Genomic DNA, 120,558 nt, shown 5'->3' on the forward strand with positions numbered 1-120,558 from the left:
TTCCACGTGAGAAACTCCCTTTATTCCTCCTGTCACCTACACACGAAGCTGGTCTGATGCAGAGAAGAGTCTCCCGTTTTTCCAACATTCAGTCCAAGGTCAGCCCACCCTCCCGCACCCCCTCTTGAGAGGCGACCGCAGGCATCAGGAGTCTCGAGGGTGTGATTGTGGTGTGCCAGCAGAACGTTGCTCCCAGTGAAGAGCAGGAGCCCGACAGCCCAGCTCACGCCACAGGTCTCTGCAGGAGCCACCCACAGAACGGGCTGACCTGCGGGAGCTGGGAGGGAGCAGAAGTAATCAACTGTTCTGCCTCTTCTTGCAACAGGATTTCCCGAGCCCTTCTGTAATTCTCCCTTAATTAACTCACGATGCTATCAACTGCGCTCTCCCGGCTGAGCCGCAGTGCCTGTCTGAGGCTCTGCAGCACATTTACTGATGGTGAAGACAGACAAATTAATAAATGCTTCGTACAGGAGTTTCCAAAGGGCTTTTTCTGTGCCTTTCCAGCAGAATTGCCTGTGCCAACCAGTGCCTACAAGTGCCTGGCAGACAATCTGTTCCGCACGCTCAGGGGAGATAAGCAAGTTAATGAGCATTTCTTCTCCCAGCCATGACCGCTGCAGCAATCCCTGGTGAACCCCACATTTCTCTCTCCTGTAATGAAAGCAGAAACTGACTTTCTAAAACTGCCACTTACGACACTCTGGCAGGGATTTGGGCTGATTGGCATTGTAAACACCATTGCAACTATTACAGCAATGTTAAACATGCAAAATAATTTTCACAGTTTTAAAGCAAAAGGTTTGAGGTGGCTCACAGCTTGGAAAGCGCGTGCCCGTGGGGTCTGTTCCGTGCAGTGGCACTGGCCCAACCTCGGGCACTCTGCAGCGGTCACACAAACGTGCGCACCCCCAAGGGTACAGCTGATGGCGCCCAGACCGAGAGGCGCCGCTCTCGAGGAATGGAGAGGACCCTGTTCTGCCTCTACATCCATCCCGAGCACGAACCCGCAAACCAAAGGCTGCCCAGGCACCCGGACCAGCATCACTGGCACCTCCACAGGCAGCACGGGCTCTGCCTTCAGGCATTTTTGGTTTTTCCTTCGCACACAGACAGCATTACCCCATGTCCCATCCATGCCAAGAGCCACAGCCACCACTCGCCGTGTCCTGTCCGCAACCAGGACCAGCTCTCCTCTTTCCCCATTCATACGTGATTTTATTTCGGCACCAGGACGCTGAAGGTACCAAACAAGAAGGATGCCCAGAGGCAGGTTCACGGGGCCAACGCTCCCCCAGCCCTGGGCTCACCAGCACTTGCAGCTGCTCTCACACAATGCCCCGTGCGGTGCCCCGGCACGACATGGCAGAGCCACCTCACACCCTGCCCAGCCGGCAACTACTTGTTCTGAAGGACACAAAATATTCTGCCCCTCTGTAGCAATCCTAACTGACACCAGTGACTGCAACTTTGGTGCAGCAAGTCCCTGAATAAACTGAACAGTGAACGTGGCTGAGAAATCCTGAATTGTAAGCAAGCCAGCTGCTCGAGCACCAGTTGTTTGGGGACATTAGAATAGAAGAGAAACATCAACAGCAAAAAAAGAAAAAAGAAAGCATTTCAATTACTCACGAGGCCTCATCTCCTCAAGCGCGGTGGCAGCCCTTGTGTCTGCATCTGCCCAGGACCTCCAGGCTCCTGTCCCCTGCTCTCCCAGCAGGTCTCTGGTCCTCTCGCCACCGATCCCGTCTCCAGCTCCATCAGCACATTCAGGTCAGGTACGCGCCGAGCCGCAGCCCCTGTTGCTGAGGTCCGGGTCAGGCAGCGCTTCCAGCCCTAAAAGCATTTGGCTGCAGCACCTGGAATTTAATACACAGACCCGGGAGTCACCACTCGAGGAGCTATTTACAGCTCAACTTGTACCGAGCGTGAATGATTGCAGGTCTCGCAACAGAGTTATGTATCGCTGGCTTATTAATAAACCCCTGAAACAGCCATGCCAGCTCGTTTAGCTCCGCGCCAAGGCCAACGCTGGCAGCTCGACAGCCTGTGCTGACAGACACGGTGCATCCTGCCCAGAAGATGCTGTGACCTGGAGCACAGCCCCACAGGGGTCCTGCAGAACCACCTGCCTGCACCAAGGAACATACTTCTTAAAAAATAGTCTATCTTGGTCTCCCCTGGCCCAGCAGATCGAGAACTGCCTGTGCCCTCTTGCCTGTCATCCTCAACCAGAGCCCTGGGGCAAGCCCCACCAGCATCACTGGTGCCCAGGAGGGTGAGCAGCCAGGGGCTACCACAGGGCTGGACCAAATAGTCCCTCTGCCACCTCCCAGGCTGAGCTCCTGGCAAACTGTGAGATGGGGCATGCAGCAGGTGGCGTCCCCATCCCCGCAGCAGGGGGTCTCCAGCCACTGCTCCCCCCAGGGGATGCTCTGCTCAGGCACAGCAAGCTCTGGAGACAGAGCTTGTTGGTCACTCGCTCTTCCCAGGGCACTGTGCCCTGGAGCTGCAGGTGGGAAGGATCCTCCAAGGCCACAGCTTTAGGGCTCTTCATGCTCTAAGGTCTTTCAGCCCCCACACCCCCCAGGCTGCCTCTCCTCTCCCCAGGGCCTCACTCACCCTCCCCAGCCACACACCCCCTGCTCCCTCCTCCCAGGGAGGCACCACTCACCCCCTGCAGCCCCAGGGCTGGATGCACCCTCCCAGCAGAGGAGCCCAAGGCAAAGCTCCTGATGCTGTGGGGCAGGACCGTGCCCACAGCACGTCCCCGCACACCCCCCAGCAGCTCCACATTACCTACAGCAGCACCACCAGGCCCCCATCCCCACACCAGCAGCCAGAGCCCCAACAAGCCCTGAGGCTGGGTGCCTGCCCAGCGGCTTTATGGGCACGCTCAGCGCCGGTGCTAACGAGCTGGGCTCATCAGGGGCCAGCTGAGCCCAAAGGTGTGGGCAATCCCTCCTGGGGCCCCGTGAACCAGCAGAAACCTGGCTTTGCTTGTGAGCAGCGCACCCCCATCACCCTGGAAAAGGAAAACTTGGCACAGCTGGCAGGCTGCAGACCAGCCGGTCCCTGCCGGGCAACCAGGGACACTCACGTTATGAGCTGACAAAGGGGAAAATATTAAATATCCACAAAGTCCGTTATTTTTGGTTGAGGCATGGATAAACACTAGCACAGACAAGTAAAAACCAGCACATTTTGCACTCTGGATTCATTCTATGGCCAGTATTTTCTTTACAGAAGTCACCCAAGCTAACATGTGGGAAGCATAAAAGCACTGTTTCTGTTTCACTGATTCGCAGGTGGTTTTGCAGTAGCCAAGGACACACTGGGTAGACATTGCAGAGGAGAAACAGCGAATCTGCAAGGCTGCGGGGCAGGAATGAGTTAAACAGTTCTGCAGCAGATCAGGCAAAAAGCCACCCCATTAGTCAGCCCCGCTCATCCCCGGTGCTATTCTGTGCTGAACGCCCAGGGACCGTGACCTCCGGCGTCCGCGTTGGGTGTGGGAAAGCAGGAGCAACAATACGCTGAATTTCCAGCCTCTGTCATTGGAAAGCCACCCACCGGTGCCTGCCGGGGCTTGTCGCAGAGCCCGATGTGTGGCCATCGCTGCTCTCTGAGGAAACGAGAGCAGAAAGACAGCAAGTGAAAAACCATGCAATGTCCAATCGAAACTGCAGGAGGAATTCCCTGGCCAAGAAAAATGAGGTGAAGTTTGAGGGGAGAAGAGCCAGGAGATATTTAATGGCCCAGACTGACTGTCTGATACAGCGTCAGAAATAACAGCACATCCAGCCCGCAGAAATGCCATGCCGGGGCGCGGGGCTCGTTACTGACACAGACGGAGGTGCGTCATCTGCGCTCAGCCACAGGAATAAATCTTTCCAAAAAGGCCAAGTGACTTAATAAGCCTTGGGCCCTTCTCCGTGCCGGCTCTTCGGCTGCTGGGTGTCAAAGCTGTTTCTGAAAACAAGCGGTGTAGGTGGGAGCCGAGATGCATCGCACCTCGCCTTGCACCAGTGCAAATGGTGCCAAGAGGTGAAAATGCCTTGGGAAACTGTAATTCCACCCCACAGTCCCAGCTTTTATTTGCAAAAGCAATGAAAATAAAAGCAATGGGAGGCAGCGTGCCTGAGACGGCAGGGGGTGCGGGAGCCCAGAGGGCTGCGGAGGAGCCTTGGCTCCTGCTGAGACCTGCAGCCACCCCCTTCGACGCTTGCAAAAACATCGTCCAAGTGGGTTTTGAGGTGAAAAAGCCCAGCTGACCCGGGGGTGCCTCAGATGCAGGGTCGCCGCCTCCCCCCCCCCCCGGGTCCCAGCACTCTCCTGCTGAAATGCCCTTGACACTCTGTTTCTCCGTCGCCATTGATATTTATGTTAATAATTCTAATAGGAACTGGGATACTGGCTGGGTAATAAAGCAGAGCTGCTGAAGCGGTGCGCAGACAAGGTTTTGGTCCCCTTTTTTTCTATCATAAATCACCAGCTCCCTGATTCCCGGTGGTGCCAGCCCCGGGCAGCTGCAACCGCGTCCCCGTGCCCGGGTCACCCGAAGCCATCGGGCCATCTGCCACTGGGCAGGACCGCGTGTGGGTGCCTGCAAGCAGTGCCTGGGAGAGCAACAGCTCTGGGGACTCGTGCCGTCCCCGCGGGTGCTGCCGGTGCCGCCGGTGCCGCCTGCGGGCTGACACCCAGTGCCAGCGCCCACGTCACTGCCAGCGGGCAGGAGCAACACGCAGGCGACCTGTTAAGGTGCAGAGCAGCCATGGAGCATCCCTCTGCAAGTTGTATATATTCTTTAACTGCGAGTTTAATTAAATGGAATGCTTGTGCTTTATATTAAAACCACACAGCAGCTGACTATTTAAAACACATATATTGAATCCCGCCCACAGGGGAATGGCTCCGGAGCCGTTCTGTAGATCAACTTCCAAGAGAAAATGCAGCTAAATTTCTCTGAGGCCTTTCCAAATGCCCCTCCTGGGACCAACAGCCCGGTGTTGCTATGCAAGGAGAAATGGGTCAGAGCCATCGGTTTTGAATTCAAAACATGACTCGGTTGCTCGCCGCGACTACACAGAGGTGCTGGCAACCAGAGGGGAGGCAGGGCCGGGCCGGCGCGTTCTGCCGCGCTGCGTTTGCCTCAGTGCCCTCGGCGCTGGGAGGGTGATGGATTATTTCCCGAGCTCGGCTTGTTATTCCCAGCGCTGCTTTCCCATCTCTCCTCCCCGGGAACGCTGCTGTGGGCCCTGCCCTCGCCAGACGGTGACTCACCGCGCTGCCTGCGCCGCTGCCGGCTCGGGCGCACCGCTGGCCACGGCAGGGGCTCTCCGGTGCCACAGCACTGCCGAGCCCCCACGGGGTCCTGCAGCCGGTAGGAGCCATGGATCCCGCTACCCTTGGAGATGCCGATGCTGCAGCCGCGGCCGTGGCTGAAAGCAGTTCCCTGACCCCACAGACCCCAGCGGCAACCACCAGTGTGCCCCAAAATCCCCCCAAAAGTACAACATGTTGAGGGAGCCGCAGGTACTCGCTGGGGCGGATGCTGCAGCAGTGCGCGACACGGCCCGACCCCCCGCTGCACACACCGGCGGCGCGGTGCCGGGTCACTGCCCTGGCACCGATGGCGCCCCGCGGCCGTGCCCCGGAAAGGCAGCCCACGTGGGAAGCACCTGGGGGAATTCATTCACAGTTTTCATCTTCCAGCCCTTCAAACGACTGCTGGGTTCATTAAAACGGTGAAAGGGACCCCGTGACAAGGCCTGAATGTTAAATCCCCGGCAGGGCCAGCGAGTCCAAATGAAGATGCTGTTGGCAGGAACGGGCTGTTCTGCGCCCGGGCTGGGTGTCCCTCATTCACGGGTGAACGGGGGCTGCAAAATGAATGTGCTTTTCCCAATTCCTTTCGTTTTGGCCCGCGCAAGTGTGGCGCGGTGCAGCGGGAACGGCGAGGCGCGGGAGGCGAGGAGCGCTGACACAGGGGTGTGAGCGCAGGGGGTGCCCGGGAAGGGGCACGGGGCTGTGGATGGAACCGTCTGGGGTGGACGGGGATGCGCCAGCCCCGGTTAGCACTGGTCGTCCCCGCACATCCCGTCCCGGCGCTGCTCCTTGCGTTCCAAGCCCAGCCCCGCGCGGGGATCACCGTGCCACGGCGCATGGGGACAACGGGTCTCCCCGGCATGACGGCACCGACCGTACGGGGACACCCCGTTCCTCTGCCAGAGGTAAATCCCCGGGCAGGGCTCTCTGCTGTCCCATCACCCCGCGGAGCGGGGACACGCACAGGTGACACCCGAGTCCCCATTTTAAGCCCATAGGAGCCATCAGAGGCGGGCGGGAGAGGGAAAGGCTGGAGGCTACAAGGCGTCTGTGTGAACCTCGGGCATCCCAGCGGCCAGGGTACCTCCGAGGTGAACAACGTTTGGCTGCCGGAAAAAAAGATGCAACTGAAATAAATCCTAAAAAAAAGTAATAAAAAAAATCCAACTATATAGCATAGATTTCAAATTATTTATTTTTAACATTCCTTTTGAAGTACACGTCTATGATCGTGCTCACTTTAGAAATGGTACATACACAATTATCCTGTTCTCAGAACAGAAATCGCCGGGTTGGACGTTCTCATGTACAAAACGCACGACGCTGAACGGCAGCAGGGAGGATTGTACAAAACCCCCTAAACACAAACCACAACGTGTGCAATTCGCATCTGTCAAGTGACAGTTCCAATTTTTTGTCCAATGCAAAACAATAAGTTTATTTTAACTGCTGTGAAATTAGGTGATGGATGTAACACTATTTAAAGCTCCCAAATTTGAAACAATACATGATGTTTGTAATACCTAATTTTACAGGTGCTTACTACCTTTTTCCTCCAAACTGTCTAATTTGTTGCCAAAATTACATTAAACTGAAGCTGAAATGTTTTCCAGTCTGCGTCTAGCTTGCAGGGGTTGTTTCTACTTCAGACCCAAAAAAGAATCGGTGTTGCCTAAAGCTTGTCCGTTTTCTAACTCTATTGGATACTCTAATAACAAAAAGCAGTACATTTCACTATAAGCTTTAGTTAGCCTTTATCCTTAGGTCGGCACTACAGCACAAATACTGAATTACACAGAACCGGTTACGAGGGCGAGAGCCCACAGGACGCCCAACAGACATCACCATGGCTGTGACTGCAGCTGGGGAGAAGCTCTGAGCGGAGCCCGGTGCTCCAGACGCAGCCGCCCCACCAGCTCTGCTGCGGAGCCATTTGCTCCGCGTCCCTTGCAGGGACATTTCCAGCCAGTTACCAGTGGATCCGGTGCGAGAGCGCTGGACGGAGCCGACGGGCAGCGGGGTCTCTGGTAGCATCCCTGCCACAGAAGCGCACGCAGCCTTTTTAATGAGCAGGAGGAACAAGGCTTTCTGCATAGCATCCTATTCCCAAGCTGAGCGCGGTGCCACAGGCGTGAACAATCACCAGCTGGTGCCTTCCCCGCCACTGGCCGTCACCGTCCCACCGACCCCGGCGCAGTGTGGGCAGCACTGGCAGCGCCAGGCGGGTGCCGCGCTGCCTGCAGGGACCCAGCGCCGTCCTGCCAAGAACCGGCCCTTGCATGCCACACAGTCCGGGCTCCGAAAGTTTTCCATAGGAGTCCCAGAAAGAAACGCCCAGCATCTGCCGCACTCACCGCATTGCATTGGATTACATCCCTGCCCTTCTCCAAATCGGTACCAAAAACGACTGGGGCAGTTCCCGCAGCCAAAGTCAAGCGTGAATCAACGGAGATCCTGGGGGCAACATCTTTGGATCAAGCAGTATTTTATTAGTGCACGGGCCTCCTAAACAAACCAGAAGAACTCCCCGCAGCACAGAAGCCGGGAGGGTTCCTCAACCCAGCTCTGCCGGGCCAGGCTGGATGAGGTTGGAAGGGGCCTCTGGAGTCACCTTGTCCAGCCCCTGCTCAGGCAGGGCCACCTCGAGCCGGCTGCCCAGAGGGCCCCTGGGTATCTCCAAGGATGGAGACTCCACCAGCGCCCGGGGCAACCCGTGTTATTGCCGAGTGTGGGTTTTGTGGTGGGAGCGATGGCTGTTCTCCGGGACCAGGCTGGGGCACCCTCATTCACCAGCAACCTTCAAGGGCGAAGTGTTACACAAGGGCAAAACGTCACTGTCCCGCAGGGCGCTGGCAGCGCGTGGGGATGTGCTGGGGACAGGCTCCGGTCCCTGTCCCTGCCCCGGGGACGGCGGTGGCTTTGTGTCGGCTCCGCAGGGACGGGGCATCTCTCTGGTGAGCGCGGAGGGATGCAGGGGCTGCCCGGACCGACCCTCCGCAGAGCTCACCCCTGGAAAACATCAGCTACCCGAGAAGTGTTGGGGAAAGGCTGAAGCCAGGGCACTGGGAGAAGGAAATAAACAGGCCCTTGGTCACCAGAGCAGAAAGTCTGTGATTTTGTCTTATTTTCAGTGCTTGTAGGCACTTACTGGTAAGTGGCCACAGGTGTAATGTTCAGGACAATGTTCAAAATAAAGACGAGTTTTACCACAGTGCTGGTTCACGCGGGTAAAGCAGGGCTTGCCTGCTCTTCTCGTGCAAATGATTTAATAGCTTGGCTTAAGGAACTTTCCAGGTCACATCAGCGCATGCTGGGCTGTACCAGAGACTTCACTGATTTATACTGCCCTGCTTATCAACTCTGCTTCACTGCCCACTGAGTAAAATCACTAGAAAAGAGCACGTCATCTCGCCTTTTCGCTCCATTCTGTAAGGTTTTAGCTCAGTGGCGATTTTGGTCTCCTCTACAAGTTGCTTTGCTTTAGCTCTTGCCAGCTGAGAAAGCAAACTCGTCCTCCCTTTGTCCCTGCTCGTTCCTATTTGACTCACGGAGTGACACGCCACGAGTCGTCACCCGACGCCGTCACTGCGCCAGCAGAACACGACGGGCGTTCGGGCGCCTTGTGCTCGTGCTCCAGACGATGGATCCTGAAGTCAGCGGGGCGCCAACACACGTACAGACCTGGGGGCTCGGCACAGGACTGCACCGCGAGGAGCCGCTGCCGGCTCGAGCGATGGCAGCCCGATGCAGCGAACCTCTGCAGGGGGGGTCTCTCCAGGGACCAGCCTGGGGGGAGCCCCTGGGTGCCAAGCTCCAGCCAGGATCTGGTCGGAATTTTGCAGAACATTGGCCCTTCCCTCTGCCCCAGTCAAGGCAAAAAACGAACCTGAGAAATTGGGGTTCGGGAGAAATTGTTTCTTTTTTTTTTTTTTAAATTATCATTGCCTTTTCACTGAGATTCATTTTAATGCATCACCGCACTAACGAACTAAAAATCCGCGTTAGGAAGTGACTCACATGGGGGGGAAGCAATCGAGACAGAACTCCTGGTGATTTAAAGACGCGTGATCCAAGCTGGACTCAGGCCAGACCTCTCCGAAGGTGCTGCTGAGCCCGGCAGAAGCCGTGGAAGGCAGAGGCTCGAGCAGCCCGTGCCTCGCGCCGCCTTCCAGGGCAGGCTCCAGGAAGAAACCTTGAAGAAACCCACTCGTCCCTGGCACCGCACCGTCATATCCCTGGCATTGGCAAAGTCGCTTTTTCATTATTTAACACCGTGCACCTGCTAGATTCCGCATGCCCTAACAAAGATAATAAACTCCTCATTAAGAGAAGCTATTGAATCAATAGCACAGAGCTGTGAGTGAATCGGGGTCAGCTGTCTGCCAAGACCAGCACTTGTCTCATTAAAAAGTATGCGCGAGGGCGACTTTACAGAAGGTGCTATTCTGAACTAGCTTTTCACTTTTTCTTCCTTTCTGGATGGAAAGGCTCGTTCTGATCTATTTCTGAATCCCGGTTATCTCCAGGCCTTTGAAAATCCCCTTCCGACCCCAAGGCGTTCATCCCACCGCACAGAGCAGCGGTTTTCCACCACAGCCCACCCGCGCGGAGCGTGGAGACGGCGGTGGGATGGGCATTCTGCTCCGGCAAAGGGAGCAGCCCGGTGCCAGCAGAACAGAGGGCACGGCCAGGACGCCAGCGCCATGGCACTGGCATGGGGGGACGCCGCTGGCGCAGGGTCCAGTGCCCTGGCTGCGGGGATGCTCCAGCCCCCCAACTCACGGAGCGAGGGTCCCCCCTCCAGCACCCAGGGAGGCGCGGAGCGGGAATCGGGATGGAGAGTGACGTCCCCGTCACGCTCTGACCCAAGGAAAAACCCCACGAGGAACGGTGCCCTGCGGTGCCCTGCGGTGCCGTGCTCCCCAGCGAGGCCAAGAGCTAATTATCTGGGATGCTTCCCGAGCCAGGCAGCGTGGGCCAGGGCTCCGGTGTCTGTCTCCGATGCCACCGAGGGCTGCCTCATCCTATGAGAATAAATTAAGGCTAGCCCGCATATTTGTTGCCTGGGGCTGACAAGGTGCAAAACAGCTTTTTTGTCCTTTCACCTTACATGATTGCTATTGTTACCGGCTACAGCGATGCAGCGAGAGGCAAGCCGCCAAACTGCCACATTTTTTGATTCAAGCAATTTCTTAACACATGAACTTGTGGGAGGCTTTATGCTTTGGAGAATATAGCCCTCATTTCCAGGAGTGAGAAAAATCACAAAATATGAGCCGAACTAAATGCCTAAAGGACTGTTTAAAATATTGTTAGATTACCTGATGAAATAAAGGCTTACCACAAGAATTCCGTGCGTACTCACAAAGAGCCAGTGTTGTCAAATACTAAATTTGAACTCATTCAGTTATTTACATTTACTATGATAACAACTATGATTATATAAATGGATTGAAGCTCTGGAGTGAAACATCCATCCCACGCCTTTCCTTGGTCTCATTCCTCCAGCCACCTTCTCTACAGCAAATGCTCACGGGCTTTTTTTCCTACCTCACACGGTTCCTTTTGTCCCGCAGAGCCCGCAGCGGGTGGCTGCAGAAGCTGCAGACTGATTTCAGGTCAGCAGCCGCGCTCCTTTTCTTCCGGAGCCGGTGTGATTGAAAAGCCCTCAATTCCGCGCTGCCTCCCTGCTCACGGAGCGCTGGGAGGTCCCTCTCCCAAAACATTGTCACTCGGTATTTACGCAGCGCTCCCGCGAGCGGTGCCTGTTCGGGGCCCCAGTCACGCGCCCGCTGCTGCCGCGCTGCACGGGGATGCGCCGGGAGCACCGACGGTGGCTCTCCCCATCCCCTGCCCCGCTCTTCCCGAGCGAGCGGAGGCAGGAGCGGGGGACCGTGGTTCCTGCTGCAGGAGCCTGGTGCTCCCCCCGCGCAGGTGGCTCCTCACCAGCATTAGCAAGGGCAGCTTTGCTGGCAGAGGAGAATGGAGAAAAAACCGATGTGTATCTCCCTGTTCTCCCTCCAAACGCCCTTTACTGCCTGTGTCTTTTAGCCCCAGGTTAGGACAGCACACTTAAAATTTAGCAACGGCAAACCTGGACCTGCCGCGGGCCCCGCCGGGGAGCGACGGCTGCGCTGCAGCGGGCGGAGGGAGCCAACCCCGACGGCAGCCGTGAAACGCCGAAACCCAGGGAGCGAGCAGTGCCCGCGCTCACTGCTGGCGTCTGAGTTACTCTGCCGGGGTCAGCTGCCACAGACGGACTCCTGGACTGCGTCAACCTTTTGCCATTTTACATGTCAAAAACGCCCAGCAAAAAACCGTGATGTTTAGCCTGGCTTGGAGCTGTCACGACAGGCACAAAATCCTGTTCTAGTCTCCTGTTAAATGATCCTTGTTCTAAGGCGGGGGGGGGAAGATTAATGAATGCATCCATATGAGGTATTAAGAGAAAAATAAAGGCAGAGATAAAGAAAGACAGAGGCAGAGAATGGTAGATCCTAAAACACGTGTTTTCTGCAGTTTCATTTTTTATAGAATAGATGCAGTTTCTTTCTCTCCTCAGACTGGTAAGATAGGCTCGACAACCATCTCATCAACAGCAGTGTATAATAACATTTCCTCGCTATTAATATGCAAATTGAAATGCACACACTGATTAAAAACATATTAGACAAAGGCGATTGCCGAAGACCCGCGAGCGCGCTACGCAGCTCGGTGAGCCAGCAGCGGCCGGGGAGGGGACGATGCTGAACCCGCGGCGTCAGGCACAGGCACGGCCGAGCAGCCCGCGCCGAGGAGGCTCCCGAGCCGGTCCCTCGCTGCTGCCCAGCCCAAGCAAAGCCACCAGGAAAGTGTCGGCACAGAGTCCCCCTGTCCCGGCTTCCTACAGAGATAAAATTCTCCCAGCTCTGGGTTTAAGCCCCGGCCCCGCTGCAGCCCCCAGCCCTGCTCGGGTACCAGGCTGCTGGTGACAACGCCATCGTCCCCCCGCGCAGCCGGGGACCCGCAGCTCCCATCAGCAGAGCAAGGGCTGGGGGACGGGCGTAAGTGCAGCCCCAGGGCCAGTGGCCGGGGCTGCGGGGGGTCCAGGTGAGGCCGGCTGGGGCGAGTAAGGACCCTGGTGCAGCCGAGGCCCTCACAAGCGTGTCGCGGTGACGGTGCGTGTGCGCCGGTGCACGTTTTCACACAAGGCCAAGACCACCGTGGAGAGGTGCCCAGGAGAACGGTTCAGCGTCGGCCGCTCCTGTTCCGCCCCCCGCCTCCGGCAACCCCCAGTCTGCAGCCCCTCTGCTGAAGGACGGGAATTTAGGTCCTGGCAAGAGCACGAGCCAGCTGCGCTCCAAAATGATTTTTACCAGTACTGGCAGGATTATGAGATGCACAAAGGTGCAGGGAAAATGACGATATAATATACAGAAGGAATTTCATAGAGTTTGCTTTAGATCTCCTGTGACTCAGGGTACAAGTAATATGTAAGGAAGCAGAATAAAAATGCAATACGTTGCTCTGGCTGGAAGAGTTCTGCGGCAGCCTCCCAGCCCAGCTCCTTACAGCCAGGAGAACACACGTAGCAAAGACAAACATCACCCGATCAACAGGAACCCGCTCCACCACCCCTATTCTGACACTGGAAATAGAAATTAGGCTAGAAAATTTATCCAAAATCTTGCAATTCATCTCAGTGCGGTAGTTTAAGCGGGGAACACTGCACTGTCAATGCTATTTGCTTTCTCTCTCTTGAGACCCTGGACGTTCCACCACCAAACCGGGTCCTCCCTATCTCGCAGGTCTGCAGCAGATCCGGAGGTTCCCAATAACCCCTCGCTGGTGGGAGAGGACTCTGCGCTGGCGACACGCTCGAGGAGCTCCCGTGAAGGCAGCCAAGCGCAGAGCGCTGCCAGCGCAGCCCGGAGGAGGAACGCAGACTTCCACATACATCATTTGAAGATTATGGAAGGTGGTTTTAAAGGTCAGGACTTGCTAATTAAGTTGATGCAATAGGAACTTAACAAAGAGAGTACCACTTACGTACTAGGAGCATTCTTCTCCGGTGATTAATTTCTTTGTGTTAAGTAGCGTGTCTCGGGGTAGAGTCACTTCACGCGCTGTTGCCATAGAGCTCCACTGCCTTAGACAAGCAGCCAGTTCAAAACCACGTATTATTGGCGCTGGATTACGTCTGAGCATGAAACACTACGGAAAGTTAGCATCTCGCCTCCGAAACGTAACTAACATACTGCACTGGAGCCTGAAGAACGGTGTTAGCATGTGCTACTAAACGCTAATGAAACGTGTCTCAAAGATTACAGTTTTGGTGTTAATAATCACACTTCCAGCTGTCTCCCAGTGCCAGCCGTATTCCTGTTAGCGCTGCTCCTTAGAAGTGTGTGTGTGGCAAGACACAACCAGGCTGACACTTAATTATTGAGATTTCCTTTCCTTGCAGAAGGTCTTGCACAGAATTTTAAGCTGGGAAAGCGTTTGGCCAGAACAGACAAAATTAGAATTCTGTAACGCGTAGATGTTCTGCATGAACAACGCAGAGTATGTTTCTGGGGTTTTTTTTAAATGAAGAAAATATATGCAAATGTTTTCACCCTTCAATTTAAAGTAACCTTGGGGGACGCAACGGTTGCACCGCATCCATTTCGAAAGACCTCTAATGTATCCGCACACAGCGTTTAAGCCCGGGGTGGTGTTCCAGTCTCCACATCAGAGGGGAGCACGCGATCTGGAGGCATTTCTGCAGGGATCGCTGCCTTCCCGCTAGGAGATTTGTCTTTTTATGTCTTGCTTTGAAGGCCTAATGAACTTAGGAAAAGCAAGAGATTAGGCGGATTTAGGGACCAAAGCCTGATTGACTGGACCAGGACAACATTGGCAACAAACGCAAATATTGCGCTGCTCCAGTCACGCCAGTTCGAAACTGGGCAGAGCGGGGGGATGTGACGGGGTGTCTCATTCTCGCCTCACGTGCCTCTTGCTGCCCATGCTGGGGTGGGGCGCGGGGGTCCCGTCCGCGGCGCTGACCCGGCTGCTCTTGCGTACGAACATCTCTGCGCCACCCCTGCGGGGCCACGGGACAAACCACCTGCCCGAAAGCTGCCAGAGAGGCACGAAGTGTTGGTTTTTCCAAATCAGAGACGGGTCCTCTGTCTTTGGGCCTTCTCTTGGGCCAAGCGAGCCACCAGCTCCAGGGGAGCCAGGGGAGAAGGGCACCCAGCCTCGAGCCAGCCGGGCACCGCGGCGGCGCCCGACCCAGCGCTGTGACACGCCTGCCGAGGGAAAGAAATTGTGTTTGTGCTGTAATTAATTTGCTGTGATTAGCTTGCAGTGATTACTTGAGCACACAAGTTAGAAAATGTTTTTTCCTCTCCTGCCGAAGTCGCCCTGCAGCAGCCGGGGCGCAGCCTGGAGGGACGTCATGGGCTGCAAGAAGGGAATTTTGGGGGAAGGAGGCTCAAAAACGTCCGGCTGCACACGCATGAATGATGTGCCCTATTTCCGTAAATCATTCTCTCTGTAAAGAGGCAGTTTAGCTTCAGAAACACTGGCGTCTGATGTTATTACCCAAAACACAATAAACGAAACAGCCCCACAGCTATGAAACCTAAGGAGACGCTTACTCATCCGTGAACAACCCATTCTCCTCCACACACGAAAGGCATTGATGCAAGAGCACAAATTAATCATATAGAGCTTCTTCGGTATCTTCTGCTGTCCCCCGAGAGTAAGCAATTAGATCCTGCACTGCCTCGGACCCCTCCTGTGGCGGGACCGAAGGCAGGAGCCACCTGTCACGGCTAAAACAGAGGAGTTCGCCCCCCGCTGCCTGTAACCTCGATCCTCACACGGGCTGATATTTATATTCATCCCACCCCGTATGAAGATGACCAACAGGGTTGCTCTGTTCTGTCAACTCAATTAGCCCAGCTATTATACAGATGTAGCGTGTCCCTTTATTAAATGCCAAATGAAGATGAAGTGCTGAAAGTTGCCTACTAAGTATATTTGCCAACAGATTTCATATGTTACGGCAAAAAAATCCCAAACCCAAATCACAGGAGTCTCATTTCTTCTTAGACTAGAAGGGGCCTATTCAGTCTTTGCTGCTGGCAGGCAAAATAACACGGGCTTCCATGGAGCATCGATTATTGATCTTCCTCCTTATTTTGGAGAATTATTTCTCTTCTCTCCTGAAGATTTGGAAAAGAGCCTTTTAAAAATAAATCTGTTTGGTTTGGGCTTTTAACTGCCTTTGCAAGGTAAAAGAATCATTTCAACCAACAAAAATAGGGGGGTTTGTCACTAAAAGGGCGACGCTGGCAGCAAAGTAGTGAGGGATTTCAGAGTCCCGGCTGAGGCCATAATGAAGCGGCCAGTTACACACCACCGTCACCGCGAAGGAACGCCCGAGCAGCTTTCCACGGCAGCGCTCCCTGCGGCACGTGTCCCGGTGCTGCAGCAGAACACCCTGCGGCCCCCGCAGCCGGTGCTCCGCTCCCGCCGGCCGTGGAAGATGAACTCCTTCCCACGGCAGGGAAAGATATGATAAACAGAACCCTGTCAGCAGGAGACTGAGACTATTTTTCTTCCTCTGGCACCACAAGGTCCCCTCCTGGAACAGCCTGCTCCCGCTGCATCCCACGGGCCCATTTCCAAGCAGAATTGCTTGTACCGACGGAGTCCTACGGGTACCGGCACTGGCTTCGGGACAACTACTGCTCAGCATGTGCTGCCTTGTGACTTAGTGACTTTAAATATCACCTTTCCCCAAAGTATGGTCGAGCACAGGCTGACAATGACGCTGCCTTGACCTCCCGCGCACGTCTGCCACTCAAGACGGCTCTGCTCTGCAGACCCTTTGGTGCTGCGCCCCTCAGAGACAGGTCGAGGGCGCTGAGCAGCGCCTACGGCATCTTATGGGCTACCATATTACAAATATACAATAATAGTAATAATTCTATGCGCCTATAAAGTGACGTTTGCATCACAGCTGCAGTTTTCCAGGCGACGTGGCCAAACATCTCTCATCTGAAACATACAGCGCTACTCGACACCAAAACGCAGAGCAATAGGCTTTGCTTCGGTTGATGAAGGTGCAGAACAGCGGATGGAGGGCACGGACTGGTCTCCTGCGTGCCATTCGTTCCCTTGGCAGGTCATTCACAAACCTGCAGGCCACGGTGGCGAGCCGCGGGTGAAAGGAGAAGTTTCCGGGGCGCAGAGCCAGCAGCAGCAGGTCACTGCTCTTCCTCGAGATGCTGGAGAAGCGGACGAGCACCTTGCTGGGATTCCTGGTAACTGAACCGACGGATGCGTGCCCATCCTGATCCCTTCCCGAGAGAGAAGAGAGCCTGCAGCCCAGCGCGCACCGACAGATGTCAAAGCCTGTTACTTCAGAGATGCAGAAGCGGGGAAATGGCCACAGTCTCAGAAGAATTGTGCTACTACACATACATAAAACAACCAGACTGCCCTTTAAAGAGGCGGTGCTTCATCTCCAGCAGCATTCCCAAGGCAGGTTCTCTGCGTGCAAACGCACTCACCCAGTTGGGGTGACACAGGGCGCAGCGAGGTTTTGCATTGCTCGTCAGACCTACGTGAAACTGGATGGTGTTTGTCGCGGCTCTTTGCATTGCAGCGGGTTCGGTAAGAAACCTGATCGCTTTGTGCTGACTGCAGCAGGCAAAAACTGAAATCCCTGTGAGTTCCCTCTTTTCAACAGATAGAGTCACTTTTGTTCCCGCACCTTCCCTGTAGACGAGCACCAAACTGCTGCGACTGGGAGCCGCCGGGGCCTGCACAAGCAGCGATCCTCTTGGGCAGTTAAGGCTGGTTTTCGGTCAATTTTTTCTCCCTTCAACTCCTTTGAGTTTTTCCTTCCTGTGAGCAAGCACCCCCCGAGCTGCCATCCCTGCCCCTGGCTGCGAGGCCATCAGAGGGGGGTCCTGCATGGGCGGTGGGACCCCGGCTGGAGGGGCTGCCGGGGACACGGGCACTGCAGGGTCTGCAGCACGTCCAGCCCCTAACGCTGACCCTGCCCCCCGCTTCCCCTCTCACACTGCAAATACGGCCGCAAATACAGGGCTTTCTGATGCGGGGAGAGCCTTGGGGTCCAGCCCCTCCGCCCGCACCGCGGGAAACGCCAGGGCTCGGCGGGAGCACAGCTCGGCTCTCACAGCGTCGCACCCTCCGTCCCCAGGCGGTTTCTGCCCTGGTGCCAAACTCACCGCTGGCGAGGGCTCTCCCTGCCGCGGCCGTGGCTCCTGCCCGGCACCCGCTGCTCCGCAAGGGTGGCTCTGGGGACACACGACGGTCGGCCTCGGTGTCCTGAAACCAGCCTCCACTCGCCGCCTCTCCACCGTCCCCACGGCCGGTCCCCGCCGCCTCTCCACCGTCTCCCTGTGGGTGCGCAGGGAATGCACTCGCAGCCGGCGCTACCGGCGCGGGACTCCCCGGCAAGCTCGGCCGCCACTGCCACCGGTGCGGTCCCGCCGTCCGTCCCGCTGTCTCCTGCGGGGCTGCCTCTCCCGGCAGCAGCAGAGAACGTCTGGCTTTAGGTCAGCATCAGCGAAGTTGATAACGCGAACAGCTTCCATCTAGCTGGTAGGAATCCTACCGGCAGGAAAAGGATTTTATGCTTTCATTTTAGTTTCCTTTGCTCAGCGAACCATTTTTTTGCTGAAGACAAAGAGGAAAGGAAAAAAATTCATCCGTTATACAATCCCCGTGATTCATTTTTTGCTGCTCTGTGTGTGCCGACACAAACCATGCTGGAGAAGGTGAAGAAAGTATGTTTATTTCTGGTTGAAGACTGATTACATCGCTATCATGGATAATGTAATAGAATAATTTTATACTCTTGGAGGAAATCTAAGAATAAATATGCAAAAGTAAAATATTTTGTTTCCACTGTCTCTGAAGATGAGTGATGATTAAGTGCTGTATTTACAGGATAGTTGTTATACTCTAGACTCTGTGCTGAATAAATATTATCTTGAAAGGGTAAAAAAATCCATTGAAATATTTTAACTCACCACAAAATTAAAAAAAAAAAAAAAAAATCCATGTATTTGTCCAAAGCGAAGGTTAGTTACACGTTAATTATCGAATCCACACAGGATCATTGTCCAGGAAAGCATCCTCTCCTCGCTGACCAGTTCCTCCCGCAGCAGAAGCCTGGGTGGTTCCCCTTGTCTCGGCTGAGGAACTACTACTGGTTCTTCAGGCTGCAAGACAGAAAGGAAGCCGCGGTCAGTCTCTGCCCCGACGGTGCCGGAGCGGGGCCAGGTCCTGAGCCCCCCCGGCCGCCCCCGGAGCTTCTCGCTCCCCGTCCCCAGAGAGCGTGCCCAGCTCCCCACACCCCCTGCAGCGCCGAAGCTCCTCTAACAACCTGAAAAAAGCGTACTTCCCTTAGCTCCCCAGTTTAAACTTGCTCAGGAGCCTACCAAACCCTGCAAAACTTTCCTCGCTCCAACGCATTTTTGGCCGATAAGGAATTTCTCATGCAGCGAGTCTTGGCGACCTCAGGTCTACGCTTTGAGATATCAGTCCAATGTTTATGCTTTACATTAAAATAATTAATCCGTACACCCAGCACCACAAAACAAAGTTGCACGAGCCATTCTGGGGCTTTCAAATTATGATCAAACCAGAAGATATCAGATATCTTTATTTTCACTTACATTAAAAGGAAGGGAGACAATTTAATCCTATAATGAGAGCAAGTATTACACACTCTCTCTTCATAGGCAGTGTAATTATTCAGCTGCTCTCTGGAACTGAAATAATGACAAATTAAAATGGCTTTCAGTTCCATCTACCTTTTATAACTATTCATCTTCTGGAGTTATTATCACTCTAAAGGCTTCTTTGTATTTTAGGCATCAGCCACTATATGTTAGAGAAAGCACATGGAGATTGTTACTGCTACCAATAAAAGTTGCAGTCATCAAAGCAAGAACAAAATCATTTGCCTTTGTTGTAAAGTATATGGTGGAACTCAAGTATTTGACATAATTTCCTGGAATTTATTGGAAATTTTATCTCAAAGAGCGCATTCACCCTGGGCGAGGATGCGCAGGAGGGAGCTCAACCCCCCAGCACCGGGGATGGGGCTGGAAAAATCCAGGGAAACAGAAATAACATCTTGCACAAAATCCAACACAAATGCAGTCAGGAACTGCCAAAGGCTTCCTCTAGTCCCGTCTCCGGCTTTTTGGCACGTCATAAACGCCCAAAGCCCCGGAGCCGGGAGAGCCTCAGCCGGTGCCTGGGACCTGCCGGCTCCGCTCCTGCTTCCTGCGCTGCCCACCCCGGGAACCGCGACCGGGAACGCGCTCCAGCCACAGCGGGCTGGAAATGTTTGTTTACACTTTCTTAAATAGATTGGAAAAAATATGGAAATGCAATGACGGCGAAGGGTGACATTTCTCCAGGCACGATATTTACAGTACTTTGATAAGCTCCGATTGCTGAAGAGCCAAGCAGCTTATGTTAATAAATGCCCTGTTCCAATTAGGCATCTGTGTTCTCAATCAGAAACAAAAAAATCCCCAAAAACCCGCCTGTCAGGCACCAAGCCTGCTGTCGTTTGCTCCTCAGCAGGCCGTTAATCATCCGGGCTTTCTCGGGGCGCAGCCCAAGGACCAGGCGAAGGGCTGTGCAGGGAGACCTTCGGGGCACCCTCCAAACCAGAACCGCCCCCGCTCGCCCCCAGGCACCGCTCTGGACTGAACCCTGCGCCCCTTCCCCACGTTTAGGTCCCCACAGAATCCATTCTACCCCAACGACAGCTGCAGGATCGGGTCCCCTCTCTGCAAAAAACCCTAAAATTAATCAGAAAGCCTGAGTTTGAAAGGGAAACCTAGACACGTATTAGCATCTATGAATGTGTAAATGAGCAGTTATAAAACGCCAGAATACATTTGTGAGCTCTAGATGTGGCAGAGAGGTCTGGCTGATCAAAGAGACAAAACAAAGGCGAGAAGATAAAATTCTTCTTTATGGAAGTGGGAATCATCAGCCCCATATAGTCAGACTCTTAATTACTGGGGCTGGATCTCAGCCTCCCGTCGCTGACAGCCAGGACGGCGGAGGGTAGCTCACAGCCCTCGCTATCCGCACATTATTACAGCGCTTGATATATTTGCAACCGGCCCAGAGATGGCACTTACATCAAAGGCGGGTCTGGGCTCTGGTTCTCTGCCAGCAGCATCTTTGGTCCTCTCATCCGCCAGCCCCTGAAGAGCTACTTCATCCCTGGAGCCGGGCGCTCCGCAGCGTCTGCCCAAACGCAGCCACCTCCTCCTGGTCACAGCGACCAACGCCGCACCCTGTCCCCAGTCCCGCCACCCGCGCGGGATAACCAAAGGAGGGAAGAGCGTTTTGCAAAGCCCTAAGTTAATATTCCACACGAGCATTTCTTTGACCCCAGAATTTGAATCTCCTCTGGCTTCTTTCACAACTACCCGGGACTTTAAGGCTCTGTCGTTTGTTGCAAATCACTTTCAGCAGTGGTTTTTCGTCTTTTCAGTTTGCATACACCAGATAAAAGGGAAGTTTTGTTTCTTGCAGCCTACAGCAAGCAGGAAGGAGCAAAGCTGGCATGGGATTCTCTCCCAATATTTCCGAGATAACGCACCCTCCTTCCAGCAGCTCCCCAGGAGCCGGTGTTTCGGCTGCCACCCGTCCCCATAGAAACGGAGCCGTGGGACCGCGGTCCAGCCGGAGCTCCTCATCCCGCTGCTCCTGGCGGGGAGGAGGAAGGCAGAGGGGGAGATTAAAAAAAACCACCACTTCTATTTCTGGAAAGCAAGTCAAACAATGACTCAATCATCTCTGCACAGTTCATAAATCCCTAATTAAAGGTTTAGCGCTCCTCCCCGCTGCAGATGTTCCAGAGTCCAGCCCCATTTCAGTCCTGCCCCTGCAGCCGAGCACAGCCCGCGCTGCAGCTCCACGGGCCGAGACGCTGCCAGCAGCCCCGGCCGGCGGCTCCGCACGGGGACACGTCCCCGACACGGCTGGGACGAGCACTGCCCGGCCCTGGCACGCGCAGAACGGATGCCAGGTTTGTGATGCCTTGAAAGAGATATTCTCCTGTGTCTGGCTCTAGCCCCTTTATGAGAGGATTAAAAAAGGATGCATTTTGCCTTTATTTTCAAGCACACAGCTTAAAGTACCCGCACTCGGGAGAAAAACTGGGAGCCAGCAGCCATCATCTTGCTTTGCATATTCACTGGCCAGAGGGATAAGGACTTGCTCCACATCAGCTACCTCCTCCTGCATCTTTTATTCAACACCAAAATACCGGCCAGGAATATCAGCTTCCCCTCGCCCCAACCCTCCATTTTCCCCATCTTTTGGTCAATTCAGTGGTCAATCCCAAGTTCAGTGGGAAGCGTTCAGGCGAGCCCCTGAACGTCCTGTAAATAAGCAGCTAAGCTCTCCCCGCCAGCGGAGGGTATCTGCAGGGTTCGCAGCCTTCAGTTGCCGCTGTGCTCGTGGAGCTCCGGCACCGCCGGCGCCGCGCAGAAGCGAAGGGGCGCAAACACCTCGTCCTGCGAAGCAGCACTTCAAGGGCTGCTGCGGGGGGTTATTAAAAGCAACTCCAGCAGCGGCTCGGTCGTGCCTTGCTCTCTGGAGAACTATAATAAATACCCACAACTTGACTCATTCCTCATGAAAGTTCTTCTCTCCTAAAGCCGCTTTCCAGAAGACTCATCTGCCCAGTATTTTTTGGGTGCTACCAGCTTCCAGCCCACAGTCACCTTCCCTGCTGACCTGTCCCGCAGCAAAATCCCTTTTCCTTTGCAACCCTCTCCCGCCTTACTTTTTTTAATTATATGAAGTATGACAGCTACATAAAATGTTTTGTTGCCTTGGCAACTGCAATCCTCTGGCTTCAGCCTGAGTTATAAGGAAGAGGACAGTCTTTGACACTAACCAGCAGTAACGGGAACAGCACAAACCAGTGGGCAAAGCACTCGCCAAGGCAGGCGGAGGCTGCGGGGGGCACGGCATCCTCCCCTGGCCCCCAGCGCCGAGCGCGTTCTCCTGTGCTTCACCCCACGGTGCTGCCACGGGCCGGCCGTGCCCTGGGACGGAGACGCGGTGGCAACCGGTCAGAACGACCAGCTCTGGACTTCAAAATTGACTTTCTTTGTACAGAAGAGGTAATCGCCCACGGAACGCTGCGCAGGCAGAGACGCAGCCCTGCCCGTGCCTTTGCACTGCACGTGCACCCTCAGTCACTCGTACAACAGTCAAGACGTGACGCAGAGCAACTGTTCACAGTGTATGCACTGACAGCGCTGGAAACGAAGATTTCTTCGTCATAGACAATTTCTGTAGTCAGGAACACGAGCTGTACGAACTGCTTCCCCTCTCTGAATTCTTTTGCTACCTGCTCTCGTCCCAGGCGCGGGACTCTGTGCAAACACCGTGTACAGGGTCCTCTCTGGGTGGGTGTCAAACAGCAGAACGATGGTGATGAGACCCCCCCAACTCCTTCTGGGGCTGCATCGCCGGGTCCAGCCACGTCCCGTGGTGGCGGGGCTGTTACAGACCCCTCGGGCTGGGAGGGGATAACTGATTTGGGATAAAACACATGGATAACTCATTCCCTTGGTCCCACATAGAGGGCAACGAAACTGCAAAAATAGCTTTAAACACGGAGAGTGGTTACACACTAATTACAGGGTGGGAAGAGCTTTTGTTGTGCGCAAACCGAAGCTGCCCATCTATTGTCTCCCGCGCACTTTCCTATGGGCGCCGGAGAGATCTGTGCTGTGCTTGGGTACTTAGCTTCAAAGAAATTTGTATAAGAATGAACAATGGATGGAGGAAATAGAATAATCAGAGCAATTTCCCATAGAAATTGGTCAGACGAATGTCTCTAATTGGCATTCCATTATTACATTTGTAGCATATTTCCTTTTGAATCTATTACTTTCTTCCCTCTTGTACTGAATGCCCATGGAAATCTCTTGGGACCAGATTTAAGTCATTATGAACTAATGATAAGAAACTATATTTAGAAAGACTGATAAGAATATTAATTTGCAAAAGAGGAAGGTCCTAAAGAAATAAAGTGGGAGTCCTGCAGGCCTCTGCCGCTCTGGTGTTCCCTGCACAGGCTGGCTCCATCCTCCCTGAGATGAAAGAGAAACGGGCCTTCTATCAATAATTCCTGTGCTCTCCAAGCTCCGGGAAGCTCTGGGAAAGCTTGCGAGTGCCACCGAGCCCCGGCACTAAAATAGAGCAATGTTGTTTGGCTGGCTGGTGTCCCAGCGGGATGGGACGGGACATCGGGAGCCTCCAACCCGCACCACCCCCTCGGGGTCTTCTCCCCGACCGGCTGCAATAAAGGATGTAAATTACTGTCTCAACTCCTGCGGGTTCCTCACCCAGACTTCCCCTTCAGCCCCGAGTTCTGCAGTGGACGCACTCCCTGTCAGGCTCCTGCTCCAGCTACGGGAAGAGAGGGAGCAGAGGGATCCTCGGTCTTTGCCATTTTTGCCAGAGTAGGTCAGAAGGAAACATTTGGGAAAGGAACAGATGCAGAAGGAATTATCCTTCTGCAGAACTAAGTGTGGAGATGACGCTCTGCTAATTGCAGGTGATTGGAAAACAAAAGCAGAAGGAGTGGGTACAAAAGGGAGGATGCGAGGCACCCTCCCGGCACCGAGAAGAAGTACCGCATCTCCTCCGCACATCTGTATTTCCCGTCCATGAGGCTGCTCTGACTTCAGGTGACCTCCTTTGTCCCTTGCAATAACACCAGCAGCAACAACCGCAGTAACAATCCAAGCTCAGGACTGGCAGGGGAAGGATAAATTACAGCTCTGAGCCGGGGCAGCACATGGCAGCTGCTCTCATCCCGGCTTTCCAAGGGGAAGAGCTCTCCCGCTCCGCTCCCCGGCAGCGGGAGTTCACGGCACCGGGTGCGGACACGGAGCCCGTCCGCGCGGTCCCGCAGGGTCCCACCGCTGCCCACCAAAGCCAGCACAGCAGGGATGCGCCAGCAGTTCCACGTGCTGGAAGAGAAAGGAGACGGAGGCAGAAAGGACTTACTGAAGGTCCCAGACGGCTCGTGGCACGGCCTCAAACCACGTCTCACCTGCCCGACCCGAAACACCCGGACAGGAGCTGAGCTGGATCCCTCCGGCCACTCCACAACGGCCCGGAGGCAGGGGAGAACATCCCCTCATTAGAAAGTCTGACACCATCAGTTCCTCCTGCTAATTGAGATCCGGAATATGACTACACGCTCCCGTCCAGACAGGGTAGCGACTGGAAGACATTCAAATGCTCCGCGAATAAATAGGATAGAGCTACGGTGAATAATACCAGGAATCTCTGAAGGTCTAACATCAGCTGGGGAAGGTCTGCATTTATCCTTTGGTAGCTTAAGCAAAATTAGACGTTAGCACTTACTGCTGGTTCTGCTCATCCTGCCTCATCTTTCAGGCTGCCCGTAAAGCTACCTGAAGTATTTCAGTAACTAACGACACCTTTTATACCCCTCTTCTAATCTGGGCAGTCCCGAGTGCTTCAGCCTGAAACGGCTCCCAAAGCTCACATGTAAGTGTATTAAGAGAGATTAGTTCATTAATCTACTCTCTGGTACCATGTATCTTTATCACTTCGTTTTAATAATTTGTACTAATTGACAGAGCAGACTCCCTCCAAGTCTCAAAGTTGGGTAATATATAATTGCTCTAAATCACAGCACAAACACTTTCACATGAAAACACCTAATCCCATCACGCTCCCAGTGTCTCTGCTGAGGTTTAACGCACGGGAGAAGCCGCGCACTCTGTGTCATTGAGCACGAGCGCCCGCAGCACCAGGACCAGACAGAGTTAACGTCTTGGGTCGCTCCCGCCCATTTCTTCTCCATCTGTCCCAAACCAGCGGCTCTGCCCGGTTAGAGGAGGGGATGGGCAGGTATTCGGGTGCCCCAGCACCTTCTGACACATTTCCCTGGGGAAGGCCAGCTGAGGCTGAGGACTCGGGGCAGCGATGCTCAAAGCTATAAGGCTCGCTAGGCTGTAAAGGCACTGCCAAAATCCGATACGTTGAAGGACAGGCTGAAGATGAGGGGCGTCCCTGCGGATGTGTGGAACGACAGCCCTGGGGGGGGGTCTCCTGAGAAGCGGGGCTAGAGGAGCGGTCTGCAGGAGAGAAGGAAGATGTTCCGGGAAGCAGGACCTGCCCTCAACACACTTCACCTTTCTGGCAGGAGCCCCCATCCCTGTCCCCTCCGCAGGGTGACAGCCCTTGTCCCCGTCCTCTCCGCAGGGTGACAGACCCCGTCCCCATCCCATCTGCAGGGTGACAGCCCTTGTCCCCATCCCCTCCGCAGGGTGACAGCCCTTGTCCCCGTCCCCTCCGCAGGGTGACAGCTCCCAGCCCCAGCTGCGCCTGCAGGACCATCCCCGAGGCTGCAGCCAGAACCCAGGAAACCAGGGCAAAGCTCCAGCAGTGAAAGGCGTCAGGCTGCCTGGAAAACGGGATGAGCTGCCAGCAGCTTCACCGGGGCACGCTGTGACTGGCAGGAAATTAAGAGCCAAGAGCCCTCTGGGCTCCGGTGGGGCCACGGGCAGCCCACCCGGGCTCAGCCCTGGGCTCAGCCCTGCCCTTCTCCAGCTGGAGCTGCCGCCGATATCTGTGTTTGCAAAACACCCGGAGCTCCTCGGGTGACAGGGCTATCGGCGTGTAAAGCATTACATTATATATACATTCATCTAGGCAGACACGGGCAGACAGGAGGCCACCGGGAAAAGCAGGGAGATACCCACTTGGTCTGATGTTTGGAGCCCTTCAGGTGCGCGTGGTACTGCTCTATGGAGTTCAGGGTGACGCTGCAGGTGTTGCACGTGTAGCTGCGCTTCAGCCCTGCCGAGAGAAACCCAGAGTGGTTAATTGTGTGCGGCCCTCGGCCCCGGCCCCGCGACTCGCTGAGGGCACGCTCGGGGCTGCGCTGGGAGGAAAAACACCTTCAGGATCGCTATTCTGAACCAAAACAGCAGCTGGAAAGTAAAAATGAGTGAAAATGGCTGAAGAAAGAGGGGGAGGGAAGGGAGAGGGAAAAAAAAAAAGCATTAACCCTTGCCCCCAGCAAACTTCTAGTTCATTAGAAAGTACTCAGATCTCAAATTTAATTTCCCAGACACTTCTCTTTACAGTAACCCACCTGTTTACTTTTCCAGGCCAGGATACACAGGCATCAGCGAAGCATAAAGGACTACTCTTAAAAGGCACAGACCGAGCAGAACCAAGCAGGCTTCAAAGGCAAATCGCCCCTGGGACCGCGGTCCCCGCAGTTCTCCGGCACGAGCATCCCCCCCGGGTGGCTCATGAGCGTCGCTGCCCTCAGACTAACGAGCACACGAGGCCCCATTTATTCTGCTGGTTTTTGGGTAGCGAGCACAATTCAGGGCAATTCCTCATTAGCGTACTTAGGAGCCAGGTCACTTAGGAACTCTGTTTTTTTTCTCCAGAGGGATGAGCCCTGGTTTGCCCACCGCAGGGACGGGCCGTGTTTGCCGCATGCAGCCGCCCATCTCCCGGAGCCAGCGACGCGGCTGGTGCCAGGTGCCCATCCGAGAGCTGGGAGCCAGCAGCTCACCTGCCCGAGGGATTTACTGGCCGCGATACCTGTCTGCAGCCCCCGACTTCACTAATTTTAGCCCTTCTCAGATACAATAACAAACAACTATTTATAAAGCTGTTGCTCTTGCTGCTGGCCAACCGAGTACCACTGAACTAGACAGAACATCTCGGCAGGTTCGCAGTGCAAACGTTAGGAACTTTTGTTGGGTTTGTTTTGTGTGGGTTTGGGGGGGAGGGAACTCTTTGGGTTTTTTACCTTCTAACAAATCTCTCTGCTGCCATTGCTACTTTCCATTTCTTGTCTATTTGATTGCCACAGTTGCAAGTGATTTTCCAAGTAAATATACTGCATTTTATTTTATCACCGTGTAAATCAACCTGGAGAAGAGAAGGCTCCGGGGAGACCTTCCAGCCCCTTCCAGTCCCTAAAGGGGCTCCAGGAAAGCTGGGGAGGGACTCTGGAGCAGGGAGGGGAGCCATGGGACGAGGGGGAAGGGTTTTACACTGACAGAGGGGAGATTGAGATGAGATCTGGGGAAGGAATTGTTTGCTGTGAGGGGGGTGAGCCCCTGGCCCAGGTTGCCCAGAGAAGCTGTGGCTGCCCCATCCCTGGAGGGGTTCAAGGCCAGGTTGGCCGGGGCTTGGAGCAACCTGGGCTGGTGGGAGGTGTCCCTGCCCAGGGCAGGGGGTGGCACTGGGTGGGCTTCAAGGTTCCTTCTGACCTGAACCATTCTATGATTCTATTCTATGAAATCGCAGAGAAGACGATGCAAGAGCAGTGGCCGAGTTACGGAGGGAGCAGATGGGGCCGGTGGCTGTGCCGGGCTCCGCAGAGGACAAGGTTTATCTCCAGCTCACACGGAGGAGAGAAGCGGTGGCAGCAGCGTGGAACCAAACCACACAAACACCCCCAGAGTGACAGAAAGGGGGTCTCTCTGGCCCATCCCGCACCCTGAGAAGGGGCCGCTGGAGCAGGGACCCCCCCGCCAAGGAGCAGCACCCGTGGGTCCCTGTGCGGGAAAAGCACCCGGTTAAACAGCTCTCCAACCGCACTGCTCTGCCGCTGGGCACAGATCGCAGGGAAGGGAAAAAACCAGGCAATTAAGCAGATTCATGCCCATCTCAAACAGAAGCTGCAGAGCCATTTATAAGGGAAGTCACAGAAACAGCCTCTCGGCGCATTCGCTGGAAAACCCCCCAGCCGAAGAACCAAACCCAGCAACATCAGCCTGTGCTTTGCCGATTCAGTGACATCAAACTTCTCGTCTCCGAGACACCCTCCGCAGGCAAGACGTTTATTCACCTGAGTGCTGTGCACGCGCGGAGCAGGAACAGGAGCCCGCGCGACGGTGGCGGCCAGCACTGCCGACACGAGCGTGGCAACAGGAGAAGAGCCGCCTTTCTCTGTGTGCGACGCGGAAATGTCTGCAAACCATGTTCAACTAATTGTCGCGTAAGGTAAAAAAAGCAAGAGGCAGGAGATGATTTACGGAGATAATAAAAATTGCTCATTTAAAAATTGTAATAGCTTTTACGTTGCTACTAAAGTTCAGGTTTTTTACTGGAGATTGATACTCAGGCTGGGACAGTTACTACGGCTTTTCTTCTGATACCATCCCTTCCACCCCGTGTTGTCTCAGACTTTGTAATAAAGCGAATTGTCCTGGCTGGGTCTCAGGGAAGGGGGAAGAAGGTCAGGGGTAGGGAAGAAGTCCGGGGTTACGGATGCAACCTCTGTACAGCACAGCCTGAGGCAAACAGTCACCTGAGCTGCCCAGAGAGACAAAAACCGCTATTCTCAGCACTATTTACTGTGCTAAATAGGAAAATGATTTCTTCCTCATTTAACAGTTTGCATCTCAGAATTACAATTTAGTGACTTAAGGTTGAGAGCATTTTCAGGTCTCAGCAGAACAAGGAAATCAAGACTTTGCCGCCTCTGGAAAGCTGAAAATCTAAAAATAGGAATCCGGCAGGCAGGCAGCAATCAGAGGCGAAGGAGGAAAGGCTGGTTCCCAAGACAGCGTGCTGCCCAGTGCCTGCTGAAAATGGCTGGTTTTATTTTTGATTCGTGTCAGTTTAGATTTCCTGGGAAAACACGGAGTTTGGCCCGTTCCTGAGGCATTTATTCGTAGCGCCCTGGTGCACTCCGCCCTCCCTCTGGAGAGGCGATGAGCCGGCTCAGCTCTCGAGAGATCACGGAATTACCCATACTGATTGCTGTTCTGCCCTTCTAGACGGGTTTTCACCCAAACGTTCCTCAATGACTTTTGCAATCACAGAAGAACGTGATGCTGCCGGCGAAGCCCCTCCACACCTGCAAGAGCTGAAAAAGCAGATTCGATTCTTTTCTTTTTCTTTTTTTTTTTTTTAATTTCTTTCTCCTTCCACAAGGAAGTGACCTGGGCCAAGAGATGGCCACTACCTGGGTTCAAAATCTATTTTTTGTGGGAGAAAATGAGAAGCCTCTTTTAGGAACCACAACTACAACAAAACCAGGTCCTTGCCCTTCTCCGACACCCGACGTCCCCGGTCCCTGTGCTTTGTGAGCACGAAGGGCAGGAAAACAAAACACTTTCTGGTTTCTACAAATGCAGTGAACCTGGTGACAAGACAGGGGGGTACAAACCCGTGGCAGCGTCCCCGGGACAGGACAGGGCTCTTTTCTCTTCTCCTGACAGCGTACCTACAATGTAACTCCATTATTCTTTCACCTCGGGAAAAGAGTACAGCGATTTCAGAGCAGAATTACAGGAACAGTCACTTCTCTGCCTCATCTAACATGTGCTCACCGAAAAGGCAGAGTGCAGCCGGGGGTACATGAAACGCCTGTTTCCCTTCTGGCCATCCCTGGAAGAGGGAGACGGCAATCAGGGCTCTCGCTCCCGGTACGCAGGGCGAAAGCTGACATGAATTAAGCGTATAAACGCAGACCTAAGTGTTCCCGGTCCCCTGGTGCTGTTGTCTCTCTCAGCATGCCGAGTGTCAGAGAGCGATTTCTTCTCTCCTCCTCTCTTTTGTATTTTAACATCCTAATAATCCCCTTGGCATCCCAGATGGCATTAGCATCGCTGACACCACGCGTACGTCGGCGTTACAGTAAACCAGTGATGCTCAAGTAATTTCTGTCCTGTCCTCCTAGAAAAAAAGGGAATTGCAAATTTTAGAGTCTCTGCGGTCAGGTTTCTGCTTTGCACTGATTCACCTCCATGAAGATCTGAACAGACCGTTTCAAGCTTAATTGAAGGGCTCTGCTTACAACTATGGGAGTTGTGGGATTCCTACCACGGGCTGCTGCGCTCTTTAGGAACACTTTTAATGTACCATGCAACGGTCTCTTTTGCCTTTCCACAGTATCATTTCTTCACAGACATTGTTAAAACAATTCAGTTAGAACAAGTAACGTATGGCATTCTCAAATTCTAACAGTTTATGCTTACCATAATTAACTATATACACACTAACCATTCCCCAGCTGTACCTACTGGCTCTCAGAAAGTCACTTTTCCTTTTTTGAACTTCGGACACCAGCTATAGCAACACTCCCACTTTCCTCAAGTACCTCATACACCTCTCACCTAGGAATTTGGCCCCACATAAAGTTAAATATCCCTCTTTAAAAATATTTCAAAAAATATCCAGATAAGCGCTTGAAAACAGCAAGTAAGGGATAACGCAGAAGTATTTAAATAGTCATCTGTATTTTTATGTGTTGTGATGTGCCACGGAACAAAAATCAAATTGCGAACGCGCTCAAGGCTGCTGTCCTGACTGGGGGCACGCTCGCGGCAGCAGCGGTGGTCCTACAGCCAAACCCTCTCTGCAGCTGGCGGCTCCCGTTCGCCTTATTGAGCCAAGAGGCGGCAGAAACCCCCTCCAGCCCGTGCCACGAGGCCGGGGCAGGACGGAGGAGGCAGCGCCGGCTGACACGGGTGACGCAGAGCGAGCCCCGGGACCACGCCGTGAGGGCCGCACGGCAGAGATCCGCCCAGGGAAGTAAGCCACTGTAATACTTTAAATTAAGGTAATAAGGTTCTAATGCTCAGCAGCTAATTTAACAGCATACATTAACAGCAGCCTTATTGAATCTTAATTGCTTGTGTAGGTGGAAACGCCATCAGCGATTACAGCTCCTAACTGGGATACTGATTTTTTTTTGCCCAGCAGCGTGTCAAGGCTGCTCGCGATGATGAAGGAGGGGGAACCCCGTCTCTGCTCCCCGCATCCAGCACAGGGGAACTCTTCCCACCAGCCAGAAAACTTGGCCGCGGAAGGGACGGGTCTGTGGACTCGCTCGTGGCCAGCAGAATCCCACGGCTGCTGGCCAACACGCTCCAGACGGACGGAGACGTTGCCAGGGCTGAACCGGCCAGTGCGGAGGCGGCCAGGAGCCACATTGCGGCAGGACAAGGGCTGCAGGACCTCCCAGCCCAAACCCAGCATCCTGAGATGGGCTGTACAGGAAAAGCCTCCAGTGTGACACGAACTCCGCCAAAACGAGAGACAGGGAAAGGAAGCCAGCCGCAGATAAACTGCAGGCTGAAACCGCAGGCAACAGTCACCTCCAGAACATCAAAATTAGCAGCGTGTGATCTCGCTGGAGCTTACCAAAGCTGCCAACTTGGCTGAAACTGTGGTTTCATCAAATACACCCGACGAAAGCGTGCTGAGTCGAGTATGAGCTCAGCAGGGAGTCTGCAACGGGAGGGTGGTCCCAGCCGGAGCAGTCAGCGCTAGGAAACGCGGTGCTCGCTCTGTATTCACATCTGCTTCTGCATCCTCATGACACACCAGCATTCCCTCCCCTGCATCATGACATGCGCTCATGTAAAATGGAATGTGCTCCTATATCCATTAAATAAAATATTAACAAGTAAAGTCATTAATGTCATTCTGCATAAAATGCATTAAAACACATTCCAGGGGAGTACTTGTTAAATCGCTCTTTACTAACCAGAAGTGACAGCACAGAACGAGAAGTATTTATAAGGCATACAAAGAAATTACGAGCTGAGAGGAAAATGAAACTCAGCTCTTTGCCTGGTTTTTCTAGATAGCATCTGCTACTATGACAATTTACCTGAAAATACAAAGGCTTCAGGTGACAACATCCCTGTGCAGCTGTCCCCATCCCGCTTTACCGCGGAGGCTGCTGTGTTTTATTTTAGGGATTTGCAGTGAAATCCCATTGAGATGCTCCGCTTTCTGCTCCAGGGCTGGTGCCTGCCTTGTCCACCAGGGACCAAGCGTCCCGGGAAGAAGAGCCATGATCCTGCGGTTTTACAGGATCCCATCGCACAAGGCTGGCCCTGAATCTGTCTCCATCGCTATGTAAAATTCAGGGTTTACTGGCAGGCATCAAAGAGAGCCCAAGGTGCCTTGGCAAGCCGTTTGCTGCCACGCTAGAGGCGCCGAGCGCAGGTTACGGACGCTGGCGAGATAAAAGAAGGGTCTGTCTGCACGTTAAGGCTGCTGCTCCGTCTGTTCATTCAAAGGTGTAACACAGGAAAGAAAAGGACACGCTGAATCCACTTAATGAAGCCCAGACGTTCGAACGCTGCATCAGCCTTCAAAGAGGGCGTTTTGCTGTGGGGTTTCGGCTCGGCGCCAGCAACAAGCAGAGTCCGTTATTAATTAGATTCCCCGTGGACGAGACCTGCCAGCCTGGGTTGAGGCCCCTTCCCCTGCCGAGCCCACCCGCGCCGGCGGAGCAGGATGGAGCGCGGGATGGATGCTGCCAGACAGCAGGTGACACTGGTGAAAGGCGGGGTGATGGCGCGGAACCGCCGTGGGCAGGCGGGAGCTGCCAGACGGAGCCTCCGGCGGAGCCGCTTCTGCTCCCTGTTGCTGAACGGGCACAAGCCATCGGGCAGAGCCCAGAATCCAGGGTTTGTACCAAACCTGCCAAAGCACGTGGACTGCGGGACCGGGCACCGCACCTACCGCAGCTTTGACTCCATACAGACTAGAGAAATAGTGCCGTTAGGCTTCTTTTTCCTGGTTTTTTTTTTCCTCTGAGAAGAAAATAAGACTTCAAAATTGTAGGATGAGCACTTGGCGAGAGGAATCAATGCTTTTGTTTCCTATAAATATCAGTTGTCCAAAAATATATCTCTATTCTTATTCCTCCAAATACACATTCATATTTATCAATAAATCTTTTATTATAGCCATTATCAAAACATCAAAGGCTGCTGAAGTGTTGTACTTCAACTGACACTGCTCGTTCCAGGCTCACACAATGCATCAAGTGTTCATCTCCCACAGTAGTCAAAATAGAATTAATATTTCAAGTTGTGATGGGAGAAGCCACCGGGGATAGTGTGGAAAGGAAATGAGTTCGCATTCCAGTGAATACCGAGGGAGCAAAACGAGCGCGGGGCAGGGAGAGCACACGGTTTATAATCCCACCATCAACACCGCCGGGCGCCAACCCCGTCCGAAGCGTCGGTCGGACAAGATTTCACTGACAACCTGGGACAGGCCGCCACTGGCGACCTCCAAACTGCCACACTTACCATTTTTCTCGAGTCAGACATGACTTTATCTGCCCAGGTAAGGCTGTTTTCTAGGACACACGGCAGACCTCGTTCCGTGTCGGCTATTGGGCTCACTGAGCCCGGCTGAGCAGCTCCTCGGCGTCAGAGAGCGCTGGGCACCCGTGAACCGCAACCAGGGGACCAAAGGTGGCCCCCCCTGTCCCTGGGGATGCCGACAGCCCAGCTCTGCTGTCCCCCTCTCCCGCGACCCCCAGGCGCTGGCAGCACCGCGCCAGGTTCACCTGCAAGTCCCAGCCACGCACAGAACCACCGTAACGTTAAAAACCAACGCGGGCTGATGAGTGAGTAAAGCCCTCCGATTTCGGCTCTCCTAGGCACAAGCTAAATGAGTAAAACACCTCACAATTGATTTATTTACAGTTAATGACATCCTCAGCCACTCTCAAGCTTGGCACAGTTCAAAGTACTAAGCACTTCCATGTTAGCATCCCAGGTTTTATTTCCCCACACATTTTCAAGCGCGGGCAGTGACTCAGCCACATGAATCATTCATGGCACTGTGAGTCACACTAGGTAGCACACGAAGGATCTGGATAACCATTACAAGGTTTACTTGAGATCAAGAAATGCACAATATACTGCATAGTCATTAGTATTTAAAGGAAAATTATTTCATTTAGCAAGGAAAAAAAACCAACTTATTCTAAAATGTTAATGCAATGTCTTGCTGGGGAACCAGACTTCCTCTCCCACGTGGGTTTGAAAATCAAACCTGCACCTTTTCCTCAGTCTGCTTCAGTCAAACACATTGTGTGCATAGAGGATTATAACCAAGGCCACAGAGAAAACTTCCAACAGGAGGCTCGTACCTCTCCTCCTGTAATTACACCTCTGTATTAAAAACGTGCTTTGTTCAGAGTCCTCAGCCGGTATATATTAGCAAATCTCCATCAACAGGCCCAGTGTGATGGAGACAGTCCTTCATCAGCGCCAGGCATGACCGTGACAAGGACTGGGGATGCTGGGGGGCTGCGGGAGGGACCAGGAGGGACCAGGGATGCCGGGGGACTGCAGGAGGGACCAGGGATGCTCAGAGGGCTATGGGAGGGACTGGGAGGGACCAGGGATGCCGGGGGGCTACGGGAGGGACTGGGAGGGACCAGGGATGCCAGGGGGCTACGGGAGGGACTGGGAGGGACCAGGGATGCTCAGGGGGCTATGGGAGGGACTGGGAGGGACCAGGGATGCTCAGGGGGCTATGGGAGGGACTGGGAGGGACCAGGGATGCCAGGGGGCTATGGGAGGGACTGGGAGGGACCAGGGATGCCAGGGGGCTATGGGAGGGACTGGGAGGGACCAGGGATGCCAGGGGGCTACGGGAGGGACCAGTGATGCTGGGGGGCTGCAGCAGCCGCAGTACTGGCCAGGCTGCAGCTGTGGCTCTGCACGAGGGGGTTTCCCTCCCGGCGGGGTGCAAGGCCCAAATCTGGGTGACCTCGTGGGTGCCAGACCCCTCCTGGCGTGGCCAGGACAGAGGGATGGACAGGCGGACGGATGGCTGCTCTCCCTTCAGCGGGAACACAGAAAACTTGTGTTTAACATACCCATAGCAAATGCTCGGTTCCTCTTTTCTGCTGCTGACCCAGGGCCATTGCAGTGTTTTACAAGCACTAATTAAATCACAGATGACAGCTAATACCCTCTTCTCCACCAGGGAGACACAGGGAGTGCTCCGCCTCCAGCAACAAACATCCCCGTCCCCACTTCCCCGCAGGCTGAGCGCTTTTACGTGTTCTCCCCTCTCAGCTCTCCGGGATGGTCCACATTTGCTGGAGGACAGAAGTGTGCGCTAATGGAGGGGACTATTTTAGGAAGCGGCAAAAGAAATACCTAGGAAACAAGTTCTAAAGGATGCTGCCAGGACTGCGGAGTGTCATCTTAGAGGAGGGGATTTTTTTTTTACAGCGGCAGGAACCTCATACAGCATCAAGAGCACCACGGTGTCCCCTGCAGCACTTGACCAGAGGAACGGTGACCACAGCGGGCACCAGCGGCCCCGCCGTGGCCACTAGACCCCGCGGGGAGCCGGTCCTCGCTCCCCGCACCCCGGCGCTCTCACCTCGCAGCTCTCCCAGGTCCAGGGTCTTGCCCAGCTGCTCCAGGAGGTCGGCCCTGGCCGCGTTCTTCTTGTGCTTTTTGCCGTCGTAGTGCTGCTGTGCCATCATGGGGTTGTTGAACCAGGCTGCGCAGAGCTGGCAGTATCTGTCCGAGTCTCGCCGCTGGTGCGGTGACGGTACCACCGGGGGACTATCCGCGTGCGGCTGCTTGAGGGAGCTCAGAGTGGTTTCTGTAAGAGGAAACGTTCGGACGTGAGCTCCTCCATGCTGGTGTTGCCGTCTGAGTAACAGCAGTCCCTGAGGCGGGTCCCACGTTAGACGCGGGGAATAATTAGCAGCGGTTACAGGGTCCCACCGGATATTTTGAACGGCACTGCTCGGAAAGCTACCATTTCTCCTACAAAAAAGCAGCATGGAAGGGCAGCCCAGGACTGTTCCTCAACTATCTGCATTGCCCTCGCTGGGGAAGGAGGATGCTCTCATTGCAGATACACGGCTTATCACTGTTGTGACTAAACCTGCTAAACTTATCCTGCTTAAATTGCTACTTCCAAGAAAAACTGCCAGTGGAGAATAAACAAAACATGCAAAGCCATCTACTTCTCAAGATAGAGAGACAGATTTATCATTATCTCAGGATTCTTATTTTTCAATTTATTTGGTCTCGGAAAGAATACGGAAAGCTGCAGTAGTTGTAAATTGTCACAGATGGAAAAAACCCCAATCAATAGTCAGTCCCCTCATTCAAATATCTTCACATTGTGAAGTGACAGGTACCAGCTACCCGGGACCCTCATTTAATCCCATTTCCCGTCAGATTCACCAAGAGGCCACCTGGCAACACAAACATCATCCCCAGCTAATTTCAAATAAAAACAGGTGATTAGTCTTTACATACTGGAGCTGCACCTCGTCTGCCCCAGTTTTCCTACTTTATACAATATAAACCACAAAGCCATGGAAAAACAGTTTAAAGTAAAATAAAGTTCAGATAACACTGGGATACCAAAATATACAATGACTAGCACTTAATTATCACACCTCATTCAAAAATTCCCTTTTATGTGGTTTTCCTTTTCTTTTCTTTTCCAGATGAAATGTCTGCTATCTAAATAATTAACAAACCGCTCTCTCTGCGATACAAGAAGAGGCTAATCTTGAGGTGGTGAAGAGGTGCTCGGTCTCTCTCCTTTGATCACGAGCCCCGTGCTGTTCCCGCGGAGCCCCGATGAGAGCACGGGCCGGCAAGCGACGAGCCCACCTCAGAGTCCGACACCGGGAACAGCAGCACGGAGCAAAACAGAGGAATATTTAGATGCATAATTACCGCTGAAGCCCACTGTGATTGACTCCACGGCTCAAGAAAGTTAATAGCGTTATAAATCTGCTGACCTGCTCGGGAAGGGCTGTCTATTAACTCTCCTCGAGGAAATTGTATCTTACATATCACGTTACATACAACCTTATCGATTTCCAGGGGTTCATAAGCTTCTATTGTTTTTGATGACACCTGCAAAGGTATCGGAGTTTCATGCCTGGAGGGTTGTTGAGGCACCATCACCCTCCTCCCCTCTGGAAAAACACCTGGAGAAGTTTCCTCGCTTCTGCTGCTGCCACCAGCGCTCGGCACAGCACGAGCACAACGAGCTCTTTCGGGGATTAGTTAATAAAGTGATTACACTATTGAAGATGTTTCTTGTCCTCGTTCTGCTGTCTCGCGAACCGCTCGCTTAGATTCATTCAACCCCTCCAGAGGATTCCCCTGCCGAGCCTCCGCCTGCCCTCCACTCCGCTACCCCAGTCAGAAACCGAGCACGACGCCAGCGAAGAAAAAACGTTGTCCTTTGCCCCAGGCCCGGGGTCACACTCGGACACGTCCTGGCTCTGCCGAAGCAGCTGCGGTCGGCGTCTGCCACGCTGCCTCCGGGAACCTGCTCCCGGCAGGGCTCGGGAAGCACCCGGCTGTATCCTGCTCCTAAAAACATCCTCTTTCCCAACACCCGCGGTTCCAGCAGGAAAAGGCACCCCCAGCCCCTCCGAGGTGTCCGCGCCATGAAGAGCACAAGTGCACCAAAGAGCCAGGGCCCACGCACGGTGATTAAGAAGAAAATTAGGAAAGAACACTATTGCCTGTCCAAAGTAGGATTATGCCGACATTGCACGTGCCTGGCTCACGAAGAGCAAGCGTCGCTCGCCCGTCGCCCACGTGTGTGTGCGAGTTCCCCCCGTACCCCGGCACCCCCCGCACGCCGGGACGGGGCTGAGCTGCTCTGGGCACCGGCGCTGGGCTGCAGGGACCTTTGGGCATCCGGAATATTATAAACAAGCCGTTACTACGGCAGCCCAGGAGCTCTGTGATCTATCTGACTCGCTGCTCTCCAGGCCCCGGGCTATGAAGTTAAATCTATCCGATTTCGGTCAGCTTTCTCCCCGTTTATATGTTACGGCTGCTGCCAGAGGGGAACCAGGGAGGCTGGAGTTCACGGAGCTGGTGGTGGCCGCAGGAGTTGTATCTCCCGCTCGCCGAAGAAACACAACTGAAGCATCCTCTGCTTGCGTTTACAACTACCGCCAGCCCTAAGGAGCGCTGAGCCCAGCCGGGCGATGAACGAAAACTTCCCGCGTCTCCCAAACCCTCCTGAAGAGAAACAGATGAAGGTTCACTTCTCCAGGAACGTGGATTTATCGTTTTGATATGTGCTACATAACTACTACAGAACGGAAAACATCATCATTCTCTGAGCAGCGACACAAAAATTAATAATAAACACTCACAAAACGTCAAATGTTAAAAATGTTTCTCCATCTAAAACACAAACATAAAAGCTGCTAGTTTGACTATTTCAAGTATTTCAAAATGCTAAATAGCTCATGACAGTCTGCCTTACGTTGCCTTTTGCTGTGGGAGGGAAGTGAGAAAGTCTTTACTTTGCTGCAAGAAGCAAAATATAAAGTTAGAAACACTTTAGCACTCTGGCAATGAACTAATCTTTGACTTATTTCTTGCGTGCAAAGCTTTTTATTCATAGCTGTATTTAAATGGCACCCAACTTTTTATCATTGCCACTCTCCAGGAGCCGAGCATGAAAATGAGAAAGTAACCGAGCCATGACAACGGGGCACGGGAGAAATTCAGTTTTCCTCGGAAGACAGCTCCAGGACCACGGCAGGCTCCAACTGCCGCTGGATCCTCCCACCCAAACCTGAAACCCCTTCAGCACATCCGCAACGCAAACCCCACACCGGGAATTACAGAACAAGGAGGTAAAAAAGGCAAGGTAACTTTTCCTGCCGGCAAAATCACCCCCTTACTCCTCACCCCAAAGGCAGAGGACGCCGGAGGGAGCCGGCGCTGCCGGTGCCGAAGGGCCAACGCCTTCCCCAGACGACGCGCTTGGATCGATGAAGGCAGCAGCCATTTCCCATCACAATTCCTTGTTTTATAACCCGTACTGATGACTGGATGCAAGCTGACAGAAGATGCTGGAGATGACTAGAGAAATCCATCAGCGATAGTGGTGACATAAAGCCTCTGAGGGCTACAACCTTGTACAGCAGGAGCAACAGAAAAGATCACAAATATTTCGCTGTAGCGATGAGACATCGCTTTCCTATTGTGAAAAACCCGACGGTTAAGGCACTTCTCCCTCTCCTGCAGGCCCCAGCAGAGAAATGAGAGATCTGTACTTCATTAAAATGATAAAATTGAAGGGGAAGCTGTAACTCCGCAAGGGGACTGAGAACAGATATAATTTTCCATGGGATTGACGAGACAGAAAACCCAGAATATTGAGCAGGGGCTTGTTCGGAGGCAGAATGCGGCCACCAGCGCATCCCTGGGCATCTGCAAAACAGGTCTGAACCCCCCCGGAGGCAGGTGACGGGTGCTTTAGGTTAAGGTGTTGGAGAGAGCGCTGGATCGTCTGGTAGGAACACGGGGCAGGAGGACCGCGAGGGCACGGCGCGGGATGCACGAGGACGCCTCACACCGCTTCGTGCCCCACGCAGGGCACGGGATGCTCAGAGTTCAGGGTTGGTGAGGCGAGGGAAGTCTGTTCTCTACCGACTCAGCAGAGCTGAGACAAACATTCCACCTTGCGGCATGGAACCCATTGGGAAGCCCCTGCGCCGCTCCCAGGTACCGTATCCAGCAGTGCCCTGGTACGGCACAGCCCACGGGGAGAACGCGCCGCACCCTGCACAGGCGGGTGCCGGCAGCCAGGGAGGCACCTGCAGGAATTTCCATCCGCACACGGACGCGGGGCCAGGCCGAAGGCGCGGGGTGATGCGCTCAGGGGACTTCTGGGCCACGGCAGCAGCTGCGGGTCCCACGGCAGCCTTGCTTCAGAGCCGCTGCCTCCAGGATCCACGACCAGGAACAGAACTCCAGTTGCAGACGTTTTTCACCTTTGCTGAGAGTATTACATATTTTCAATGCTTTTTTTTTTTTTAACCAGAAAATGCCGCTCCTCAAGCAGCTCAAGAATTCTTCCTAAATTTCCCCTGCAGTCTCAACTGCATTCATTAGTCTTCATTTCGTCCCCTAAATTCATTTTGTTACTGTGCAATTTAAAGAGACGCTATGCTCCACAGAGGCAACTGTACGTCTGCGTGAAGGAAATCACTCCGGCAAAGACACTTGCCCAAAGAGTTTCACAAATTCTTTCCTCCCTACACTACTACACACAGGCCCACTAATTAAGAAAATGGTCAACACAGAATTTCACAATTAAGGGTAGCAGAATAAATTTTTGTGCAAGTCTTAAAGTCAGACATTGCAATGTGGAGGTTATTACCTATTTTTACTTGCCTATTGCCACTAAAATACCTTTTCAGATTAACTGTATACGTTTAATCTAAGCCATAATATCAGCTCTTGGGGAACTCTGAAAACATTTTAAGCTTTTTTTTAATTAAAAGATTTTGAGAGTTCAAATATTTGTATAGAGTCTTTCTCACCTTTTTTGATCACACATGAAAGTTAAAAAATACTTTGCTGTTAAGAGCTTGGGGAAACACCGAATAGAACATTCAACCCCTACAACCACCTGAAGGATTTCCGTGTTACGACCAGAATAGCAGCCTGATCTCTTCTAAAGATGCCGACGAACCGCACTGCGGGCGCCGGCCCCTGCCTCCCGAATGGCCCTGGGGCGTCCGGCACCCTCAGGGCTGTCGCGGTCGGCCCCCAGGACTCGTGAGCACCGGAGCCGCCGAAGCTCTGTCCCAGAGACCAAAAGCTCCCCGGTGCCAGCCGTGAAGGACTGGGAGAAAAACCCAGTGGAAAAATGCTGGGTGACTCTGTAGGAAGCCCAGAAAAATGCTGTGTCCAAAGGGCACATTTCTGAGAACTACTGGAGAGCAAGAAGGTGCTTATTAATGAATTCCTGCAGCTCAGCTTCATCAGATCAAGTGTCTGGAAGAGCTGCTGAGTCCTTGAGTTCCTCTTTCCTGGTGATTACGCCAGCTGAGGGCCCATTACTCTCGGAGCGCGCGGAGCCTGCTCAGAGCCTCCGTGAGGCTGGTCCAGAGGATTGAAAAATTAGACAAAAGCACAATGCAAAGTGGCAGCTCTCGGAAAGCCCTGCCGGGACGGGGCCCTACAGCATCCACGGGCAGGGTGGCAGGGTGGGCGGCGACAGGGTCCAGCACAGAGCCCTCGGCGGCGCCGCAGGGAGGTCTCCAACAAGGGAGAGGGCACAACTGCTCCTCACCTGCTCCTGCCATCCCCCCGACCTGCCCGAGCAGCGCCGGACCCACGGGGTCCTGCCCCGACGACGGCCCTGGGGCGAAAACAGTGACTTTTCCCCCGCTGGAGCGTGAACCCAAATCCTTGACTCCTGCGGGAATGGGTCCATGCGCTATTCCCTGTAATCCAGCACCCCTGTGGCCCTCGGAAACTCACCTGGATTTAACCAGAAACACCAGGGTTTGTGGCAGCTCCGTTGGTGCCGGAGGAGAAAGCGCTGGAGGGCTGCACGGGAGGGATGGGGTTCTGAGCACTAATGCACCGGACAATTAAACACCACAAACGAGCACACTGCTTCTCTTGGTGCCCTTGTCATCATTTGCCAGCTGCAGAGAAGAGCCTGAGGAGCCCTAGAGCGACTCGGCTGCAAATTACCGCGTTCCTTCACATTCACTCGGCCCTGCCGGCTCGCCGCGGGGATGGCCAGCAGCCGCCAGCACCCCCTGCGCCCTGCGGGACAGCAGCCGGTGCCCAGAGCGCGGGGCAGTGTCCGGATGCACCTCGGTGGCTCGTGAGCCCCTGTCAGCTAACGCGAGCCAGCCACCCTCTACAGCCACTCCCCGCGTTCCCCAGGCACAGGCGACACCATTTCCCAAGCCAATCCTGGCAAAGGACAAGCGACACTCTGTGCATCAGCATCCCCGGTCTGTGAAGTTAAAAAAGCGACAAAAGCACACCCAGAGCGCCAACCCCCCCTCACTAAATCACATCGAGAATTTATGCACATCCCCGTGAGGCAGGACGTAAAATACACAGCTAAATTCATATTCTGTTCCGAAGGAAGAGCCCCTCGTAGTAATACCGAAATACCTGCGCCTGCAGCACCCCAGCCCCGTCACCCTGCCTGCTTAGCGCGAGGAACACCTGGAACATCCCCTGGCCCGACAACCACAGAGGAAGTTTTGTTTCACAGGATATCAGCGGTTTGCAGGGACTTTATGGTTAAGCAAATAATAAGATGGTTAAATTATCCGATTCCAACGTTTGACTTTTTAAATGTGAAAGTTAATAGGCTTGCATTATTGGAACCACCGTGGAGGAAAGCATGAATACCCACCTGGGCAAAAATCAAAAGACAATCGATCTGACAGTTTTTAAGGACTAGATTTCCCTCTGAGGCAAAAGCAAACGATACTCTGTTCTGTACAGTGACACGAAAGGTTTATTAAACATATTAGCTGAGCTGTCGAATAACTTCTGATAATTAAAGCGAGGCCTGGCTATCCGTGCCCAGAGGAGACATTGCCTTCCACGAGCAGAAGCGTGGAGCCGGAGACAGGGCTCTCGTACAAAGGCCAGCCCTGGCTGATAACCACCGATGTACGTGAACAAAGCAGACAATTAACGAGCATCAGCAATTTCTAAAGGTTGTTATGACAGCACCACAAATGAACGGCTGCTTCTGCCGACCTTCACCCAGCCATCCACCTTCTGCCTCGGCCGAGCCCGCTCCGCCCCGCGCGGACCCTCCTGCTCCGGCTGCCTCTGGACCTACCTGTGGCCTTTAATGCTGGTTGTTCACCCAGCAACAGTTTTAACCTTTTGGCATGGATTTTCCCTTGGTAATGCGATTCGGCCACCACTGCTGAGGTAAAGGACATGTTACATAGTGTGCAGCATTTGTTCTTATCCACTGAGTCACCATCACTGCCCTGGGTGGAGACAAAAACACAGAAAAAAAAAAAAAGAGGTGTATAAGCCCACCAAGCACAGTCACGGAGAAAGAAGAGCAAGGAGTCCCGGTTGTTACGCCAAGGCCATGCTTTCCAAGGGTTCCCCCTCCTCGTCTCCCCCAGACTCGCTGCTGCCCGGCTCCAGCCCTGCTCGGCTGGGGGATGCCCCCGAGACCCCCCTCATCCTGCTCCTCCGTGCTCCCCCAGCTCCCCCTCACACCCTCCAGCCTGCCCGCCTTCCATCTTCGTTCCTCTGCCCTGCCGAGGGGAGTCCCACACTTCTGGGGCTTTCCCCACCATCAGGCACCGGCGCTTCCTCCCGCCGCCATTCCATGGGAGACCCCAAAACAGCAAGGGATGGCACGGGATGGGATGGCATGGGATGGGATGGCATGGCATGGAGGGGTCAGCCCTCTCTGCAGGAGGGAGAAGCAAACAAAGCAGTGGGACTCATGTGGGTCCCCCAAGGAGGAGCACACGCCAGCCCCAGACACCTCCTACCCCTCTGCCCTTGCTCTGCTGGTCCCGAGCCCTCAGAGGAGACCCCCTTATCCCCCCCTCGTGCAGCGACCGAGCAGAGATCGTCCGGAGGGTCGGGGAGCCCCAGCTGCACCCTGGGTGTCTGCTCCACCGGGCACCTGCCCATCTGCCGGCCCCCCCAAGGAACCGGGCACATACCCCCCAGCAGTGACCTTCTGCCAGCTGGTGACAGGAGAGACCTGAAGGCGAGAGCAGCCTCTCGGCACATACCAGAGATGAGAAAAAATACTTGCTGCAGGGTTTGCACAAAAGGAAAAAAAATGAAAAAGAGCAAAACACCTAAAAACCACATTTACGTTCTGCTCCCTTCCTAGAGATGGATTTTGAGCTCTCGAGCACTACCAGATGGAAAAAGGCAATCATAAAAGTCCAGACACTTTGCAGAGAATGGTAAAAAACACATCCCAGAAACCAATGCTGCTGAAAACAGGCTTGGAGCCGTGGCCCGTGACCCTCTTTGAGGATCCGCACAACGGAACACCTTGGTGCAAAGGTGGCAGTCCCTCGCGAGACCCCAGGTGTCAGCGGGCAGGTGACGGGAAGTTTGATGAAGGTCACGATTCAGTACTTCAGCCCCAGCAAGAGGCTCTCACGGCTGCAGTGACACAACTGGGGGCCATTCTTTGCAGCTACTAATCGCTGCATCTTTATTTACAATTAAATCCCAATTTAATGAGAATGTTGTCTCCAACCTTCACTATGGTTATTCTTGTAGGAATAAAAGCCGGGGTGCCCCTGCCCAGCCGCGTAGCTGAGCTTGGACCTTCGACCCTACGCACGCCCCGCGAGGAGGAGTGCTGTGGCTGAAGGCTGCCCGTGCCACTGCGGCAGGACTCGCACCGCTGCCCGCGACACCGTACGTCCCGCATCCTGCAGCAGCCCCCGGCACTGCCCCTGTCGCACCCAGGCTCCCTCTACCCCCGGGAGCATCCCAGCATTGCCCCCCGACGCCTCCCAGCACCCAGACTGGAGGCACTGCCACTTCCAGAGCCCCTGCCGGGATTTCTCCACGCTCCCACGGGGGGTTCGGCCCCTGCGCTGGGGGAGGCGGAGGCTCAGCGGAGACACGGAGGCATGGAGGAATGGAGTCACGGAAGCCCCCCTGCCCGGCAGGGATGAGCCGAGCAGCCAGGGAGGGCTGGGGAGAAGAGCTCACAAACAGCCCCCGGGGCCGAACGCCTGTCAGCAAAACGCGACCGCTGCTGCCAGCAAGTGTTTACGAACAAACAGCTTCCGCGGATACAAGGGAAAGCAATGAACAAGCAGGGGGAAAAGCACGTTTGCACCATTAGTCACAATTAATTATTCAATCCATTCCATAAAGGAAACGGGAATCACATCTAGAGCCAGATCTGCACGGCCTCGCTCTTCCAAAGACCTCAGAATGTTGTGTTGGGCACTGAGCACAATCTATAAATGATCTATTTGAAAATCCTGCTCTGCACAGAGAAAGACCTTTCCAAAGCTGGGGAATGACCTGCTGCGTGCAGGCAGTCAGCATCCCGGGCCATTCCCTGGACAAGATGGTCAGATCTCACCCCTGTGCCGGGGTAAAACTCCCTCCAGCGACAAGCCATCTGGAGACGGTCGTGCACTTTTCTCTCTCTCTCTCTCTTTTTTTTTTTTTTAAAGCAAGTATTCCAACTGCTGGTACACAGTCAAAACAGAAAATAGTCTGCTCCAGAAGCTGCAATCTTTATTTCACAACAACTTCACAGCAAGCTCTAAAAGCGTGCTGCAGTTCGTCCCCACGCAAAGATCCAGGCACTGGCGGGGGCACAGGAGCTGGCTGTCCCCCCGGGACCGCGGGCATCGCACGGCTGGAAACAATGACACTGCTGAAGGGACAGCGGAGGCCAAGGGACAGCCCAAAAACCATCTCCCCTTTTGCAAACATCACTCACACACAGAACGAAGGGCCCAGCTCTTCCAACTCCCCCATTAACAGGTGAAACAGCTCCAGCGCCCGCACCCACCCCCAACGTCCCCCCGCCGCATCATGGTGCCATCGGCCAGCAGCAGCCCCAGAGCACCGAGGGGGGACGGGGGGACGGAGCCCTGGGGGTGCCCCCCAGCTGTGGGGCAGGAGAGGGGCTCCATAACCCTTGGGAGCACCAACCGGCCATGCAGTCAACACCCGACCCGCTATTTAAGGTCATTTTCTTCCCCAAAATAAGCACAATTAGGAAAAGGGCCCATTTTCATCACTTCTTTTTGTTGCCGTTAACTATAAATCAACTTAAACCTTAGGGAGAAATCTCAAGAGGTGATAAGTACTGTTCTGAGTGTAATTTGCACTTCTTTTAAATAGGTTTCTCTCAAGATATTTTATGTCTTCAAAGGGAAATCACTTGAAAGTTAAGAGCGGAGTAAAAAATTCCCAGACTCTATTGATCATCAGCGGTGGTAACACATAAAGAGCCTCCAACAGAGCTCCTCTGAAAACCTGATACACTTCGGTGTTTACGCACCAGGGTCTCTTCCTCTGTCTGGCCTGCTCTTCGGTGACACTCCTTCCTTTCCACCCTACTTTCACAGATAGACTGCAGTCAAAAATAAATAATTAAAAACATTTTAAACCCCCTCAAGCACCCCTTAGACACCTCACTTAGACCCCAAGGTCCCATTTGCACCGATCCACAGATCACCACCCAGTTATCCGAGTTCACCGAGTCTCCGGGCGAGCGCCTCGGAGCCTGGACGGGGACCCGGCCACCAGAGCGTCACCCGCCTGCGGGACAGGGGGGTCCCCAGCTTCCCAGTCGGCCTGAGCGTCCCGGCCTCCGCAGGGAACACAACAGACCCCCGCGCTCCGACAGCCAGCCATTGCTCCCACGCTACATGCTGCTCTTTGTCAGCAGGATGCGGGAGATGTTTGGGCTCGAGTGTTATTAATTAGTTCCCCAGGTCTGCAGAATTCGTTAGCAGAACGGCCGCCCTTCCCTCCTCCGCCACCCAGACTCCCGCCCGGGCGCTGGAGGCAGGGTCCAGCCCTGAAGGGTAATTATGCCTTCTCATTTGTCAGCGGCTGTTTTACCGGTAACCTGATGGGCTGGGGGGAACCCGATCCGGGTGTCTTTTGTCACCCGTTGAGTGACACTGCGTTGACAGGATTGTGCAGCCAGTAGTAAAACAACATCTCTTGTCCACCAGGGTGCCCGGGCGAGAGGGGCAGGGGGCCGCTCGGGGCAGACCCCACTCCCCAGGGATGCTCCGCACCCCCCTCCACCCTCATGCCCCCCTCCCCACCCCGTCCCTTGCTCACGCTCAGCCTAAGCCCGCAGCAGTAAATAGGCACTAGCATCTCCTTTTACCTTCCATAAAACCCACACAAGCACCGCTCTAACCCTGTGCTGCATACAGCCCGACGATGTGCAAGGAATATTTCTACCATTTGTTTTTGCAGTCTCCTCCCGACAATCCCCCCTCCTAACCCTTGCGGAGATGCAGCACCGACAAGGGTGAATGGCCCCACGTCAACTGGAGCCCAACGGAACACACCGCGGGCTCGGGGGTAACTCCTCCGTTTCCCGGTGCTGACACTGCTCGTCCAACCCCATGCCGAAGCCGTGCCGAGCCAGCCTCATTTACAGGGCTGCCGCTTGTAATATCATAAACTTCAAAGCAAGTCTCATACATCCAACAGAATTAACTTCAGTTATTCAGATGCCTGTTAACAAGCTGCTAAAGGCATAATCCTCACACAGGACCAGGCAGCTGCAGTCCTTTGCTGGATGTTCCTTAAGCAATCCTCAGGAAAAGTAAGGATTTTTATTGCAGATACAAATCTGCTGTCTTCATTTCCTAGGTTTTACTAAGAAGAAAAGATTATACAAACCCTTGAAATATCGCAATATAAACCACACCACTCAAGGCACTGCAAAGTATCTTTTAAATTTGAGTTAATTTTCTGGCGTTGCTGCTGAAGAGAGACTTTCTGTAGCGCTCTGTGCGAAATTTAGACCACCTCCATTTTGGAGCCTGTTTTTCCTGTGGTACAAGCAAAGAGCAAGTACCAGTTTGCGGCTCTCTAGATCCGAAACGCCCGCTGAGTCTCGGAGCATCTCAGGACCTGTATGTTCCCACGGTGGGACACGCAGCAGGGTGCCCCCGGCCGCTCCCTGGCAGAGAGCCCGTCACCGCAGCACAGCCCTCCGCCAGCCCAGCCTTTGTCGGAGGGCGAATTCGGGTCTTCCATCACTAATTCCTTCCATTGAAACCAATACCTCACCGTTCGGCTGAAAACCTCTGATCAGGTACAAAACACACAGTAAAAACGCTGGCTCTAAGACCAGACGTTTCGTCTCGGTTTCAGTGTAATCACTGAAGATTTAAGTTACAGCACGCAGCACGTTTTGCCCCAGAAGCTATAAAAACCGTGATTTCCGTGCTGATGGGGAACCGAAGCCGAGCCTCCCGAGGCAGGCGCCGGCACCATTTGTGCCTCGGAGAGGAACCGCTCTCGGCTCAACCATCTCCAGCCGCCTCCCAGGACACACATTACCCTCAGCAACAAAATCTAATCTCCTGCTACCCTGCCTCTAACCATTCATCCTTGCCGTTATGGCCCCTCTCCTTTTTAAGGAAGATGATGCTGGTTAAAGCAATTTACTATCTTACAGTAGAAACCGGGCTAGAAGGAATTTGGCAGCTTTTCTCCCATCCCAAAAAACGTGTTTCAGAGCACATCAGAAATTTTCATCATGTCTGTCCTGGTCATAAATACGGGTCCTATTTTTTCAAAGACGGCGAGAAAAGGCTGGTTAAAACCAATTCACTGATCCTGGGACCTGGGGATACGACTCCTGACTTCCGAGGGGCCCTGGCACAGGCTGCAGCCTTCTCAGATTACTTTCAGCTGAAATGTTAAGCGGAAATTTAAAATGAAAGGTCAACAATCCCTCAGCGCGCCCAAGTCAGGAGGTTTCTCCCCTCCCCCACAAAAAAATTAAAACAATAATGAACAGCCCAACAACCGCACCGTTACCCAGGGCAAGACTAATTGTAGAAGCCTCTGCTTCTCACTAGGAAAGGATAACGGGTGTTTGGGGAATGCAGAGTATTTTTATAGCCCTCGAACAACAGCAAATGCTACCCCTCGCCTCCCGCAAAGGTCAGGTAGCAAACGCTGTTTGTACCGCGGCGAGTACCCAGGACTGCAGCGGCTCCTCCTTCCTCCTGCCTTTGGAAGACAGACGAGGTGCTGGGTTTTGGGGTCAAAAGGAGACAAATCAACCAGCATAGAGTCATGTAACAGCGCAGGCTTCGACAAAAAAAAAAAAGGCTAATATTGCCTTTTTCGTGGCAGATGCTTCTAGACAGAAATGTAATCGTTTTTCACCAATTGTTTCTAATATTCGTCGGTGTGCCACGGACGGACTACGGCTGCTGGACGCCCGCATTGGGCAACGCAGCTGCACTCCCGACGTGGCAGCGGTTGTCACGCAGCACGAGAGATGTCCTAAATAGTTCTGTTCTCTTTAATTGCTAAGGCGTGGCTAATTTCCGATCAGCAACAGGCCTACGTTGAGCTGTCAGTGTTGGCAGATTTTCCCTGCCGTATTTTTATAACACACATAATTTTAGAATTTAGGTCTCGCATAGCCTATTGTCCACCTAGTGCGTAAGGATTTGTTAATTCACCCCGCACTAAGGGCTGCCCTTGGCACAATCAAGCACACACAGAATCACATTACTGCTCCCTGTTACCTCCCACTAAAGAAATGGGAAGTAGCTCAGCTTTGCCTTGTTTGAGGTCTATTTGGCTCTCTGTCCACCATACCCTCGTGCTAAGGTGTACATGCAGCTATGTGGTGCCTCGTTAGATGCAGTGAAGCTCATTAGAGGACCGTGCTCCCAGCCTATATGTGCACGTCCACTCTACCTTTCACATTCCGCAATTCATAACTCAATAAAAACACCGTGCGATTCTCTTGTGAAGGGATAGATTGCATCTGCAATTACCCTGTGTGTGACATAAAAGTCCCACTAAAATTTTAATCACTGTGTGAAGGCGCTTTCAGATTCCTTTGGCAAAACTTGCATGCTTCTGCCTTTAATTAGAAGATATCTCACTAAATATTGATAGCATTAAGCCACAGTCACGCTCCCGTAGATCTGAAATGGTTTGGATGGTTTCTGCTGGGAACCTCATCAACAGCGCTCACACCGGCCCCAGAACACGGGAACGAGCGGAATGAATAATTCCCTGTCAGTCAGTCCCGTATAAATTTAGTCCCCCTTTATTGCCTGACGAATGGCTGTGAGCTGGTCCAGCTTCCCCGCATTTGTGTATTTATTTGAATGCAATCGAGGAACCCGACTACAATTTTTTAGACGTGCAGCCTGACCGCGAGCCTTGTGCGGAGCCTTTGGGCTCTCTGAGCCATCGTTTCCATCGGCTCTCAGCAGTAACAGGGCTGAAAGACCCCTCCGGAGGCGAGCTGGCTCCCCCGTCACCTCCCCGGTCACGGGGGGCTCTGGGGGTCTCAGCCACCACGGGGCGATGACACGAAGGTGTCCCCTGGCTCAAGGGGACCCATCCCTCAGGAATGTCCCTCGGGAACGGAGTCACATACTGAAGCTGGGTGTCCAGAAGCGACCCAAGCGCTGCGTCAAGCGGAGCAACCCCAAAGCCCCCGCAGAGCCGCCTTCACTAGTACCCCGACCGCCCCAACTCACCAGCGACTAACCAGCCGCTGCACTTCGACCGAACACATCCTGCATATTTGCATATCCAGCTTCATTTTTTTCCTATGAAATAACATTCGAATAACTAAAAACGCAATTACTGTTGCTGATGCACATAATATTTCTTGTACAGCTTATTGAAAGTTATTTCCAGTTACTTCGCATTTCGGCTAATCTAAATGTTACCTCTGGGTACCTGATCATCTGTGGCTGTAACAGAAAAAATGTTGTAGCACAGAGTCAATGATTCACAACGCAGCTGAGTAAACAGGGACTTGAATTATACCCACGTTTTCTGACCGGAGCTTTTTCGCTGGACAGCCTCCATCTATGGGATGAAGCATATAATAGAGGCGAACTTTGCTGGCATGCTTCCGACTCTGGAAAAAAAAAAAGAAAAGAAAGGAAAATGCAAGAAATGAAGTTACCGTAAGCAAGAAGCTCTATTGCTGTGCACACAACAGCAATCCGCAATAAGATTTCACATCCCCTTGATATATGCATCCGACATGGGAGGAGAAAAGGGGGGAAGACCCAGGTGAGGAACACTGGCGTTTCACAGCGCTCCCACCCAGCCGAAACGAACCGTGGGGCGACTGTGACACCTGCCATTAGCAGGAGAAACGGCCCACCCTCCCCACTCTGTGCTGAGTCCTGCTGCCTGCGGCCCCTTGGAGACACAGCGGGAATAAAGGCGGCGAGGGAAGAGCAGCATTTGTTATCAGACCATTTCCATAGCGGGAGAGGCTGAGAAGCCCAGGGTTATTTAGCTTCAGGCAGAGACAGGCTGGCATCGCAAGGGATCAGACGCACACACGCAAACAGAAATCCACAGTTCCTACACTTACAGGAGAATAAAATATATAAGGGGTATAAAACCTCACTCTCCAGGAAATAAGCCAACTGATACCTGCCAAAGGTTCGGAAGAAATTTCTCCCAAGGGTGAATTATCAGATAATTGTGCATTATGGAATCTAATGCTCTCCTCATACGCAGGCGGTGCTGGCCCTGCAGAGAGGGATAAGGAGCGCGTGGATGCCGAGCCTGAGCCCCTTCTCTCTCAAGCATCTCCCCGGGGAGCTGAACGGTCAGACGCTCCAGAGGGGCAGGAAAACAGAGCAGAGCCGGGACCCCCCACGCTTCCTGACAAGAAAGGCACCCAGGGCCTTTTTCTTGGGCAATTTTCAAACCTTATTTCTAGCACGGGGAAGTTTTCAGGGCACCTGTATTCTTGCAGAGGGGACAGGGAGAGCTGAGCGATGCCCGGAGGAGGCTCTTCCCGAGACGGACACACGAGGGCAGGTCCAACACGGCCCCGGGCACGGCCGGCGCTTACCGGCCAGTGAGGAGACGATGGAGAGATGCCCTGGGCACGCCAGCGCCAACGGACACGGCAATCCTTGTGACTTGCGAAGTGTAAAGGAAGATTTAAAAGCTTCTACAGCAGCAGCACAGACATAAACTTTCAAAACACCGACTCACCACCAGCTCTCGTCCTCCAGCAGATGCAAGAGGGGGAAAAGGCTGCAGCTACCAAATACCTGCATCCAGGGCCCAGACGTGCACGGCAGCTATTATTATGCAAATGCTCTCTCTGAATCTCCATTTCTGATGGCCTCACAGAACAACAGCACCGTAATATTATAATTTCAGATCACAGATTTGCAATTTTAAAATATTAAACTATCATTAGCATGCTCTGGAACATTCTTTTTCCTGTGGTGCGAACTTGGAGCTAAATTTGCAGAGAGCTGTTATTGGTATGCATAAATGTGACTACGCAGTAATATTTTTTTTTAATGGAGCAAATCAGTCAAGATAAATAATGCCAAACATCCTTCCCTAACTTGTCTTCCCACATGCATTTAGAAAATGCGACCTGCTGGAGTCGGAGCTAAGCGCAGGAAACCCCCAAAAGCTTCAGCTATGGGTGATTAGCAGTCCAGGCAGCGACGGCGCAATTAAGAAATGACAAAGTAAATGTTTGAAATGCAGAGGACGGATGTGTGAAGTCAGCCTCAGAGTTTCGCTCCCATTTTTTGCCAGCAGCGATGCTCGGCCGGTTCTGCCTGGAGGAGGTCGGGAGGCCGGGACGATGCCAGGGCTGGTCCCTTCGCGCAGGGCAGGGGAGGGGACGAGCCACCGCGTCCCTCGCAGCGCCGTGGCTGGAGCTTTTCAGCTGAATTCCCGTAGTGAAGACTCACAGCCCCCGCTCTTCCCCCGGCTGAGTTAATCCAGCACAATGCAACCACAGCCCGATGAATTCAGGTGTTAAAAAGCTTGTGGGGTTTTTTGCCGCTTTTTTTGTAAGATGAAAAGTCAAGGTTTTAGCAGTAATCATTTCTGGTGTTCTTTTCCGTGGCACTCAGCTGTGCCATAAATGATGTCCAAACGTCTGCATTAAAAGTCAGTGAAGCTTCAACCTCCTGTAAAACACCTCTCACCTTTATTTATGCATTTGTTTGGATTTATGAAAGCTAAGGTAAAGAAATAACTTATGTTTGGCATAATTTAAAACTACACGGCTCCTTAGGCAGCCTTATTATGCCACGGTTATAAAAGCGGAGCTTAAAATCATCCCTGGCCTTTGCAAGTACATAGTGAGCATCTCATTCCCTCTCGGGGAGCGGAGGTAGCACAGCCCATTTGTCACCCATTTTATCTCTGGTATTTTCTACATTTACATGTGTATTTATCATCCTAACACCAAGGCAAGAGCGGAGTGATTATTCTTAGCGTGCTGCTCGCAAACAGCCCCGCGGGTTGTCCTTTCCCCTCCACCAAGCAACGTGAATCTGCAGCTCCGAGGCGCGAGGCGAGGGAGGGGGTGGCACAGCCCCCATGGCCAGCATCACGCTGGAGGGCCGCGCCACGCTCCCGAGCTCCAGCCGGGCTCCACCATCCCCGTCAGAGCCCCACGTGTTTGAAGGAGCTCTGGAGGTCACAGCAGCAGGGGGACGCCGAGGAACAGCGAGCACGGCACGAGCATCGCCGCCTCCCGCCGGCCACCCAGCCCAGGGGGCGGCAGGTCCCCGCGGGGGCTGCCGTGGCCAGCTGGGCATCCGCTGGCAACCGCCACCCAAGGCACCACAGGTGCACCGGGCAACAGGAGGAACCACGCGCAGGAGTCAGGAAACCGGGATAAAGCGGGATCAGGGCACATCCCGCTGCCATTTTGATACGTCTCACCGCACGTAGAAGCCTTAGAAAAGGCAAAACCTTGACACATCTGTAAATCCATGGTCTGGAACAAGAACGCTGCCTGTGGGGACACCTGCCTGCTCGTCGGCAGCCAGCACAGTTTCATCCTGGGGCGCACTGAGGGAGTATTTCTGTGCCTGGGAATATTTCTCTGTAGCTTTACAAAATGCTAGGCCAAAGGCATTTTCACTTAAATTCTCTGTCTCTAGTGTCTGGAAACAACTCCTTTAGAAGGCAAGAAGTCTGGTTTAACAGTATACGCTTTAAAAACAACCCTCTCTATGCAGGGAGTGGGGGGGAAGCTTAGAAAGAGCCTGTTTTCACGTAACAACTGCAGACTTCTGCATTGCAAGCTCACGTGCTATTGTAAGAAGGCTCATCAATAAAAGTAAATAAATGGATCGTTTCTATCTATATCAAATCTGCTTTAACACAGAGGATTGTGGCAGAGGCAGCAGAGTTCTGGCAATTCAGCCCTAAAAGATAAAAAGGGCAAAGCAAAGCTAAACTGTGCTATGAAACGCAATTTTATTTTGCAAAAATCGAGTTTTGCAGCACACTCCCGCCCAGGGCGAGCGGTGGCGCGGGGGGAGACAACGGGGTCTCTGCGGGAGCAGCGGCAGCGGGGGGACCCCGGCAGCCGCCGAGGGCTCTCAGAGGCAGCAGCTCCCATCGCCCTGGCCCGCGGGGGGTTTGCCCGCCCCCGCCATAACCGAACAGCTTCTTCCACCAACAGGGAGGACTGGGACCGTCTCCCCTCGCGAGGCCGGATCCCCGGGGTCTGCGGGGCTGCGCAGGCACGCGCCGGTCCCGGGGGATGCGGGAGCCCCCCCTCCGCAGCAGGCCAGCCGCCTGCAGTGCCCCGGGACCGGCTCCCACTTTGCACCACTGATTTAAGCTGACCTGACAGTCTAAAATATTTCACCATCTTGCGAGGGACTTCTTCCCGTACCCCCGGCCACCTCGCAGGTTCAAATCAACCGTTTTTGCTGCTTTCCTCACGCTGCGCTTGCATCTGATCTAATTCCCCTATTCCCCATGGCCCCCTTTATCGTCTGCTTGTTCGCTTCTCCGCTGGCAGCGCCGCGTTCTGGGTCCACCTGCCTTCCCCCTCCTGCTCTCCCTCCTCCGTGCCCTGTGCTCCACCACGGACCAGAACCCACCGCACTGGGGGGACACGGCCACGCCGAGCACCGGCAGAGACGCGGGCGGGAGATGAAGGAAGGAGCCGCAACGGCAGCCCAAACAGCTTCTCTTAGTTTGTAGTAAATTCTTTTTTCAGAAGCCTGTTGGTGGGGTTTTAATCCTTTTAGTGTGCGCTGTGTTGATTCTTTTGGATGCCGGCAGTTTCTTAATTAAATCGCCATGAAACATGCAGCCACATGATTGCATCAACTTTATTATCTGTATTGGCCCTACTTCTAATCTCATCAAAAGAGACAAAGACACGTTGGCCAGACCCAGTTCTCTCAACCTCATGCAGAACACCAGCTACACTCTCCTGAGGCCACGCACGCGCATCCCGCCCCGGTCCCCAGCTCCACGCGTCTCCCTCCCAGAACCCTCCTCCGCCTTCCACGTCCCAGGAAGGATCAGCGCTGGATGCAGAGCCCCTGCCCAGCTCTTTTCAAGCATTTGCTTGCAAATTACTGGACCCGCTGACTCGAAAAACCAACATTCTACATTTCATAATTGCTGCCTAACAAACTTCCAAATTTCTACTGGAACGGAACCAATTTATTCCTCATACTGTGATATAACAACATCCTCTGCTTTTTTTAAAATAGAGGACAGAAGTATTTTCAGCAAACGCCTTCCCTTTTTTGCCTCTCCCACCCACACGACCAGCACACTCTATTGTCGAGATCCCCGTTGTTCGCCACAGAGACAAACTCCCGTCTGTTATTCCAGACGCCGCTGGGTGCCAATGTCCTTTTTCTTCCTTTGTAATTTTTGCAAAGCCTCATTTATAATTTATGGTCATTTCTATCCACTTCCCCTTTTTGCTCCGTGAGTTAATTTTTTAAAAAGCGTCTACTCATGCTTGTGACTTTGTGGGCACAGAGATACGTGTCCGTAATTCCCAATTGCGCACAGCTGAGTTCTCACCCCCATGAAACCGGCTTCTTCAAAGCAACAGGTAGACAGATTACCGGTTTGGACGCCGACTTCCTTGCACATAAAGGCAAGTACTGACGATCCGTTCAGCCAAGCAATCACTACCTCATTTCCTCTAAAGCCATGATCATCCCTCCCTGCTCGCCACGCTGACCCGAGCACAGATCCCCTCCCCAGGGACACCGACAGGGACGCTGGATCCCCTCCCCAGGGACACCGACATTTCACAGGCCCCAGCAGCTTCTCCCAGACCTCGATCACTGCAATTTTAAAAATGCAAACCCAAGACTTCGGAAGCTCCAACTAAAACAAACAGCAGCGACTCGCGGGGGCGAGGGGGGCTGCCGTGCCTGCCCATCTGCAATCGCGCGGGGTCAAAGCATCCCAGTCCAAGCCTGACAGCTTTAATTACAACCAACGTTGCTGTTGCTTCGGTCACCTTCATAAGAAAAATCTCACCCAACAGATCCTCCTTTCCAGGCTGGGCTCAGGGCTCCCCTGGCCGCAGGAAAAGCGTTTCCTCCAGGAGAGCTCAGCAACTCCCTTTCCCGTCCACCTCCCTCCTGCGGCGCTTGAAATACTGAAGCTGCAAAGAGCCGGAGGGGGCTCATGCCGCAGCCCAAGAGGCCCCTTGAGAAAAGGGTTTCTAAACTGTGCTTGTTTGAGGGAAAAGAAAACACCGCCTTTGGTTTCTTCCCCGTTGGCGCAGCTCCATCGCACGGGCAGACCGGCTGGATGACGGGGACGGTACCACAGGCACCATCTCCCACGGGTGGATACCACCCGGCACCCAGCCTGCCCGGCCCAGAGGGATCCAGGCTCGGCTCTGCAGCCCCCCGGGTGACGGATACCTGCAGACCTCCAGAACAGCCAGGCATGAACTTTCTGTCTCAGGAATCACCGTTTCAGCTATGTGATCTTTGACTTTACCGCTTCCTACATCAATTTTAACTGTAGTCAAAGCATCTCTTGTCCTACATACTGCTGCGTACCCTGCAGAGAGGAAGAGAACTCTCTTTACAGCCCGTGGCCGGAGTCGCGTGGCACAAGCAGGGCTCAGCACCCGCTCGCAGGCTGCGGAGCTGCCTCCCGGCATCGCCCACGGGCTTCTGCTCCTGCCCAAATGCACTGAAAGTCCCTTCTCGCTTCATGTCCTCCCATTTCTTCTGCAGGTAGATGTTACGCCTACACAACTTTGCTTCTCCCTTGGTGTTTAGGGATTTTTTCCAGACAGTGCACCTCCTGGTGAACATGCCAAGGGGAAGGGGACGCGGGGGACGGAGCGCGCAGGGCAGGAGCCTGGGAGATGTGCTTCGCTCAAGCAAGGTGCACTCTCGCTGTTTGCCCGCAGCCAACGGATGCCGAGCAGCGGCAGCTCAGGGGTATCGGCGCAGGCCACGCTGCCGCTGGGCACCGATGCTCGAGGTGCTGAGGCTGCCACCCCGGCGTCAAGAGGGGAAGAGAAGAGTTAACGCAAACGCAACGTCTCCTCCGCACACGAGTCACCCAGCAGCAGCTCTGCGCCGGCAGCGCCGCCGTTGCTCCCATTCTATCTTTCCGTGTCTGAAACAAATCACTTTCAAAGCGCGTCAGTGCCAGTCACTGAGAGCCCGCTCAGCCCCGGCACAGCGCGTGGGCGGGTTTGTCACAACACACGGCGGTAACTAAAGACTCTGCTTTCAAACACCTGGAACCCAAATCCAAACAGGGGTTGCCAGTTTAAAATGTTAAAGAAAAGCGGGAGTGAATACCTGGAACACAGCGGTGCCGTCCTGTGCATCGGGGGCAGAGAGGGGCTGCCGTGGGGAAGCGGGAGCTGCAGGGACTTCTCCTGGGGACGGTGTGGCCCGGCGTGGGTCCCAGAGCAACGCTTCGTCGCTTTTACTCCACGTAGGCTTCACGTGACATCCCTTGTACCTCTCCATCACCGCTGACCTCAGGTCTCATCCCTGCTGGATTCTACCACTGCTCCGAAAGTACCTTTGAACTTCAGCTATTCTTAGCCCAAAATGGGACTCTGCCTTGGAAGGGAGCGTACGCGAGGGCTTTATCTGCCCTGCTGCTGTTTAGCGATAGATGTTGACACTGGGAGTGCATTAAAAATAATGTTTAGCCATTACTGTTGACAACAGCGTAGTAACAAGGAGCCTTGTAAAGTGCCATTTAATCTCCATTGGTTTCCTGAAGCACGCTGCGACCAGCCGCCGACGCTGCCCTGGTGAGGCGGCACGAGCACCCCACCGCAGAACACCGACCCCCAGCCCGCCCTCATACACGACGTGGGGCCAGGTTTACCTCTACGTATTTTAACTGTTGCTGTGAGCAGTACCTGAGCCGGGCACCAAGGCAATCTGCAGAAGGTCTGTGTGTGCACATACAGCAAAGCACAGCACCTTGCAACCCAAACACAAAAAAAGCTTTCTTTAGCCTCTTTTTTTTCTCCCCGAGCCAAAGTTCTCCTCCCAAAGACCAGCACAACCTGCAGACTAACAGTAACGTTTGAGCGGCCACTAAAAACGGTCTAACAGGCGTACACCACGGCAGAGCCGGTTCTCAGCAGTTGTGGGGAAGGACACGGGGCCACAGGTAGGACATCGCCGCCTCCTCCCTCCTCTGCAGCACGTACAGGCCGCTCTCAGCAAAGCGAGCCAAAGCGCGGCAGGGAAGTAGCAGCAATGGCAGAGCGCACGAGAGAGGGCACCGCCAGCAAACGTCAGCATCCCCTTCGACAACACGGCACCGGCAGAGCCCCGGCACAGCCGAGCCCTGCGCAGCCTTCATCTCCAGCTGAAGCGTGGCTTTTCCGCTGCTCCATCCTGGGAACGCCCGCAGCATCTCGCGCGGGGAGCTGGCACCAGACACAGAATATTCCAGCTCCTTGGCTTCTAGTGCAGCATTTATTTTGTTAAATAGAGTATGTGCTCTTCCACTGCATTAATATTTCAGACACAGGATTGCCTTTCTGAGCACACACATCGTGATCCTTAAGGCACTAATGTGCCGATAGTAAACAATGTTTATTATTCCTTCAGACAAGCCATCATTTTATGCAGTTTCCAGAGAAGGACGGCCCAACTGGAAGCAGATTAACCCGAGCACCACTCCAGCCCCGCGCAGACAAGGAGTATTGATGAGGCTGTCGATACCGCTCGCCCGCTCCGCTCCGGAGACAGGGTGAGAAATTCCGAAGAGTGCTCGGCTCCGCAGACGAGCCAAAGGGCACGGCCCTTTATTTGTTCTTCCCAGTCTCCTCTCCATTTGAATTTTAATACACTTCGCCTCTGCCCTCCTCCTGCCCCTCCGGCTCCACCGCAAGCGTTGGAGCATCGCTCCTTCATCTCACAAGGGGAGCCAACGTGCGCGTGACACCTTCCCGCGCCCCTCTTCCTACAGAGCCCGGCGCATTTCTTCATTTTAAATGAAAAAGCAAAATACCATCTGAACACCTGAAGCAATAAAGATTACAATGGAGAAAAGTGTTATAGCAGCTTAAGGAGAAAATGTGGTGATGAATATGCAGCTCAGGGTGGAATCTGAGAGCAACTTTGCATATTTGGTAATTTTCCTGCAGGATTTTCAAAGAGAAACTTGAAAATAAATGGTAACATCTTCCTAATGGCTGTGAACACTTCTATATAGAGATGAGGACTCGGAGCTAACTAAGAAAGCTTAGCTTTTTAAATTTAGGGATCAGCTCACCAAGGGGATTGATAGAACCTCTCTCTAAGACAGAGCTGGAAGGCAGCGTTAAATTACGGGCGATGCAGAGAGCACCCAGCAGCAAAGAGGCTTTCCGCTCCAGAGGAAGGTGAGATGCAGAAATACAGAAGAGGAAAAGCTTGTCTCTGGGGCACAGGCTTTCAATCGCATTGCAGCAAGTACCGTACGTTTTTGGTTTTCTTCTCCTCGTTCAGCAGACACCGGCCACTTCCCAAACCACCGCTGCCCCCGACCTGCTCCGGTCCCTGCCTGAGCGGCCACAGGACGGCCGGAGCTCGGGCAGCAGCACCAGCCGTTCCTCTGCAACCCCTGGGAGGGGTGAACGGCACCTGAGCAGTGATGCTTTGTTGATAAAAGTCACAGGAGCCTGATGCAAGATAGAGCTGCTGCAGCACAAGCGGCGCGCTCTGAATCCCAGCCTCTGACAGGGCTCAGACACCGGGTAGCGCCTTCTGGTTCTCCCACCCACAGATGTCATTTAAAACCAACCAAAAAAAAATTTAAATCAATCCTTTCGTTTCAAAGTTGTGCTTGAAAGACACGCGCTGTCTGTGCCATCAAAGCGGAGCACAAAGGTCACTGGCCGGGAGATGCTCCCCGTCCCTGTGGCCGGCGCAGAAGGTGCCCCGGGGGAAGACACCAGCAGACATGTCCCTCGCCACCCTCCCCGACACCCGGGGCTCCGGAGGAGGTGGCCGAGGAAGGAGCAGCCGCGGCACAGCCCCGGCTCTAGGAATGCCGCAGAAGCCGGCCAATGCCGGCGACAGCTAAAGAGCATCCAGAGGCGGCTCATCGCCACTGTCCTGTCGGGAAGGGTCCAGCCCCCGACACTGGCGAGCGAGTACGAGAGGAGGCCCGAAATAGCCTCCCCCCACCAGACAGCACTGCGCAGTCGGCCACCACCTGCCTGATGCTGCCGGCAACCGCCTGGAGCGTGCTGCATCCCTCTGCCCTCTCCTGTGATTCCTTACCGAATCCGTCATCCCGCTTCACGTGTGCTCCTCCTGCGGGGCAACGGGAGAGCCAACGCGTGAGGAATGCTTGGCACAGCCAGCCATCACCCAGCGGGATTTTATCAGGCATCCGTAGTCGGAGGCTTTATTCCCGTAGCAGAAATGGGAAGGGAGTTTCCTGACACTTCCAGGGACAATTTAAGATATTAATTTGCCTTAAGAATTAAAATGCTCAAACGCACGATCTTCTGGGCATCGACAACAACCAGCGGGACCTGCCTCATCTCTTTCCTACGCTGCGCAGAAGCGAATCGGTGCCTTTGCAGCTTGCTCCTGCGAGGCTCCGCAGCAGGGCGCGCAGAGAGCCTGTCACGGCATTTTCTCATTTGGGCACCTGCAACTTCACTGTGAGCCGATGCCCCAAGGCCGGACACTCGGATCAGCTCTGCCCGAAGGTGAATCCCAGACAGGAGCGCAGAAGCCGGCAGTTTCACAGGGATGGAAAGGAGAGAGCAAAGGCGCACGGACATATCAGACAAAGCCAGGGACAGTTGCACAAAGCACATAAAATAAGGGCAGTATTTTGCTGTGTGTCAAGTTGGAAGCAAAAATATGCTGCAAACACTCTGATTCTTTTGTCATTTTTCCACTACACTTGCCCTTGGAAATAATACCGCTTAATACTGCGCGACTGACATCAAATTATTTTTTATTCCTGGCAAAGCAGTGCAGAAGAAAAGAAGAGTTATTGGATGATGATTTGGAGAAGGAGACGAGACAGCGATTGGAGCTGACTATCCCTGTTTGGCAAGATAAAAACACCCCCCTTTCATACGCTGCTTCCCTCTATTTTCTTACAGAGAAAGGTCTCATTTTGCATGCACAAAGGAGCCACGATTTCAGTGCCTGGCACAAGGGCTGCGGATCCGACTGGGCTGCGCCAGCGAGGCAGCGGATGAGCTCCCGCTCCCAGGATCGGCCTCCGGAAGGGTAACGGCTGCTGACCAAAACTACCACGTCTCCCGGTTTGAGGGCCAAACCGCGACACCACGCCATGGAGGAAGATGCGTTACCAGCACGGCTGATGCTGCTGGCTTCCAGCCCGGTGTCCCGCAGGCACCTTCGCCAGCTCCGAGCGCTGGGCTCGCTCCGCACACCCCTCGGCACGGCTCCTCGGGGCCAGCGGAGCCCCAGGGCACCGAGCCCACCGTGCCCACAGGCAGCCAGGCTGGCCCCCGCCCCAGGGGCTCCCCGTCGGCCAGACCCCCCTCCAGAAACCCAAATTAAAATGCTGAGGAGGAGCACGGGGGGGACCAGGCTGCGAGAGGAGTTCCCCCCACAGCTCTCCCAACACCTGCAAAAAAGCTCATTTACACTGCGTTTTTATTTGTGTGCTTTGATATTGGCAGTATTACTTTCTTTTCCAACCAAAAAGCTGAAAGAATGCAACTTTAGAACATTAAATGAAAAATTAAATGCAGAAAATTTTGTCTTCTGAAGTTGATATTTTCCCTATGAGAAGAATCAGTTTTAACCATAGAGTGCTTTTGAAAAGACGGGGAGGGGAAGGTGTGAAAATTGTGACCTGCTAATTTTTAATTAGGAAGAAACAGTGAATTTTACATTCCTGCTATTAACTAATTGGCTTGCAGCAAGGGCTGGCGGTCTCGGGCAGGATGGAGCTCAGGTACATTCAACACCACAGTTTTGTGCAAGAACAGTCAGGTTGTGAATCCTGATGTTATAAAGTGAATATTCGGAACATGGACTCGATCTGCTCACCTGGCCAGGGAGGAGAAACGCCTTATGAGCAGGCGCCTGGCAGAAAGAACAGCCTTCGCCGCTGGCGGAGATGCTCCAAACGCACTCCTCATGAAACAGCGTCACAGCGAGAATTATTTGCAGAAACTATTCTCCAATAATTTCCCATGATTAACGTCCGCGGGGAAATCGCATACTGCTCGTCCCATGTCTGACTAGAGAAGGAGGCCAAGCTCCGTGATTCTGCGATTCACCTGGCAAGTGACTCGCTAGAAGCGATTTGCTCGGGTCTCTCCATCCCCGTCCGTCTCGCATCGGGAGCGCTGCAGAGCGGTTCCCGTCCACATCTGCAGTCAAAGCGCGGGGACCTCCCCGCCAGGCTGGACGCCGCACCAAGCCGCCGGCAGCCCCAGGGCTTCGTGCATCAGCCACAGGGAGGAAAACATCCCGGGCACGGCTCTGTGCGCCCAGGAGAGCTCCTTGCCGAGCACGGAGCATCCCTGGCAAGAGGAGGGACTGCCACGGGGACACGGCGAAGCGTGGCACAGCCATGGGGCAGAGGCACCTTCAGCCTCTGGGGCCACCAGAGGAGCCCCCGGCCGGGTCTGGGCCAGTCCCGCGACTCGCCTCGCTCTCTCCATCCCTCTGCTCTGCCCTTCGCCAGCCAGCAGGCACGGTGAGGCAATGGCATTATTGTGCCGAACGTTTCCAGCGTCTGCTGGGATTTCACGGGGGATGACAAATGAGCACAACACCTCGCACTAGAAATATACAACAGAAAACCGTGTTGTTTTCCACATTTCAAAAACATCTGCTATGAATTAATGATTCAGCTCATACCTACAAGTACAGGCGCGGAGGAACAGAGATTGGCTGAGCACCCCATTGCTCAGCAGCCGCTGCTCCTGTTTCTGTGGCAATGGTTCTGCCTCCTGTAGACAAGATTTGGCATCTGCCTCTCCCATTATCAAGATCTGGAAGGCGTCCCTAAAACTGCAGCCTTGGACTTCCCAGCGCTGCCAGGGATCCCTGCTGCACACCGAGGGCAGCCAGAGGAGCCTTTACAGGAGATGCCTTAAGAAATTCTCCAAAACAGACACGGAAAGTGCCTTACAAGTAGATGTGCGTTACCCTTTGCACTGTTTATTAATGCAGCACAGCATCCTCCGATACTGTACATTGATTAAGCTTCTTGTATATCTCCCCTGGCCACACCAAGGCAAATGTCTCCCCTCCATATCCATTAATAAACACTCAAACCAGAGCAAAAGTTTGGGGAAACTTCATCTTCCAGGTCTCTCAGCACAGATTCTGATTTTGTTGAAATACCGCAGGCACTGAAAGTCTTAACGTATTCAAAAGCGGGGGCAAAACACAGCTCCCGTGAGCACTGAGGTCCCTCGTCCCCAGGCTCCCCACAACTGTCGCTCCTCTGGAGTCGCCAGGAAAGCCCAGACCGTGTCACGCGTCCTCGCTCCGCACGTCACTGCCCACGCGGGGCAGGACGGTCCCCTGCTCCCGCCCAACGAACACCATGCAAAGGGCGACCGAGAGGCGTCACGCAGGGCGATCCCGCACCCTCCTCTTCATCAGAACACAAGGGACGGTTTCCTTTCTCCTGTGGGGCTAACACCGAGGCAGCCCCTCACCGCGACGCGGCTCTATGCAGAACCACGTGGCGCTCGTGTCCCGTGTCCCAGGGAGCCGGTGCCAAGACACCGGCGGGCAGTCGGGTCCCCTCCCTGGAGGATTCCACAGCAGCATATCCCTCAGCAGTTTCCTCCCTTGTTTAACAGTAATTTATTTAATTTTGTTTTGAAGATATGCAGTGCTGTTAATTGCTGCTCTAACATGTCTCTAACGATATATCCTTTCTAATTATTTATTGCTTGCTTACCTCTTAAGTGCTTAAATACATTCACAAATACTAATCTACTCCCTGCACAATCAGTGATTCCTACTCAGCAAAGCACAGTGCAGCGATTTAATGCAAAAACTTGAGTTCGTTTTGCTGAACTCCTAATCGACCTCCTCGCTAACTATGCTTTTCTGTGAAAATCAGCTTTCAGGCGTGTTCAAATTGCAGCCTGACTTTGCAAATTTAGACAGAAGAAAAAAACAAAACAAAACAGACATGCAACAGACAACGCTGCAGCCACATCATTTACAGAGTAAAAGCCACCAGTAACAACAGTCTTTTGAATCTGGAGTGGTCAGAGAGGAACTGTAAACGCTGGGGTAGCTCCTGGCTGGGGCTGCGGAAGCTGATGCCACCCCGCAGGACCCGCGGCTGGCGGGGGCAGCGACAGTTGCCGAAGAGCATCATCCTACCTCGTAATGGGCCACGCGCTGGGACTCCGATATGAGCTGGGCGCTGCACACTTTGCAGTAACTTTCCGTGAATAATTCCTGGTCGATGTCGGAGGATTTCATCTGTTCACGGCAGAGAGAAGAGACAACAAACAAGCAGAGTCAGTGACAAAAGGCAGGCAGAACAGGAGGGGCTTGGTGAGGGTCCCTAGAGACACGGGCAAAGCAACACTTGAGACGAGCGGTTCTTGTCACCTCAAGGCAACAAAACCGACTTTAGACAAGTGTAAAACCAGACGGTTCCCACCACATCCCCACCATCTACAACTCGGAGTCCCGGGTTTAGGCACGACCAGTCGGTGCCAAGCACTCGGTCCCGGCACGGCGGCGGCGTTTCTCCTCGTCCCTGTCCCCGCCGGACACACGCCAGCGCCTGGGGAGCACCCTGAACACCCTCGGTCACAGCATCCTCCGCTGCTCCACAATTATACGCCATGCGTGAGCGCCAGCTGTAAACAGCCGCTCTTCTCCATTACCCCTCATATCGAGAAATGCCATGTACGTAACCAGCTACAGCATATATCACTTATGGCTCAAAACACGCTTAACCATTTGTTATAGAATAGGAAAGAGCTGATAAAGAGTTTTCTATAAAATGCAAATATCATTACAACCTGGAGGAAGGTGCTTTTAAGCTGGAAGGGTGCCCTGCTATATTTCTCAATTTGGACATGGAAGGAAATTGCTTGGGTGATTTACTGGGCTGAGCTGCTCTCAAGCAGCTGTTTAAATATTTGTGCGTTCCCCACGGCTTCCAAGGAGGACACTTGCACTCTCAAAAGCAGCTCGCTGAGTTCACAGAACGCTTCATTCGGTGTTTGCACCTTCCCTGTTTCGCGAGCGATTGCAGGTATCCAGCTCCGAACTGATAACCGAGGTGCGCGTCAGGAAGGGAAGGGGCTTATGAAAGACTGAGCCCAGGCAGAGACAGAAAACACCAGAAGCAGCTTCACAGACAGGGTATTTAAAAACAACCCCCCCGTGCAATTCAAGAGGGAAATGGCGGCCGACGCCTTCTGACTAATGCTGAGATGAAGTCTATTAATTCACAATCCTAACAAACGCGGGCATAATGAAGACTGATAATAGTTTTTATAGAGTTTATTCCACTGATTAAGAAGAAAAACAACATGGAAACGAGCAAGTTATGAGACCTCATCAGCAGAAAAAACCAGCAGGCGGCAGAAGACACGTCGCTGCCGGGCCGCGCAGGGAGCGCTCGCCGCGGGGACGGGGAGGTCGCAGACCCCCAGACCCCGTCCTGGGCCGACACTGCCCGTTGCCCGGGGCTTTCTGTGCGTGGCTGCCACCAGCCCACAGTGGGCTGGAGGGGCTCGCACCGAACCCCCAAACGCATTGCAGCCGCGCAAGTATTAAGATCACTGCACATTTTCTAACAACAAGCAGCTGAGTTGACACCAGAGGGTCACCTGGAGAGACCGACCTGCCCCCAGCTCCAGGAAAAGGTTTATTCCGGTGTTCTTCACCTACCAAAGACACAACCCTCAGAGCTCCTCTGCTGCTGCCCTTGCGCTCTGCAAAGGCGCTTGTTTCCTTCCTCTCGCTATCTGCCTTGGTTTAATCTCCATTCACTCTGCCCGGAGAAACGCTACACTGAGGAACTCTCAAAGACACCAAAAGACCCTTTCAGGAGTACAAGAAGCGTTGCAAAATTCCAACAAAGGCGAAGCAAAGGGGAGGGAAGAAATCTCACTTAAACACAGCACACTGACACGAGGCGAACCCAAGAACCTCATCAACCCTCAACCCAGCCACCAAGCCAGCGGCAGGTAACGCTGCGCTCGTTTGCGTGCAGGCTGCAACGCTGCCGCTGCAAACGCTCGTTGCGGAAATCAGAGTAAATCCAAAGCTGCTCAGTATTAGCTTAGCCCTTGTGCTCCGGTAACGCAGAGTAACAGGTCCGTTCTGCCGCTCACACATGTGCACGCGAACGGGGCTGTCTGTGCCCCCGCCACGGCAGCTGGGGCTGCACGGCTTATGCAGGAACAGGATTTAATGCCTCTTCTCTAAGCAGTAACTTCTGATACAGGTGCGGGATTCGTTAGCCTCAGTACTGCCAGGCAGGTTCTATACGCCAGGGTTACCACACAAGGATATAACGCACCGCAACAGGGAACACCGTCACTACGCTGACAGTGCGAAGTGCGGCACGATCCACGTGTAACTATGTGAGTTACCCAGTGAAGTCTCTCTGGAACGGCAGACCCTCCAGCGAGGCATCGAGAGCACACCTTCGGAGCCGGGCAGAGGGCTTTGCTGCTTGTTTTTTCCAGGTATTGCTTTTTAATAGCGCTGAAAAAGACAGCAAGGCAGAGGAGCGAGGGACGGGGATTAGGGGCACCGGCAGAATAAATGGAAGCAAAGCCTCCTTCACGCTTTTGCATGAATATATTAGGCTAAACTGTAGAGAGGATTCAAGCATATGTAAGCTCGGCTACTTAAACTAATTAGAAAGCTCTGGTAACAATAACTGCTCTGGGCAAAATTTATTACAAGGGGTTTGACAAAAATAATAGATTCACCTTCGCAAGGAAGATTTCCACACGAGCAATCCACTACCAGCACCCATTTGTACAAATCACCCTTGCAAAGCTGCACGAGAACCCAGCCAGGCTGAGAGCAAGCTTAAAGTACCAGCTACCGGCTTGAGGAAAGAGACGTTTACCTGCCCCACGTGAATGCGGCAGAGGAGCAGAAGTCTCTTCCCCTTCTCAGTAGCCCCTACCTGTCTCCACTGCTGGAAACCCCCCGAGCAGCCCTTTGCTTCCCAGAGCCCCTTCCCAGGGCTGACGCTTTAAGCTGGGCTGCTGCAACCTGCTGGCTCTGCACAAAGCTCCTGTTTGGTGGCTCTCAGCTCGTTCCTTTGCTTTTCTTACAATGTACTTTTTCCTGTACTCTCCTGTTTTCCTTTCTAGGATAACGTGCTGGAGCATTGCACCAAAAGGACGCCGAGGTGATACGCAGTGAAACGAATGCGCGAACACGCATCTCCGCACCGCGTGTTTCAGAGCAGGCTCCAGGCTCTCCCACCGCCACCGTCCCCAGGCTGCCCCCGCGCTGGCCCTGCGGGCAGACCAGAGGGAAGCTCCGGGGCTGGCGTTTCCCTGGGGATCTGTGCGGAGACCCTGTCACAACGCACAGACCGAGCAAGGGACCCGTCTGCTTCCTACACGGGGGCTGGTACCGAGATGCTGTAACCGCAGCGTGGGCGCCGCAGGTGTCCTGCTGATGGCATCTGTGCATCACGGCTGCAGCAAAAGGCAGACTCCAGCCATGAAGCCTTGGGAAAAACAAAATATCTGCGTTGTGTGGGCACCTGACCCAAAACAGGCCTTTCTCCTGCTCCAGAAAGCTCTTCACATCGCCCCCCCCCAGCCCCGTTTTGTCTTGACTCAGACACGCTCTGCATTAGCGTTTTGTGGGTCAGTCCTAGCCATGATTTATTAACTTCTTTCGCCTGCAAGTGTCATAAAGGGAGTTCATAAGCAATTAATATTTATATATTTCTAACCACTTAATTCCACTCTGACTCCCCCTGCCTACAAGTGCCAAACAGCTCCTAGAACAGACTAGTCTGGCTGCTCCTCACCACAGCCCGTCCTTGTCGAAAAGCAGCGTGAAGGGGGGGCTTTTCTCCGGCACCACCATCCTCCAGCGTGGCACGGCTGCAAAGCCCCGCGTGCCCCCGAGCCGCTCCAGGAGAACTGCAGATGCTGAGCGAGGAGGGACACGTTCCCTGCGCGTTCTCGGAGGCTTTTCTTGCCGAGAGCTGGAGAATTACCGTGTGACCGGCAGCCTCGCCAGCCCGGCTCAAACCCTTCCGCCGAGCAGAAGCCCTGGGTCTGCACACCAAGGTCTCAATGTCTGAAACTCTTGGTCTCCTCCTCCTCCTCAGGTGGGTACATGAAGAGCGGTCCCTCCACCACGAACACTCACCACCCCACCTCCTTCCACCGGGGTTTATCGTCCCCTCTGGTGTTGGCGCTCGCGTGCCGATGTCCCCCCTCCCCGCCTCAGCTCAGAAACCTCTGCAGACGTCAGCTCCGCGTCTCCAGCAATGGCAAACTGTGTCGTAAGAGACCTCATTTTAAATACCTTCTGCCATATGGCTACGATTCTTCTCAGCAGTTCCAGTGACTATAACGGCTTAATGAAAATCAATTTGATGGGGCTGACTCCAGCTTTTGCCAACTGCTGGAAAGATGCTAACTAAGTTGCATCAAATTTTAGGGGACAGCGATCCACACACTGACCTCAGAGACATATTCTAAGCCAGATTGCTTTTTAAGGATATGCTTTTGCACCCGCTGAATCCCACCAGGCAGGGACACGTGCTGAACGTCTACCTGTCACAAAGGAGTAAATGCTTCTGCAATCCCGACCCGGCCAGGACAGTAAAACAGCCACAGGAGGCGAGCCGGGTCCCCAGCCCCAGCGGATGGGTGCGAGTTGTGGGACACCCCTCGGGGTCCTCGCTCCCAGGGCAGGAGCAGACGCAGCGTCTGCAGTCGCTGCCAGCAGGTGCTTCCCGTCACACTCCTGATAAATACCGTTGCAATCTCCTCTCTGGCGATCTTTCCTCAGCAACCTGCTTCTGTTTTTATTGTCGTATACCTCCTGTTATCAGGTTCATCACCCCCTTTTTTGGATCAGTGAGCTCAGTGAACGGGCAAAGAAGTTCTTCTAATAACAGGAAATTCACGACAGGTAGCAAAAGTTCCAGAGTACGTGACAAACGTGAAGGCGGCACAGGTTTTTCTCATTCCAAGTGTTGCCTTTTATATCACTTCACAGATTACCCTTAGTATTTTTCACTGTCAATTATTTCTGTATTTTGACAACAATAAGCAGAAACCCATGAAAAACCTGAGCGGCTGCAGACGACTTCACGTCACGTCGTGGTCGGGAGTCTGAAAACGCAGCACATCCTTGGCCCAAGCAGCCCGCGGTTGGGAGCAGAGGGATCGCAGCCCTCCCAAGCGCTGGCAGAGCCCGCTGCACCTCGAGCCACGGGACGCGTTAAACGGAGACAGCAAATGAAGGATCTAAACCTGAGATCAGAGCCAAGCCCCTGGGTAACTGTTGTCTAAGCTGTTCAACACGCCTCGGGTACAGGGACAGGCATTGCAGGCAGACAGCCCAGACGCCGCCGACCGGGCGGCCGCAGACCCACACGCCCGAGGTCTTCCTCGCCCCACCGAGGCCCCGCAGGCCCCGAGGACACGGCGCAGGGGGTGGCCGTGACCTGTGCGACACGTCCAAAGGCTGCAGGAGAGGGAGGCGAGCCCGCGCGCCCCGCTCCAGGCACTGCCCCGATGAAAGCACCGCCGCAGGGAACCGCTTCCCCCATCCCCACTGGCCATGCCTCCCTCTGCTTGCTTCCAGATACGTCTCTGCCTTTCTGATTTAACTTTTTTTTTTTTTTTTTTAGAAAAATTGCTGCTCCTCGGTGCCGAATTTCCCCCCCAGCCCACCCCCAAGCACTGCTACCAGGTTTAGGGGAGCATCCCCCCACTACCCGGACCCACTGCCCTGCCTGCAGCCACAGCGGGGCCAACACATCCCAGTGCGCCCGGACCCAGAGCCGCCACACCGAGACCAGCACTGGCACAAGAAAACGGCCTTTGCACCATCCTTTAACTGACGGGTATCTGAGACCGTGGGGCTCGCCAGCCCTGCCACCGAGGTGCTCGCTCCATCACCTGCCCGTGGAGATGCACCGGGAGCTTCTGCACGGGTTCATTTTGTCTAGTGTACAACCAAGGACATGGAGCGCGATACAATAAAGCAGCACTGAATTCAGCAACTCGGGATCTTCCAGCCAAGAGGAAAGAAGAAAAATTGTGGTCCCTTACCCAATTTACTCTTAAGGGCCTTAATCACCTTCCCAGAATTAACAGCTTCCGAAACCTCCGTATTGGAGCAGCAGAGAAGTGGCAACTGAGCATGTGCGTGAACGCCAAATGCAAACAACAAGCCAAAAATTAAATGTCCTGAGTTTCATGTTATGAATTATTTGTGGCTTTTGCTGCTGTCACTCTCCCATGGATTAACATCTCATGTAACGCTTCCTGTTTTCTTCTGTTGTTTAATTTGTCTTGCGATAAAAAGAAAAAAAGTCTTTACTAATAATTAATGTGCTTTCAGCAACTCTGTCACTGCACTTACAACAAGGCATCTGAAGAAATGCAAAATACCGCCTTTTGAAGTGCCTTTTTTCCCAGCACTAGCAGCATGATGGATGGTTGAGCCCGTTCCACAAGTACAATTCTCCTCCTGCTTTTATCGCCCGGAGACAGGAGCGCTCCAGGGTTTTCCTGCTCCTCCTCTGCAGAGGCGGGACAGGGCCCTCCCCAGTGAGGGATGTGACGGAGCCCCAACAATCCGGCGTCCCGGAGGGGACGGTGGGGTGTCCCTACCCACCATCTTCGGAGGACGCGTATGCCATTTTCAGTTTTTCCTGTCCTGCCAGACCAAGGATGCTCTGTGTCCCTCCAGCTGTGCTGCACATCTGCCGTCTCTGCCACGCTTCACCTTCCCTGCAATTTTTGTTTGGTTTGGGGTTTATCTGCCATCTCCCTACTCCCTCCATTCCTGAAATCCTCTCCAGAGTCAATTTGCTTCACTTCTGCATTCAGCCTTTGATGCATTTTGACACGCTTTATTGGAGCCTTGAAAATCAGAACAAGATTGTGTGTGGCATGAGCTGGGGAGCCGGAGAGATCCCGCACGTGTCTGCCCCATGTGTCAAAACACAGAGGAGAGGCTGCCGAGAGCAGCACGGAGCAGCCAGAGCCTCGGCGCAGAAGAGCCCCAACCCGAGCACCCCAAACGCCCGACTCCGCACAACCTCCCCCAGCGTCCGCAGCCCAGCTGCTCCTCTGCGGGGACCAACTTCCTGAGGTTTGCCAGGACTAAGGAGGGGATGCTCGGAGAGCAGCGGGGTCCTCTCAACGGACGGAGATGATGTTTTTGAGAGGAGCCTCGCAGCTCCTGCGTTGGTGCTTGCTGCCTGTGCTGGCAGAGCGCTGCCCGCTCCACGCACGGGGCGAGGAACACCCCCCAGGACCCCGAGGGGACAGGGGGGCCGTTGGCACGCTCCTCCATGTGGGATGCAGCCGCGGGAGCAGGATCTCGCCAGGGATGTCTCCTTGGATTCCCCTGAGACTGGTGAGCAGGGGGAGCTGCCAGATGTTCCCACCTCCTCGCCGCATCGCAGGCGTCACCGAGGTACCATTTATAAATAGCAGAACCAAGCAAGAAAAAAAAAAAAAAAAAAAAAAACCCTGAAAAACAAATGATGAGTGTGTCAGGAAAAGCAGTGTCCTGTGGCCAGAGGGAAGCCTCGAGGGCAGGCGACGCCTCGCAGGCAGAAGAGCAGCAGGGCAAAGGCTCGGGGTGCGCGGGGAGCGCCGCGTCCCCCCACAGCACCGCGCAGGAGCGAACGGCGGAGATGCGAGAGTACGTGAGGCAGTAAAATCCAGCGGGTGCCTTTTTGACCTACTGCCTGTCTGAGGCGAGAACAAAGGGCGAGCCGAGGAAATTACAGGCGCGTAGATTTAGAGAGCAAAGGAAAGAGCTGTTCGTGCAGCAGAGAGCAAGCCCTCCAGGCCACGAACTGCCTCCGGGGGTGATGGAGGAAGGATGCTGCCAAGTTTAAAGGGAGCTACACCGCAATTATGAGAGCAGCACCATCCCTGCCCTACAAAAGCGTGTATCCGGTTATACACATGAATTGTTCTAATTATTCACACTGCATCATGTGGCAGGATTTAATTGCAAACATGTGTTGACTTGAATAAAAATATATTTTAAAAAGGAGATTGATATATTGTGACTGCTTTGATAAAGTTTGTAGGAACTGAATGAAGAGCAATCACGTCTGGTGCCTCGCGGCATCAATTCTGCATCCTGCACACGTCAAGGACGGGGCCCTGGCACTCACCCCGGTGCAGCCGGGTGGCACGGCTCGGCCCCTTAGCCACAGGAACGGCCCCGAAACCTCCTGCAAAAAGGGGTTAAAACAGATCCGCACAGGCTTCGCAGAGGCTGCACTCTGAGATGGAGGGGTTGGCGTAGTCAGATGGCAGAGGGGAGGGACTGGCTCGTACTGGGATGCAGAGAGCTGGTACGGGCAAGAGACGGGGTACCCTGGGGCACCTCTGCCACTGGCACCTCCCTGCAGAAGCAGATTCCCCCCAACTAAGCCCTGGCCGAGCCCCATCCTGGAGAGAACGCCTGGTCCGACAGCACCTGGCACAAAGCCCCAGCGCCCGCTGCATTCCCTCCTGCTTGCCTCCCCTTTGGAATCCTCCCGCCGCTCCCCCCTCCGCGCATCCCGCCACCCAGGGATGCATTTTTGGCAGCTCTCACGGTGCCCCCGGCCACAAGCATGGCACTGCCCCGGGACCCCGCCAGGCGCCGGGGCGTCGCGGGGCCGGCAGCGCGGGGCGCAGCGAGGTGCCTTGCGGGCTCCCATGCTGCGCAGTCAGGGTTACCATGTGATGCTCGTGGTTGCTATGGAAACGGTGGTCTCTCACAAAAAGATGCAGAAATAGTCTCCGAGCCTCCCCGGAGGTCCGCGCTGCCAGGCTGTCGGCACCCCGAAAGTCGGGGGTGCTGCCGCCCGGCCCCAGGCCCGCAGCAGGAGCCGAGGTGGGGGGAGAAGCCGGCGAGCGGCCCCCGCGCAGCCTTTCTGTGCAATTACAATCAGGGCGCCACATTTATTTTTGGATAAGCAGGACCTACTTTTTCCTGTGGCTCCCTAATAACGTACAAAACAGCGGGAAGCGAGACAGGCTGAATCCCGTGCCTGCCGCTCGTAGCCTCTGGTACTTTGCATAATCGGGGCTTGTCATTCCCCATCAGCTTCAGCTCAGAAACCCAAGAGGCAAAGCCATGTAAGGTGGCAACAAGCCTAGAAGAAGCCTTCAGAGAACAAATCTCTCCATCACTGATGGGGGATTATTTTAATACTAAATTCCGCGACAAAAGCCCACACTCTGGCCCAGACGCCTATGCAACAGCACCTCTTCCCAATACCAGCTTCAGCCTCAACAGCACTAACCCCAAATCAGTTTAATGTCACTGCTCGCTTGCCGGCAGCACTAAAAGCTCCCTGCCCGGCAAAGGTTAATGAAGTTAGCGACAGCAGAAGCAGAGATGCCCCTGGTTATCCTCGCCCTCATCCCGGCTCCTGCGGGCAGGCTGAGCTCCTCTCCCCGCCCTGGGACGGTCCTTCCTCCATCTGCGACACATCCGATATTTGCCAGCCGGAGCCGCCTCACCGAGGGCCAGCCAGCAAGGATTTACAGGAGCCCAGGTCTCCCCGACGCAGCCGAGCAGCCCCGCCAGGACCCCCCCCACTTGTAACGATTGATGGCCTCTGCTCCCCTCAGCTACAGCTCCCCTGCTACAGCACAGCTTTTTGTAATCAATGAAACGACTTAGAAACAAGACGCCAGGAATGCAAATCCTCTGTATCTAAGTCCCCTAGCCAGCATGGAGCAGCTAAACCCCTCGCCTAATTTAACTGCACATCCAAATTCCACATATTCTAAAGGGTATCAGCAGATTTCATTAAACTTCTTCATATTATCGTGTAATCTGTCAATTAGCTTTGTGTGCAACAGCAAACAACAAGGAGCTTTATCTTAAGTAAAACATGAAACATTTACATCCCTCCTACAGCCTTTTATTTTTCTTTGCCCACCCTTGATTTAAAAACACAACCCTTCTTTTGTTTGTTCTTCGAAGAAGCAGGAGCATCTCCCATGCTCATCCACACGGAGCAGAAACATGCCGGACTTTTAAGTTTCACATCAGACTTGCCTTGTATTTGGGAGCATTTCAGCAAGCCACTCGGATAATTCGCGCTTCATTTTCCCCTCCAGAAAAAAACCCACAACACTATTCTGTCCCTTACCAACAGATGAGCGATGAGAAGAGGTTCATCAACGCCCATTGTAGGGCTCCAGCTCCATGTGTTAAAGGGTCTCCAGAAACACAAACTATTCTATTTTCGTCAGTGAGAAATTTAATGGGCCGGAGTCAGGCACACTCCAGGCTGGGCACCGGCTGCTCCTCCTGGAGACCGGCTCCGACTCCAGGGTTTGGAAAGGTCTCCCTGTCTCCGCATAGTCTGGGGGCTCCTGTTGCGACAGTGTTTATTAGGTGTCCCCTGTGGTACCGAGAAGCAATAGAAAGGCATTAAAACAAGTTAACGTGTTTCACACAACATCAGTTTCCAAAGTGGGGTTTGTAAGCTATCCTTCATTCACGGCCATCAGCCTTTCTCTCTGCCTAGAGAGGAAATAAGGCTGAGAAATGCTTTTTGTATGATCTGCCAAACCGAAAAAATATCCCTGTGCTTTGGTAGGGGAAGAAAAAAGACCTTTGCATCGTGTGCATACAGGTCCAAAACTTCTGAAAAGGTGCAGACTTCTCCCAAAAAACAGACTGAAGAGACGCCTCAGCTATTGCACCCACCGGAGGCAAAGAGGTCAAGACCTGGCGGTGGAGGATTTCTGAGGAACAGGAAAGCATCCATCATGGAACACCAAATCCCTGAAGCAAACCATCACCTGTACGATCAGAGCCAGATGAGGATGAAACACTGGTTAAAACATGACTTATTCCCTAAGACTGAATGTAACGGGGTTCACCACGACGTGCACCAACTGGCAGAGACGATATGAAACGGCCCCGCGACCCCCTCGGCACAAGCGGCGACAGAGCTGGCTCAGACCGTAACAGAGCCTGGTAAATTGGAAAAAGCCTGAAGTACAAACAGCCTGCGCTGCAGGAAGAGACTGTGAAACTCCTGAAGAGTTTCATAAACACAAATTAGCCAAGACAACAACAAACAGCAGCAAGAACTCGGTTCCACCCCGCTTTGCAATGTCATTTGTGCCCGGCGTCGGAGCGGTGCAAGAGAAATCATCCCCGTGCCCCCCTCTGCCCACGCAACGCCCCGTCCCCACGCCGGGGTGTCCCCGGGAGCGGGTGGGGGGACGGCAGCCTCTGCACGTCAGCACGGCAGGCTGAAACTGCAGTAAAAAACGGCTGACAACTAAAGAGAGAATATAACAGGTCCCCACAGTCTGCGTGGCTCCCGTCCCCCCAGACTCCTGTGAACTACAGCCGTGTGCTTGGAAATTAGACGGATTAATTATTGCTACAATTAGTAGTATCGTGAAGCATCTCTAGTGGCAGGAAATAATATTGTCATAAACTTGCATAATCACTCAATATTTTCAAATGAGCAGTTGGATCCACAGTTATCATCTTGACGCTTTCACCAGTGACATCGTAGGGTGGAAAACACAAAGCTGATTAATTAGTTCTCGTTTTAAGTCAAGCTAAACTCTGGCGCTCGCTGCCACGTGCCGTCACTCAAGCCAAGGCCGTGCACAGCCCGAAGAGCAGGTAAGCGTGCGGGTGGGTGACAGCAGCGTCCCCCAACGCGGGGTCTCGGACGATGCAGGCGAAATGCCCCGGGGTTCAGCCCGTCTCCGACCACGGGACCATCCAACGTGCGGGGGCACGAGGGCGCACACACAAACATTTCAACTTATTTTTTTTGCATGGTGGGAAGGAAAAATCCCACTAATCATTCCAGTCTCCCGCTTGCTCACCCAGAGCGTGTGGTCACAACCCTGGACCCCGGCAGGTCCCAAGGCTCGGGATCGACGGGCAGCGCCTCCGCACCGGGATGCAGAGCAAAGCCCGGGCTGGGGCGGCCACACTGCACCCGCCCCGTGCACCCCCAGCACCGCGGCCCCCGGCGGCTGCTCGGGTTTCTGCCCCTCTTACTAATGTAACACCATCAGCTCTCACGCGCTCATTGTGTTTCAAATAATAGAGGAGCTGGCACAGCATCCCGTACAACACGGGGTTTAACCGATTAATTTACAGCTTCAAAAGCAGCGGGTGTTCGATTCCGGCCTGCTCCTGGGGTCTCTGACAAGCCACTCCGGGTGCTGCAGACCCGGCGCCCAGAGCTTTTCCCATTTGCTTTATGTAATTTCTAAACCAGTGCGTGCCTCATCCTCACAGCCGGCTGCTGGGTGTCATGGCTGTGGCTGTATCCTTCAAGACAGCTCTAAATACCAACGTCTCACTTTGCCACCAAGTCCACCCACCGTTTTTCAATGGCCGGAGGGAATTTAGGAGCGGTTTTAAGTTCACAGTGCGGTTCCCTGCATCCCCTGGTGTTGATGCTGCTCTTTGAGAGCCACGGGCGCAGCTCCATCCCAGCCATCTCAGGGGCAGCCAGGGCCTCGCTGGGGTCCCCTGTGCGATGCACAGGCAGGTAATACATATGTCGCCTATAAACAACGGGATCAACGGGGGAGACAGGTGACACCTTCGGGCCTCGAGGCTGATACACTGAAAAGGTTTATTTTTACTCTCCCACCTTGAGGATTTGTTTCACCAACAAACATGTATCAGCAAGAAGCAGCTCCAAGCTTAACTGCATCTCCTGCCCCATTTCCCCTTTAACAAGGCTAAATAAATATATTTCTGCGTTGGAGTTAAGAGAAGCGATATTCTTCTCCCCTATCGCTTTCCAAATGAAGCTCCTGAAAGCCCTTTTTGAAGCTTCCCGGTTGCATTTCCAGACCTGCTCCCCCTCCGTGCTCTGGAGAAATGGATTAAACAAGCCCTTTGAAGTGCTGCTGCTCACGAGCCGCTCTGGGCGAGCTCGGCTCGGCTTTTCCTGGTGTCCTGGGAGGAGGACAGCCACCGCCACTCGCCTCCCTCTCATCCCACAGATGCCGAGGGGCAACGGGGCTGGATCCAACGCACACCCCCAGGCGGGACACGGCGCCGCCCACGGCAGCCCTTGCAGCCCACCCGCACCCACCGCCTCCCTCCGAAAGCGATGTCCGGCTCAGAGCAAGCCCCTCTCCCTCCTGCCGCATCCTCATCCTCTGCTGGGCACGGGGGCAGCGCCCTGCAAGCCATCCCAGACCCGCAGCGGTGCGCGGCCAGTGGCCACCCACACTGGCACCTGCAGCAACAGCCCGGGGCCGCCGACCCTGCCGTACTCACTGGCCAACTGACCCTTGCCTCGGTGTCACCCAAACTGCAAAGTCTTGCAAAAACTCCCAGGGCCGACCCCTTCCACATATCCCAGGGCCGACCCCTTCCACATACGGGCAAAACTCCGACACGGGACCAGCGCCGTGGCACAGGCCCGAATTCCCTGCACTGAGCGTCGGCCGGACATGGCGGTGTGAGCCACCGGCGGCCCCCACAGCACATTAAAGGTCCAAAAGCTGTCTGGCATTGCACACCAGGCAAGTTTTAATATGGAGAATATTCATCTCCAGCCATTTCTAGTTAATGGAACAAAGCAAACTGACGAGAAAAAGTGGGAACATTACAGTAAAAACAACAACAAATTAAACTCTAATGCAATTAGAGAGCAATTAGGGATCTATCCTCTGGGAGCATTTTGGAACTCTAGGTCTTCCTCAAAATCTGATCTCTCTGCAACCTTATTTCTTTCTAATTAATAAATGAAGAAGTGAATGGCATGGCCCCCCCAGCCCCCTGCAAAACGCCATCTCCTGCTCTGCAGGAGCAGAAGGTGGCAGCAGGTAGAAGCGTTCACACCTCCGAGCTGAGGAGAAATGCAGTTGTCAGCAGAACAAGGCGCAAAGGCAGGGAGAGCAGAAATCACCGCCTGTGCCCGCTGCAAGGTGACCAGAAACGCAGAGACCCGAATGCTCTCGTGCAAGGGCCAGGCTGAGCCGGCAGCGAAGCACGAGAGACCCTGGAAACCCCTTTGTTTGCCTACACACGGCACCCACAAAAAGATGTATTTAATTCCTCCTGACTTTCTAAACTTGCCCACGTGTATGCCTATGGAAAAGCACCCACTTAACCGAATTGCTCAGGCAGCTGCAGAAGGGAGCGGGATGCGCCTCGGGCATCGGCCCCCGCCGCGTCCTGGGCAGGGCACCAGGAGCCTCAGCAGCCCTCGGTGGCACGGGTGCCCCGCGGCCTGGGCTCGCCTCTCCGCCACCCCAGCAAGTCCGGAAAGGAGCCTTTGGCACGTCCTTCCCTGGAGGGATGGGGACGTTGAGTGCGGTGCCAACAAAGCGCCAGAGAAATTACAGAAGAACTGAAACGAAGGGGGCAAAGCTGCACCGTCCCATTAAGCCGGTGCCTCTCCAGGCTCACCCACAAGCTGCCTGAAGGTCACAGCTGCAAACCCGACGCAGCAGAGCCTGGCTCTGTTAAACCCTCCTCCTGTGGATGCACACACAGTGAGGGCTCCCTGCAGAGGAGAAGGTGGCATGAGGAGGAAAGTCTTCCCCCTTTTCCCAAAGCGGCTGCCATTCCCGGGGGCAGCCCCATCTGCACTGCCCAACTCTGGTGCTCTTCAGCAAGGGCTGTTTTTCACACTTTGCAAGGAATAATGAAGCATCCATATGTCCTGCTACCTGCCCGGCAGCCGTCAGGGAAGCGACTCCCTTGGTGTTCCAGGGAGGAAGGGACCTGGGCAACGGGGGAGGTGGGAGCCTTGACCTTCATCTTTTTCTGTACCCAAATCCACCCTTGGGAACACCAGCGGCCCCGTTCTGGCCTAGAAATTGGCCCAGTTCTGATCGCTCGAACCAGTTCTGGATCTCAAGTCACACCTCATTCCGTGGGAGCTTAACCCAGATAAAGCGAGACACCCAGACCTGGCAGAGCCCAGGCCGCCCCCTGCAAGGACCAGCCCCAGCCTTGCCCGGCCATCTCAGACCCTGCAGCAACTTCTGAGGGGCTCCTGGGAGCCCCCCGACTCTGCACAATGCCCTGCAATGACTAATGGTCTGATCAGAGACTCACGAGTCTGAAAAAGATGCCAACTTTTGGTCAAAAGTTGCTTCTTGCAAAGAAATCATTCTGAAAAAATCCCCACTATTATTGTCTATGTTTGATCACCGATGGATCAAACCAGTGAGGAGAAGGAGGGCTGTCTGGTGGTGGGTTTGGGAATTTTTTCTCCCGTCAACAGCAAAACCCCTGCAGGGAGGGATGATAAACCCGCAGCCGCACCAGGCTGGCCGTCAGCGTTCCCTGGCAGATCTCAGAAGAAATCTCAGCAGAGTCTCATGAAGAGGGGGGGTTAGTGGTGCAGGGCCATCCACCGAGCCATAAACCACCCAGAGAAAACTGGGGTCACTGGGAGGGAGGTGGTAAGTCAGCAAGGATCAACTGGCTGCATCAAGTCCTTTGCAAACTGGAAGCAGCACATAAACCAGATCCAGGCAAACATCAGCAAAACACCTCCGTGCACAGACACCACCTCCCCAAGAGGGTCATGGCGGGGGGGGGTCAGGGCGCAGTACGTGCTCTGTAGCACACCTGGGGAGGTGGAAACGCAGCAGCACTCCATCTCCTCCGGGCTTTTCAGCACAGGAGAAGGCAGAGCAGGGCGGAAAAGCCTGAGGGGGAAAGACTGGGTGCAGGTGGAAAGTTAAGGCAGCGCAACTCGGAGTAGAGGGAAGTGACTTCCGAAATGCGTGCACCCAACTCGGCCGGGTACACACACAGAAACGTGGAGCAAACTGCTACTTCGGGACAAGGATTAATTATTTGGAGTGACTCAGAAATGACTAAGAACGATCAGATAAAATCAAGTGCGGGAGGGGGGATGGGGGGGTGTCAATCCAAATTTTGGAACTGTCCCACCCCAGGATGCGGCCAGAAGGCAGGATCCTCCCCAGGGACAGGGATGCAGAAGGTGCCGGAGCAGGGACAGGGTCACTGGGATTAGGAGGTTTATAATCGACAGGTCTACGCTGCTCTGGGAGTAACAAAGGATTCCTGCCCCGCTGTTTCTGATAAAATCAGGGGGAAAGACCCATTTTTACTCTAGACAGCTCCTGTGCTGCCCCTCCCTCCTGTCCCTTCCTCCAGCAGATGAGTCACTGTCTAGCAACCTTTATCAAAATACCTCTTACAAAATTGTTTATCAGGTCCCTGCCATTCCCGGCCCCGCAGCACAGCGCAAGGAGAAGTGGTAGGAGATGCTCCAGGTCACTGTCCCTTTCCTGTGGGATGACGAGAGCCCCGAAGCCGCCACTCCTGCGCCCAGCGTCCCCCGTCCCACGCTGCCCCTCTCCAGCAGCATCCCCCACTCCCCCCGCTCACCTCTTCCATTCCAGAGCCGCTTGTTTGTGTTTTGCAGAGGGACTGCACGTGCCCATGCGAGAGCCAACAGCACAATCTCATGCAGAAAATGCAAACTGGTGATTTTTAACCATCTCCTCGAGGCTTTGCAAACCTTGTTCTTCACCCAGTACTGCACATTAAGGTCACTCCAACATCAGAGGAGGGCAAAAGCAGCGTGTGGCTGCCTGAAGGGCAGCAACCGGAGCACATTTAACATCAGGAACCGAGGGGGCATTGCCCAGGTCTGGTATCGCTAATCAATGGATACAGATCGCCAGCAATTCAGACGGCTCAAGGGTCAGATCTTTCATGCAGCTCAGAACAGCAGTCACCTCGCTCATGCTGCATAAGGGACAGCTTTTGCTCAGGCTCTCAGACCTACGGACTCCAGTGCAACACATGGGGTCAGCCAGCCCCACGGAGATGCACAGACCGATCCCCCTTTGCTGGCGACGAGCAGCCGTACAGGCTGGCAGCTGCTTTCCCGCGGGTGCTGCAGTGAGTGGAGTCAGGGCTGCCCCCGGGGACGGCAGCCCCAGCCCCCTGTGCTCAGCTGCCTCCCTGGAAACGTGCCTTCGCTCTCTAAGTGGTGCTGACTTGGGAAGTTCTCCAAACTTCCCAAACAGCAGAGAGAATAGGCTTGTTTTCCTGCATCTGCAGACATCCATGCTCACATCCCGCAGCCCTAGGAGCTCCGGTTCCCACGCCAGACTGTGGGGACGCCTGCACAGAGCCCACTCAGTACAAGCACCCTGAGTTTCCACCGATGGTCCTGTGCAGGGGATGCCCGCAGCGAGAGGCCTGCCCAGCTGTGGCCACCAGCCCACAGGTGGATGCAGCCTTCGGTCAAAACTCCACCGGGAAAACATCCTAACGCCTGGCGCAGGGCTGGGCCACTTGGCACAGCTTATGCTGGCCACCTCCAACCTCCGGCTGCGGGTCTGGGGGTGGCACAGGGGGTGCCGGGCCAGACCCCCGAGCACGGGCTGCCTCTCCGCAGCAGCGCCGCTGGTACCAAAACCGCCCCGGCGGTACCAGCACCATCCCCGGTGGTACAAACACCGCTCCAGCGTACCAAAACCACCCCGGCAGCCGATCCCTGCGATCCTACCAGATCCCCTCCCACATCCAACACCCCCAATTCCCCGTCAAACTTTCCTCCAACTCTAACCATCAGACCCGGCGGGGCGCGGACCGGCCGGTGGGTACCTCGGTGCGGCGGGCGGGGCTGAGGCGGCGGGGGCGGCCGCGCTGCTCCGCTCCGGCGATGCTGCCCGGGAAGGCGGCGGGCGCCGGGCTCCGCTCCCCGCACCGGCTCCTCCCGCAGCCCGGCCCGACTGCGCGGGGAAGGCGCCGGGCGGGTCCGGGCCGTCGCTCCAGCTCCACCCCTGGCAGCAGCGATTGGCTCCGCCGCGCTCCGCAAGGATGCACCGGTCCCTCCGCATCCCGCTCCCGCCGCCGGCCGGAGCTGCCCCGGCAGCGGTTCCCACCGCCCCGGGCAGCCCCCGGGCTCGGGCAGGGCACGGCTGCCCGGCACAGCCCGAACCGCAGCACCGGGAGGGATTTTCCTCTCTGTGAAAGATGAGGATGCCCCAAATCCGATTTGCAGGGCAGAGGCTGTGAAGGATATCACAGGCTCCAGGGGGAACAGATTTACTTCCAGATTCACACTTTTGCAGATGACGCACTTATTTTAAGACCCTGGGTTTATGGAGGGAATGCGCCTCGCGCTGCAGGCGCCCGCCGCACACAGCACAGGGGGACAGCAGGGCCAAGCCCCCCGCGCAGGGATGAGGGGCAGGAACAGCTTTCTCCAAGCAGGGGCCAGAGGGTAGCAGATTCCAAAGGGAATGGGACGGGTTCACCTCCAGCCGCAGGGTAGTCAAGGCCTGCCTTAGGCGGGGCTGATGGGATGCAGAAGGCAAGGAACAAGCGCCCAAGGCCAGGGCAGAGCAGAGGAGGGCAAGGCAATAAACAGGGGAAGGAAAAATCAGGGGGATGCAGACCCCTGCAAACCATACGCAATGAGTAGACAGTCCCTAATGCAGCCCCACACACACGCCCAGGAGTCTGTAATGCACAGACAGGCTTTAACCACACCAATCTCCCCACTCTGACATCCAGTGACAGCCAAATCTAGAAAAAGAGTGGACTCTGCTTGTTTTTCATGCACAGTACCCTCCAGGGTAAAAGCCACTTCAGAGTTCAGACTGAATGTCCTGAAAACCAGGGTGTAGGCGAGCACAACCCCGTACACCTTCCCTCTGCCAACGCAAAACTTTAGAGGCAATGTCATCTCACTGCCCTCCTTTCTGCTCATCGCAAAATAAGGAGGGCGGGGGCCAGCTCGGTACCGCGAGGGTGTCTGTCCCAGCCCTGCTGCGCTGGCAGGCACCAGCACAGGAGCCTTACAAGTTCGGGCAGAAACGGGGATGTGATGGAGCGGAGAGAGGTTGTGCTCCAAGCCTCGTGAGGGGACATTTCCAGCCTGTGCTGCACATGCAGACAAGGAGAAAGGCTGTTAATCTGCTCTGCTCCACCTCTATCAGCTCCCATAGACCAGCCGGGACGAGGGCGCTGGGTCTCTGCAGGGGAGGGGAGGTGTCTGTCTCTAAGGTCTTTGCAGCCCAAGGCAACAGGGGGTTGCACCCTGGAGGAACTGGGGGACACTCATCTTGCATGCTGAGATGTGGAATGCCCTCACTTCCAAACCCAGGTAAAACCAAGCGCGTTTCATTCCCCTTCTGAACATTTGGCTAATCAAAGCGGTTACAGGCCTCCCCCTTTTCTCACGAAAGAGCTCTGCTCTCTAGGTATCACCTTTGCCAGAGCTTGAGAAAAATGCTGCATCTTAAGCATTACACCTTATTGGAAAGCGTATGCTGCGTACGTAACACAGTGACAGCAGAATCTGATGGTACCCTGGGCCTCCCGGCACTTACAGCTCAGCTCCGGCAGACGGTCACTAAGGGGGTGTCTGGAGCGCCTTTAAGAAGTGAGTCTGTTTAGTCTGATTTGTTTCTATTAAATATACTTTGCAGACAGTCCGGGGATTTTGTTTGCGCAAAGTAGCTGGCTGAGACACCCTGCTGCACTTTTGCTACCGGTATCTGGAGCCTCACCTGGGTGGTGAAATGGACTTTAAATCACCCTCTATCACACAAACATACAAAGAAGAGAAAAGACTTCACCAGCAATTTTTCCATTTCCAGCTTAATCTGCTTGACAACAGTTTTACAAACTATCTGAGCTGTGATGCTTCATGATCCCACTTGGCTCTTTAGCCGTAAAAAAAAGTAACTGCTAAGGAGCATTTAAGCCGTGCATCTAAGCCTCCAAAATTGACACACACTCCTTAGAGCTGCCACCTGGAGCCTCAGATACTTCAGTGCTAAGAAGGGCACATCAGACAATATTCGCAATGATGCAGCTGCCACCCAGGGAAGAGACATTTCTATATTTCTTAAATCTCTTCCTCAATTATTTTTGTTTTTAGGATTATGTAATTCTCAGGAGCATCCCGTGCTCCCTTGTAATGGCAGCATCAGCACAAGAGATGTTGGAAATAACTTACAAATCAATAACTCCTTTAAAATTTTCCAAGGTGCACCCTCTGCCCATGGAGCACGCTCACCCCCTCCGTTGCAGAGCACTAGCTGCCTGTCTCCGCGTTCGCCTGTGGCTCCGTGGCCCAAGGAGCGTTTCGGGACGCTGCCTGTTCCCCACGCACCGCACCGTTGCTGGAGGAAGCTCCGTGCCAGCGACAGCTTTGGGGGCACTCGGAGGGTTATTAAACATTGGAACAGGCTGCCCAGGGAAGTGGTGGAGCCCCCATCCCTGGAGGCATTGAAAAGACGGGTAGATGCGGTGCTTAGCAATACGGCTCAGTGACGGGTTTTGTCAGTGTCAGGTGGATGGTTGGACTCGGTGATCTGCAAGGTCCCTCCCAACCCAGGCGATTCTATGATTCCATGATTACCACAGCGGGGGCAGGAACCGATCCCTCCCTGGGCTGCAAAGCCCCAAAGGCTCCCCGAGAGCCTGGCAGCATCCCCGCGCTGACGACTTGGTGTGCCAGCACGGTAGAGCCCAGGGGGGCCACACGAGGCTCCCCAGACAAAACGCCTCCAAGCAGAACTCTTTTTTGCAGGAAACAAGGGCGAGAATGAGTAATTCATTACTGCCCTCCTTTGTGCCAAACAAACCAGCTGCCCCATGGCTCTCCCTGACAGACTTGGGCAGCCTTGGTTTTGAACAAAGCCAGAAAACAGCTTTTGCTCCATCCCAGCACCCTGCCAGGGCTCAGGAATGCGTTTACTGGCCCTGAGCTGGGCTAACTTTGGAACACTGAAACGCATCAAAACAAGGAGCTGCAAAGCAGCAGCTGTGATTGATTAATCACAGCAGTGAAGCTGAAGGGTTTGATCATTTTCAAAAGCTCTTTAACATCTTATTCTCCGAAGACGGAGAGGTTACCACAGCCACGGAACAAAGCCGAGAACAAATGGGGCCGTTTCCCCCCGGGAGAGGCTCTGGCGGGGCTGCGTGGCATCGCCCGGTGCCTCCAGGAAGCAGGAGGCCAAGATGGATGAGCAGAGCTGCCAGGCTGGGACAGAAACAGCCTGTCCGACACCTTGGGCCAGGCTCTCCAGGTGTGCCACCAGCATGGGGACATCGCTTGCCGGCGTGCACAGCCCAGCCCTGCACAGCCCGCAGGCCCTCGGCAGCTCTTTACGCACCCCGAGCCAGATGCCCACCGCACTGCCTGAGCCACCACGGGCATTTTTCCCCCTCAGAGCAGCCCGGTCAGCCCGGGTTCCACCCCGTTCCCATCGGTGGGTGCTGTCTGGCAGACGTCTTTGCTCTCACACCTCGTGCCCTCGCTGCCGGGGGCCTGCCCGGGACCACAGCACGCACAGCCCCCGCTACACATCCCAACCCGCACAGGGCATCGGTCACCCTCTGCCTCGAGAGGGAGGCACAAACCCCCCTTCGCCTGCAGGTAAGGCGCCGACAGCCCCGCAGCCGAGTGAATAATTGAATTTCCCATCCAACCTCCTCACCCAGAGGAAGCTTACCCCTCCTCTCGCACACATTATGGCTATGAAATATTTCAGATTCCTTGTATTGTTATGGGAACACTATATGTTTTTCCCTTCCAGAAAGAAAACAAATCTATTTCTCTCTAATTTGACTCTGGCGGGCAGCCACATTGGTTAACTTGCCTCTTCCACCAGCCCCGCGTCCTCCCAAAGGCCGAGCTGTGCCCCGTCCACAGTGAGCACACGGTACGGTAACCATCACCCCGCGGGGCTGTTCAGCAAAATATTTTTCAGCCACCAATTAAATACTGCTGTGTTTTCTGGAGGGCGGTTAATTGGCACACGCAGCAGGGCACGCAGGGAGCCAGGCCCCGCAGCGGCGCTGGCGGAGCCGCCATCACGCCACATGCGGCCGCAGCACTGCGGCACCCGCCGCCCCAGGGCAGCGCGGACCCGCACACGCGCCGGAGCGGGGCCAGGAGCGAGGATGATTAAACACACCTGCCCTGATGCCCAGAGGCTTCCTGCTGGCATCCGCCCGCGCTGGCAACAGGAACGCCTCTCCCCGGGTGGGCTCCTCTCCACATGAGCGCACCCAAGACACAGGAACCAGTCACTCATCCAAACGCTCTCGCTTGCTTAGGCATGTCAAACGTGGCGGTGCTGGCCCAGCCTAGAGCATACTTAACGAATGCTTGGCGTTTACGTGGCATTGCATGCTTCCAGACTGGTGTAATTACCTGGCGTCCCGCAGCAACCTCTGCAGCACTGGAGGTGGACAACACAAAGGCAAAGGCCTCAGAGAAGGGCGAGGTACGACCCGAGGCATCCACAAAAACCCACACCCTTCACCTTCCTCCTCAGTCCGCGTGCGGGAGGGTGATGCGCAGCCCCGTGTCCCCGCAGCACCGCGAGCAGGCGCCCATCGCTGTGCTGCCAGCGCCGGGAGAGACCTGCGACCTGCCACAAACAGAAACCAGGTTTTCCCCCATGAAACCCTGGGTCTGACTGTCCGCTATTAATCTAGTGCTTTGCTGCAACCCCCAGTTCCTGAGGCACGACGTAGCCCAGTGAATAATTATAAAAACCTCCAGAAATAAACAGGGTTGTGTCACAGCTGTAAGCACAGCTCCGTGTTGCTTTGCTGTCCCGGAGAACACGCCATCGCTTCGGTTTCCCTTTGTGCTACGACCACACATTAGCACTATGGCAAGTCTGGAAGCGTAACTTGTGGCACGATGCGGCCGGAGGATAAATGAGAGCCAAACCCTGCAGGACTATTGATCTGCCCTGGATGTAAAAGCTCAGCGTACCCCCCTATCCCCAAGGGAGGAAAAAGAGAAACCTGCTGTCTTCAAAGCCATTTTCTTAATTAGCAGTCACTGCGCAGGTCAAGGGGCATGGCAAAGACTAGGTGGAAGGGAAACAAGCAAAGTAGAATTAATACTTGGGTTTTTCGCAAGGCACAGGCAGGCCCAGCTCCCGTCTGCGTTCACAGCTTGGTGCTGGCACATTAGAGCACGGCAAAGGACACGTCGAAATCTGGCCACGCACATGGCAACCAGGACTAGCTACGGGCAGGTCACCCTGTCAGACAGAGCGGGGAATGGCTGGAAGTACCTGCATTTTGTACTTGAAAAGTCTACTTTTTATCTCATTCCAGTAAAACAGTTGTCACATGGTGAATGCCACGCTGCCCAGGGGACAGCAAAGAGCATCGTTCCAGGCCCTCCCTTGAAATGCCACTAATTGAATGTCAGCTTGTGGATTCAGAGCAAATTCCGGAGAGAGGATAGATGACGGTCTATGGTGCAATGCAGCAACATCTGGTGTTCCTCTTGGCACTCGCTCTTTCCCTTCCCTCCCTTGGGCTGTACTGTGCCATCCACGCTCCGTTTTCTGATCTGGCAAACACAGGGGAGCAAAGAGGAGAGGAAACCATAGGCAAAGGCACAGCCACCCACGCGGTGTCTATGAGACATCCTTGGAGCAACCTCTGCCTGAACGGGGTCCTCCATTCCGGTGAGACGGGGACACACAAAGCTGCTGGCGCTCCCCATCCCTGCTGTGCCACCAGCACAGGTGATGCTGCCGCAGTCGCCAGAGCAGCCTCCAGCTCTGCTGCCACCCTAATTCCCATTCCCGATAGGAGCAGAGATTGCAGATGGATGCAGAGCACGGAGCAGCGCTGGCTCAGGGAGTGGCAGCAGCTCCATGTATCTGGAGAAAGGAGAGACAGGCTGGAGCAAAGCTTCGTATCGGGGTTGACAAACCCCACAGCCACGCGCAGGCAGTGTGAGGCCGTTCTTTTAGCAAGGCCAGCCTGCCGAGCTAAAGCAGGGCAAAATGTTACCCTAATTGTGCTGCCGCTATTGCCCCTCTCCGTCAGCAGCAGAGGAGCTGCCCTGGGAGAAGATGCTGTTTGGCATCCCAGGGGCTCCAAGACCAGCGCACTCAGGCTCTCCAGAGAAGCCCCTCCAGTTCCCACCAGAAGGGGCTGTGCCTTGACCAGATGCTTTACGCTTGCCCCACACGAGGCTCTTTCTGCCCTGCAGCTCCGCAGCCGCCTCAGCATCTCCCCAGCTTTGCCTGAGGTGCAGCGAGGAGCCCACACTCCCCGCGAGGAGCCCACCCTCCGGTGCCCAGCAGTCCCCCTCCTTTGAGATGGTGACGGCTCAGATTCTCTTCTGAGGTTTGACGCCCTCTAGACTTCTCCTTTCCTGACATTCAGTGGTGAAATTAGAGCAGGCAGCAGCAGGGTTTTTTTGCAAAACGAAGTTTCCGAAGCGTGTTTAAAGGAGTACGTGCCTCTTCTCCGAGGTTCGTGGGCCCTTCTGCCAGCTCGTGGTGTTTGAAACAGCCTGAACCAGCAGCTGACCCTGGCTCCATCACACTGTTAAACAAGCCCGCGGGATGTCCCTAGATAGGTTACTTTGATATCGTTAGCTCATCCTCAACTGCAGCTTTTAATCCTCGGGATAACAAAAGGCTGAACTGTAGCCGCCTTCCAGGATCTCAGGCTCTGGCAGAGCATCTTTAGCTCCGTGCATAAGAATCGCAGCACCCAGGGAGCTTAAACAAAGAGCCCCAGGCAGTCCCAGCCTGAAACACTGGGAACAATGCCATCGCTCGCAGATAGGGGAAGATGTTTGGAAATGCAATTTCCGAGGTCACCTTTTATCATCCAGGCAAACCATAGGCGCAGCGCAGGGCCTCAGCGCTGCTTTTGTCAGCCAAAGCCGGCACTGGGGACTTCCCGCAATTACAGAGCGGCGGTGGCCACGTTTCCAACAGGTCCTGTCCCACCTCCTGCCGCTGGACCCGAGGGGAGCCACTGCCGGCGGCAAGGGATTTCAGTCCTCCCCCTGAGGACGGGGAGGCTTGGTCCACTCATCGCAGAGGCTAAAGCAATTTTACGCTTCCTTCTGAGAAATCCTCACAGCAAAGCCTGGAAGACGCAGCGAGGCCAGACAGAAGCATATTTCCCCTGTGGTTACCCTGACGCCTGACTGCCAGCGCACAGACATGCAATTTGTGCCTCAGTAGGCAAAACCCAGTCAAGTGTTTAAGTTGACAACGGGAGCGTTTCTCTGATCGCTGCCACCTCAATTGACCCCACCACGGCATCGCAGGGTCCCCAGCGCCTCGCCAGCACCCACCGCTGCCTGCGACACTCGGCTTCCCAGCAAGCGCTGCCCCCGCGCCAGTCCTGCGGGCTCCTCACGCACTAGTTAACATCCAGCAGTTCTTCACTGCACGCTCGTCTCCCTGCTCCGGGAGGTTTGTTGTTTCTCCCACCCCCTCTGACAGCAGAGTAGCCCTCGCGCAGGGAGCCATGGAGCGGGCAGCCGGGGTCTGGCACAGAGGGCAGAGCCCAGGCGCCGGGAGACAGCGGAGACGGGCCCCCCGGAGCGTAAAGCGTGGCAGAGAGGTTGGCTCTTGCACAGGGAAAACGTGGCCCTTAGCCCAGGCTGAGCTGCATCTTGGAAGCCTGTAAACAACAGCCTTGCTTGGCCTGGAGCTCTCTAAGCATTGCTAACGCCCCAGTTTTTCCTCTGGCTTAGAGACACGGGGAGCAATCTCTCTGCCCACACCGCTAGCATTAATCTGGAGTTAGAGAGTGATAACACCGATACGGCTGTCGCAGGAGTCCCTGTGTGGGAGGAGAGGTGAGTAACAACCCTTACCTGCCAAAAGCATCCTGAGAACTCCCTGATGGCTGAGACCAGGCGTGAGGAGACGGTGGCCACAAGCTGGGCACCGGCTGCCAGCCCCGAGCACAGACATAGAGGTGCGCGCCCACCTTGCGCTCCCCGCTCTGATCTCCCCTGCTGAGCTCTGCCGGCCCAAGGAGCAGCTGGGCTGGGGGAAATCCGGCCAGTGGCTACCAGCAATCTGCCAGGAGGGCCCACGGGGATGGGAGATGCAGACCAGCTGGACAGGCACCCACATGAGCCCAGCAGACAGCACACACGCCGGTGCTGGTTGTCCTGGTTGCACCTGGGAGCTCAGGAGAGGGAAGGCAGGCTGCTAATTGCTTACATGGATCCCAGTTACCCTGGAACTGGTCACCCTACACGGGCTGCAGCGCTGCTGGAGGATCACCCCAGCACGGACTGGCAGAGCTTGCTCAGCCCGGCTGGGGACGGAGCACGTCGCAGCACGGGGCTCTGCCCCCAGACCCCTCCGTGCAAAACCTGACACCAGCTCCGCATGCACTGCCCTGCCCCAAGGGCCCCGCTGTCACTGGGTTACCAGTATTGGGGTTGTCCCAACACCAAACAAGGCTCGCAGGACCCCCGTCACTGTGGCACAGCAATTCGGCTTTACAAGCAGCCACCGGAACACTTGCTCCATCATCCTCCCCAGGCAGGCTCAAGCATTTACCCAGTTTGCCTTCTGCGTACCAGTTGCCAAGGGTGCTTGCTGCTGTCTAGCACTGTTGAAACCAGTAGACCGGGGCTCTCCAGCTCCACGGACAAGAGATGAACACGTATCAGCAAACAGCCAGCCCAGTCCCAAGGCGTGAGTATTAACAACGGGCTGTCAGCTACTGTTTGTCACTGCTAATTTATCAGAAGGGCCGTTTTGATTGGGTTCCGTGCCTTTCCCCAGGAACACCGAGGAAAAGGAGAGCTGAGTCAAGGCGTTATTGTTCCTTGGCTGAGACCTGCCCCAGCCCCATGCCCTGCGTTGGCTGCTCGTCAGTGCCCGTGGCAGAGGGTCCCATGGAAAGGGGCAGGACAGGACCCAGGATGGTGACAGCCTGCAGGGCATGTCCAAAGCGATCCCCTGTGGCAAGTCCAGAGGGCAACACCTCGGTCAGAGAAGACAGTTTGCATCTGTCTGCACTTGGCCAAAAAGGGAATTTCCCTCCCAGCAGCAAATCCCTTTCTCTGGTTGGGGCCCCACAATACACACGGCACCAGGAGCCATTTCCATACCCACCCTAGCCCAACGTGCAGGGTACTGTTTGTCTGCCTTGCTATAAATAGTTTCTAGCACTGCTGAGCAAGGATTAATGACTTCTCTAATTATACCAACTTCAGTTGGTGACAGGGGAATGATACTGTGCAGATGTCTGAGCCCACTCACCCAGCGCATGGCTGGATTGCTCTCTGCAGAGCACACCCCTACGTCATTTCATAATTCCAAGGAATATCAAGTCACAAGTGCACCAAAGCAAAAAAAAACAAACAAACAAAAAAAGGTATTTCTTAATATTAAATAAGACACATCTGGAAACCATACCCACTCCGAGTTACTAAAAGGAATCCTGTCAGGTTTGGGTGGCATCTCACAGAGCTGCATTCCCACGTAAACATTATCTGTGATTTGTACCACTCCTCCTGAGCGTACAGAAGAACCTGCTTCGTATCAGCTTCCCAATTAACCCTGGATTTTAAATTGGCTTGCCTTATTTACCAGGCAACTGCTTGCTTTGTCCTGCTGAAAAGGAGCGTTTTCCACATGCCTGCACTCCCCGGGCTGCAGCAGGACGGGTCCCCGCACCGTTACTCGGCTGCTCACGTTCCACCGTAAAACCCATTGTCCTTTGTCCAAACATTCCTTTTCCACATGACTTGCCAATAGCGCACACAAGAATTTCTGTAGAAGGGCTCTTACTTTACCAAAAAAAAAAAAAAAAGCTAATAATAGGAAAGCGCATCTTGCAACACCTGATGGTAGTTTGGTAGTTTCAGTCCACCTTCTGCATTTTAAGTTTTCCTATTTTATAACAGCATGAACAAGATGCAGCGTTGGAGGGGAGTATAGTATTTTGGAGCCAAAATAACTCTCTATTTTCTGAACGGTTGATGGCTACAGCAAAAAAAATATTTTCTCCTGAGGCCATGGCAGGTGCATAATTTGCCTGGGAAAATTACTGGAAAACTGAACAGCCAAGGAGCACTCAGTTCAGCAACCGCAGCACTGGAAGTGTCGATGTGCAGGTCCCCAGGCTTCCCAAGCTGCCCCGGCTCCAGGAGAGAGTTGTTGCATCCCCTGTGCTGGGGGCAAGCACCCCCCAGCAGACCCCGCCGGCTTCTGAAACAGCATTTCTGTGCAAGAGCTATCGGAAGGGAGGGGATCAGGCGAGTTATTTTGCCCAGTCATTTGGAAACAGCACAAGTCACTCCTTGCGGCAGAGATCCTGCCCGTTGTCGGGTCTAATTTACAGCAATAACAATTCTATCAGTTCCACACGGCAATACCTGAGGACCTGCAGCTCAGGTTAAAGGAACTGCCGTGGGGTTTGGATGTCGGCACGGAGAAGTCTGTCACCTCTGGTGACACCGCCGGGTCAGAGCAGCCGGGGCGATGCTGGGGAGGGACGAGGCAGCCTGGGAAAGCTGCGCTGCTCGGGGTCAAGGCGAGCGAGCACAAGGGGCAGCCGCCCACAGCCATCCCGCAGCCGTATCGCTCCTGCCGTCCCCAGGGAGCGGTGACACATCCCCACGGGGCTCGGTCCCCATCGCCATACGGCGGCTCCTGTCCTCTGCCTCCGGAGCGTCACTTCACTTCTGTTCCGCTGCCAACTGTGTCAGAGCGCCTCAGAAACCACTGCCACTATTTTTAGAGGGTTAACAAATACCTCTAGGAAAAAATAACCCTCTGGTAGATGACTCCCTTTGAGTCCAACACTCAGCAGGAGGCCGGTGGCAGTAAAGGTGAAACGCCAACTGATGAACCCTGTCTCCCCTCACCCTCCTGCCCATAGTGAATGATCACGAGAAGACACATAACCTTCTCTTTGGTTGCCAAGGTTTCTCATTTTTATGTATAACTATGTATATTTATAGTGCCCCTTGCTATCAAAAATGAGCAAAGGGAACAGCAGATAAGACAGCCCGGCAGAATTGTTTCTCAACAGAATGTTTTTCAGTTTTCCACGAGGCGTCAGCAGCTCTTTAAAGTCTTTTTATTACATTCTGCGATAGATGCAAAATCGTATTTCAAAGACACTTTAACTTTGAAAAAACAAAATGCAGATTCTGTACTGAGCCACCTGCAAAGAGCAGAGGCACGACCCACATTAGAGAGAAACTTCTACCGGAGGGAGGGAGCTTTGCAGACGAGACCGGGCCATTTAAAACACTTTAAAAATAAAAGGTCACAGGGAAACCTCTGCCTTCCTGATTATAGCATCCGCTCTAGTGTTACCATGCCACAACTCAGGTTCCTAATTTAAATTGTCATTAAGCCTTGCTGCAGGCCCCATAACTTAATGACTTTTGGTACGATAGCCTGCTCTCCACCAAGGAGATGAAGAGCACATTTGTATCGGAGATGGGGTGAGGAGAAACACCACATGATGCTAAATAAGGATCAAAATCACAGCACGTCTCAGGGGCTGCCCTCCCTTTTTCACAGGGTCTTATAATTCGATGTACTATACCCACACGATGAGCTTTTTTCCTTGTCTGGGCTGGTGGCTGCCCCACGGGATGTCGGAGGAGCAGGGATGCTCCAGCATGTTGCCCAGCTACGCGTCAGGCTTTACTGGGTGAGGATGTGCTGGAGACCCGTCCAAAGACGCCGGCTGTGGCGGGATGGCAGCCACAGCAGCGTGGTGGCCTTGGGCATGGACCGTGACATCCCCTGCCCGTCACGGCACGGGCACAGCGACCGTGGAGGCTGCTGCCAGAGCCCCCGCGGGACGGGGGTTCACAGACTCAGGGGCACCAGCCCCATTCCCAGCCCTGGGCTCCCATCGCCGCGCGTTCTGTCACGGCACGGGGCAGACACCCACTGAGCATCCAGCTCCTTGGGGCAGGGCCCGGGACATCACACCAGGCAGAGGCCACCGCCCCTCATCCCTCCTTTCACCCAGCCCTGTCCCCCCTCCGGCTGCCCATGGGGAGGGCTGCACTCACCAGGCAATCAGCATTTAAAGCCACACAGCAAAAATTAACCAACTTGGATGGTCTGTTAGATGTTAAAAACAGCCAGCGAAGCTTTCATTATTTTTTGTTCCTTCCTAATTGGTTTATTAGACCACAAATTACAAATCAAAAGTCTTCTCATCTCCATTCCTTCCAGCATAGAGACTGCTATCAATTTCTGAATTTTCTGTAGATTGAGATTTACCTTTTTCTTTTTTTTTAACCTAGGAAAAGCTTTAACAGCCACAAGTAATTAGCAAAATGAATAAAGCAGCAGCTTGTATGTCCAGATTGGTTATGCCGTAAAGAGGCACCATCCTAATTGGACCGGAATGGAAGCTTTTGACTGCTGCACCTGATACTGCAAAACAGGAGACGTACAAAATTCAGAAGCAATTTCTCACCACAACACTCCCAGCACAAATGATTTTACATGTTATTATCTGGGCAGAGGACATGCAAAGAGCTGCTCCTAGCATTTTGAATTATTCTTAAAATAAAAAAATAAATCAGTATTTAGGGCAAATGAATTCTTGCAGAGATTCTCTCAAGAGCTGCAACTAAAAATAATAATAAAAAAAAAATTTAAAAGGCTGCAAGCTGAGGAGAGAAGGATTTCTGAGCCCCAGAGCTCAGCCAGAGCAGGGGGGGTGTCCCCCACCTCCCGGGGGGCAGAGCTGCGCCAGCAGCACCCCAAAAATCCCGGCAGCGCCGGGACGCGCCGCTGTCGGACCTGTCAGCAGGAGGCACCAAAGCCTAAAGAAAGAGGTAAACCTGGAAAATCTCCGCGGCTCCTCGGAGCTGCAGCCTCGGGAGTCGGGAAGAGCCGCTGCATCGGGGCCGGCCTCAGCCCCAGGTGCCGCCGCGGGGCCCGGCGCAGCCTCGCAGGGGACCCGGCCCGGGGACGGAGCCGCGACCCGAGGTCCCGGCCTCGGTGCTTAAGCCCTTTAGCGGGTCTCTGCAGCGGGGTCTGGGGGAGCCAGGGGCGCCAGGGGTCCCAGCCGCACAAGGGACCCGAGTCGCTGTCCTGCTGTTAAAGAATTCCTCCACCTACAGGCCTTAAACAGGGGAAAACTGCATTTTTGAGGGTCAAGTATAAACCAGAGGGTTTGGGGCATCCTGCTTTCCTGCAGTTTACCAGCTGCATCCACAACCCAGCACCTGCCCCCAGCCAGCACCCTGCCAGGCTGGGAGAAGCGGCTCCCAGCTCCAGGATCACTCTCAGTCCTGGCGTGCAGCTCCAGCAGCATTCCCACCTGCTTTTTCTCAGCACAGGCACTGCAAGGAGCAGCTCCTCTTATTCATAAAGCAAGATGATACGCCGGGAATTAATTTTGGACTCCATTCCAAAGCTGAAAGCGGGAGCAGATCAAATTTTGTACCACTCTGGAATACACAACAGTGCTGTTCTGAGACTGAACTGAAGAAATTTTAATATCTGCAGGCAAACAATGAACCTTGTTCATATTTTACATGCTGCTGTCCATCTTCCCTTTAATTCAGTCATGTAATTGCAGACAATTTGGTTTCTAGACTGTAATCTGATGTTTGCACAAGAATGATACAAGTGTCCTGCTATTAAGTCCCTTTTACTTTGAGGAAACAGTTCAGGTATTATGAGATGCTTATCAAAGAGCAGGACCTCTGTGCTCCCAGCCAGAATGAAGCTCCTGCGGGAGCAAGGACCTCACTCAGGTGGGGAAGGGCATTTTTCTGCGGGCCTGGGTAAGCGGGGGATGCCCTTCTCCTTCCCAGAAGCATCTCAGCCTGTACCAAACACGCACAGCAGGAGCCAAAAGAGCGGTAAAAGGGCACTTGGGAGAAGCCCCGGGTAAGACAGGATGACCATAAATGACGAAGAAGGTGCAGTCACAGAGAATGAGGAGCTTCAAGGATCAGATGGGGCCTGGGAAACATACCATAGGGCTTTTGGAAGCGACTCAAGTTCTCAGTCGGACCGATCTGTCTGCTCCTATTATACATCCCTTATCAAACTTACTATTTCACCACTGCGTGGAACAGAAGGACCACTGAAGAAAAGTAGGGTGAAAAAAACCGAAACTGGGTTTCAGGTCACCCGTTGTACAGCCTTCTTGATCTTGCAAATTTTCTGAGAAGGCGAGCACCAGTTTCCCAAGAGTGGAGAAGTATTTCGAGCACAGAGGTCAGCAGAAACAATGCAGAACTTTACAGTCATAAACAGAACAAGAAAATCCACAGCCCATGCTGTGCTGGGACTCGCACAGCCGTTCTGTCGAGGAGAGAAACAATAGCTTATAACTTGCCAGCACAGAACGAATTCCAGACTGCCACCTGGGAACGGTCACTCTGCCGCCGGCTGTAAACAGCCGCAGCGCGGGGCTGACCCGCGGAAAACTTTCACCAGCCACCTGGGAGCAGAAGCACGACGCAGAGCTGCTCCCTGCCTGACGGGAGGAGCGGAGACAGTGCCCGTTCTCACCGGGTTCGTTATTCAGTCACCTCCAGCCATACGCTGCAGGAGCTGCGCTGGGACTAAATGGGAATTCCTCCTCAGCTAAAGCGAGGAGGGTGCGCCGTGCCTTGGGGTAGCACCTTGTGTGCTTTTCTCTGCCATTCTTTTCTCAGCCGACACCACTATCCAAGTGGAGGTGGGTTTCACTGTCCTGGCTGAGTACAGAAATACCCCTGTGCCGTGGAGGTGACAAAGACCATGCGAAAGCTGCGCTCACAGCAAGATGAGGCACTGGCTCCTCGATGGAGAGGGAGGAAGCGCTTAGCAGAAATGGAGCTGGGCACAGCTCCTCCGTACAGCCAAGATAAAGGGCAGACCCTCCACTGAAGGCTCAGGGGTGATGCTGCACCGTGCTTCCAGAGACGACACACTCCTGTCCCCATACCATACGCTCAGTATCTGGTGAACGTAGCCGAGCTCTGACGCACAGCTTTGTGTAGGACGTGCTTGTCAGGGCCTTGGTGAGCTGCAGGCACACGTCCCGGCCATTGCTTCCACCAAGAAAAGCACACGACCTCCTCCTCCGCCCTTCCCATTGCTTGACCCTGACTTTACCACCGGTGGGAAGCCAGTCTGTCATCCCAGCCTTGCAGGGAAGGGCTTTCACGCCTCAGCAGAAAGGTGATAAATAGGATTCTGCACAGGGCACGTTGGGTTTGGTTATCGATGATGCACATTCCAGCTTTGGGGAGTCCTTGGAAGCCTGGCGTTCATATTTCAGCTGAGATTTATATCCAGGAGAACAATGCTCTGTTATAGGAAGGGTTTGCTCTCCCAGCCACACCAGTAACTCCCAGCAGCTTTTCCCTGACTCTTTTCTGGCTCCCCACTTTGACTCATTGTCTATTGTTGCACATCTGTCAAGCGTAACAAGGAGAGCTGTGTGCACGCCCCATCCACTGCGAGGGGGTTTCTTTGCCTCATCCACTGCAAGGGGGTTTCTTTATGCACTGACAGCTCGGTGCTCTGCTCTCTTAACCCCTACAGAGCCACGCACGTGCACAGGAAAAACTGGCAAGAACTGAGGTAGGGCAAGCGGACATTTCTTTGCCTCCTTTCCACAAGGAGGACCCTTACCTTAAAATCCCTTAAAAGGCATTAATGTGCTCGTGCGCCGCGGTACCAGCTTAACCAGAACAGCGTGACAGCGTGTAGCATCTACAGAGACAGATTCCCACTGGTGTCCACCCGAGCAAAGAAATCTGTCTGGTCTGATCCCACACTCTGAATGAAGACAGCATCTGCTGCGTCTTGCCGCACCTTTCGGTCATCCCAGACAGAGCTCGGTTTGACATCTGATTAAACACCAACTTGCTCCCATAGTTTTCGAAACAAGCTAAGGACCTCAGCAGATTTATTAGTGTAATTTATGGGGCATGGTTCATATAATTATTATCCAGACTTTCCCCTCACATGACGGCTTCTTTGCACCTCTCAGAAAAAGCTCGTCGCTATTTCTAGGCAGTTTCCTTTAATATACACGCTCTCAATCCTTGAGCAGGTATTTTCCCCGCTGCCCCACACTTTATGTCCTACCCGGCAAGGACCCCATGGTGCGAGCTGCAAAGCCTCGGGCTTTGACAGCCACCGGCTTCAGCAAGGCTGTCACAGAGCAGCCTCCTGGGAGCGGGGCTCCGTGCTGGGGCTGGGTCCCGGGGACCCTCTGCCCCGGGGTTTGCTTCACAAACAGCTCGCTCTCCGGGGTCTCTGGCTCGTAGTCCCAGCCTGTGCAGGCAAACCAGGCTCTTTCCACTGTGGCGTGGGGAACCTGCGGGACGCAAAGAGCCGTGGCGTTCCCCTCCCCCAGCAGCGGCTCTTTCCCCAGGTCCCTGCAAGCCACCCCAAATGCCAGAGACGAACTCGTGCCATCGGTGGCTCTGGCTCAGGAGCAGCCAGGGGACCTGCCTCATCTATAATAAGGGGTTTTCCAGGAGGGAATTAGGTACAAGCAGTAAGACTTCAACACTGAGTGAAACCCTAACAGAAGATAAGACAAGAGCCAAGGTATTCCAAACCAGGCCAGTGATGCTTTCCAGAGGGCACCGTCCGTTCTCCTAATTCGAGCAGGACCTTCACTTCCAGCCGCTTATAACGAGGAGGTTCAAAGCGATGACCAACGCCACTTTCACCGTCGCTGCCTTGCAGCCCCGTGCCAAGGGAGCAGAGTCCCCGGGACCGCGCAGGGTCCCAGCTCCGCATAGACAACGGCAGCGGGGTCCACGCCACCTTCATCAGTGATGGGCTGTGAGAGAGAGTTTAATTACTCCGATGCTGACTGTTTTACAGCAAGCAAAAGGGATCCAGGAAAATGTTTTCCCACAAGTAAACGATTGTGAGAAGCTGCCTGTAAACACAGGGCTCCGAGTCCAAACACCACGCAGCCGAGTGTTACCTGTCACGATAAATTGTCAGCCTCAGCCCGCCCGCTCTGCCAGGGACTGGCTGGGGGGAGCAGACACCTGGCGTGCTGCTATTTGGGCAACACAACCACGTTAATTCCCTAAAGGAGGGGAGGGACCGCAGCCCTCTGCGCTATTTGGAAAGAATAACATGCAGACAAATCACAGAGCTTTTCTTAATGCTGCCATGATATACAAATAAGAGGCTTAAGTATAATTATAGGTTGTATAATCAGTGTGAATAAAGAAATATGTAGTAATTGATGCCATATTTTATAAATATCCTAACTGCTTAAGAAACTGAAAATGTTTTCAAAAGAAATGCTTTAGCATAACGATTATAAAGCCCTTTAATGTGAGTGAGCTGCTTTCTGAAGCCAGTTTTAGATTCAGTCTCATGAACATAAATAGAGTTAATTGCCCTTCTGTGCGAGCTGGATGTTAGCACATTCCAGCAGAGTGTGCATTTTCCAAAGTGCCAATTCCAACACATTCCACCCTGTGCAATTTCTGCCTTTTTATGCACAGCACATAAAACGCGCACACATCTGGGCAAGGGTGAAGTTAAGTGCTTACAGTAGTGAGCCTTGGAAATGGATTGAGACATCCACCGCCTGCCCATATGTTATTTGGATATTCAAGTGCAAATGTGGCTTTTCTGAATTCACCCCACAAGGGAGAGGACATTGATGTGCAAATCGGGACGGTGGGGAGAAGGGATGCAGGGTGGCTCTGGGGGTGCAAACGGCTGGATCCCTCTTCCTTTTGGAAAATAAGCAGCTGCACCACGGGGGCGGAGCAAGAGGGCGATGCTCACCAGTGAAAAGGGGAAATCCTTTACCGGAGATGACAGCTCAGTGGGATGCCTCCCCAGGGCAGCATCCCTGCAGGTGGAGGATGCTGGCACTGCTAGGAAAGGATGCTGGGGGAGACCTGCCGTGTCCATGCTCTGCCTCTTCCCTGGCGCATCCCCCCCGCCCGAGCGGGCAGCGGGACACGGCCCCTCTGGCACGGGCTGCACCCAACCATCCCGCTCCATTCCCATCCAGGGACATTCCTCCCCCCAGGCCACGCACACAGCTCATTTTCTCTATATGACTCACCTAACGAGTTATACATGAAAAATGCAAAGGAAAATACTACGCAGCTCCATCAAGAGACCTTGCAGAAACAAAGCCTTTCCATCTCCGAAAGTAAACAACACCTCGGATTGGGTCCTACAGGATGAAAGTAGAAGATACTTTGTAAGCGATGCTAAAAATAATAAAAGTGTCCCGATTTGGACATGGCTTCAGGGCATAGCACAATGTGCATTCTCAACTGCCAAACCGCAACTGCAGCGGGGTTTGTGCAGATGACCCGCTGCCGAGGGCTGTCTCGGAGCACGGCGCTCCCCAGGGTTTTGGGTTTCTGCCTTTAATGAGCTGGTGATGAGTGACCCCTCCCTGGGCCCTCCTTCACTCCTGGACTTTCTCCCGGGAGCCAGGCAGAACGATTTTAAATCCAATTTCCTCTTACAGATTTTCTGAGACGGGGGGTGGGAGGGGTGAAAGCACTGCTGAGCAAGCACAAGCCCTGGCTCTGCGCCGCCGCCTGATCCAGGCGTCTGTCACCGCAGAGGACGGCCACGCGCGGCAGCAGAGCGGCCTTTCTGCCCCCTCCTCAAATCCCAACCCCACCGCCAACCCAGAGCCTCGGGAAGGTCATGTTTTCCCAGGGCGCACAGCTCAGGGCTCCAAATTCAGGCTCTTCACCAGAGAGCAGGGACAGGCACTGCTGCCGGGCTGCCTGCCCCGGGCAGGGCACAGCCTCTGCCCACGCGGAGGGAGAGGCTCTTTCAGCAGGCGAGAGCCCCGCACCGCCACGGCCGCTCCTGCGAGCAGAGCCGGGGCGATGGACCAGGGGCTGCCAACAGGCACCGGGGAGCTCCCGGGGCAGACGGGGCATGCGGTCCTCCGCCTGCCTTGGATCCCTCCACCCCTGCCTCCCTGCAGCTCCATTTCAGCCCAGGGTTTCCACTTCCACCACCGTAACGGCCAGACCCGCTACGCCCTGCTGCAACTCCCTTCACTCTCGCAAATGAGTTATATCAGCGTTCAGGCACCTCCCTCCCAATCAACATCCCATGTCTCTCGCGGGCTCTGCCACAGCCAGGGATGTGCTGAAAACAGCCCTGTGCCCACTAATTGCTCTGGCATGTGGGCAGTGGGAAAACAGCCAGGCTCTGCGCGGAATTAAACCATTCCTCCTCTCTCCTTAGAGTCACCCTCCTGTCTCTCTGCCTTCACAGTAGCCTTCCTGCAGCAAGGCAGGAGTGAAGGATTCATCACTGCATGGTGTATCCCACATGCAATATCTGGTGTTTGTCAAAACGGGGGCAGTTTCCCAGTTCCTAAAGGCCACAGCATAAGCCAGGGCCTTGGTGCCGCAACGCCCCTGCTGCTCAGCAGCCTGGAGGCAAAAGGGTCTGTGGGGTTGCAGTGCCTATTTTTGCATCTTCGAGCACCTTTCTCAGCCTTTTCAAACAGACATGACACAGTTGGCCTTTTCCCTGGCCCACAAAAGCCTGCAATGCCCATCAACAGGCTGCCAAAGCCACACGGCCCCTTCTGCTCCCTTCGCTTTGTGTAGTCCACCAGAAACTGTAAACTCCAACACCTGTAAGTGCAGGAGGCTGCATCTGGACAGCAAGGTGGTGGCAGCCTCTAGAAAGCCACATCTCAGCTCCCAGATCAAGTTTTGCTAGCCCTCCAAAACTGAAGAGCAGAAAGGCATCCCATCCCAGGAGGTGACAGGTCTTTCAGAGACACGTTGGTCCTTCCAACCTCAGAAACCAAGTCAACGGGATGTGCCTCCAGCGCTAGAGTTGAGTCTCGGGGAGGTGACAGCACTGTCCTTCATCCACCTCTTGACTCCCCTGCCAAGGAGGGTGTTTTGCCGGTGGCTGGGGCTGCAGTGGGACTCGGGCTAAAGGAAGACAAATTGGGGCCTATCTCTGCTGCCATCAGACTACCCAGCGCTGCTCCTGAGAGCTCACCGTGGGCCCGTAACCCAGACTTTTTTTTGGTGGGGGGGAGCCCACACAGTGTAGCAGCCAACACTGAGCCACGGTGCCATAACTGGGCAGTTAAAACCACCCTCAAACGGGCCAGCACCAGCTGCTACCACTTAACTACAATGCAAATATACATTAAACGCCTATGCTGTGAAACGATGCTGCAGCAGAGTGAAATGCAAAGATGCAGCACACTCCAGCTTGGGCAGGCGCTGTTTATAGCCCGGCTCTTCTGGACCTGAACAAGGGCTTGTGTTCTTGGTCATCAGCAACCCTACAGTTTGGGAAGGACAACATTACACTTGGCTCCACGCCTGAGCTAAACACTGCCCCATCCATCAGCAGTTTGGCTTCTCATTCACATGATGGGCTTGATCTTGAAAACCATCTGTTTTCCCTCAGCTCGCACCCAGCTTTCACTGGGACAGCAGAGCCCTTTCCAGCCACAGCCCCTGGACACGGGGGCAGGAAAACCACTTCACTTGCTGCTCTCTGCAGCTAAAAACCCAAGTTTGACTGGAGACACACATCAGTGACCCTTATTTGCAGGTAGAGTAGAGCTGAGGCTGGCATGACTTGGCTAGCGAGGAAGACCAGAGAAGTAGCCCTGGGTCAGAGCTCAGAGGATGTGGCTGGGCCAGATCCTTGCAGCAGGGCAGATCCCGCACAGCTGGGAAGTACTCGGCCCCTGCTGACCCTGCAATGCATGGAAAAGGTGTCCAGGAAAGAGATGCTTGTCCGGCCTGGGGGTCCAGGAAAGAAAGATGCTCTCACCAGTGGGAAGAAACCTTCAGCACTCAGAGCCTGTGATGAGTAGTTTCCCTCTTGTAATATTTGTTTTAACCTGTCAGTGTGTTTTCTGCTCCCAAACAAACGCGGTCTGGATTCTGTCACCGAGAGGCTCCGAGTGTGCTGGTTGTGGCTTGGGGCTTTGTTTCTTTTCCAGGGAGCGGAACTAATGTGAACTTCACTGAACGGGTCCTTCCCTTCCTCAGCTTGAGATGCTTTTGCCTTATTTCAAGGCCACTATTAACTGACAGGTTGGTGTAAACACACATATCCAAAGGCACTAGCAGACGGCCGTGCCTCTCTGCACTGCAGACGCAGCGCTCCTGCGTCCCCGCAGCGGGGATCACTGGGATGATGCACCCCGTGCCCCGGTCAGCAGCTCCAGCATCCAGGCGGGGAGGAAGGAGCAGGGCCCTGGGCTGCGCCTCTCCCGTGGGAAACAAGTGGCCTCTGGGCCTGCACAGTGAACCATGGGCAGCTTTGCCTTCTGACCACTGCCTGGGGGGCCCCACCGCCCCGGCCAGGTCCGACCTCAGCGGTGGCTGCAGCACCGCGCTGTCACTGGAAAGGCTTCTGGCACCACGGAAAAGGCTGATCCACGGGGAACGTCCATGAGCATCCCACCAGGGACCTGGTTCGCCCGGTACTGCTTGGTGAAGGGGCCTCTCCTCCAGGCTGGAGCTTATTTTGAGCTCCCAAAAGCCATGCGGCAAAGTGGGGCATCGGGAAGGAGCTGTGAACGTCCATCAGCCACTCTCCCTGCTTCGGACCAAGCAGAGTCCACAGCCCTGCACAAGCCAGCTCTAAATTTCCACAGAAGTGAACTGCACAACCCTGTGCACTTCTAGTGCTGCAGGAGGGGAAAAAAGAGCATTTCCTGCAGATGTTTCCCATTCATGGGGCCAAATCTAGACCTGGCATAAGCCGGAGCAGCGCACAGAGGAGCTGTACAAGAAAGAGCCTCCCGTGCTGACACCCAGCGCAATAACTCCTGTCCAAGCTGGTGGGGACGCCATGTGATACTCCTTCAATCTCTCAGTAGCTTACGGTGCCAAGTTTGCAGGAGCAGGTGAGGTACCACATAGTGACGATAATGAAAACCAGCTGCCGAGGAAGTGTCTGGAGACAGCAGCGAACTGTCAGGCTCAGGATAAGTACTGTCTCCTCGAGCATGGAGACAAGATAGCTGCATCTCTGGGAGGGCCCTGCAGAGGTCATTTTGCAGGAATGGATATGGAGCAGGTTTTTGTATTAACCCTTCAAATGACTTGAAATTGCATGGTTAAAATCCTGGTCGTTGCTGCTCAGCCATTTAGAAGTTCAGCTGCTAAACAATGCTGTCCACCCGCTCCTCACCGAAAGATCTACTAGGAGCTGCATCTGCAGCCGTGCCCTGACGCACCGTAGGGCACATCTCCATCCTCGAGGGACAGAGCAACCGCCACCGCAGAGCCTGGGGCTCGGGGCAGCACCTTCCGTGCTTGTGCGCGGAGCAGCCATTCCGGCTCTCCATCTACTAGAGAAAGGGCCTTTTTGGTTAGACGTGGTGACAGCAGCAGCGGACAGGGACGGCACAGTCCTGGAGGATCCACAGGCAGGACCATCCGCCGCTGGCGAGAGGCGCCGGGGAGAAAACAGAGGAGCGGCAGCCGACGCAGAGCAACACCGACCGGAGGCTTCGAGGGATGCTCCGGGCGGACGCTGCTCCCAGGAGCATGATGATGCTCCGGGGGGGGGATGCTGCTCCCGGTGCGCCCGGGCCCCCCGGCCCGTTCCCCTCCGCCACCGTGAGATGGCACCCGCCTCCCGCGGCGGAGCGGCACCGGCCCCGCTCCCGCTCCCGCCCCGGCCGAGCAGAAGCCGCTTCCCCGCCGTTCGCCGCGTCCGACACCGCCCCAACCGCCTGCTGTCCGGCAGCGCCCCGGGACGGCAGAGCCTGGCACGCTGTCCCCGCACAGGACCACTTAATCCCCGTGTTTATTGTTCCTCCGGTTAAAGCTAGTGGGAATGTGTGTATTCTGGCCCCCGAATGTGATCATACCGAGAGCAACCGCACACAACTCCGCTCAAAAGCTCCTCTCTCCTCTGCTTGAATTACCTTTGAGGGGGCTCGTGTGAACCTCCTGTAATGCAAAAAAAAAAAAAAAAAAAAGGCACATGCTTTCAATCCCAGACAGCGTCCACTGGCAGCAGGCACCCTAGCCATTAAACTGCACTTCTGGGAGCCAAGAAACACCTTGGGGAAAGGGGGAGCATCTCTGCGCCTGCTTAGTCACATACATTGAATCCAGGTGCTTGGAGGACACAAACCAGCACCTCTAGACTCAAAAAACTGATTTAAAATCCTGAATCCGATATATTTTTAAATTCATCTTTTGCCTTTTAACCTTTGAGTGACTTTGTTCAGCTTTCAGAGCCCTCCTGCTGGAGAAGTTTCCTCCTCTAGGAAACAGAGAAAATGAGGATTTCCTGCACCAGATGCCTGCAGCAGCTGAGGCACTGGGAGTTTCCTGACCAAACTGGAGAGGGTGACAACAGGACAGCCACATACGTGCTCAGGGAAAGGCTGCCAGAGTGCCACCAGCTGCCTGGTTGAGGGTACATCCAGCCATCTGGCATCTCCCTCTGCGCCTTCCCCTGCAGCCGATCCCTGCCACGAGCATCCTCCCACAAGGGCTGGCTTCGGGAGGGCACGTTGGCGGGGAGCACACAGGCATCTCGGATGGTGGCCCTGGCACCGGCAGCATCAGCTTCACATCCCCGGTGCATTAGAAAGGCGAGCACAGCTCAGACATTTACCGAGGAAAACCTAGCGCTTGAAAAGTCTCCTCCTTGGGCCAAGGGCAGTAAGGCTCGGGGCTGAGCCCGGTGTGCTCTGGCCGGGGAACAACGCGTTGCCTGCACAACACACCAGCCCAGACAGCCACGGCGAAATGCATTAAACCAGTTCTTTCGTGCTTAACCTCCCGTTGAGATAAACAATGACATTTGCATCTGCTACAGGCCAAGCAAAGACAGAGTCTGCTGGGAAAGCACAGAAATTGGAAGGGCCGGGCTGAATTTTGGGTTAGGGCTGACTCCCTCCTGACTTTCCTTTCAGCCTGAACAAACCTGTGCATGTTGCTGGGGGACTGGGAAAGGGCTGCTCACGAGGACATGCTGGATGCCTGGCACCTGAAGGGAAGCCTTTCTGGCTCTTCTAATGGCAGGGAGCTTGTAGGAATCAGCGTGAAACCGGCCTGTACAGAGGGACTGAGATGCTTAAGCCCAGAAGGCAATTTGCAGGGAAACATAAACTGGGCATTTTGGAAAGACATCCCGCGTTTCCAACGGGATGATATCGTGCTGTCTAGGTCCCAGCCCTCAGGCTGTTTAATGATCTGTGCAAACAGCACGTCAGGCGATCTCAGTGATGGCTTGTAACGGGTCCTTGGGTTGCAGTACTACAGGAGGCCATGCCGAGCCGCACGCCCAGCTCAGAGCCGGGGCTTCAGCTACTCCCGAGACTCACATCAGCCTGTAGGAACCCAACTGCCCATTTAACACCTTCCCCAGGGACAGCCTGGGGCCTTGAGGTGGGCAGGGAGAGGGTCCCACCACGATGGCCAGCCTGCAGGGAGCATCCCAGCACCTGCGGGGAGCTCGGGATGCTGTGGGGCACGAGGGCCATCGGAGGACAACATGACGTGAGGGACGGGGCCCAGCAGGAATTAGCCCCTCCTCATACATCGCCTCTAATAAGAGCAACCCTTGGTCAGCACAAATTTTTCATGTTCACTTACAACATCTATTTATAATATCAACAAAACCACAGGACATGACAGCCTCAGACACGCTCGAGAGCTTCCAAGAGCTTCAGACGGAAAAGGATTTCCACCAGCAGCAATTCCCTGGCAGAGGCAAGAGGGTTTTGTGGCTCAGGCTGTGGTCGGAGGCGCAGGAGACGCGGCTCAGCCCAGAGGCCACGGTGGCCCCGTCCCCACGGTGGGGATGGGGCTTGGGTGTCCATGGGCAGTGGCCACACTGGCGGGAGCCGGCTGCACGGCCAGGGCATGGGCACCACGATCCTCCTTCCTCTGCTTTCCACCAGCTGCTGCACCCACAGCTTTTCCCCATCTCCCCCTCCCTGTCCTGTTCTTCTTTACAAATCAAGTAGTAATAATGTAAAAATGTCTCTTTCTGCTTGGAGACAGAGGTCTCCGACTGATGGCTGGGTTTAAAGCAGCTCCTGTATCTGCCAGGCCCTAGGGAGCACCCGGACCTTTTCACGCGTCCTACCAAAGCTCGGGCACATAAGCACGAGCTCAGTCACAGAAATAAACATTTCCTTGGGATCCCCGAGCCCAGACACAACCAAGTTCCTTGAGGGTTTTAGGCCTGGCAGGACTCCTCCCTGCATTTCACATTTTTGAATCATAATATCCCATTGCTTTGATACGTCAGTGAATTTCCAGTGGCTGCCGGAGCCGTGAGCGTTTGCAGAAAAGCGCTGCCGTTTCTCCTCTAGTTTTGCAGAAGCTGCTGCCTTTCCAAAACCTGCACCCGCACCACGAAGCCCTCGAGTTCGGTCTTTTCTCGCATCGGCTTCGTCCCTGCAGAGCAGCGCTGGCAGAGGGGACACACATCCCGGGGGATGCGAGGGGAGCCCGCCTCCAGGTCTGGTCCAGCTGTTCCAGCCACGCAGCCTGCAAGGTGGGACGTGCTGCCGAGCTGATGGAAGCGCTACCGCCTCCGAGGGCCCTGCTCCTTGTCTCCCTTCGCTACACACACCCCAGCGCTGGTGGCAGTTGCCCTCGGCCAGCGGACGAGCGTCAGCAGCCCCCGGGCACCTCAAGGTCTGCACCGCAAGGCAGCGATGCGGGGCTTGCCCGGAAACACACTATTTTACCCCCAGATGCATTTGGGATCATCCAAGGGGCTGCTGTTGGCACAGAGCCGGGCGGTTTGGCAGATACGGCTCTACAGAAAAAGAGGGGGGGGAAACTGGTGGAAAAATGTCCCCTCCAGCCCTGTTGTTGAATTAAACCACATGTATATTTTTAAAATACAGCGGAAAGGAACGACTCTCCAGCACATGTTCAAGAGCAGAGTCTTATTTCAGAGATTTCAAAAAATTAGTGGCTGAATGCTGAAACAATATAGCCTTTAGAGGAGGGCATTTGGAAGTGATTAACGAGCCTGAACTCATGCGTTCAAAATAAAAAGTTAGTACCTCACGCTGGTAACAACTGTCAGCTACTAAAAATCCAAGGAGGGGGGAAGAAATCAAACCCAACCCTGCCTAATCTAATGCTCCGAATCAGCAGGAGACCACTAGCCATCCCAGGCGCATCGCCCCCAGCCTCCCGCTCGTCCCCATCGGGCAGACGGACGCCCCGGCCCCACTCTGACGGGGGGAACCGGGGGGGACCGTGCAACCCAGACCACGCAGCCCCGTTTTGTCGCCTTTCCAGGGCGAACAGGCCAACTCTGGAGCCACATCCCGCAGGAGCTGCTGCCCAGCTCCTGCCCAGTCCCCAGCAAACCGCCTGGGAGCAGGCGTGGGGCTGAGCTCTGCAAGCAACTGCCAGTCTTCCTCTCTTTTAAACGATAAAAAATGAAAATCTGCCCAAACCTGGCTACTCTGCGCCCTGAAGGAAGCCCTGCCAGCTGCGTGCCTGGGCGTAAGCGACGCAGGAGAGAGTTCACCCTCCCTTTGAACATTAAACCTGCTCTGCTTTTCAGGGACTTTTCAGCTTAGCAGCAAGAAACTCCAGTGCTCCAGCGCTGTGTTGGTGGTATCAAGATCAAACAGCTCAGGAAGTCTAAGTTAAGCAAAAAAAAAAAAAAAAAAAAAAAAAAAAATCACACCTCACGCTGTAATATTAAAGTTTCTTCTCCCATCCCCAGACCTGAGGTGATTAAGGAGGACGTTCATCCTCCATGGCAGCCAGCCCCAGCAGCAACCGCCATCCAGGGCTCCAAAAGCTTCTCCCGCACCCGTATGACCACCAACATCCCCAGCATCACAAAAACAACCCCACAGCTCACATGAGCAGAGCTCTTGGCATGTTTTCCCTCGCTGTACCACCGAGGCCAGGCAGGTGACAGTGGGCCACATCGACGGCGCAGTCATGCCACCCCACAGAGCACCTCACCCCACTCCTGGTGCTGTCGGGGGGCGGCTGGAGGACGCGGACAATGGGGAGACCCCGCAGCATGGGAACACCCCCGGATACAGCCAGGCCCCTGCTCGCAAGCCAAGCTCCAAGCTGCGGGGCCGGGCTTGCAGCCTGTTTGGCAGCCACACAGGCATTTGGAGAGCCACAGTCGGAGGGGAGCGCTGGTGGCACGTCTGTCTGGCTGCCCACAGAGGCAAGAGCCACCAGCCCACCAGAGCTGGTGTCCCCGAGAGATGTCTGGGTGCAGCCCGGGCTCAGAGGCACCCGGACCCACAGACCAAGGGTCTGCCCCACAGCAGGGTCCCTGGCACGTCCCCGCCAGGCCAGCGCCGACCCGTGTTTTGGGCTGGGAGCTGTACAGAAGTGAACTTCCCCACGCCTCCTGTCTGAGAACTTAAAAGAAAAATAGATGTTTTGAATTTGCTTCAGCAAAAAGAAATGTTGGTAACATGACCAGCATCTGGGAGCTTAAAATGGAACCAGACCGTTCCTCCTCTGCAAGGAGCAAACCCACCCCCAGCCCAGGGAGCCCAGCAGCCCCCGGCACACGGAGCTGGTGCACCGGTGAGGGGAGCCCCGGGCAAACGGCTGCCATCCTCTGCCGTGGGACGAGGCCCTGGACTCTGCCTGCATCCCCTGCCATAGGTTTTCTCCCTGCCTTAGTGAGGATGTGGCTGTTTCAGCAGCACCCAGAAATTCATGGCATTTTAGATGTCATCCCAGGATTTTCCACCCTTCTCATTTCTTTGTTTCCTTCTCAAGTCTGTCTGAATCGCATGCTGCTCACTGGTTTTTCCTGGGCTTTCCAGGCAGGAGCTAGTGACAGCCTGTTTATTCTCACACACCTGCACTGGCAGCGTTGTCAGTGAAGGGGCCAGGACATGTTTCACATCCCCGGAGCAGAGGAGATGCTCTGGCAGAACAATCCCAAACCCCCACTACCTCCCATTCCCAAGAGCCTTCCCTGGGCGTCCCAGGACGCCGTCCCGCAGGCAGACCCCACCACGCTGAGCAGCATCTCCTGCCCTCGGAGGGCGAGAGAAGGGGCTGTGAGGAGCCCCTGGAGCCCGACAATCAGCTCCCTCCAGCCCACACAGCATCTGGTGTCCTTCCCATCGATGGGAATGTGCTGCAAACCCAGCCAGGGGGCCAAGCTGCAGCCCCTTGCCGGCCCAGCGACCAGGGAAGCAGGGGACCATCGGCACAGGATGGCAGGAGGGACACCCTCGCTCACGGCAGAGACGGGCACAACAGACCTCCGCAGAGCACACAAACAGCCGCCCGCAGACGAGCGGCCAGTCTTTCCAAGCTGTTAAACCCAGCCGTAGCGTTTTGCCCAGCGCCGCGGAGCCGCAGCACAATTGTCAGCGCCAGGCGCTCAAAGGTTCCCGCAGTCAGAGTCCCACCAGACCTTTTGTTTTGGATATAGAAAAATGCAACCTGACGGCAGCACTCAGCACCCACTGCTGTTCACATAATCCTTGCGCGCCTTCTGCTACACCAGCCCACACGCTGCAGAGCTGGATCCAGCCAGGAGGCAGGGAAGGAGAGGTTTGCAGCAAGGAGACACCGAGCCACAGGAGCCTCGCGTCCACACCGTGGCACGGCTGCAGCCCCTGTGCTCTAGACCTGCCACGTACTTGTCCCAGGGCAGGGTCTCAGCCCCATGTTCGTTATCTCGCTGTGAACGAGGATAGCATCTCCGTACCAGCAAGGAGACCAGCTGCCAGGACCTGGACCTCGCGACCTCTCTGACAACAGGCATCTGTGTCTCTCCTACATCCACCGAAAAGACCCACGGTCCCTGCGGTGCATCCCTCCGCCCCTCCCCAAAGGCGAAGGCCCACGTCCAGGCAGAGGAGCGTTCAGTGGGGAGCAGGAGTGGGTGCTGCCAGGAGGAGCGAGCGCAGAAATCTCTCGGAGCCAGGGGATGCGGCCCCTGTTAATCTGCTAAGGCTGAAACACACATAGCTTTCTTAGCCGAAAGGCACTGAATGCAATTCTGACTCCACTCGGGAGCATTCCTGAGCACAGATCGTTATTATTATTATTTTCTTGTTTCTTTAATGATGTTGAACATGCTCCGGGACCCTTAATCACAGAGGAGATTACAGCAGACTCCCGGAGGGCTGACGAATGGGCTGAGGAAGGCCAAGAATAGCTGCACTGACAGCGGCTGCCAGGAGCGGCCTTGGAGGGGAGACGAGGGATCAGGGAGCGGAGCAGCCCCTTCCCTGCGCCCCAGGCAGGAGGCTCCCACCCGGCTCCCTCTGCGCCACGGGAAGCATGGCAGGAGCCAGGGATGGAGGGGGACTCCTCCAGCGCTGACGGAGGGGCTACCGCCCTTGCTGTGGCCACAAGCCTGTCCCAGCACCTCAAGCCCCCCATGCCGTGGCCACAAGCCTGTCCCAGTGTCTCAAGCCCCCCGAGCTCCCCTCCCCGGGCACCGCGCAGGCACGGTGGGAGCCCCTCACATCCACCACTTCCACCAGCACCGGTTACTCTGGGCTTGGGGAAAGCCAGAATGGAGCATTTTGCTCCCACGGTTGTTCCCGCAGCCGCCGAGGACGTGCCGGGCGCCGCAGGGGCTGCCCCGCCAGCCCAGGAGAGGTGCCGGTCCACAGCAGCCGCTCGCCCCATCCAAGAGATGTGGGGGCTTTGAGTGCTGCGTCGGGGACAATTTTATGTTTCCGAGCACGCGGTAAAGCCAGCAGCAAATCTTTTCCAACAGGATTTGCCTCTCCGGGCATGTCGCAGAAGGCAGCGGGGGAACAGCTCGGAGCCCTCCTGCTCCCCAGCCCGGCACTCGCCCAGAGGCTTTCGTGTGGGAAACCCAGGACTCGCTCCGTGCCGAGCACAAGGCATTTTCCCTCGATATCAATCTCGTGGCTTATCCTTTAATTTTGCAAAATAAAAAAAGATGAATATTTTAAATGAAATATATTCCTTTGTATGACACAAGGAATTATGAATTGATAAAGATTTCCTATTATCTTATAAAATCTACCACGCCAATCCTTCGGCAAGGCCGTGCCCGTAATTGCAAGCAGATGTCTGTCTCTGCTGACACGTTAAATAGAAGCAGAAAGACCCGCTGCTATCTCCCATCAACAATTTGCACTAAAGCAGAGAACAGATTTTCACAGAACAGGACTGCTGGAGGAGGAGGGAGATTAAGTTCCAGCAGACCAGGCCTCTAAGCATTACAGCAAAACAAGGCAGCTCGGGAAGACAATGAACTCTAAACAGTCCCTAATCCCAAAGTAACCAAAAGCTTTTGTGAAGGAAAATGAATTTGCTGAAACTAATACTGCCAGAGCCCAAGGAGAGCTCGGAGACGGAGCTAACGCGCCGCGAAGACGAGATTATCCAGCTGACAAGTCCTGGCGTTCGCCCTCCCCGTACGCTGTCTGCGCAGTGCTGGCTTTCGGATGTCTGTGTTAGCGCGGGTGAAACCGGGTGGAAACCAGCGAGGACGGCGCAGCCGCTCGCCCCCAGCTCCCCCCGCCCCGGGACCCCGACGGGTCCCTGAGCCCCAGCCCCGCGGGCGCCACCGGGTCCCTCGTCACAGGCATCACTGACCACGGCAGGCGGCTCCCAGCCCCTGACCCCAGTGGGTCTGGCGGCTCCGAGCCCCCCCGTTGGTCGTGTTCCCGGTGAAGGGCCCGGCTCCGGGGATGCGCGGCTGGGGGCTGCCCCGTCGGACAGAGCACAGAGCCCGGCTACTCTGCAGCAGCCCGGGATTATCAATAGAAGTGGAAGTGACAGGGTGTTTAGCAAACATTAAACCCAGGAAGCTTAAAAGGTCTTCCAGGATTAGTAAATAAACATTTAGGGTGAGCGAGAGGAAGGAATATGAAATGGTGAAGAAAGTGTAAACACTCTGGAGCAGGCGGTCAGGGGCTGCACCGATTCAACTGGATAGCACAATGTTTGATAATTAAACTAGTGTCACCCATAATTATGCCTCATCTCTCCAGCAAGCGTTAATTCAAGGGGAGGGACTTTTATAGACATTTAGGCTGATACTAACATTTTATCAAGACCACCGAACATACAACATTAAACACGCCGTCCTGGCTGCCTGCAGACACAGCGTGCCGGCTCGGCAGAGCTGGGTCACCACAGTCCCGCACCGGCTGTGGTTTCTCCCCATCCCAGGCTGGGACCGTGGGCGTTAGACCCGTGTTCGCCCCGGCAGCCCACGCGTGGGTCAGCGTTCCGTCCCATCCGCTCGCTCGCCCACAGCGGCCCCAGGAGGGAACGGGGGTCTCCAGGGGGCTGGGGAAATCCCGCCTGGCATGGAGCAGAAGTGGGGTGCTGGGCTCGCAGCCGGTGACCAGACAGGGTCCCCTGCCAGCCAGCACCCCTGGCTCAGCAAGGACAGCCCGGCCACCGCCACTGCACAGCCACATGTCAAATCACCTGGGAGCTTCCACAAACGAGCTCAACTTCCTCCAAGTCAGTCATTTACCCCTGCTGTACATAACCAGGGAGACCGCGCTGGGTGTGCTCACCCACCCTGGAGGGTGACTGATTTAAAGGCATCGCGTTTGCCTTTGCCCAAAGGGGCTGCAGTTTGTTATTTGTGGTGTTTAACGTAGTTCCGAGTACGGTACATGAGAGACTGTGCACGAGCACACTAGCCTGCCAAAGACAAATGCCCCAGTCTCTTCATTCCTTTCCAAGTAACAGCAGAGATATTTGGTCTCCACCATGCTTCGGGGGCTATAATTTATTTATACACAACACTACACCTCCTAGTAAATTAATCTCTCAGCCACATAAATAACTCAAGAGTTTGGAGGAAGTCAGGTCGAGGTAGCGAACTGCAAAAGCAGAGGTTGCTGGTGGTGTGATGTGCCCCAAGCTGAACTAAGCGAAGAAAAAGCAGAACATTTTTGGTAACTGTACCAAGGTACCTTCACATTGAGGGCTGCTGGCAGTGGCTCCGGAGCAGCACAGGGAGCATCTGCTCGCCAGCAGCACTGGACCCAAACACGCACACAAGCACCCAGAAAATCGTCTCTGGTTTTGTGATCCCCCCTATTGCTCGCTGTGAAACACCACATCATGGCACAACACGCCCTTTCTGTAGCTGCTCTGTGGCACATGCCCCTACCCAGAACACAGGCTGCAGCCTGGGAGCAGCCCGTCCTGGCCATAACAATGCGTGAACTTGGATGTGTTCGGGTCAGAGCCCGGAGAACGGGTCGGCGGCTCAGTCTCCAGAGCACAGCCAGGCCTGGCACTGAGAACCGCCGCCGGAGGGACACTGTCTCGACGGGGGATACCTGGCTGCAACCAGAGACGCGCTCCCTGCCTCGGCCACAGCACTGTGTCGGGGCACTGGTTATCAGTTAGGAAACCAGTCGCGATACGGCCACTTCACTTTTTGTCCCCGTTGCAGGGAACAACACCCTCGAACAATCACGAAATCCCACAAACGCAGCCAGGGTGGGCAAGTCAGAGCATCTTCTCCAGGTGGGCGCTGGATCAAGGCAGAGCACATCCACGACCACCACTCTGCAACATACCACCCACCGTATCATCAGGTGCTGCTTTCTGTTGCCCCCAACAGACCTTTCTCCTGTAAATTGGGTCCGACGCACGCAAAGCAGCCGCATGGGGTCTCAAATAGAGCCATTCCCTGCACCTCCAGGACGGGAGCGCAGAGCAGGATGCCAAGGACAGCGAGCAGCCCCGGCCCGCGCTGGCCGCCGTCAGGTATGGCTCCTTCCAGCCACATCCTGGCTTCCCTCCTCCTCCCTCCCAGAGCAACGGCTTGGCAAACATCCCCTCTTTGTCTCCAAAGGAAAAACGTTACAGACAGCAGCGAATTTCCAGGCTGCGCACATTTCTGCAGAAAAGCGGGACTGTTTGCCGATTGCTGGCGGCTCCGGGGCTCTTGGCAGGCTGTGAGCGAAGCCCGCTGTGCGGCCGGGCGCCGGTGAGCGCAGGCAGATCCATCACTCGGATGCGCCCAGAGGAGCCGGGCCAGGCCCCCCCCGGCGCTCACGGTCCCCGGCACGTCCTGCGGCCGACAGCAGGGGCGAGCAGAGGCTCCCGCCATGCAGGCGGCATTCTTGCGGCAGGCTGCCCGTCCAGCCGAGATCCCAGCCTCTGCTGGGAAGGTCTTGAAACAAAGCCCTCATTTTCCAGAGGCTGGGAGGCTTCCACCGAGCAGCCGGCCACCCTGGCAGGTTGATCCGCATTCCCCCCCTGGCAGCTCCCCGGGATGCGGCGTTGCTTAGGGAAGCCACGGGCTGCAGAGCCCCCGGACCCTGCACATGGGTCTGTGCGTCGCGGGCGAGGAGCCCCATGGAGCAGAGCCCCGGCCAGCCCCGAGCCCCGGCCAAGAAGGACATTTGAGCGTGACTCAGACACCTACGGACTATCAAAAGGCAGCAGCTTTGCCAGCGGGTAGCGTGCTCAGAGGCTCAGACAGGATTAACTGGGGAAGAAATAGTAATAAAAAAATGTCTGTTCCTTCGCAAAAACAGGGATTTTAAAAGCACTTGCTAAAGATGCTGGAAGACTTTTGCACCCACTTGATCTAACGAAGGCCCTTCTCTGCGGCGGTGCCACTATGGCATCTGCGGGGCTTGGCTGGAACGGAAAAAAGAGGCTCTGCGTCAGGGAACATCGGCTTCCAAACACAGCGCTGGCCTTGGGCTGGAGGTTGGCTTTAATTACACGCGCGTGCGTGTCCTTTTTAAGGGTCGCCCAACACGATTCAGAGAGAAATCAGGAGCAGCCACTGGAACACAGCGGGGCATCTTCTCTGCCGTGCTCCTGGGGCTGGGGAGGGACAGGAGCGTTTCCCTGCGGCTTTGGAGGACGTTTCAGAAGAGACCCCGCTGCTCCCCCAGCAGCCCCTCGCTGCCCCACCCGGAGGTGGGACCTTCGCATCCATCTACGCTTGATGGATCTTTTTTCCACAAAAGCGTCTGGAAGGAAAGGAACCATTTCTCCCCCCCTTCCCGCTCTGTTCATCACCTCAGGACAGTCCAAGCTCCCTGCTCGCGCTCTGCACCTCTCTCCTGCTCTGTGCTTCGCGTGGCCACACGCAGAAAGACACCCCCTTTGCAGGGGTTTGTCTCCACATTAGAGCATAGACACCTTCCCTGCTAGTGAGGATGACCTGCAGAGCTCCCTGCCCTTCCCGGGAGTCGTTAGATCCTCGGTCGGGAGCATGAAAAGGGAAAGCGGGTGATTTGCAGCACGGGCACGTGCCCAGGCAAAGGCTGAGGATCTCCAAAGGCAGGAGGGTCCGATGTGAGTTACTGCCCAGCCGCCGAGAGCAGCAGCTCCGCTGAGGGACCAGCCTGCTGGCAGGGACACCGTCCCCAGGCTGCCCGGAGCAGCTGGGGCGCGTCACCCCCTCCTCCGGCATGACGTTAATGGAGCTCCGCGTCAGACACACCAGGCTGGTATCCGCTCCTCTCCAGGAGAAATCCTCCCTAATTGCTCAACTGCTCTTTCCAGCCTTGCATTTCCCAGCAGGGGTCAAAGCAGAACGCAGACTGCCAGCGACGTAAAAAATTAATTGAGGGATGGAAGATGACTTTCGTATAGCATGAAAGAAAACTCTATTTGTTTATAACTTAACTACAAACTGGAGGCCAGAAACTCAATTAACAGGCTGTACTCAACAGAAGGAACGCTGGAGCGAAGAAGATAAACATTATTGGGAGGATAAATTGAGTCACAAAAGGACGATATTTTATTTTATGCAAGATTAATACTTCAGACAAGCCCAGGCTGCTAGCAAACCTAAGTGTCCTTGTCCTCCCAGATCCGCTGTCAGAACCCCCACCCAAGTCAGAAGCAGTTTTCCATGGGGGATAACCCAGAGCCACCATTCATGCAGTGCTGGGAGCCCCAGCAAACAACACTGTACCATCGGAGTATCGCATCCCACAGACAGCACGTTCCCATCGCTCGGAACACCCCGCGGCCCCCACCAAGGCAAAATCAGAGGTTGTCTCCCAGCAAAACCAGGCACGTCTTAGTTTAGACCTGGACATTTAAGCAAATGCTTGTAACTTAAACGAGAACTCATTACAACAATCAGTTTTTGAACTATCTATAGTGTAAAATGCACCCATGAACTGCACAGACACCGATCTTTCCGCTCCCTGGGAACGCCAAATCAGCAGACGCCCAGTTTCTGATTTAAGCAGCCTCTCCAGCTTTCCTATTTCCTAAACGCCTGTTTGCCCCTCCACACAGCCCGGCACGAGCATGACTCCAATCTCTCGGGTGCTTTCCCCGGCATTCACACTTGCCACGTTTCAGGCTTCAATAGACAACAGATAGAAGGACAGCAAATACACCCACGCACAACAGTTGACCATGAGCCTCACTTTTTACATGACCTAAAAAGACTTCAAGAATTGCCCGTTCCCTTTTCTAGGCAGACGATACTAGACACTAGAAAAGGGACCAAGTTTGTAAGCTTTCAGTAAACACGTTGTCTAGCTCCTGCATCTCTTCAAACCTACCTGATGCTCACGCTTTGGTTAGTGCTATGGAAGACCCAGCAGTAAAACGCCAGCAGCAGGAAAGCACAAAGCAAAGAGCCAACCTTCACCCCAAATTCTGAATCGCCCCAGACACCCTCCGAGAGTTCCCTCTCTGAACTGGGAAAAGAAGGAGACCCCAGGAGCAGACCCGCGGCGCCGACCCTACCTCTCCTGCGGTGACGGTGCTGCCGCAGCCCATGTCCCTGGCCGAAAGCATCGCGGATGGGGAGCCTGCTCCTTCCCCCGAGCTATCAAACCTCCCACCTGCAGCTGGGACCCATTCACACCACTTAGCCATTCCTCACCTGGTACTTTGATCAAAACCACCTGGGGGCTGAAGGCAGGGTGGGCTGGCCGAAAAGGATGGGAGGATTCCAGGCATCGTGCCTGCTCTCCCTGCCACCAGCTACAGCCACGGAAAACTTTGTCCAGGAGGTAACAGGAACATGATTCCTGCAGAAGCACCATTTGCTGTGAGGTTCTCTCATTCACTGCTAAAATGAGCTTCAGCTACTTGGTGTACAACAGGGGTGTTTAGTGGGGAACAACTGCACAGATAAAACACTCTAGTCCAGCAGTACTAATTTGACAGTAGACTTTTCTGCCTCCAACACTGTGGATACAAGATTTAAACTTTTACATCATCCCTCGCCAGGCAGCACTGGCAGGATGCTGTGTCTCACAAGGAGACAATGCACTGGGGCCACGGGATGTCAGCACCACGTGGAACGAGTAATGCAATTGATATGGAAAAGGCAATAATAAAAACAACTTTCAAAGAAAAAAAGGCACTTTATTGAGGGGTTTCTTGTTCCAATCATAGAAGAGAGAAAACAGAGGCCGTAATGTGTTTATATCAACCACAAGTTTAAAACAAAGTAAAACAATCAAGTACAGATTTCCTCATCAAAGTACACGTGAGGAGAGCCGGCCGCGCTCTGCTGCACCAGGCTCGTGCTCGGGCCGGAGGTTCCCACAGACAGCAAGGTCTTCTCGCGCTGCTCACCTGCTCGTTCCTGCGCCGAGCAGCGATCCTTAGCGGGCTGTGTGCTTCTCTGCGCTCCATCACCGTTGTATTTCGAGCATTTGCCCTTCAAGCAATAGTCTGCAAGTAGCTTGAGCTCTTCTCCTCGCACCTCCGAGGTAAACGAGGCAAGCAAAGCCCTTACGGCAGCGCAGAGCTCTGCCAAGCACGCACCAGCCCCTCCGCCCCTTTTCCTCCCGATCCCCTCCGGTGCATTTGTACAGACCAGGGGTGTCGGGGGACACAGGGCTGTTCCCCACCCACGCACACCCCTGCCCTCGCCGCCCTCCTGCCCCTGCCGCTGTTATCTCCTCCTGCACGTCGGTCCCGATTGGCAGCACCTCCCCAGAAGCCCGGGAGCCAAGCCCGTTCCCCAGAAGTTAAGCAAAATTACAAGCGCCAAAGCATTTAGGAGCACAGCTGTCCCTTACTCGCTGCCCACGTTGTTTGGAGGCAGCCTTCAGGCGAGAGTGCGCGGCTCCCTCCTGATCCCGCACAACCTGCCCGGCGCAGCGCTCGCGTCCCCAAACCTCCTCGGAAGCCCGACGAGCGCAGGATGCTCCGCAGGACAGAGTCTGCCGCTCTTGGCTCCCGCAGCAAGGGTGGATCACTGGGGAGTCTGAGGCTTGTCCCGTGAAAAGCATCTTCCCCGTGTCAGAAGGTTACAGCCGTACGGACACACCAGCAGGACGCTGTCTGGGCTCAGGACCGCGGGAGGCTCAGGCAGCGTCTGCAGCCAGGGAGGGAACCCCAGGCACTGCCCCTCACACCGGGGCTATGGACTCTCGTGAACGCAATAACCGCCAGATTTTGTCCCAATATCTTACTATTGAAAAGTTATGGCAGTCTTCCTTCAATAAACTGAAACTTAAGCAGGAGCAGAGTGAAGCCCCCGTGCTTTTCACTGAAATGAAGTCGAAGAGAACGGGACAATGAGGAGATAGGATTGACAAAGTTCTCCTTGTGTCAGTCACATTATACTGAAAAGGCAACTGAGCTGAAGGCAGGAGCAGAACAAGCCAAAAAGCTCACGTGGGGATTTCCCTGAACAGGACAGGGAAAAAGCTCCTATTTCCAGACATTTAGCATGCGCTTCCACACCGGATTTCTTTTCTGGAGTAAGAGCTGTGTTAGCCTCCGTACTGCTAATCGTTATATCTGTCAGCCTTTAAAAGGTGTAAGACTATTCATAGAAATAAAAAAATCATGCCAGCCACAGTAATGACCAGCCTCGTGCGTTTGTCTGCTGCCCGGAGAAGGCTGTTCTCTGCAGTGCTGATTTTCACTGGTCTTTACATTTTCTCTTTCTCTGAACTTCCAAACAGAAACACAGTCCCCTCTCATCTGCCACACTTTTCTAAATTAACCATCTAAAATCACATTAAAACAAACTGTAGAGATACCTTAACTGCTTACAACGTGATGTTACATCAAAGGCATTTCTTTTAGTGCTGTTATTTTTACCAAAAGCCTCCACGTACCAAGAAAGCACGAGGGAAGCGGGGTGACAGCTGGCCAACCTCCCCGCTGGATCCGCGCAGGATCGATCACAGAGCAGCTCGGCGAGAGGGGGGTAAAATTACTTTCCGGGTACATGGAAACGTCCAAAATACCGCGTCTGAAATACGATGTGCCATCTGCTCTGATCGGCTTTTCAAGGACAAACGTACAGGGTCAGAGGGGTGTTGGAAGAAACTGATAGAGCAAGTAGTAACATACAATTATATTATGCTCTAAGTAGGCAATTACAGTGGTAATTTGTTCTTCCCAGGGGTAGCTCCGAGGCGAGGGGTTCTTCAGCCCCGGGACGCCGTCTGAAGGACCGCACAGCCCTCGCAGGATGTCACAGGACTGAAATACTTGTGCAGAAAAAAAGCACCGTGGTTATGAACAAACTCACCTACCTGGCTTCATGCTCTGTATCTGAGCAGCGAAGGCTGCCAAGGGCTGCAAGTGGCTCTAAGCAAAGTTCACGCTTTGATTTGATGCTTCCTGCTGAAATACGCGTTTTTAAAACAGTAAATCTACAGCCCGCTACCCAGCAGGTTTCCAGAGGTGGCCAAGAGGACACCCACCAGCAGCCTGGGCGACAGCGTGAAATCCCCAGCCCAATTCAATGTTTAAGCATCCCTCTCTCCCA

General features: G+C 54.6%; 1 protein-coding gene across 4 annotated transcripts; it reads right to left on the reverse strand.

Moving 5' to 3' along the window:
* Positions 1-18,114: 18,114 nt before the first annotated feature.
* On the reverse strand, positions 18,115-117,602 carry ZMAT4 (zinc finger matrin-type 4). 4 transcript variants are annotated; one of them, XR_012584312.1, is made up of 8 exons: positions 81,752-81,880; positions 64,307-64,408; positions 50,512-50,601; positions 42,814-42,970; positions 35,572-35,799; positions 26,139-26,235; positions 20,508-21,081; positions 18,115-18,560 (listed from the first exon to the last, which is right to left on the reverse strand). XR_012584312.1 is itself a non-coding variant. In XM_074563925.1 (7 exons), the coding sequence occupies exons 1-7, from the start codon at positions 117,591-117,593 to the stop codon at positions 18,545-18,547; spliced, it is 723 nt and encodes a 240-aa protein (XP_074420026.1). In that variant the 5' UTR covers positions 117,594-117,602; the 3' UTR covers positions 18,115-18,544. The 4 variants fall into 4 exon arrangements, 2 of the variants coding, with proteins under 2 accessions (XP_074420026.1, XP_074420027.1); XR_012584311.1 differs by lacking the exon at positions 81,752-81,880 and adding an exon at positions 72,865-72,936; XM_074563925.1 differs by lacking the exons at positions 20,508-21,081; positions 81,752-81,880 and adding an exon at positions 117,561-117,602.
* Positions 117,603-120,558: the final 2,956 nt, after the last annotated feature.

The sequence above is a fragment of the Larus michahellis genome, chromosome 20 (assembly GCF_964199755.1).
Source record: "Larus michahellis chromosome 20, bLarMic1.1, whole genome shotgun sequence".
NCBI classification, from domain to species: domain Eukaryota; kingdom Metazoa; phylum Chordata; class Aves; order Charadriiformes; family Laridae; genus Larus; species Larus michahellis.

Excerpts from the sequence above, each read along its gene's own strand:
- ZMAT4 (XM_074563925.1), bottom strand. The coding sequence starts at position 117,593 with ATGGGCTGCGGCAGCACCGTCACCGCAGGAGAG. Across the intron at positions 50,602-64,306 it reads AGCGCGTGGCCCATTACGAG|AGTCGGAAGCATGCCAGCAA; the intron begins GTAGGATGATGC and ends TTTTTTTTCCAG. Across the intron at positions 42,971-50,511 it reads AAAAGCTCCGGTCAGAAAAC|GGCAGTGATGGTGACTCAGT; the intron begins GTGGGTATAATT and ends GTCTCCACCCAG.